Genomic DNA, 104311 nt, shown 5'->3' with positions numbered 1-104311 from the left:
TCTGCTGCAGGCCTTCTTGTACACAGTCTGCTGTCGATGGTCACTCCCAGGTGCTTGTACTCCTCCACCCTCTCCACATCCTTACCCAGGATGCAAAGGGGCTGCAATGTTGCTCCCTTCTTCCTGAAGTCAATCACCATCTCTCTGGTCTTGTCTACATTAAGCAGCAGGTGATTCCCTCCAGCCCACTCCACAAATCTGTCCACCAGCCCCCTGTACTCTTCCTCCCGTCCACCACTTATACACCCCACAACTGCAGAGTCATCAGAAAACTTCTGTAAGTGACATGACTGAGTTGTACTGAAAGTCTGAGGTGTATAAGGTGAACAGGAATGGAGAAAGCACAGTGCCCTGTGGGGCAGGATCTTGAACTGGGAGCTGATGGAGCTGCTGCAGGACTGGACTGATGTGGGTGATGGAGGGTGTTCTGGTTATGATCCAGGCTGAAGAGTTTTGGAGAAGCTGTGGGTTGAGGAGAGTTTTGTTGGGGAGGTCACCAAAGATGGCCGCTGTGTGAGGGGTGAGGGAGGAACGAAGATGGTTGATGTTTCTGAGGTGAAAACAGGCAGAGCAGGTGATGTTGTTGATGTGTGAATATAATGACAGGGTGCTGTCCAGTGGTGATGGAGAGGAGGAGAACCAACATGTAGTTTCTTTACAGGTGATAAGGGAGGATGGAGGAAGGACACTGGCTGGTCTGGAGGAGATGTAGAGCTGGGTGTCATCAGCATAACAATGAAAATGTGACCAAGGGGAAGGAGGGAAATAATGAATAAAACAGTGCCCAGGCCGGAGCCTTGGGGGACACCTGAGGAGACAGAGGAATGCTGGGATGAAGTTGGACCAAGCTGAATATACTGAGAGTGGTCAGATATGAAGTGAACCAGTGGAGGGTTGTGTGTGAGAGGCCAGCTGAGATCAATCTGTCAGTGAGGGGGGAGTGAGAAGTTCTAGTGAAAGCTGCATATCAGTCCAATACAATGAGAACAGTGAGGAGTCCATCTCTGCAAGATCATTAGTGATTTTAATGAAAGCTGTCTCAGTGCTGTGAAGGGGTCTGAAGACAGATTGGAATTATTCCTGAAGTTTAGTTTCAGTGAGGTGAGCATGAAGTTCAGAAGCAACAATGTTTTCAGGAAGAAATGGAAGATTGATATGAGACGTGGGTTATTAAAATCAGCAAGTTTTAAATGAGTTTTAATGAGTGTGTGTGTGTGTGTTCACTGAAGTGTGTCACTATGTGCAGAAGCTGCAGCAGTCAGTTCCTCTTTAGCTGTGGGAGGTTTTTGTATGACTCTTTTTCACTGTGTGAACACATGCTGACTGTTGATTACATGATAACTCATACAGTAATAAACTGCTGCATCTTCAGCCTGAACTCCTCTGATGGTCAGAGTGAAGTCAGTCTTTGATCCACTGCCTGAAAAACGATCTGGAATCCCTGATGCTCTGCGAGTTGCCCAATAAATGAGCAGTTTAGGGGCTGCTGGTTCTTTCTGTTGGTACCAGGATAAGGCAGCATAAACATCCTGACTGGTGGAACATGTGATGGTGACGGTGCCTCCTGGAGCAGAGCTCTGTGCTGCAGGCTGAGTCACTGTGACCTGTCCTCTGGACTCTGAGGACACAGAGACAGAGACATAAAGCAGCGTCTTCACGTCAGAGGGACGGATGTTGACAGAGGACTTTGATTCTCTGGACTTTACCTGTGAAGCAGCAGCAGAGGAGAGTCCAGACCAGGACGCAGGTCAGAGTCATGTTTCTGATGAGGAGGGTTTGTGCTGTGATGAAGGACAGCTGTCAGTCATCCAGTGTTCAGCTGTCAGGACTATAAAGTCTGTCAGAGCACTGGAGCATGCTGCTGCTGATGCAAAGTGGCTCTCTATGGAAATGAACAGACTGACTGATGATCTAAAAAAGTCTCAGTGTTGATCTTTACTCTTTAAAATATTGATTTTAAATGTGTTCTAAAAACATACAAAGTGTTGTGTTATGCAGACTATACAACTTTCTATCATGAAGCTCATTTTGACAGGAACTCTGTTCTGCTCAGCTGTTTTATTTTCTCCTTTAAACTTCATGTAGATGTGGACTGCTTCAGCACTGCTGTCAGTGTCAGACATCATTCATCTTTTTCAGGCCTTAATGATCTGTTTTTGTGTTGTCTCTTTTATTTATATACCACATTTAATGTCACAAACACTGACTCAGTACAGTGCTCAGCATAAATGGGTACACCCCCTTTAAAAATTACAGCACCAAGTCTTCTAGGCATGGAATGAACAAGTTGGTGACATATTGCAACACCTATCTTTTTCCATTCTTCAAGAATAACCTCTTTTAGAGCCTGGATGCTGGATGGAGATTGATGCTCAGTTTGTGGCTTCAGAATTCCCCACAGGTGTTGGATTGGTTCAGATCAGGAGACATACTTGGCCGTTCAATCACCTTCAGCCTGTTCTTCTTCAGAAATGCAACAGTAGCTTTTGGCAAGGCAAGCTTTATTTATATAGCACAATTCATACACAAGGCAATTCAGAGTGCTTTACATAGGATGAAATCACAGAATAAAAACATTTTAAAACATTAAATTAAGAAGCAAATTCAATCGTAAAAAGAACTAAATCATAAAAACTTCAAATAAAATCAGGATGATTAAATGAGCAGAGTTAGAGAATTTAAGAGAACGCTGCAGTAAACAGTGTTTTCAGGCCTGACTTAAATAAAGTGACAGAACAACTGAATCCTGCTTCACTCTGTTTGGTCCTGACCCTGGGTACACACAGTAGGCCTGTGCCTGATGATCTCAGGGGTCTGGATGGTTCATTAGGAACCAATAAGTCCAGGATGTGTTTTGGTCCAAGACCATTCAGTGCTTTGTAGACCAGGAGTAAAGTTTTGAAATGTATCCTTTGACTCACAGGAAGCCAGTGCAGTGATTTGAGGACCGGTGTGATGTGGTCCAGTTTCCTGGTGTTACTCAGAACTCTAGCAGCAGCATTTTGGACCAGTTGCAGCTGCCTGACTGATTTTATTCTAATACCTGTGAGGACATCGTTACAGTAATCTAGCCTACTGAAAATGAATGCATGAAGTTTTTCTGTGTCTTGTTTGGACAGAAAGCCCTTGATCCTAGCAATGTTTTTCAGGTGGCAATAGGCAGACTTAGTAATGGCTTTTACATTGGTGTTAAAATTCAGGTAAAATTCATCCTGCTTGGTTTGTGACCTTCACTGACATGGAGTCAAGGTAAGCACTGATCTTAGCTCTTTCATTTTTGGGGCCAATATGAAGTTGTGTGTCGCTGCATATGTGTGATAAGAGATGTTGTGCTGTTCTATGATCTGAGCTAGGGGCAGCATGTAGATGTTGAACAGAAGTGGTCTAAATATGGACCCTTGAGGAACCCCGCATGTGACATAGTTACCAACTGACACAAAGTAGTCCCTATCATGTAAGTAGGGGTGGCCGATATGGCAAAAGTTTTATATCACGATTCTTTAATGATAAAATCACGATCACGATTTTATCACGATTTGTTTTTACATTGACACTACTTTGCATGTTTCTGTGTAAATGACTTAAGGTATCCTACTCTGTCAAATTATCAGTAGATTTTAAAGGCAAACAACAACTCTGATAACGTGCATTCAGTATTAGTTTCCAATAAACATGAAAATTTAATATAGAACAAAATAAAGTTTTATTTCAAATAGGTTAAAAAGAAGACTAATGTAGTTCTGTAAAGTATTATTCAACAGTCATTTAAACAGACTGAAGTGTGCCTCCTAAGGTTAAACAGTAAATACAGTATTGAGGTGGGCGCGTACGTGCTCGTAGCATTATAATAGGGTTAATAGTTAATAGGTATAACAGGGTTAGAAGACGCGCTGCTGCTGCCGGCAGAAACAGTACCGAACATAAAGGTGGAGTTCGTTTTAGGGACCAGTTCCTCCGTTCTCTTTTCGTTTTCAGCCGTAGCTTCCTAACAGGGAGGCTGTCATTGGTTGGTCAGGTTCACATTAAGCACACTGAGAGTTGGCCGAGTGAAAAAACTCATGCGTCTGCGCGAACATAGAACTGCAATTAATAGAAGGTGCTCTATGGACGATAAAACGATCTGTCTGTTCTGGTAGATCGCCAACACGTTCAAATCCTTCACGATCATTTATCGTCAAATCGCACAGCCCTACATGTAAGTAAGATTGGAACCTGTTTAACACACGACCAGTGAATCCGCGGTTGAGTGCAGCGCATCTGTCTTCGCTTGTAATTTACTGGACCCTGTTGATGATAGATAATAGAAAGTTTGAAAAGCCGCTGGCTTCTGGCTCTGATGCCACAAAACTGAACCAAGTCCAAACTACCTTTCTTAGGGGCGAGCTCTTCTCTGCTGGCTACGGGAGCACAGCGGGGTGTGTCTGCGGTGGAAGTTCAAATTTTCAATTTTCATTGAAAACACGTCGTCCTAAATAGCAAATTGAAATGAATCCATAAAATCAATTTATCACCCAGCCCTAGTTAAAAACCAGCATATATTAATGCAGTATGAACAATATTGTTTTAATGTAGAATGTTCTGCTCTGTTGGATCCTGTAACAAAGCTCTTGTGGATTTTCCTTTTATTTGGTGCTCAGGATGTCTGAAGGCTTTATGAGCAGGTCTTTGTTAAGGTGGCTCTCTTTGAGCTGCTGCTGGTGTGACCTGGTGCTGCTCTGACCTGGAGGGCTGCTACCTTTCAGTCCCTCTGTGGGTTTTGGTTGGTGTCTTAGTTGTGTGTTTGTGCGATCTTAGTTTTCATTCATTGTTGTTTTTATTGACCTCATGTTGCTGTTCTTTCTACAAATTTCTCAACCCTGTGAAGTTTGTGTGTGATTCTCCTGGTGTTATCTCCTGACAGGTGTAACAGGTGCAGGTTGCAGGTGTAACAACTGTTTTCATTCATCTATGTGAAATGTTCATTTGTTGATGTTTTTTACATAATCAAAAAAATAGGATTTGTACTCAAACCATAAACCTCGGGTTAAATTAAAGAGTAAATTCCTGCAGGTTTTATTCAAACCTTTGTTAGAGTGCAGCTGCTGATCAGTTCCTCTTTAGCTGTGGGAGGTTTTTGTACGACTCTTTTTCACTGTGTGAACACATCTTGACTGTTGATGTAATGTTCACTCTGACAGTAATAAACTGCTGCATCTTCAGCCTTAACTCCTCTGATGGTCAGAGTGAAGTCAGATTCTGATCCACTGCCTGAAAAACGATCTGAAATCCCTGATTCTCTGTGTTTTGCCCTATAAATGAGCAGTTTAGGAGCTCCTGGTTCTTTCTGTTGGTACCAGGATAAGAGGTAAGTACCACCAGCATAGCGAACATCCGGTCTGACTGAACATGTGATGGTTAAGGTGTTCCCAGAACCAGATCTCTGTGCTGCAGGCTGAGTCACTGTGACCTGTCCTCTGGACTCTGAGGACACAGAGACAGAGACATAAAGCAGCGTCTTCACGTCAGAGGGACGGATGTTGACAGAGGACTTTGATTCTCTGGACTTTACCTGTGAAGCAGCAGCAGAGGAGAGTCCAGACCAGGACGCAGGTCAGAGTCATGTTTCTGATGAGGAGGGTTTGTGCTGTGATGAAGGACAGCTGTCAGTCATCCAGTGTTCAGCTGTCAGGACTATAAAGTCTGTCAGAGCACTGGAGCATGCTGCTGCTGATGCAAAGTGGCTCTCTATGGAAATGATGGAAAGCTGGTTCGCCTCTCTCTCAGGCTGGCTGCAGTATTTTCTCCTGTGTGGTCGTCTGGGAAGTCTGCAGTTTGAAGGCAGCGAGCTTTGATCTCCAGGTCTTCAGTAATGAAATGCACTGTAAGACTCTGACAGGACTCTGCTTTACGGCTTGACCACATGTCTGTTGTAGCAGAGAGAAACTGTTTTCAGCTCCGCAGTGACTCTGTATTTTTTGCTTAGCTCCCGTGTGGCGACCTGTCTGAAATACAGACCCTTTCCAAAAAATTTGAATATCAAGGAAAAGTTCATTAATTTCCATAATTCCATTCAAAAAGTTAAACTTTCATATATTATAGATTCGGGGCCCACATCTTAAACAATTTCACGTATTTATTTGTTTATTTTTACATAATAAAATAATAATTACATAATAATAATAATAATAATACATAATTTGGGATCCCAGCTCATAAAACCCACGAAAACAAGAATTCAGAAAATTAGAATACTGTGAAGAAATCAGCCCAAATTGTGCAGGCCATGGATGTTTTAAACTGAGTGTCACCCACTAATCATCTACTGAACTTAAAGCACCTCCACAGGTTTCCCCATGTGTCATTTATTTGCTTTAGTTCAGTTTAATATGGGGAAGACTGCAGACTTGACAACTGGCCAAAAGACCATCATTGATACCCATTGAGATCCAGCAGAGATCCAGAAAGAGTAGAATGAGGCAGGAGTCACCACAGTCAAACACCACCACATTCAGATGCATCCAGGAGATGGATTTGTAGTATTCAAATTTTTTGAATTCCTGTTTTCGCGGGTTTATGAGCTGGGAGCCAAAACTATGTAAAAATAAACAAGTCAAAGTCAAAGTCAAAGTCAGCTTTATTGTCAAATCTGCTATATGTCCTGGACATACAGAGAATCGAAATTGCGTTACTCTTCACTCCGCAACATATAACATGTAACTAAAAACTAAAGATAAATATAAAGTGTAAAAAAATGTACCTACAATGAGGCACACACAAAATACAAGGCACAAAATGAAGGCACAATGCAGTAAGAATGCAAAAGATGTATAGTGCAAGACAGTGCAGTTGGCATAATGTAAACAGGAATGGTTTAACTTATAACAGCTTATTGAGACTGGTATGACATGACTAGGGTGCAAGAGAATGCACAGGATAAAGTGGCTGGTGCACAGAGTTCCTTTTTTTTTGGGGGGGGGGGGGGGGGGGGGGGGGGGGGTCAGGGAAGGGGGAGAAAGTGGGGCACAGCAGGGAGAGAGTTCAGCTTCCTGACAGCCTGGTGGATGAAGCTGTCCCTCAGTCTGCTGGTCCTGGCCCGGAGGCTTCAGTCTCTTTCCTGATGGCAACAGACTAAAGAAGCGGTGTGAAGGGTGGGTGGGGTCTCCTGTGATGCGGAGGGCCTTTCGGGTGAGACGGCTGTCGTAGAGGTCTTGGAGGGAGGGGAGAGGGACGCCGGTGATCCTCTCAGCTGCTCTCACTATGCGATGAAGTGTCTTCCTGCAGGTGGCGGTGCAGGCTCCGTACCACACAGTGATGCAGCTGGACAGGATGCTCTCAACAGCCCCTCTGTAGAAGGTGCACAGGATGGAGGGAGGGGCTCTGGCTCTTTTGAGCTTGCGGAGGAAGTAGAGGCGCTGCTGTGCCTTCTTGGTCAGGGATGCAGTGTTGTTAGTCCAGGAGAGGTCCTCAGTGATGTGCACACCCAGGAACTTGGTGCTGCTCACCTGCTCCACAGCAGCACCGTCGATGGTCAGAGGGGTGTGCTGACTGTGTGCTCTCCTGTAGTCCACAACCATCTCCTTTGTCTTCTCCACATTCAGGGAGAGGTTGTGGTCTCTGCACCACTCGGCCAGAAGGTGCACCTCATTCCTGTAGTTTGATTCATCTCCACCGGAGATGAGACCCACCACAGTTGTGTCGTCCGCAAACTTCACAAAGATGTTGGTGTTGTGTGTCGGCGTGCAGTCATGGGTCAGCAGAGTGAAGAGGAGGGGGCTCAGCACACAGGTGGGTGAGAGCTGTGTGGAGTGCTGTGTAAACAGCATCACTGGTTGACCGGTTGGGCCGATATGCAAACTGGAATGGGTCCAGGGAGGGAGGGAGAGCCGTCTGGATGTGTTTCATGACTAACCGTTCAAAGCACTTCATGATGATGGGTGTAAGTGCTACTGGACGGTAGTCATTGAAGCAGGCGGGGGTGGACTTCTTTGGCACAGGTGGTGGCTTTGAAGCAGGTGGGGACAACAGCCTGGCTCAGTGAGATGTTGAAGATGTCTGTAAACACCTCAGCGAGCTCCTCAGCACAGTCTCTGAGCACACGGCCCGGTATGTTGTCAGGAGCTTTGCGTGCATTGATCTGGCTGAGAGATGTCTTCACGCTGGCTCGGGACAGGGAGAATACCTGGTCAGTGGGAGAGGATGTGATGTTTTGTGCAGGAGTGCTGTTGAGTGCTTCAAAGCGTCCAAAGAAGTCATTGTCATGGTCAGAAGTCAGTGATTCGCCCACCTCTAATTTTCAGTGAGCATGAAGTTCAGAAGCAACAATGTTTTTAAGAAGAAATGGAAGATTGATATGAGACGTGGGTTATTAAAATCAGCAAGTTTTAAATGAGTTTTAATGTGTGTGTGTGTGTGTGTGTGTGTTCACTGAAGTGTGTCACTATGTGCAGAAGCTGCAGCAGTCAGTTCCTCTTTAGCTGTGGGAGGTTTTTGTACGACTCTTTTTCACTGTGTGAACACATCTTGACTGTTGATCACATTAACACTCATACAGTAATAAACTGCTGCATCTTCAGCCTGAACTCCTCTGATGGTCAGAGTGAAGTCGGTCTTTGATCCACTGCCTGAAAAACGATCTGGAATCCCTGATGCTCTTTCATCAACTCTGTAAATGAGAAGCTTTGGAGCTGCTGGTTCTTTCTGTTGGTACCAGTGTAACAGATCTTTACGACTACTGGGTCCAATAGCAACTTGTGGTCTGACTCTACATGTGATGGTGCATGCAGATCTCTGTGCTGCAGACTGAGTCACTGTGACCTGTCCTCTGGACTCTGAGGACACAGAGACAGAGACATAAAGCAGATAAATGATCAAGCCATATTGCTCACACCTACTGAGTGTTGGTTTTTACTCTTTAAAATGTTGATTTTAAATGTGTTCTAAAAACATACAAAGTGTTGTGTTATGCAGACGATACAACTTTCTATCATGAAGCTCATTTTGAGATTTTCTGAACCCCCTTTGATCTGTCTTGAACTTGTCAATAGGTAAGAGGTAGATAGATAACTTTATTGATCCCCATTGGGAAATTCAGGTATCCAGAAGCAGCAGACGACAACACATCACGTATAAAAAAGACAAACATCTAAATAAAAATAATCAAATGTACTAAATAAGCACACAGCTGTTTTCAACTGGGTGACAGCATCAAATGTGCAAATATATATTAAAACATAGATTTTATGAGTGCAGTGACATCACATCTATTTATTGTGCAAAAATCTATCAGTAATGTGCAATAGTTACAACGTCAGTGTGAGTGCAGAGAGGTCTGATGGTGTTACATGTCCTTTATGTGCAGGAGAAGATGGACAGTACTGTCCAATGGAGTGTCCATCAGCCTAGAAGGTTCTGCTCACAGGGAGGAGTTGAAGAGCTGTGTTGTCATAGTGACGCTGGTTCTATGGTGTTTGTTTTTTTTTCTTTCACTGAGTGAAGCAACTCTTCATAGTTTACTGGTAAAAAAGTAAATATATGGACACAGGGCTTCTCCCAGGACTGTTACTGAATCTTCCAAAACCTTTGGCTTGGGGTCCTTCACATCAGCTCGTTCTACCACACCAATAACACAGGGCTGCCCGCAGATGTGCCTGATTTTAAATCAGTGCAGATTTTGGTCGATGCCGCTATGTTTAAAAAAATAGCAAATATCGGCCCGATGTATCGGCTGACCGATGAATCAGTTGACCTCTAGTCAGAAGTACTGACATCTCCCAGTAAGGTAATCTGTGAGCCCCCTCACTCAGAGTGAGTCCACACTAAACACTGTCAGCTTGTCACTCACTAGGTATGAGGATGACTGGTGGAGCAGGTACAGGATGGTGTCATCCACACCCACATTTTCTTGGGAGGCAAACTGCAGTGGATCAAGTACATGTTGGACTTGGTCTGTGCTTTCCTGCAGCTGTGACAGGTGTGTGTCAGGAGTCTCACACCTGAGCTGACATTCCTAAAAGCTTTAAGTTCCATCTGTGTTGTCTGTTTGTCCAGAGGACCTTTGTTGGTTTGTTTACTTTTGGCTTTTAGGATTTCTCTGTTTTATTGTCAGGATTTTATTGTGCAAACATGGACCCACTCACCACTTCCTGTATTTGATTCACAGCACTTTCATTGAACACATGCTGAGGAACATGCAGTCTTCTAGTGTAGACTCTTCTTGCTGAACTTTGACATTTTTAGTGTGTGTGAAATGAACTGATCAGCCGACAGAGGTTCACTCTGATGTTTGAAAATGATTTTCATTCAGAGTAAATATGAGTTGTTGTATTTTCAGAGTAAATTGCTGCAGTTTTTATTCAAACCTTTGTTAGAGTGCAGCTGCTGATCAGTTCCTCTTTAGCTGTGGGAGGTTTTTGTACGACTCTTGTTCACTGTGTCAACACTTCTTGACTGTTGATTTCATGTCCACTCATACAGTAATAAACTGCTGCATCTTCAGCCTGAACTCCTCTGATGGTCAGAGTGAAGTCAGAGTCTGATCCACTGCCTGAAAAACGATCTGGAATCCCTGATGCTCTCTGATCTGCCAAATAAATTAGCTGTTTAGGAGCTGCTTGTTCTTTCTGTTGGTACCAGGATAAGTAGTGGTTAACAACACCAGAGTTAAAACTATAGCGAACATTCTGACTGGTGGAACATGTGATGGTGACGGTTTCTCCTGGAGCAGATCTCTGTGCTGCAGGCTGAGTCACTGTGACCTGTCCTCTGGACTCTGAGGACACAGAGACAGAGACATAAAGCAGCGTCTTCACGTCAGAGGGACGGATATTGACAGAGGACTTTGATTCTCTGGACTTTACCTGTGAAGCAGCAGCAGAGGAGAGTCCAGACCAGGACGCAGGTCAGAGTCATGTTTCTGATGAGGAGGATTTGTGCTGTGATGAAGGACAGCTGTCAGTCATCCAGTGTTCAGCTGTCAGGACAATAAAGTCTGTCAGAGCACTGGAGCATGCTGCTGCTGATGCAAAGTGGCTCTCTATGGAAATGAACAGACTGATGATCTAAAAAAGTCTCAGTGTTGATTTTTACTCTTTAAAATGTTGATTTTAAATATGTTCTAAAATATATGAAGTGTTGTGTTTTGCAACTTTGTACTGTGTGTTGGGCTTTTTTAAACCCTTCATTTTCTGTATTATTCAACAAGTAATAACAAGTAAAACTAATTTTTGGCTTTAACTTACTCAGACTTTAGGTGATTTAAAGTCACTGTAATAAACATGAAAACAGGTGGACTGCACTTTTTAAAGATAGATAAATCAATAAAAATATATATTATCTTACTGATGTAACAACACTAAAAGTGCAGAAAAACAAATGTCTGCACATCTTTGAAAATTTTTTGTAAAATCGGTTTATTGCTATAGTTGTAGAGGCAAAAATCATCAGTGATGGCTCTCTGATGATTTTTGCTGCCAAGTTGTTGGTCTGTTGGTCATGAGTATGAGCAAGAGTTCTTACAGGCAGGCTGATGATCTCAAAGCTGACTGAAACAGTGCTCTGCAGTCGGTTCCTGTTGTGGAGGCTGATGGAGTGGAACCAGCAGGTTATTGAGAAAGTGATGATGCTCTCAATAAAGCTGAAGTAGAAAGTCTATAGAATGTCTTTACTGACTGTAAAGGAGATGTTGGCACCTTCTGAGAGTGTCCTCGGTGTTGGAGGAGAATTTCAGGAGGTTGTCAAAGACGGTGCCCAGATATTTGACCTCCTCGACCAGCTCCACTGGCTCTCCATGGATGATGGTGGTGGCTGCTGAAGTCAAGTCCCTCAGTTTTTTGGAGTAAGTCACGACTAGCTCCTTGGTCTTGCTGACGTTCAGTTCCAGGTGTGAGCTGTCGCAACATTCAATTGATTCCTGAAGAGCTGGACCATGTTGATGTGAGGGTCCTGACAGCAGGGACAGGAGAATGGTGTCATCAGCGAACTTAACCAGATGACAGTTGGGCTTTGTGGATCTACAGTCATCAGTTTAAAGGATGAAGAGTAGGGGTGAAAGCACACAACCTAGCTGGAGCCGGTCGAGGTAGAACAGAGGTCTGAGAAGGTGTTGTTGACCAGTACTCTCTGGGACCTGTTAGTGGGAAAGTCCAGTATCCACAGAATTAACTGGTCTTCTAGGTGGAAGCAGGAGGAGAGTTTAGTGGCCAGGATATATGGGCCAGGTGAGCTACTCTCCCTAAAGGCTCTCACCACGTCCTGTGTGTTGAAGGTGAGCGCAGAGCCTTCAGGGTTGAGTGAGGATGTTATAATCTCAAGCTGGGTGGTGTTGTCTGTTTCACACCTGGTGTAGAAGGAGTTGAGGTCATCAGGGAGGGATGTGGTGTTGTGTCCCTCCACCTGGATGGAGATGGGAGTGGTAGCACTGTTAGCGGAGGCCATGGTTTTGAGGCCCTGCCAAGCTGCGCATAGGTTCCCACTGGTGATACTAAAGCTTGGCATCCTTAGTGGCCCGCTTCACCTCCTTGTTGACCTCCTTCTTTTCCAGTTCAGATCCTGTGAAGAAGACCCTCTTCTTTTTGTTCAGCATCTGCTTGAGATCTTTGGTGATCCAGGGTTTGTTATTGCGTTTTATAGCTTCCACAGATGATTCATATTCTTCGTTTTAAAGCGAAACTGCCAAACTAATTGGTTGCTATTGGATTGTAAAGAGAAGTTACACTAATTTAACAAAAAGTGCATCAGAATGAACTCTCCTACACTACCTTTAAGACATGCTAGGTTCATTGGTGACTCTTAAATTGCCCGTAGGTGTGAGTGTGATGGTGGTTTGTGTGTGTTGCCCTGCAGTTTGTATTTGTGTGATCGCAGTGTGATGGTTTCAGAGATGGTCAGTAACCATGTGGCGTCTGTCCTGGAAGATCATGATCTGCCCCCACCCTGCAAGGCGAGGGGAGAGTCTGGGAAGAAGCAGAAGCTGGGACAGGTCTATGATCCCAGAGTGGGCCTCCTCCAGCAGCAACTTTATGACATGCGTAAGACCATGGATGTCATGGCAGCAGCCCAGCAGATGCTACTGCAGAGACAGGCACCCCTGCCTGCACATTCTCATCATGATGTTGTCTCTTTGGCAGCATCAGGTAATCTGGATAAGACCAACAGTTCTGGCTCCTCCTCTGTCCTGCTGGATGGCTGTGGAGAAGACCACGCTGTATCTCTGGGTGGCTTCGCTGAAGTTGCTGGTCCATCTGAGTCCTGTGGTGTTTCCCTGGACACTCTACTGCACAAGGCGGCTGCGGCTGGGACCCTGCTCTGCATTGGATCATGGTTCTGGCCGTCAGGGGCGGATGTTGTTGCCCGTGTATACTGATCTTGTTTGCTGCCTCCAAGATTCCTGGGCGCAACCATGGGAAGCCTCGGCCCCCCGCTCAGCACTTGGTGCCTTGCATGGAGCGGCAGAGCATGGGTTGGATGGGACCTCAGAGATTGGTTCCACATTTGCACTCCTGGCCGGGGCATCCCCCTCAGGCAGGGTGGCTCGTCACCCAAATGAGAAGTGTAGGGCCACAGATGGTTTGGTGATCGCTACGGCCTCTAGGTGGGCAAACACCCTTCTGCAGGGGCCCAGTCATGTGCAGGGGCAGTCACAGGCACGCCCCTGTGAATGTGGTGGCAGGGGGTTAAACCCCATCAGCATTCATGGCAATCCTTGTCCCCTGGTGCCTGCCTTTCCATCACCCATCTCAGGACTTGGTGCCAGTGCACCTCATGTCCTCGAGTGCTGACAACTGGCGGCTTCTCACCAGGCCAGACTTGTTGTTGCAAGCACAAGGCAGAGTGTGGCACCCTCAGCCAGAGTCCCTGAGCCTTCATGTGTGGCCCTTGGACTGCGCCGCTAGCGTGATCTTGGGCTGGGTAATGATGTGGTGGACACCTTACAGGCTTAACAGGCTCACTCCACTCAGTGCTTGTATGCCTAGGTGGAGGGTGTTTGGTGAGTGGTGTTCTGAGAGGATGGTAGAAACAGTGAAAACCTTCACTGTGTGTTGTGTCCCGTGAGGGCTCTTAGGTCATATGTAGACTGCATTCAGACCCATTGTTCCACCAACAATCTGTGTCTTATGGTGAGGCCACAGTGGGCAGGCCTGTAATAAAACCTAGTCTTGCCCATTGGATGATGGTTGATCTCTTTGCACTGGCCTATATGCACAGGTGAGGCAACCTCCCCCTCAGGAGTGATCCCCCACTCTACACGGGGGATGGCTGCATCATGGGCACTGTTTTGAGGTGCGTCACTGGAAGAGGTGTGTGACACTGCTGGTTGGGCATCCTCCTCAAACTTTATTTGTTTTATTATGGTGCTTGTTATGTTCTGGGTAGTATTGCTTGGCCATTACTTCAATGGTTGTCCCGGAATCACTTTCTGTTCAACAACCTTGTAATGGATTATTTTGCATTTGCCTGCAATTGTTGCTGTGCTCTGTTCTGTTATTGACAGCTGCCTTTCTGTTGGGTGGCACTCACCTTGTTCGTGACTGATTTGGCAATGTTGATTTTATTTGGCCTTTATTTAACCAGGTTTGTCCCATTGAGATCAACAATCTCTTTTACAAGGGAGTCCTGGCCAAGAGGGCAGTCTTAGTTACATTAAAACAAACAATTGTCACAGGGTTACAGGTTCACTGATATGAAATAGAACGGTTCTATGAATGAAGTGAACCTATATAAGTTATAAGTTTACAATCAGCTGAATGAGTGTTTTCACTATAAACCAGTACAGCTGCTGATCAGTTCCTCTTTAGCTGTGGGAGGTTTTTCTACAACTCTTTTTCACTGTGTGAACACTCGCTGACTGTTGATGTTGTTATAACTCATACAGTAATAAACTGCTGCATCTTCAGCCTGAACTCCTCTGATGGTCAGAGTGAATTTAGAGTTTGATCCACTGCCTGAAAAATGATCTGGAATCCCTGATGCTCTGAGAGTTGCATAATAAATGAGCAGTTTAGCAGCTGCTGGTTCTTTCTGTTGGTACCAAGATAAGTAGTGGTAAGTACCACCAAAGTAAACATCCTGACTGGTGGAACATGTGATGGTGACGGTGTCTCCTGGAGCAGATCTCTGTGCTGCAGACTGAGTCACTGTGACCTGTCCTCTGGACTCTGAGGACACAGACACAGAGACAGAGACATAAAGCAGCGTCTTCACGTCAGAGGGACGGATGTTGACAGAGGACTTTGATTCTCTGGACTTTACCTGTGAAGCAGCAGCAGAGGAGAGTCCAGACCAGGACGCAGGTCAGAGTCATGTTTCTGATGAGGAGGATTTGTGCTGTGATGAAGGACAGCTGTCAGTCATCCAGTGTTCAGCTGTCAGGACTATAAAGTCTGTCAGAGCACTGGAGCATGCTGCTGCTGATGCAAAGTGGCTCTCTATGGAAATGATGGAAAGCTGGTTTGCCTCTCTCTCAGGCTGGCTGCAGTATTTTCTTCTGTGTGGTCATCCAAGGGTTTGGAGGAAGGCGGGCGAGGAACAGAACCCAAGCTGCTTGAGGTCAAGTGTGAAATATCCACAGTCAGTGATTATTTGGGGTGCAATGCCCGGTGCAGGTGTTGGTAAACTCTGCTTTCTCAAATCCAGGGTCACCGCAAAAGTGTACCAGAATCTTTTGGAGGACTTCATGATTCCTTCTGCTGAGGATCTGTATGGAGATGCAGATTTCATCTTCCAGCAGGACCTGGCCCCCTCCCATACTGCCAGGAGCACCAAAACCTGGTTTAATGCCCATGCCATCACAGTGCTTGACTGGCCAGCCAACTATATCAGCCCGCTGACCTGGCTTTTACTGACGGTGGCCTGATCCTCAGTGTTCAGTCCAAGAGAAGCTCACAGATAAACACTGCTGCTGAGCACAGGCCATTTCCATGAACGGAACACTGTGCTGTTCTGTCTGAACTGAATCACTGTGACGAAGTAATAATGACTGATTCATTCACCTGATGAACATGTTAGAGAGAAACGTTTGATAGACCTACACTCATGTCCCTGTGTGTGTGTGAGCGCACAATGTGCACCTTTAGGTGAGGGCAGGGTTCTAGTCATTGAGATTCTGCCTGCATTATTTTACAGTAAGTTGGATTCTAGTGTTGGGTTTATCACATGTCTGTTGGTATTGAATGGTCAGTCTATGCTGTTGCATGATTGCACTCTTTGCTTGTTTGTGTTACTTTCTTTAGTTATTTAGTGCTGCAGCAAAGTTACGTGTGCTTATGACGTGTTTTTCTTGCATGTGGCAGTCTGAACGTTAAGATTCTAGGGAGGTTGTGATTTGGGCTGTTGTTTTTCGCATTGGGCGGGTTTTACGTTCAGTTTGGGCTGGAAACTGTCACTCAGATCTGGCAACCCTGACCCCAACACCAGCAGCACTCATGCAGCCCCACATGAGGACACTGCCACCACCATGGTTCATTGTAGGCACCATGCATTCTTCTTTGAAATCCTCACCTTTATGAAGCCATGCAGGTTTAAAACCATTAGTTCCAAAAACAGTGATCTTTGTCTCATCCCTCCAGAGTATAGAGTCCCAGTAGTCTTCATCTTTTTCAGCAAACGGTCACTCCAGTTTGGCTTTCTACTGCTTTAGCTAACTGCAGTGAACTTGCTGGTGATTTTCTTCAACCCCTCTCATCAGAAGACGCTCCTGTCGAGACGTTAACTTCCGTGGACGTCCTGGACGTCTCTGTAAGATGGTTGCACTTCCATCTTTCTTAAATGTTTGGATCACTTTTGCTGCAGTATTTTGACAGATATGTGAAGCATTGCTGATCTTCTTGTAGCCCTCACCTTTTTTGGTAAAGAAACATTTTCATATCTTCCATAGGGAGCCATTGCTGACAGCCTTTTATAGTCACCTGTCTGCTGGACACCTCTTAAATGAATCATTAGACTCACCTGTGGTTGAATGCCTGTTCATTAGAATTTTGTAGTTTTAAATGTGGCTTTTTCCCTAAGGCTATAATTGGGGTGTACTCATTTTTGCAACATGGACTTGAATGAATTTGTTAGGAAAATCACTTTTTGTGTGCAAATTAACCAATCTTGTTTCAATCAATGAGCCACATTTGTGGGAGTATTTTGTAGTACGGTATGTAGTGTGGTGTATTCATTTATGCTGACCACTGTACTGAGACTGGTCAGAGATGAAGTGAACCAGTGGAGGGTTGTGTGTGAGAGGCCAGCTGAGATCAATCTGTCAGTGAGGGGGGAGTGAGAAGTTCTACTGAAAGCTGCATATCAGTCCAATACAATGAGAACAGTGAGGAGTCCATCTCTGCAAGATCATTAGTGATTTTAATGAAAGCTGTCTCAGTGCTGTGAAGGGGTCTGAAGACAGATTGGAATTATTCCTGAAGTTTATTTCAGTGAGGTGAGCATGAAGTTCAGAAGCAACAATGTTTTCAAGAAGAAATGGAAGATTGATATGAGACGTGGGTTATTAAAATCAGCAAGTTTTAAATGAGTTTTAATGAGTGTGTGTGTGTGTTCACTGAAGTGTGTCACTGTGTGCAGAAGCTGCAGCAGTCAGTTCCTCTTTAGCTGTGGGAGGTTTTTGTACGACTCTTTTTCACTGTGTGAACACAGCTCGACTGTTGATTTCATGATAACTCTGACAGTAATAAACTGCTGCATCTTCAGCCTGAACTCCTCTGATGGTCAGAGTGAAGTCAGTCTTTGATCCACTGCCTGAAAAACGATCTGGAATCCCTGATGCTCTGCGAGTTGCCCAATAAATGAGCCATTTAGGAGCTGCTGGTTCTTTCTGTTGGTACCAGGATAAGAGATCTTTACCACTGCTGCGTCCAACAGCAACCTTTGGTCTGACTGTACATGTGATGGTGACGGTGCCTCCTGGAGCAGATCTCTGTGCTGCAGACTGAGTCACTGTGACCTGTCCTCTGGACTCTGAGGACACAGAGACAGAGACATAAAGCAGCGTCTTCACGTCAGAGGGACGGATGTTGACAGAGGACTTTGATTCTCTGGACTTTACCTGTGAAGCAGCAGCAGAGGAGAGTCCAGACCAGGACGCAGGTCAGAGTCATGTTTCTGATGAGGAGGGTTTGTGCTGTGATGAAGGACAGCTGTCAGTCATCCAGTGTTCAGCTGTCAGGACTATAAAGTCTGTCAGAGCACTGGAGCATGCTGCTGCTGATGCAAAGTGGCTCTCTATGGAAATGAACAGACAGTTTCAGGAGCATCAGCTCCATCTAGTGGACGGGAGTGTGTTACTACACCCTATAATGTTTAATGTCTCCAGTGCAGATGATGGAAGTGATGAAGATGAGGATGAGGAGTCTGTGCTGATATAACCTTCATGTAAAATCCACCTTTGTGGTTCAGCTGCAGTGGTTTCCTCTCAGACAGACTCTCTTTATTATTCTCCTCCTTTGACTTTCACTTCAGCTCAAACAACATTTATTGATTCAAACACAAAAACAGCTGAGTGGATGAAAAAGTCTTTATTGTGATGAAAGAATAGAAAATGTGACAGAAGCATGAGAGTGAAGAAAGAGTAAGTCACTGATGATTCTAATCAGGAACTCTTCCACATGTTGGATGTTCAGTCATCAGTCAGTGTTCTTTTGTTCTTGTTGTTTACAGTCATCATGGTTCTTCTCTAAAGTTAACACGACAAACACATGAAGTCCAAACTTTGTTCACTTGTTTCTAAATGTTGAAGCGACAGGGATGCAGACAGAGAGTCACAGAGAGCAGAGAGAGACTCAGGACTGGGAGCACTGGTTTGTACTCAGTGTGTGTATCACTGGATTCTGGGAGCCCTGCCTGGCCTCACAGGTCACAGAGCCCGCCGTCCTCCACTGGTCCACAGAGAGCCTCAGGGTGCTGCTCCAGCTGTAGCGCCCGTCGTCCTGCAGCAGCGCGGTGCTCCGGCTCTGCTGCGAGCCGTCCCCGTTCTGTCCGCCCACCTTCCAGGACAGGGTCCAGTCAGAGGGGAAGCCTCTGTCAGCCAGGCACAGCAGCGTGGCCTGGCCCTTCTGCAGCTCCTCTTTGGAGGGGGGCAGCACCGTCAGGGAGGGGGGGACTGGACCCACTGGAGGAGGAGGAGGAGGAGGAGACAGAGAGAGGACATGAAGACAGAGAACAGAAAGTCCAGCTGCTGGTCCTCAGAGGGGAGGAAACTGCTCCTCACTGTTTCACTTCCCTCTCTGAGCTCGGTAACCACGGCAACAGACAGGCATCACTGCTGAACCGTGGCAACAGACAGGTTTCAGTACTGAAGGTAAAAAGCTCCTGAGGGACATGATGATGGTTCTAATGAGGATTTGAAATGTTTCCAATGTTTAAAAACACATTTTACACAAATGATTCCAACAACATTCAACAATGACTACATTTAAAATACTGACATGTGTTTTCTTTCAGGTTTAAACTTTCTCTGTGTATCAGTCATGAGCTAAACAGCCTCCAACAACAAGAACAGATCGGAGTCATCCAGTAAAGACTCAGTTCATCCACTGTGAGCTGAACACATGTTGTTTCTGTGGGTTTGAGCAGCAGTCAGAGGTTCTTACAGTCGACCTCCAGTCTGGTTCCTCCACCCAACGTCCACCACAGAGACACAGACTGATGGAGGCGTCCTACAAAAACCTCTGACTGCACACAGACGGGCGCTGCGACTGTCTGACCGAGCTACACTCCTCAAAATCCAGCCGTTAGAAGCAGAAGCAGTCAGCCCCCTCTGAACCATCCTCATGGGTTCAATTCAGCACAGTCACTTTTTACAGTCACTGTGTGTTTGAGCACCAAGAAAATTCAACATAAAGACTGAAAGATGGTTTTTATTTGTTCTGTCTGATCAGAAACGGACACAACAAATAAGAACTAGTCTGAAATGAAAAGTTTCAACTTACCTCCAACATCCAGTCTGGTTCCTCCACCGAACGTGTACCACAGTGATTCAGACTGATGGAGGCGTCGTACAAAAACCTCTGACTGCACACAGACACACACTCTGACTCTGAAACACTGTGTCTGTCACACTCAGCTGATCAATGTGCAAATCAATGAAACACACCGACTGAAGATTCTGACATCCATCACTTTGTTCTGATTGAAAAACATATTGATTCCTGATCAATGATCCGATACAGTGATTGATCCATTGATCAGCAGCTGATCAGACCGATCCCTGTTCATTTCCATAGAGAGCCACTTTGCATCAGCAGCAGCATGCTCCAGTGCTCTGACAGACTTTATAGTCCTGACAGCTGAACACTGGATGACTGACAGCTGTCCCTCATCACAGCACAAACCCTCCTCATCAGAAACATGACTCTGACCTGCGTCCTGGTCTGGACTCTCCTCTGCTGCTGCTTCACAGGTAAAGTCCAAAGAATCAAAGTCCTCTGTCAACATCCGTCCCTCTGACGTGAAGACGCTGCTTTATGTCTCTGTCTCTGTGTCCTCAGAGTCCAGAGGACAGGTCACAGTGACTCAGTCTGCAGCACAGAGATATGCTCCAGGAGGCACCGTCACCATCACATGTTCCACCAGTGAGGATGTTCACTATGTTGGTGTTTACCTCTTATCCTGGTACCAACAGAAAGAACCAGAAGCTCCTAAACTGCTCATTTATGCAGCAGATGAAAGAGAATCAGGGATTCCAGATCGTTTTTCAGGCAGTGGATCAGACTCTGACTTCACTCTGACCATCAGAGGAGTTCAGGCTGAAGATGCAGCAGTTTATTACTGTCAGAGTTTTCATGACATCAACAGTCAAGAAGTGTTCACACAGTGAAAAAGAGTCGTACAAAAACCTCCCACAGCTAAAGAGGAACTGATCAGCAGCTGCACTCTAACAAAGGTTTGAATAAAAACTGCAGCAATTTACTCTGAAAATACAACAATTCATATTTATACTGAATGAAAATCATTTTCAAACATCAGAGTGAACCTCTGTCGGCTGATCAGTTCATTTCACACGCACTGAAACTAGCGATCATTTGAAGCTCTGTTAGCTCATGTTGTGTCTCTGAGTTGCGTCAGATTGTTGTGTTCTGCTGGTTTTGTGTATTTATGTTTTAATGACTTCAACTTAATGATCCCAGTTGTTTGTTTAAAGGCTGCAGCAGAGGAAAGTATTGATGAACTACAGCCTCTGATCTATGTGAATGTAGCCCAGTGTAAAAATGAAAGGGAGTTAAATAAGGTGAACCCGCACTGTTCAATGAAAGCATGATGTGGTGGATGAAAACCAGCTGAAAGTAGCTTCATGAATCCAGTCATAAATATATATCAATAATATCAGTAAATGGGCAGGAAATGGTTAACTTATTGATGAAGATAATTTAGGATTAAAAGGTTGATCAATGTAGAAATAAAGCTGCAAGAACAAGCTGTGAAAACTGAAGTGATCTGAATAAGAGGTCATTACAGACTGAGCCTTTATTCTCAGCTGCTCTGTCTGATTGGTTACTGCAGCTGTCAATCAGTGTCACCTGCAGTAATTGGTCAAGCTCCGTCTTGAAGCGGGCTGGGTGTATTTCCTGGAGAGGAGGCCATGGCCGCTGTCATCTCATTTCTTCTCCACAGACCGAGGACTGGTTCTTCAGGCTCCACGCTGAACTGTGAGTTAAACCAGTTGAGTGTTACTTTGCTGAGGAAAGAGACTTTATCCACAGGTCGAGTGTTTTTCAGAGATCTGGGAGAAATGTAAATGAATGAGTTGATGTTTTGGGGAGAAGGCCAGTTAGAAGTGCCGAGTAAGGTTGTAAGGTCAAAGTAATGTTGTTCACAGTATTTACAGAGGGAGCAGTTTATTTCAAAGGGCTGTAATTTATCATGTGTTTACTGGCTCTGTGTTTACCAAAGGTAAAGTATTGTTCTGTACACGGGGTCAAAAGTTCAGTCAACATGTGTGAGTGTTTTACAAAGAGTTGTCTGGGATCAGTGATTTAAAGTGTGTCTAAGGAGAAAACATCTACTGTTAAATTGGATAGAGTAATCTGATTACCAGCAGAGTATCATGAGTTCACTTCAATAGGTAAACCTTGGTGGCAGCTAGCTTACACACTGAACCCTAACACCCCATCATTCCAGCTGAGGGTGAGGTGACTGAGTCTGAGGTCACAGAGAGCGGTGGGTGCTACATGAAGAGCAGCTGGTAACCCTTTGTTGTCCGAATCAGCATGAAAGTTATCATCATGAAACACAAACACTCATCATGACGACACTGAGTGACGGCCCTGGGCCTGCTGGATGATTTGCCTCCAGGTTGGCTCCTCCTACCTGGTTGAGGGATTGATCTCTCCTGTCTGAGTCTGTGTGAGCAGGTCTTTGTAGAGATGGCTCTCTGGCCTGCTGCTGGTTCCTTGCAGTTCCTCTGCTGGGCTTTGTGTGTGTTTGGTTTCAGCAGTTTGTTGTGTGGCTCTCTGTGTTGTGACTAAGACCTAAGACTAAGAACTCTGCCAGGTTTGTGCTTTTCAGAGCTGTTTGTTGGTTTTTGTGTTGTCTGTGCAGATGAAGTGCAGGCCATAAATATACAGGGCCGTTTGATTTGAATCGCGGAATTGGCAGATTTTACATTTTAACATGGAATATGTGTAAGAGGAGCGCATGTCTGGGGAAAACTGCACGGAGGGAAGCTAATCCGGGTGGCGCGAGAACCAAAACACTGTAACCATGGCGAAGCGGCAAATACCTTTGTGCGCCATGCACCAGCATGGAGAGTGAGCGGTTATTCAGCTCTGTGTCTCATGTCTTGGATGAAAAGAGAAATAGACTTTGCTGCGACGACGCAGAGGTGCTTATCTGTGTAAATAAAAACATGCATCTTACTAAAAAATAGGCGAGAGATACAGCAGGTGACTTCATCGTATCATTAATGTTCAAAAAAGGAAGTCCGCTGTATGGGACTGTTCTTCCTGAGAGTCTAACTAAAAAGTAAACTAAATGTCAACTAAAAAGTGACATTAAAGGTAGTTTCATAAATTTGTCTGATTGAATTTGTGCTCATTCAAGGATAGTATGATGAAGAGCTGAAAGACTTGTTGTATGTTTCTGTGCACAATAAATAAAAATAAAAAACATCGGCATCGGCCAAGTTGTTATGTTAAACATCAGTATCGGCCCAGACATCGGACAAGAAGGAAATAATATACAGTATGAAGTAAAACTACCACTAAAGATACAAGAGAATTAAAATAAGAACATATGACATATCAACAGTTGCACAGATGAGGTGGGAAACTTGTAGAGAGGGGAGCTCACAGACTAACTACAGCTGGAACAACTTGTTCCCCTTGAAGAAGTTTAAATGTTTGGTTGTTTTATAATAAGTCGACTAAAGTTTCATCACTTGCTGCTTGTTGTTGATACTGTATGTTACCATGTTGAGGAAGCGTGTTGTCGCCTCAATAACTTTAAGTTGCTGTAAATTTCAGTAACTGTGCGATACTCTTACGAGGGAAAAAAAAATTCAACCGATCATCCGATCGATGTTCGTGCGACGGTAATCGCCTCTCGTGAGCCCCAGTACACTGCGCGTTTAAAAACGCACGACAAAGCTGAAATTCAGCTCGACCCAAAAAAAACATACGTCTCATATTTCAGGTCAAAGTTGGACCAAATAACGCACAATGTATGCCTGGCTTTAAGTGATGAGAAATTCAAGAGGCAACGTAACGCTTTCCTGCAGCTGTGACAGGTGTGTGTCAGGAGTCTCACACCTGAGCTGACGTTCCTAAAACCTTTAAGTTCCAGCTGTGTCGTCTGTGTTTGTCCAGAGGACCTTTGTTAACTTTTGTCTTTTAGGATTTCTTTGTTCTATTTTCTGCATTTTATTGTGCAAACATGGACCCACTCACCACTTCCTTAGAGCACTTTAATTCAACACATGCTGAGGAACATGCAGTCTTCTTGTGTGGACTCTTCTTGCTGAACTTTGAGCTTTTCAGTGTGTGTGAAATGAACTGATCAGCCGACAGAGGTTCACTCTGATGTTTGAAAATGATTTTCATTCAGTGTAAATATGAATTGTTGTATTTTCAGAGTAAATTGCTGCAGTTTTTATTCAAACCTTTGTTAGAGTGCAGCTGCTGACCAGTTCCTCTTTAGCTGTGGGAGGTTTTTGTACGACTCTTTTTCACTGTGTGAACACATGCTGACTGTTGATGTAATGATAACTCTGACAGTAATAAACTGCTGCATCTTCAGCCTGAACTCCTCTGATGGTCAGAGTGAAGTCAGTCTTTGATCCACTGCCTGAAAAACGATCTGAAATCCCTGATGCTCTGCGAGTTGCCCAATAAATGAGCAGTTTAGGAGCTCCAGGTTCTTTCTGTTGGTACCAGGATAAGGCAAAAACACCATAAACATAGTGACTGGTGGAACATGTGATGGTGACGGTGCCTCCTAGAGCAGATCTCTGTGCTGCAGGCTGAGTCACTGTGACCTGTCCTCTGGACTCTGAGGACACAGAGACAGAGACATAAAGCAGCGTCTTCACGTCAGAGGGACGGATGTTGACAGAGGACTTTGATTCTCTGGACTTTACCTGTGAAGCAGCAGCAGAGGAGAGTCCAGACCAGGACGCAGGTCAGAGTCATGTTTCTGATGAGGAGGGTTTGTGCTGTGATGAAGGACAGCTGTCAGTCATCCAGTGTTCATCTGTCAGGACTATAAAGTCTGTCAGAGCACTGGAGCATGCTGCTGCTGATGCAAAGTGGCTCTCTATGGAAATGAACAGACTGATGATCTAAAAAAGTCTCAGTGTTGACTTTTACTCTTTAAAATGTTGATTTTAAATGAGTTCTAAAAACATACAAAGTGTTGTGTTATGCAGATGATACAACTTTCTATCATGAAGCTCATTTTGACAGGAACTCTGTTCTGCTCAGCTGTTTTATTTTCTCCTTTAAACTTCATTTAGATGTGGACTGCTTCAGCACTGCTGTCAGTGTCAGACATCATTCATCTTTTTCAGACATTCATGATCTGTTTTTGTGTTGTCTCTTTTATTTATATACCACATTTAATGTCACAAACACAGACTCAGTGTGTCTGTCAGTTACACTCTGAATCTGAATATAATTATATTTATTATAAACATAAACCTCAGATTAATAATAATTGTAGTTTTATTTTAAATATGAATTGTTGTATTTTCAGAGTAAATTGCTGCAGTTTTTATTCAGACCTTTGTTAGAGTGCAGCTGTTGATTAGTTCCTCTTTAGCTGTGGGAGGTTTTTGTACGACTCTTTTTCACTGTGTGAGTGGGAAGCTGTTGTGCTGCTGACAGTAATAAACTCCTGAATCTTCAGCCTGAACATCTCTGATGTTCAGAGTGAAGTCAGTGTTACTGTATGTCGCACTGAAACGATCAGAAACTCCAGACTGACGTGCTGTTGTGTCAACAATGAGGAGTTTAGGAGCCTCTCCAGGTTTCTGCTGGTACCAGTTCATGTCGTCGCCTATGAGTGTGGAGGACTGACATCTGATGTTGATGGTCTGACCTGGAGCAGCAGACTGAGGTCCAGCAGACTGAGTCAGGGTGATTTCTCCTGATGAACCTGGAAGACATGAGGAAGAGGAGAAGATCAACATCCAGATAGAAGAGGATTCTGTGACATGGAGAAGAGATGGAAGAAGGTCAGTGCTGCTCCTTCCAGTCTTCCTCCATCACCACAGCATCATGCTGCCCCCTGAAGCAAAGCTCTCAGCACAGAGTCTCACCCTGAACCAGGAGCCACAGAGCGGCCAGCCGCAGAGTCTCTGACATCATCATGGTTTCCTGGACAGTCGCTGATGGATGCTGGACTCTTTAAGGGCTGGGAGCAGAGAGGCAGGACACTCATATGCAAAGACTCAGAGTCAGTCAGCTGGAGCTGTTTCCTCCTCACTGATCACAGCACACACTTTAAAACAGAGGTGTTAATCTGCTGGTCCAAGGACCACTTCTCGTCCACTACTTGGTTCCCTGGCTGTTGTTGGTGAACAGAGAGCAGATTCTCTGAGCTTCATTTGTTCTCAGTAAATAGAATAGAATAGAAATACTTTATTCATCCCAAGCTGTGAAATTTCACTGTTGCAGCAGCAAAGTACAGTCACTCAAGCATACCAAAGAATAAAAATATACCTCTAACGGAAAAAATTAAACATTATATACATTATTTACAGCAAGATAAAAAAAATAAACACAGGTGCAGAAGCAAAAAATGTTCAGTTTGTGATGCAGGTATGCATATAAGTCTAAATCGCATTGTGCAATTTGGCATGAAGATATGAAAAGATATGATATACAAGAACAACAGTGTACAATTTGAAAGTAAAAAAACCTTGTGCAGAACGTGTCCCTTACAGCAGTGAGTCTGTGTTATCTCTGGCACAGAGATGAGGTGTTGTACAGTCTTGCAGCATGAGGCAGGAAAGACTTCCTGTAGTGTTCTGTGTGACAGTGAAGCTGTCTGAGCCTTTTGGAAAAGGTGCTCCGTTGTCTGTCCAGTACAGGGAGGAGAGGGTGGTCGGGGTGATCCATGATGGATAACGGTTTGTTCAGTGTCCTCCTCTCCACCACTGCTACAAATGTCTCTCGTCTGCAGCCAATGACAGAGCCAGCTTTTCTGATCAGTTTGTTCAGTCTGTTGGTGTCACTGGCTGCAATGCTGCCCCCCAGCAGACCACAGAGGAGAACAGAGTGCTGCAACAACAGACTGGTAAAACATCTCCAGCATGTTGCTGCACAGTTGAAGGACCTCAGCTTCCTCAGGAAGTAGAGTCTGCTGCAGGCCTTCTTGTACACAGTCTGCTGTCGATGGTCACTCCCAGGTGTTTGTACTCCTCCACCCTCTCCACATCCTTACCCAGGATGCAAAGGGGCTGCAATGTTGCTCCCTTCTTCCTGAAGTCAATCACCATCTCTCTGGTCTTGTCTACATTAAGCAGCAGGTGATTCCCTCCAGCCCACTCCACAAATCTGTCCACCAGCCCCCTGTACTCTTCCTCCCATCCACCACGTATACACCCCACAAATGCAGAGTCATCAGAAAACTTCTGTAAGTGACATGACTGAGTTGTACTGAAAGTCTGAGGTTTATAAGGTGAACAGGAATGGAGAAAGCACAGTGCCCTGTGGGGCAGGATCTTGAACTGGGAGCTGCTGCAGGACTGGACTGATGTGGGTGATGGAGGGTGTTCTGGTTATGATCCAGTTGAAGAGTTTTGGAGAAGCTGTGGTTTGAGGAGAGTTTTGTTGGGGAGGTAACCAAAGATGGCCGCTGTGTGAGGGGTGAGGGAGGAACGAAGATGATTGATGTTTCTGAGGTGAAAACAGGCAGAACAGGTGATGTTGTTGATGTGTGAATATAATGACAGGGTGCTGTCCAGTGGTGATGGAGAGACTGTCAGCTTTGTTCAGTGTGGATTTGGTGCCAGTTAGTGAGACTTGAGCTTTATTGCTGTTTAATTTGAAGAAGTTGGAGGAGAACCAACATGTAGTTTCTTTACAGGTGATAAGGGAGGATGGAGGAAGGACACTGGCTGGTCTGGAGGAGATGTAGAGCTGGGTGTCATCAGCATAACAATGACAATGTGACCAAGGGGAAGGAGGGGAAATAATGAATAAAACAGTTCCCAGGACGGAGCCTTGGGGGACACCTGAGGAGACAGAGGAATGCTGGGATGAAGTTGGACCAAGCTGAACATACTGAGAGTGGTCAGATATGAAGTGAACCAGTGGAGGGTTGTGTGTGAGAGGCCAGCTGAGATCAATCTGTCAGTGAGGGGGGAGTGAGAAGTTCTACTGAAAGCTGCATATCAGTCCAATACAATGAGAACAGTGAGGAGTCCATCTCTGCAAGATCATTAGTGATTTTAATGAAAGCTGTCTCAATGCTGTGAAGGGGTCTGAAGACAGATTGGAATTATTCATGAAGTTTAGTTTCAGTGAGGTGAGCATGAAGTTCAGAAGCAACAATGTTTTCAAGAAGAAATGGAAGATTGATATGAGACGTGGGTTATTAAAATCAGCAAGTTTTAAATGAGTTTTAATGTGTGTGTGTGTTAGTTCACTGAAGTGTGTCACTATGTGCAGAAGCTGCAGCAGTCAGTTCCTCTTTAGCTGTGGGAGGTTTTTGTACGACTCTTTTTCACTGTGTGAACACATGCTGACTGTTGATGTAATGAAAGCTCATACAGTAATAAACTGCTGCATCTTCAGCCTGAACTCCTCTGATGGTCAGAGTGAAGTCAGACTTTGATCCACTGCCTGAAAAACGATCTGGAATCCCTGATGCTCTCTGATCTGCTTCATAAATGAGCAGCTTAGGAGCTGCTGGTTCTTTCTGTTGGTACCAGGATAGTATGTAGTCAGAACCATCATAGAAAACATCCTGACTGGTGGAACATGTGATGGTGACGGTGCCTCCTGGAGCAGATCTCTGTGCTGCAGGCTGAGTCACGGTGACCTGTCCTCTGGACTCTGAGGACACAGAGACAGAGACATAAAGCAGCGTCTTCACGTCAGAGGGACTGATGTTGACAGAGGACTTTGATTCTCTGGACTTTACCTGTGAAGCAGCAGCAGAGGAGAGTCCAGACCAGGACGCAGGTCAGAGTCATGTTTCTGATGAGGAGGATTTGTGCTGTGATGAAGGACAGCTGTCAGTCATCCAGTGTTCAGCTGTCAGGACTATAAAGTCTGTCAGAGCACTGGAGCATGCTGCTGCTGATGCAAAGTGGCTCTCTATGGAAATGAACTGACCGATGATCTAAAAAAGTCTCAGTGTTGATTTCTACTCTTTAAAATGTTGATTTTAAATGTGTTCTAAAAACATACAAAGTGTTGTGTTATGCAGACGATACAACTTTCTATCATGAAGCTCATTTTGACAGGAACTCTGTTCTGCTCAGCTGTTTTATTTTCTCCTTTAAACTTCATGTAGATGTGGACTGCTTCAGCACTGCTGTCAGTGTCAGACATCATTCATCTTTTTCAGACTTTTTTGTGTTGTCTTTTATTTATATACCACATTTAATGTCACTAACACAGACTCACAGTGCTCGGCATAAATGAGTACACCCCCTTTGAAAAGTAAAAATTTATTCAGTAGCTCAATGAACAAAAGAACAATTTCCAAACTTTTCACAAGGCTGAGTTTTATTAAACACTTATTTAACTCCATAACATGAAGTTAAGGTTAATAATCTAACTTAGATCACAAAATCTTGAAGCAAAAATGAGTACACCCCACAACAAAACCTGTTACATCAAGTGTTTTGTATGAGCACTGTGATTTTTAAGGACAGCACCAAGTCTTCTAGGCATGGAATGAACAAGTTGGTGACATATTGCAACATCTATCTTTTTCCATTCCATGTGTGTTTTGGATCATTGTCGTGTTGTCGTGTGATGGCAGCATCTTTGATATGAGACGTGGGTTATTAAAATCAGCAAGTTTTAAATGAGTTTTAATGTGTGTGTGTGTGTTAGTTCACTGAAGTGTGTCACTATGTGCAGAAGCTGCAGCAGTCAGTTCCTCTTTAGCTGTGGGAGGTTTTTGTACGACTCTTTTTCACTGTGTGAACACTCGCTGACTGTTGATTTCATGATAACTCTGACAGTAATAAACTGCTGCATCTTCAGCCTGAACTCCTCTGATGGTCAGAGTGAATTTAGACTTTGATCCACTGCCTGAAAAACGATCTGGAATCCCTGATGCTCTGTGAGTTGCCCAATAAATGAGCCATTTAGGAGCTGCTGGTTCTTTCTGTTGGTACCAGGATAGTATGTAGTCAGAACCATCATAATAAACATCCTGGCTGGTGGAACATGTGATGGTGATGGTGCCTCCTGGAGCAGATCTCTGTGCTGCAGACTGAGTCACTGTGACCTGTCCTCTGGACTCTGAGGACACAGAGACAGAGACATAAAGCAGCGTCTTCACGTCAGAGGGACGGATGTTGACAGAGGACTTTGATTCTCTGGACTTTACCTGTGAAGCAGCAGCAGAGGAGAGTCCAGACCAGGACGCAGGTCAGAGTCATGTTTCTGATGAGGAGGATTTGTGCTGTGATGAAGGACAGCTGTCAGTCATCCAGTGTTCAGCTGTCAGGACTATAAAGTCTGTCAGAGCACTGGAGCATGCTGCTGCTGATGCAAAGTGGCTCTCTATGGAAATGAACAGACTGACTGATGATCTAAAAAAGTCTCAGTGTTGACTTTTACTCTTTAAAGTGTTGTGTTATGCAGACGATACAACTTTCTATCATCAAGCTCATTTTGACAGGAACTCTGTTCTGCTCAGCTGTTTTATTTTCTGCTGTCAGTGTCAGACATCATTCATCTTTTTCAGGCATTAATGGTCTGTTTTTGTGTTGTCTCTTTTATTTATATACCACATTTAATGTCACAAACACAGACTCAGTACAGTGCTCAGCACAAATGAGTACACCCCCTTTAAAAATTAAGAATTTAATCAGTAGCTCAATGAACAAAAGAAGAATTTCCAAATGTTTTATTGAACACTTATTTAACTCCATAACATGAAGTTAAGGTTAATAATCTAACTTAGATCACTGAATCTTCAGTTTTATTCAAATTGGCTGAAGCAAAAATGAGTACACCCCACAACAAAACCTGCTACATCAAGTGTTTTGTATGGGCACTGTGATTTTTAAGGACAGCACCAAGTCTTCTAGGCATGGAATGAACAAGTTGGTGACATATTGCAACATCTGTCTTTTTCCATTCTTCAAGAATAACCTCTTTTAGAGCCTGGATGCTGGATGGAGAGTGATGCTCAACTTGTGCTTCCGCTTCTTTTAAACACGTTTTGCTAAAAAAAAATAGCATTTTTTTTAGAAAATATCCGAGTTGTCATTTTATGCAAAAAGTAAATGTCATTTGATTAATTGAAATAAAAACGGCGGTGCCCTCCCCCTCATATTATCAGTCTGTTGTAAATTGATCGAGTGGCATCAAGCATGACGGCCATTGGTCCAATGACAACATGAAATCCTACTGGTCAGCGGAGTGAAGAGGTCAACCAATCTACATGAACATAAACATCAGCCACATTCAGACCGGCAGTTGTTGGAGGTTTTCTAGTGTTGGGTTAATCACATGTCTGTTGGTATTGAATGGTCAGTGTATGCTGTTGCTTGATTGCACTCTTTGCTTGTTTGTGTTACTTTGTTTAGTTATTTAGTGCTGCAGCAAAGTTACGTGTGCTTATGACATGTTTTTCTTGCATATGGCACATATGGTCTGAACGTTAAGATTCTAGGGAGGTTGTGATTTGGGCTGTTGTTTTTCGCATTGGGCGGGTTTTACGTTCAGTTTGGGCTGGAAACTGTCACTCAGATCTGGCAACCCTGACCCCAACACCAGCAGCACTCATGCAGCCCCACATGAGGACACTGCCACCACCATGGTTCATTGTAGGCACCATGCATTCTTCTTTGAAATCCTCACCTTTATGAAGCCATGCAGGTTTAAAACCATTAGTTCCAAAAACAGTGATCTTTGTCTCATCCCTCCAGAGTATAGAGTCCCAGTAGTCTTCATCTTTTTCAGCAAACGGTCACTCCAGTTGCTTTCTACTGCTTTAGCTAACTGCAGTGAACTTGCTGGTGATTTTCTTCAACCCCTCTCATCAGAAGATGCTCCTGTCGAGATGTTAACCTCCGTGGACGTCCTGGACGTCTCTGTAAGATGGTTGCACTTCCATCTTTCTTAAATGTTTGGATCACTTTTGCTGCAGTATTTTGACAGATATGTGAAGCTTTGCTGATCTTCTTGTAGCCCTCACCTTTTTTGGTAAAGAAATATTTTCATATCTTCCATAGGGAGCCATTGCTGACAGCCTTTTATAGTCACCTGTCTGCTGGACACCTCACAAATAAATCATTAGACTCACCTGTGGTTGAATGCCTGTTCATTAGAATTTTGTAGTTTTAAATGTGGCTTTTTCCCTAAGACTATAATTGGGGTGTACTCATTTTTGCAACATGGACTTGAATGAATTTTTTAGGAAAATCACTTTTTGTGTGCAAATGAACAAATCTTGTTTCAATCAATGAGCCACATTTGTGTTTATTTTCAGTGTGGTGAGCATGAAGTTCAGAAGCACCAATGTTTTCAAGAAGAAATGTAAGATCGGATATGAGACATGGGTTATTAAAATCAGCAAGTTTTAAATGAATTGTAGTATGTGTGTGTGTGTGTTCACTGTGTCACTATGTGCAGAAGCTGCAGCAGTCAATTCCTCTTTAGCTGTGGGAGGTTTTTGTACGACTCTTTTTCACTGTGTGAACACTCGCTGACTGTTGATGTCATGATAACTCTGACAGTAATAAACTGCTGCATCTTCAGCCTGAACTCCTCTGATGGTTAGAGTGAAGTCGGTCTTTGATCCACTGCCTGAAAAACGATCTGGAATCCCTGATGCTCTGTCATCAACTCTGTAAATGAGAAGCTTTGGAGCTGCTGGTTCTTTCTGTTGGTACCAGTGTAACAGATCTTTACGAGTTCTGGTTCCAATAGCAACCTGTGGTCTGACTGTACATGTGATGGTGACGGTGTCTCCTGGAGCAGATCTCTGTGCTGCAGGCTGAGTCACTGTGACCTGTCCTCTGGACTCTGAGGACACAGAGACAGAGACATAAAGCAGCGTCTTCACGTCAGAGGGACGGATGTTGACAGAGGACTTTGATTCTCTGGACTTTACCTGTGAAGCAGCAGCAGAGGAGAGTCCAGACCAGGACGCAGGTCAGAGTCATGTTTCTGATGAGGAGGATTTGTGCTGTGATGAAGGACAGCTGTCAGTCATCCAGTGTTCAGCTGTCAGGACTATAAAGTCTGTCAGAGCACTGGAGCATGCTGCTGCTGATGCAAAGTGGCTCTATGGAAATGATGGAAAGCTGGTTTGCCTCTCTCTCAGGCTGGCTGCAGTATTTTCTCCTGTGTGGTTGTCTGGGAAGTCTGCAGTTTGAAGGCAGCGAGCTTTGAGCTCCAGGTCTTCAGTAATGAAATGCACTGTAAGACTCTGACAGGACTCTGCTTTACAGCTTGACCCTACATGTCTGTTGTAGCAGAGAGAAACTGTTTTCAGCTCCGATGTGACTCTGTCTGTATTTTTTGCGTAGCTCCCGTGTGGCGACCTGTCTGAAATACAGACCCTTTCCAAAAAATTTGAATATCAAGGAAAAGTTCATTAATTTCCATAATTTCATTCAAAAAGTTAAACTTTCATAGATTATAGATTCAGGGTCCACATCTTAAACAATTTCACGTATTTATTTGTTTATTTTTACATAATTTGGGATCCCAGCTCATAAAACCCACGAAAACAAGAATTCAGAAAATTAGAATACTGTGAAGAAATCAGCCCAAATTGTGCAGGCCATGGATGTTTTAAACTGAGTGTCACCCACTAATCATCTACTGAACTTAAAGCACCTCCACAGGTTTCCCCATGTGTCATTTATTTGCTTTAGTTCAGTTTAATATGGGGAAGACTGCAGACTTGACAACTGGCCAAAAGACCATCATTGATACCCTCCATATGGGTAAGCCACAAAAGTTCATAGCTAAGGAGGCTGGCTGTTCACAAAGTGCCGTGTCCAAGCACATCAATGGAAAGTCTAGTAGAAGGGCAAAATGTGGCAGGAGAAAATGCACCAGCACAAGAGATGACCGTGGGTTCAGCGGATTATCAAACAGGATTCTGTCAGAGATCCGGCAGAGATCCAGAAAGAGTAGAATGAGGCAGGAGTCACCACAGTCAAATACCACCACATTCAGAGGCATCCAGGAGATGGGCCACAACTGTCGGGTTCGTAGGAAGCATCTCAACTGGGATAAGGAGAAGAAGGACTGGACTGTTGGCCAGTGGTCCAAGTTCCTCTTTTCCAATGAAAGTAAAGTGTGCCTTTAAATTCGGGAAATAAGGTCCAAGGGTTTGGAGGAAGCCGGGCGAGGAACAGAACCCAAGCTGCTTGAGGTCAAGTGTGAAATATCCACAGTCAGTGATGATTTGGGGTGCGATGTCCGTGCGGGTGTTGGTAAACTCTGCTTTCTCAAATCCAGGGTCAACGCAAAAGTCTACCAGAATGTTTTGGAGGACTTCATAATTCCTTCTGCTGAGGATCTGTATGGAGATGCAGATTGCATCTTCCAGCAGGACCCGGCCCCCTTCCCATACTGCCAGGAGCACCAAAACCTGGTTTAATGCCCATGCCATCACAGTGCTTGACTGGCCAGCCAACTCACCAGACATAAACCCCATTGAGAATCTCTGAGGTATTCTTAAGAGGAAAATGAGAGACACCAGACACAAAAACAAAGAAGTATCAAGGACATGTGGGCTTCCATAACGCCCATGCAATGCCATGGCACACCAAGGCAGTGATTAAGGCAAAGGGATTCCCAACCAAGTATTCACATATCGCTTAGACAGTACCATATTTTGATTGATTTGATCCTAATTTCTTTCTTTTCTCTGCTAAAACTGAGAAGTAAATGGTGATTTCTTTGTAGTATTCTAATTTTTTGAAATCCTGTTTTCGCGGGTTTATGAGCTGGGAGCCCAAATTATGTAAAAATAAACAAATAAATACTTGAAATCATTTAAAATGTGGGCCCTGAATCTATAATCTATGAAAGGTTAACTTTTTGCATGAAATTATTGAAATTAATGAACTTTTCCTTGATATTCAAATTTTTTGGAAAGGGTCTGTATGTACGGGACGGCATGCTGTACCACTTATCCAGTGTATTATTAAAGCAGTGAGGCCAGACTTGGTCGCCGTACTGAGGGACATCATGTCTTTCACAGTGACCTCCGTTACCACAACTTACATTCATTTTTAAATATGCATTTATATTCCTTCAAGTAGAGACCTGGACCTGGATGCTGTTGTGGTTTGGACTTTGTGTTTTTGAACTGAGGAAGACACTCAAGTCCAGTTACCTGGATTTAACCTCTTGGACACAACATGAAGGTTATCATCATAGAATACAACACAAACACACAACATGAACACAATGTGTTTTCATGACATTGTTCATCTTTCTTTAAACATTAATGTTCAGTTTTATTTGTTGACTTAAGTTCACAATCAGCTGTGTCTCTGAGTGTTTTCACCATGAACCAGAAATGCTCGCTAGTTTCAGTGCGTGTGAAATGAACTGATCAGCCGACAGAGGTTCACTCTGATGTTTGAAAATGATTTTCATTCAGTGTAAATATGAATTGTTGTATTTTCAGAATAAATTGATGCAGTTTTTATTCAAACCTTTGTTAGAGTGCAGCTGCTGATCAGTTCCTCTTTAGCTGTGGGAGGTTTTTGTACGACTCTTTTTCACTGTGTGAGTGGGAAGCTGTTGTGCTGCTGACAGTAATAAACTCCTGAATCTTCAGCCTGAACGTCTCTGATGTTCAGAGTGAAGTCAGTGTTACTGTATGTCGCACTGAATCGATCAGAAACTCCAGACTGACGCTCTGTTGTGTCCCAGATCAGGAGTTTAGGAGCCTCTCCAGGTTTCTGCTGGTACCAGTTCATGTCGTCATTTATGAGTGTGGAGGACTGACATCTGATGTTGACGGTCTGACCTGGAGCAGCAGACTGAGGTCCAGCAGACTGAGTCAGGGTGATTTCTCCTGATGAACCTGGAAGACATGAGGGAGAGGAGAAGATCAACATCCAGACAGAAGAGGATTCTGTGACATGGAGAAGAGATGGAAGAAGGTCAGTGCTGCTCCTTCCAGTCTTCCTCCATCACCACAGCATCATGCTGCCCCCTGAAGCAAAGCTCTCAGCACAGAGTCTCACCCTGAACCAGGAGCCACAGAGCGGCCAGCAGCAGAGTCTCTGACATCATCATGGTTTCCTGGACAGCCGCTGATGGATGCTGGACTCTTTAAGGGCTGGGAGCAGAGAGGCAGGACACTCATATGCAAAGACTCAGAGTCAGTCAGCTGGAGCTGTTTCCTCCTCACTGATCACAGCACACACACTTTAAACAGAGGTGTTAATCTGCTGGTCCAAGGACCACTTCTGGTCCACTGCTGTCCTTCATCTGGTCTCCACCTGATGTCCAAAACACAGGGGACAGTAAGGTCAAAGGACAAAGGTTGGTTCCCTGGCTGTTGTTGGTGAGCAGAGAGCAGATTCTCTGAGCTTCATTTGTTTTGGATGCTGCAGTATTTTCATGTGCAGTGTTGTTTAGTGGAAACGCTGCCGGTCTGATATACGAAGAAAAGGTCTCCGTCCTAAAGGAGTAAAAATCAAGCGCCATCACTCGACTAAACACAGAGAACAGTATGAAAGTAGCAGAGAGGACAAAACCAGCCGCACAGCTACAGAGAGGACCAACATCTCAGTAAAGTCTTTCACATAAAACAGACACCTGCACTTTCCTGTAGTGTGTAAACACTGAAGGGGCCCTCATATGGGAGGACAACAGCAGCAGAGGCTCCCAGAAGTCAGTCTGAGTCTGACACTCCTGATTTAAACCATCTCTGTGTGAACACTGTGAGAATCTGGAGCAGAAGACGAGACAGAAGAAAGAAGAGGAAGATGGTTGATGTTTCTGAGGTGAAAACTGGCAGAGCAGGTGATGTTGTTGATGTGTGAATATAATGACAGGGTGCTGTCCAGTGGTGATGGAGAGACTGTCAGCTTTGTTCAGTGTGGATTTGGTGCTTGAGTGACTTGAGTTTTATTGCTGTTTAATTTCAAGAAGTTGGAGGAGAACCAACATGTAGTTTCTTTACAGGTGATAAGGGAGGATGGAGGAAGGACACTGGCTGGTCTGGAGGACATGTAGAGCTGGGTGTCATCAGCATAACAATGAAAATGTGACCAAGGGGAAGGAGGGAAATAATAAATAAAACGGGGCCCATGACGGAGCTTTGGGGGACACCTGAGGAGACAGAGGAATGCTGGGATGAAGTTGGACCAAGCTGAACATACTGAGAGTGGTCAGATATGAAGTGAACCAGTGGAGGGTTGTGTGTGAGAGGCCAGCTGAGATCAATCTGTCAGTGAGGGGGGAGTGAGAGGTTCTACTGAAAGCTGCATATCAGTCCAATACAATGAGAACAGTGAGGAGTCCATCTCTGCAAGATCATTAGTGATTTTAATGAAAGCTGTCTCAGTGCTGTGAAGGGGTCTGAAGACAGATTGGAATTATTCCTGAAGTTTAGTTTCAGTGAGGTGAGCATGAAGTTCAGAAGCAACAATGTTTTCAAGAAGAAAAGGAAGATTGATATGAGACGTGGGTTATTAAAATCAGCAAGTTTTAAATGAGTTTTAATGAGTGTGTGTGTGTGTGTGTGTGTGTGTGTGTGTGTGTGTCACTATGTGCAGAAGCTGCAGCAGTCAGTTCCTCTTTAGCTGTGGGAGGTTCTTGTACGACTCTTTTTCACTGTGTGAACACAGCTTGACTGTTGATTTCATGATAACTCATACAGTAATAAACTGCTGCATCTTCAGCCTGAACTCCTCTGATGGTCAGAGTGAAGTCAGTCTTTGATCCACTGCCTGAAAAACGATCTGGAATCCCTGATGCTCTCTGATCTGCTTTATAAATGAGAAGCTTTGGAGCTGCTGGTTCTTTCTGTTGGTACCAGTATAAAATATCTTTACCACTGCTGCGTCCAACATGAACCTGTGGTTTGACTCTACATGTGATGGTGACGGTGCCTCCTGGAGCAGATCTCTGTGCTGCAGACTGATTCACTGTGACCTGTCCTCTAGACTCTGAGGACACAGAGACAGAGACATAAAGCAGCGTCTTCACGTCAGAGGGACGGATGTTGACAGAGGACTTTGATTCTCTGGACTTTACCTGTGAAGCAGCAGCAGAGGAGAGTCCAGACCAGGACGCAGGTCAGAGTCATGTTTCTGATGAGGAGGATTTGTGCTGTGATGAAGGACAGCTGTCAGTCATCCAGTGTTCAGCTGTCAGGACTATAAAGTCTGTCAGAGCACTGGAGCATGCTGCTGCTGATGCAAAGTGGCTCTCTATGGAAATGAACAGACTAATGATCTAAAAAAGTCTCAGTGTTGACTTTTACTCTTTAAAATGTTGATTTTAAATGTGTTCTAAAAACATACAAAGTGTTGTGTTATGCAGATGATGCAACTTTCTATCATGAAGCTCATTTTGACAGGAACTCTGTTCTGCTCAGCTGTTTTATTTTCTCCTTTAAACTTCATGTAGATGTGGACTGCTTCAGCACTGCTGTCAGTGTCAGACATCATTCATCTTTTTCAGACATTAATGATCTGGTTTTGTGTTGTCTCTTTTATTCATATACCACATTTAATGTCACAAACACAGACTCAGTCTGTCTGTCAGTTACACTCAGAATCTGAATATAATTCACATTTATTATAAACATAAACTTCAGAGTAATAATATTTTTTATTGTAAATATGAATTGTTGTATTTTCAGGGTAAATTGCTGCAGTTTTTATTCAGACCTTTGTTAGAGTGCAGCTGCTGATCAGTTCCTCTTTAGCTGTGGGAGGTTTTTGTACGACTCTTTTTCACTGTGTGAGTGGGAAGCTGTTGCGCTGCTGACAGTAATAAACTCCTGAATCTTCAGCCTGAACGTCTCTGATGTTCAGAGTGAAGTCAGTGTTACTGTATGTCGCACTGAAACGATCAGAAACTCCAGACTGACGATATGTTGTGTCAGCAATGAGGAGTTTAGGAGCCTCTCCAGGTTTCTGCTGGTACCAGTTCATGTCGTCGCCTATGAGTGTGGAGGACTGACATCTGATGTTGACGGTCTGACCTGGAGCAGCAGACTGAGGTCCAGCAGACTGAGTCAGGGTGATTTCTCCTGATGAACCTGGAAGACATGAGGAAGAGGAGAAGATCAACATCCAGACAGAAGAGGATTCTGTGACATGGAGAAGAGATGGAAGAAGGTCAGTGCTGCTCCTTCCAGTCTTCCTCCATCACCACAGCATCATGCTGCCCCCTGAAGCAAAGCTCTCAGCACAGAGTCTCACCCTGAACCAGGAGCCACAGAGCGGCCAGCAGCAGAGTCTCTGACATCATCATGGTTTCCTGGACAGTCGCTGATGGACGCTGGACTCTTTAAGGGCTGGGAGCAGAGAGGCAGGACACTCATATGCAAAGACTCAGAGTCAGTCAGCTGGAGCTGTTTCCTCCTCACTGATCACAGCACACACACTTTAAACAGAGGTGTTAATCTGCTGGTCCAAGGACCACATCTGGTCCACTGTTTGGTTCCCTGACTGTTGTTGGTGAGCAGAGAGCAGATTCTCTGAGCTTCATTTGTTCTCAGTAAATAGAATAGAATAGAAATACTTTATTCATCCCAAGCTGGAAAATTTCACTGTTGCAGCAGCAAAGTACAGTCACTCAAGCATACCAAAGAATAAAAATATACCTCTAACGGAAAAAATTAAACATTATATACATTATTTACAGCAAGATAAAAAAAATAAACACAGGTGCAGAAGCAAAAAATGTGCAGTTTGTGATGCAGGTATGCATATAAGTCTAAATCGGATTGTGCAATTTGGCATGAAGATATGAAAAGATATGATATACAAGAACAAAAGTGTACAATTTGAAAGTAAAAAAACCTAAACCTTGTGCAGAACGTGTCCCTTACAGCAGTGAGTCTGTGTTATCTCTGGCACAGAGATGAGGTGTTGTACAGTCTTGCAGCATGAGGCGGGAAAGATTTCCTGTAGCGTTCTGTGTGACAGTGAAGCTGTCTGAGCCTTTTGGAAAAGGTGCTCCGTTGTCTGTCCAGCACAGGGAGGAGAGGGTGGTCGGGGTGATCCATGATGGATAACGGTTTGTTCAGTGTCCTCCTCTCCACCACTGCTTCAAATGTCTCTTGTCTGCAGCCAATGACAGAGCCAGCCTTCCTGATCAGTTTGTTCAGTCTGTTGGTGTCACTGGCTGCAATGCTGCCCCCCAGCAGACCACAGAGGAGAACAGAGTGCTGCAACAACAGACTGGTAAAACATCTCCAGCATGTTGCTGCACAGTTGAAGGACCTCAGCTTCCTCAGGAAGAAGAGTCTGCTGCAGGCCTTCTTGTACACAGTCTGCTGTCGATGGTCACTCCCAGGTGTTTGTACTCCTCCACCCTCTCCACATCCTTACCCAGGATGCAAAGGGGCTGCAATGTTGCTCCCTTCTTCCTGAAGTCAATCACCATCTCTCTGGTCTTGTCTACATTAAGCAGCAGGTGATTCCCACCAGCCCACTCCACAAATCTGTCCACCAGCCCCCTGTACTCTTCCTCCTGTCCACCACGTATACACCCCACAAATGCAGAGTCATCAGAAAACTTCTGTAAGTGACATGACTAAGTTGTACTGAAAGTCTGAGGTTTATAAGGTGAACAGGAATGGAGAAAGCACAGTGCCCTGTGGGGCAGGATCTTGAACTGCGAGCTGCTGCAGGACTGGACTGATGTGGGTGATGGAGGGTGTTCTGGTTATGATCCAGGCTGAAGAGTTTTGGAGAAGCTGTGGGTTGAGGAGAGTTTTGTTGGGGAGGTAACCAAAGATGGCCGCTGTGTGAGGGGTGAGGGAGGGACGAAGATGATTGATGTTTCTGAGGTGAAAACAGGCAGAACAGGTGATGCTGTTGATGTGTGAATATAATGACAGGGTGCTGTCCAATGGTGATGGAGAGACTGTCAGCTTTGCTCAGTGTGGATTTGGTGCCAGTTAGTGAGACTTGAGTTTTATTGCTGTTTAATTTGAAGAAGTTGGAGGAGAACCAACATGTTTCTTTACAGGTGATAAGGGAGGATGGAGGAAGGACACTGGCTGGTCTGGAGGAGATGTAGAGCTAGGTGTCATCAGCATAACAATGAGATTGGATATGAGATGTGGGTAATTAAAATCAGCAAGTTTTAAATTAGTTTTAAAGAGTGTGTGTTCACTGAAGTGTGTCACTATGTGCAAAAGCTTCCCACTGGTGCCGTTCCTCTTTGGCTGTGGGAGCTTTTTGTATGACTCTTTTTCACTGTGTGAACACATCTTGACTGTTGATTTTATTATAACTCATACAGTAATAAACTGCTGCATCTTCAGCCTGAACTCCTCTGATGGTCAGAGTGAAGTCAGAGTTTGATCCACTGCCTGAAAAACGATCTGGAATCCCTGATTGTCTCTGACTAACCAAATAAATGAGCAGTTTAGGAACTGCTGGTTCTTTCTGTTGGTACCAGGATAAGAGGATAATACCATCACTACCATAGAAAACATCCTGACTGGTGGAACATGTGATGGTGACAGTGTCTCCTGGCGTCTTCAGCAGCGTCTTCACGTCAGAGGGACGGATGTTGACAGAGGACTTTGATTCTCTGGACTTTACCTGTGAAGCAGCAGCAGAGGAGAGTCCAGACCAGGATGCAGGTCAGAGTCATGTTTCTGATGAGGAGGATTTGTGCTGTGATGAAGGACAGCTGTCAGTCATCCAGTGTTCAGCTGTCAGGACTATAAAGTCTGTCAGAGCACTGGAGCATGCTGCTGCTGATGCAAAGTGGCTCTCTATGGAAATGAACAGACTGATGATCTAAAAAAGTCTCAGTGTTGATTTTTACTCTTTTAAATGTTGATTTTAAATGTGTTCTAAAAACATACAAAGTGTTGTGTTATGCAGACGATACAACTTTCTATCATGAAGCTCATTTTGACAGGAACTCTGTTCTGCTCAGCTGTTTTATTTTCTCCTTTAAACCTCATGTAGATGTGGACTGCTTCAGCACTGCTGTCAGTGTCAGACATCATCTTTTTCAGAATTTAATGATCTGTTTTTGTTGTCTCTTTTATTTATATACCACATTTAATGTCACTAACAGACTCACAGTGCTCGGCATAAATGAGTACACCCCCTTTAAAAAGTGAAAATTTATCCAGTAGCTCAATGAACAAAAGAACAATTTCCAAACTTTTCACAAGGCTGAGTTTTATTAAACACTTATTTAACTCCATAACATGAAGTTAAGGTTAATAATCTAACTTAGATCACAAAATCTTGAAGCAAAAATGAGTACACCCCACAACAAAACCATCTAGTGTTTTGTATGTGCACCGTGATTTTTAAGGACACCACCAAGTCTTCTAGGCATGGAATGAACAAGTTGGTGACATATTGCAACATCTATCTTTTTCCATTCTTCAAGAATACCCTCTTTTAGAACCTGGATGCTGGATGGAGAGTGATGCTCAACTTATGGCTTCAGAATTCCCCACAGGTGTTGGATTGGGTTCAGATCAGGAGAAATACTCAGCAGTTCAATCACATTCAGCCTGTTCTTCAGAAATGCAACAGTAGCTCTACATGTGTGTTTTGGATCATTGTCATGTTGTCGTGTGATGGCAGCTTCTCCTTCAGTACAGACCAGCACAGTGTTGAGTTCATGATACCATCAATGAAATGCAGCTCCCCAACCCCAGCAGCACTCATGCAGCCCCACATGAGGACACTGCCACCACCATGGTTCACTGTAGGCACCATGCATTCTTCTTTGAAATCCTCACCTTGACGACACCATACAGGTTTAAAACCATTAGTTCCAAAAACAGTGATCTTTGTCTCATCCCTCCAGAGTATATAGATCCAGTAGTCTTCATCTTTTTCAGCGTGGGCCCTAGCAAATTCTAGGCCTGCTTTTTTGTTCATGGGCTTTAGGAGAGGCTTTGTTCATGGACGATACCCGTGCATGCCATTCCTCTGCAGTGTGGCCGTACGGTGTCACAGGAAACGGTCACTCCAGTTTGGCTTTCTACTGCTTTAGCTAACTGCAGTGAACTTGCTGGCGATTTTCTTCAACCCCTCTCATCAGAAGACGCTCCTGTCGAGACGTTAACTTCCGTGGACGTCCTGGACGTCTCTGTAAGATGGTTGCACTTCCATCTTTCTTAAATGTTTGGATCACTTTTGCTGCAGTATTTTGACAGATATGTGAAGCTTTGCTGATCTTCTTGTAGCCCTCACCTTTTTTTGTAAAGAAATATTTTCATATCTTCCATAGGGAGCCATTGCTGACAGCCTTTTATAGTCACCTGTCTGCTGGACACCTCTTAAATGAATCATTAGACTCACCTGTGGTTGAATGCCTGTTCATTAGAATTTTGTAGTTTTAAATGTGGCTTTTTCCCTAAGACTATAATTGGGGTGTACTCATTTTTGCAACATGGACTTGAATGAATTTGTTAGGAAAATCACTTTTTGTGTGCAAATTAACCAATCTTGTTTGCAATCCATGGGCCACATTTGTGGGAGTATTTTGTAGTACGGTATGTAGTGTGGTGTATTCATTTATGCTGACCACTGTACTGAGAGTGGTCAGATATGAAGTGAACCAGTGGAGGGTTGTGTGTGAGAGGCCAGCTGAGATCAATCTGTCAGTGAGGGGGGAGTGAGAAGTTCTACTGAAAGCTGCATATCAGTCCAATACAATGAGAACAGTGAGGAGTCCATCTCTGCAAGATCATTAGTGATTTTAATGAAGGCTGTCTCGGTGCTGTGAAGGGGTCTGAAGACAGATTGGAATTATTCCTGAAGTTTATTTCAGTGAGGTGAACATGAAGTTCAGAAGCAACAATGTTTTCAAGAAGAAATGGAAGATTGATATGAGACGTGGGTTATTAAAATCAGCAAGTTTTAAATGAGTTTTAATGAGTGTGTGTGTGTGTGTGTGTGTGTTCACTGAAGTGTGTCACTATGTGCAGAAGCTGCAGCAGTCAGTTCCTCTTTAGCTGTGGGAGGTTTTTGTACGACTCTTTTTCACTGTGTGAACACATCTTGACTGTTGATTTCATGAAAACTCATACAGTGATAAACTGCTGCATCTTCAGCTTGAACTCCTCTGATTGTCAGAGTGAATTTAGACTTTGATCCACTGCCTGAAAAACGATCTGGAATCCCTGATTCTCTGTCATCTGCCCAATAAATGAGCAGTTTAGGAGCTTCTGGTTCTTTCTGTTGGTACCAGGATAAGAGGTAACCATCATCATAGTAAACATCCTGACTGGTGGAACATGTGATGGTGACGGTGTCTCCTGGAGCAGATCTCTGTGCTGCAGGCTGAGTCACTGTGACCTGTCCTCTGGACTCTGAGGACACAGAGACAGAGACATAAAGCAGCGTCTTCACGTCAGAGGGACGGATGTTGACAGAGGACTTTGATTCTCTGGACTTTACCTGTGAAGCAGCAGCAGAGGAGAGTCCAGACCAGGACACAGGTCAGAGTCATGTTTCTGATGAGGAGGGTTTGTGCTGTGATGAAGGACAGCTGTCAGTCATCCAGTGTTCAGCTGTCAGGACTATAAAATCTGTCAGAGCACTGGAGCATGCTGCTGCTGATGCAAAGTGGCTCTCTATGGAAATGAACAGACTGATGATCTGAAAAAGTCTTAGTGTTGATTTTTACTCTTTAAAATGTTGATTTTTAAATGAGTTCTAAAAACATACAAAGTGTTGTGTTATGCAGACGATACAACTTTCTATCATGAAGCTCATTTTGACAGGAACTCTGTTCTGCTCAGCTGTTTTATTTTCTCCTTTAAACTTCATGTAGATGTGGACTGCTTCAGCACTGCTGTCAGTGTCAGACATCATTCATCTTTTTCAGACATTAATGATCTGTTTTTGTCTTGTCTCTTTTATTTATATACCACATTTAATGTCACAAACACAGACCCAGTGTGTCTGTCAGTTACACTCAGAAACTGAATATAATTCACATTTATTATAAATATAAACCTCAGAGTAATAATATTTTTTATTTTAAATATGAATTGTTGTATTTTCAGAGTAAATTGCTGCAGTTTTTATTCAAACCTTTGTTAGAGTGCAGCTGCTGATCAGTTCCTCTTTAGCTGTGGGAGGTTTTTGTACGACTCTTTTTCACTGTGTGAACACATCTTGACTGTTGATTTCATGAAAACTCATACAGTGATAAACTGCTGCATCTTCAGCTTGAACTCCTCTGATTGTCAGAGTGAATTTAGACTTTGATCCACTGCCTGAAAAACGATCTGGAATCCCTGATTCTCTGTCATCTGCCCAATAAATGAGCAGTTTAGGAGCTTCTGGTTCTTTCTGTTGGTACCAGGATAAGTAGTAACCTGGCTGTACACTACCACCTAAAGCAACAAAATCATAGTGAACATCCTGACTGGTGGAACATGTGATGGTGACGGTGTCTCCTGGAGCAGATCTCTGTGCTGCAGGCTGAGTCACTGTGACCTGTCCTCTGGACTCTGAGGACACAGAGACAGAGACATAAAGCAGCGTCTTCACGTCAGAGGGACGGATGTTGACAGAGGACTTTGATTCTCTGGACTTTACCTGTGAAGCAGCAGCAGAGGAGAGTCCAGACCAGGACGCAGGTCAGAGTCATGTTTCTGATGAGGAGGGTTTGTGCTGTGATGAAGGACAGCTGTCAGTCATCCAGTGTTCAGCTGTCAGGACTATAAAGTCTGTCAGAGCACTGGAGCATGCTGCTGCTGATGCAAAGTGGCTCTCTATGGAAATGAACAGACTGATGATCTAAAAAAGTCTCAGTGTTGATTTTTACTCTTTAAAATGTTGATTTTAAATGAGTTCTAAAAACATACAAAGTGTTGTGTTATGCAGACGATACAACTTTCTATCATGAAGCTCATTTTGACAGGAACTCTGTTCTGCTCAGCTGTTTTATTTTCTCCTTTAAACTTCTTATAAACCTTCTTATAAACCACAAGAATCTGGCTTTTAACATGTCAGAGGTGCTGCTATCCTTTGTCTGAATTTATGACCATCACGTACCATCCGGAGCTCCACAGAGCAGAAAAACAACTGATCTCATCTGCCACAGCCTGAACTGCAGAAAACAAAGTTATATGACACACTATGAAATTACTTCTTAATACATTTAGTATCCTCGAATTACTTTGATTTTCTATAAAACTTCCTAACACATAAACACTTATGAAAATCACATTATTGAGTGATAAACACATAAACATGAATACTTCATGTTAGTTGCACACTTCTATATATGTGAACACACACTGCATGGTAACAGTGCAGAAGTACTTCCACCCTTCAGTAAATATGAGTAATGTTGCTAAAGGTATTAAGAGAAACTTCCACAGAAATGTCGATCTCATCACGCTAGTATCAAGTAAATACTGATCCTAACCTTGGTAACGATACTATCGATATTTAGAATTTAGATTGATTCGCCCACCTCTAATTTTCAGTGAACATGAAGTTCAGAAGCAACGTTTTCAAGAAGAAATGGAAGATTGATATGAGATGAGGGTAATTAAAATCAGCAAGTTTTAAATGAGTTTTAATGTGTGTGTGTGTGTGTGTGTGTGTTCACTGAAGTGTGTCACTATGTGCATTAGCTGCAGCAGTCAGTTCCTCTTTAGCTGTGGGAGGTTTTTGTACGACTCTTTTTCACTGTGTGAACACAACTTGACTGTTGATGTTATGTTCACTCATACAGTAATAAACTGCTGCATCTTCAGCCTGAACTCTTCTGATGGTCAGAGTGAAGTCAGTCTTTGATCCACTGCCTGAAAAACGAGCTGGAATCCCTGATGCTCTTTCATCAACTCTGTAAATGAGAAGCTTTGGAGCTGCTGGTTCTTTCTGTTGGTACCAGTGTAACAGATCTTTACCACTGCTGCGTCCAACAGCAACCTGTGGTCTGACTCTACATGTGATGGTGATGGTGCCTCCTGGAGCAGATCTCTGTGCTGCAGACTGAGTCACTGTGACCTGTCCTCTGGACTCTGAGGACACAGAGACAGAGACATAAAGCAGCGTCTTCACGTCAGAGGGACGGATGTTGACAGAGGACTTTGATTCTCTGGACTTTACCTGTGAAGCAGCAGCAGAGGAGAGTCCAGACCAGGACGCAGGTCAGAGTCATGTTTCTGATGAGGAGGGTTTGTGCTGTGATGAAGGACAGCTGTCAGTCATCCAGTGTTCAGCTGTCAGGACTATAAAGTCTGTCAGAGCACTGGAGCATGCTGCTGCTGATGCAAAGTGGCTCTCTATGGAAATGATGGAAAGCTGGTTTGCCTCTCTCTCAGGCTGGCTGCAGTATTTTCTCCTCTGTGGTCTTCTGGGAAGTCTGCAGTTTGAAGGCAGCGAGCTTTGAGCTCCAGGTCTTCTAGGCATGGAATGAACAAGTTGGTGACATATTGCAACATCTGTCTTTTTCCATTCTTCAAGAATAACCTCTTTCAGAGCCTGGATGCTGGATGGAGAGTGATGCTCAACTTGTGCTTCCGCTTCTTTTAAACACGTTTTGCTAAAAAAAAAATGGCATTTTTTTTAGAAAATATCCGAGTTGTCATTTTATGCAAAAAGTAAATATCATTTGATTAATTGAAATAAAAACGGTGGTGCCCTCCCCCTCATATTGTCAGTCTGTTTTAAATTGATCGAGTGGCATCAAGCATGACGGTCATTGGTCCAATGGCAACATGAAATCCTACTGGTCAGTGGAGTGAAGAGGTCAACCAATCTACATGAACATAAACATCAGCCACACTCAGACCGGCAGTTGTTGGAGGTTTTGACGTATCAGCCCGCTGACCTGGCTTTTACTGACGGTGGCCTGATCCTCAGTGTTCAGTCCAAGAGAAGCTCACAGATAAACACTGCTGCTGAGCACAGGTCATTCCATGAACGGAACACTGTGCTGTTCTGTTTGAACTGAATCACTGTGACGAAGTAATAATGACTGATTCATTCACCTGATGAACATGTTAGAGAGAAACGTTTGATAGACCTACACTCATGTCCCTGTGTGTGTGCGACCGCACAATGTGCACCTTTAGGTGAGGGCAGGGTTCTAGTCATTGAGATTCTGCCTGCATTATTTTACAGTAAGTTGGATTCTAGTGTTGGGTTAATCACATGTCTGTTGGTATTGAATGGTCAGTCTATGCTGTTGCCTGATTGCACTCTTTGCTTGTTTGTGTTACTTTGTTTAGTTATTTAGTGCTGCAGCAAAGTTACGTGTGCTTATGACGTGTTTTTCTTGCATATGGCAGTCTGAACGTTAAGATTCTAGGGAGGTTGTGATTTGGGCTGTTGTTTTTCGCATTGGGCGGGTTTTACGTTCAGTTTGGGCTGGAAACTGTCACTCAGATCTGGAAACCCTGACCCCAACACCAGCAGCACTCATGCAGCCCCACATGAGGACACTGCCACCACCATGGTTCACTGTAGGCACCATGCATTCTTCTTTGAAATCCTCATTTTTATGAAGCCATGCAGGTTTAAAACCATTAGTTCCAAAAACAGTGATCTTTGTCTCATCCCTCCAGAGTATAGAGTCCCAGTAGTCTTCATCTTTTTCAGCAAACGGTCACTGCAGTTTGCCTTTCTACTGCTTTAGCTAACTGCAGTGAACTTGCTGGTGATTTTCTTCAACCCCTCTCATCAGAAGACGCTCCTGTCGAGATGTTAACTTCTGTGGACGGCCTGGACGTCTCTGTAAGATGGTTGCACTTCCATCTTTCTTAAATGTTTGGATCACTTTTGCTGCAGTATTTTGACTGATATGTGAAGCATTGCTGATCTTCTTGTAGCCCTCACCTTTTTTGGTAAAGAAACATTTTCATATCTTCCATAGGGAGCCATTGCTGACAGCCTTTTATAGTCACCTGTCTGCTGGACACCTCTTAAATGAATCATTAGACTCACCTGTGGTTGAATGCCTGTTCATTAGAAATTTGTAGTTTTAAATGTGGCTTTCTCCCTAAGACTTTAATTGGGATGTACTCATTTTTGCAACATGGACTTGAATGAATTTGTTAGGAAAATCACTTTTTGTGTGCAAATGAACAAATCTTGTTTCAATCAATGGGCCACATTTGTGTTTATTTTCAGTGAGGTGAGCATGAAGTTCAGAAGCACCAATGTTTTCAAGAAGAAATGTAAGATCGGATATTAGGCGTGGGTTATTAAAATCAGCAAGTTTTAAATTAATTGTAGTGTGTGTGTGTGTGTGTGTGTGTGTTCACTGTGTCACTATGTGCAGAAGCTGAAGCAGTCAGTTCCTCTTTAGCTGTGGGAGGTTTTTGTACGACTCTTTTTCACTGTGTGAACACAGCTTGACTGTTGATGTAATGATAACTCTGACAGTAATAAACTGCTGCATCTTCAGCCTGAACTCCTCTGATGGTCAGAGTGAAGTCGGTCTTTGATCCACTTCCTGAAAAACGATCTGAAATCCCTGATTCTCTCTGATCTGCCCCATAAATGAGCAGTTTAGGAGCTGCTGGTTCTTTCTGTTGGTACCAGTGTAACAGATCTTTACCACTGCTGCGTCCAACATAAACCTGTGGTCTGACTGTACATGTGATGGTGACGGTGCCTCCTGGAGCAGATCTCTGTGCTGCAGACTGAGTCACTGTGACCTGTCCTCTGGACTCTGAGGACACAGAGACAGAGACATAAAGCAGCGTCTTCACGTCAGAGGGACGGATGTTGACAGAGGACTTTGATTCTCTGGACTTTACCTGTGAAGCAGCAGCAGAGGACAGTCCAGACCAGGACGCAGGTCAGAGTCATGTTTCTGATGAGGAGGGTTTGTGCTGTGATGAAGGACAGCTGTCAGTCATCCAGTGTTCAGCTGTCAGGACTATAAAGTCTGTCAGAGCACTGGAGCATGCTGCTGCTGATGCAAAGTGGCTCTCTATGGAAATGAACAGACAGTTTCAGGAGCATCAGCTCCATCTAGTGGGCGGGAGTGTGTTACTACACCCTATAATGTTTAATGTCTCCAGTGCAGATGATGGAAGTGATGAAGATGAGGAGTCTGTGCTGATATAACCTTCATGTAAAATCCACCTTTGTGGTTCAGCTGCAGTGGTTTCCTCTCAGACAGACTCTCTTTATTATTCTCCTCCTTTGACTTTCACTTCAGCTCAAACAACATTTATTGATTCAAACACAAAAACAGCTGAGTGGATGAAAAAGTCTTTATTGTGATGAAAGAATAGAAAATGTGACAGAAGCATGAGAGTGAAGAAAGAGTAAGTCACTGATGATTCTAATCAGGAACTCGTCCACATGTTGGATGTTCAGTCATCAGTCAGTGTTCTTTTGTTCTTGTTGTTTACAGTCATCATGGTTCTTCTCTAAAGTTAACACGACAAACACATGAAGTCCAAACTTTGTTCACTTGTTTCTAAATGTTGAAGCGACAGGGATGCAGACAGAGAGTCACAGAGAGCAGAGAGAGACTCAGGACTGGGAGCACTGGTTTGTGCTCAGTGTGTGTATCACTGGACTCTGGGAGCCCTGCCTGGCCTCACAGGTCACAGAGCCCGCCGTCCTCCACTGGTCCACAGAGAGCCTCAGGGTGCTGCTCCAGCTGTAGCGCCCGTCGTCCTGCAGCAGCGCGGTGCTCCGGCTCTGCTCCGAGCTGTCCCTGTTCTGTTGGTCCACCTTCCAGGACAGGGTCCAGTCAGAGGGGAAGCCTCTGTCAGCCAGGCACAGCAGCGTGGCCTGGCCCTTCTGCAGCTCCTCTTTGGAGGGGGGCAGCACCGTCAGGGAGGGGGGGACTGGACCCACTGGAGGAGGAGGAGGAGGAGGAGACAGAGAGAGGACATGAAGACAGAGAACAGAAAGTCCAGCTGCTGGTCCTCAGAGGGGAGGAAACTGCTCCTCACTGTTTCACTTCCCTCTCTGAGCTCGGTAACCACGGCAACAGACAGGCATCACTGCTGAACCGTGGCAACAGACAGGTTTCAGTACTGAAGGTAAAAAGCTCCTGAGGGACGTGATGATGGTTCTAATGAGGATTTGAAATGTTTCCAATGTTTAAAAACACATTTTACACAAATGATTCCAACAACATTCAACAATGACTACATTTAAAATACTGACATGTGTTTTCTTTCAGGTTTAAACTTTCTCTGTGTATCAGTCATGAGCTAAACAGCCTCCAACAACAAGAACAGATCGGAGTCATCCAGTAAAGACTCAGTTCATCCACTGTGAGCTGAACACATGTTGTTTCTGTGGGTTTGAGCAGCAGTCAGAGGTTCTTACAGTCGACCTCCAGTCTGGTTCCTCCACCCAACGTCCACCACAGAGACACAGACTGATGGAGGCGTCCTACAAAAACCTCTGACTGCACACAGACGGGCGCTCCGACTGTCTGACCGAGCTACACTCCTCAAAATCCAGCCGTTAGAAGCAGAAGCAGTCAGCCCCCTCTGAACCATCCTCATGGGTTCAATTCAGCACAGTCACTTTTTACAGTCACTGTGTGTTTGAGCACCAAGAAAATTCAACATAAAGACTGAAAGATGGTTTTTATTTGTTCTGTCTGATCAGAAACGGACACAACAAATAAGAATTAGTCTGAAATGAAAAGTTTCAACTTACCTCCAACATCCAGTCTGGTTCCTCCACCGAACGTGTACCACAGTGATTCAGACTGATGGAGGCGTCGTACAAAAACCTCTGACTGCACACAGACACACACTCTGACTCTGAAACACTGTGTCTGTCACACTCAGCTGATCAATGTGCAAATCAATGAAACGACTGAAGATTCTGACATCCATCACTTTGTTCTGATTGAAAAACATATTGATTCCTGATCAATGATCCAATACAGTGATTGATCCATTGATCAGCAGCTGATCAGACCGATCCCTGTTCATTTCCATAGAGAGCCACTTTGCATCAGCAGCAGCATGCTCCAGTGCTCTGACAGACTTTATAGTCCTGACAGCTGAACACTGGATGACTGACAGCTGTCCTTCATCACAGCACAAACCCTCCTCATCAGAAACATTACTCTGACCTGCGTCCTGGTCTGGACTCTCCTCTGCTGCTGCTTCACAGGTAAAGTCCAGAGAATCAAAGTCCTCTGTCAACATCCGTCCCTCTGACGTGAAGACGCTGCTTTATGTCTCTGTCTCTGTGTCCTCAGAGTCCAGAGGACAGGTCACAGTGACTCAGTCTGCAGCACAGAGATCTGCTCCAGGAGACACCGTCACCATCACATGTTCCACCAGTGAGGATTTTGACTCCTTATCCTGGTACCAACAGAAAGAACCAGCAGCTCCTAAACTGCTCATTTATGAAGCAACTCTCAGAGAATCAGGGATTCCAGATCGTTTTTCATGCAGTGGATCAGACTCTGACTTCACTCTGACCATCAGAGGAGTTCAGGCTGAAGATGCAGCAGTTTATTACTGTATGAGTGTTCATGACATCAACAGTCAAGATGTGTTCACACAGTGAAAAAGAGTCGTACAAAAACCTCCCACAGCTAAAGAGGAACTGATCAGCAGCTGCACTCTAACAAAGGTTTGAATAAAAACTGCAGCAATTTACTCTGAAAATACAACAATTCATATTTACACTGAATGAAAATCATTTTCAAACATCAGAGTGAACCTCTGTCGGCTGATCAGTTCATTTCACACACACTGAAACTAGCAATCATTTGAAGCTCTGTTAGCTCATGTTGTGTGTCTGAGTTGTGTCAGATTGTTGTGTTCTGGTTGTTTTGTGTATTTTTGTTTTAATGACTTCAACTTAATGATCCCAGTTGTTTGTTTAAAGGCTGCAGCAGAGGAAAGTATTGATGAACTACAGCCTCTGATCTATGTGAATGTAGCCCAGTGTAAAAATGAAAGGGAGTTAAATAAGGTGAACCCGCACTGTTCAATGAAAGCATGATGTGGTGGATGAAAACCAGCTGAAAGTAGCTTCATGAATCCAATCATAAATATATATCAATAATATCAGTAAATGGGCAGGAAATGGTTAACTTATTGATGAAGATAATTTAGGATTAAAAGGTTGATCAATGTAGAAATAAAGCTGCAAGAATAAGCTGTGAAAACTGAAGTGATCTGAATAAGAGGTCATTACAGACTGAGCCTTTAGTCTCAGCTGCTCTGTCTGATTGGTTACTGCAGCTGTCAATCAGTGTCACCTGCAGTAATTGGTCAAGCTCCGCCTTGAAGCGGGCTCGGTGTATTTCCTGGAGAGGAGGCCATGGCCGCTGTCATCTCATTTCTTCTCCACAGACCGAGGACTGGTTCTTCAGGCTCCACGCTGAACTGTGAGTTAAACCAGTTGAGTGTTACTTTGCTGAGGAAAGAGACTTTATCCACAGGTCGAGTGTTTTTCAGAGATCTGGGAGAAATGTAAATGAATGAGTTGATGTTTTGGGGAGAAGGCCAGTTAGAAGTGCCGAGTAAGGTTGTAAGGTCAAAGTAATGTTGTTCACAGTATTTACAGAGGGAGCAGTTTATTTCAAAGGGCTGTAATTTATCATGTGTTTACTGGCTCTGTGTTTACCAAAGGTAAAGTATTGTTCTGTACACGGGGTCAAAAGTTCAGTCAACATGTGTTGAGTGTTTTACAAAGAGTTGTCTGGGATCAGTGATTTAAAGTGTGTCTAAGGAGAAAACATCTACTGTTAAATTGGATAGAGTAATCTGATTACCAGCAGAGTATCATGAGGTCACTTCAATAGGTAAACCTTGGTGGCAGCTAGCGTACATGCTGAACTCCACATTGTGGAGCTGGTTCAGCTCAGTAATGTCATGTTTTTAAAGGAGAATTTTAACATCTCTGCTACGTCCTGTTGTGACAATGTATCAGAAGCACTAACCCCGGATAACAAGTCCTGCAGTACCTCATATAAGCAGAGATGGCTAATTGTCATGTTGCTTCTGATCTCTGGGAATGTGCAGCCAAATCCTGGTCCAGATTCTGTCTTAACTTTTAATACTCCTGCTGATTTTAAAGCAAGGTCTGGTCTAGGCTTTTTCCATTTGAATGTCCGCAGCTTGGTTCCCAAAATGGACACGATCCGCATCTGGGCTCAGTCGATGGATGCAGATGTAATTGTTGTATCTGAAACTTGGCTCAGGAAAACTTACAAATCTGGATATTCATATTGATGGTTATAATGTTTTTAGGACTGACCCTCCCAATAAAGGAGAAGGTGTAGCAAATTTTATAAAACACAAATTCCATGTAAATGTTTTAATCTAAAAATCAGTGGTTAAGCAGTTTGAATTTTAAGTATTTAAAGATCTGCACCTAACTGTTGTTGGGTGCTATCGGACACCCTCAGCTGATCATGTTGCCTTAACTTAGTTAACACAGCTCCTGTCAGAGCTGAAATATAGTGAAATAATAGCTTTTGGTGATTTTAATTTTAACTGGTTGCAACCAGTGTCTGATGATTTTAAAGCCCAATGTGACTTACTGAATCTCAATCAAATAGTTGACAGCCCTACTAGACCAAACCCAAAAAATGAAGACAAGTCTACCTTGATTGACTTAATTCTGACTAATGTCCCTCACAAATACTCAACTGCTTCCATATTTGCGAATGACATCAGTGATGTTGATGAAGATTCTCAGTCATCCAGGTCATCATACCTAGAGAAGATTGAAGCAAGGCGTCTGGACTTGGTTGCAGACCCCACCAAACAGTTAGAGCTGATGAAGCTGCTTGGATGAGCAGCGAAACGTGTTTAAGAAAACTCTACAAGTCCATACACCTTGCTTCAATCCTCTATGACATCAGTGATCACTGTGTTGTTGCAACAATTCAGAATACTAAACTACCTAAATCAAAACCTTGTATCATTTTTAAGCGGGACATGAAACATTTCTCTGAGCAAAGAATTTTTGATGATCTACACAACTTTAACTGGGATAATATGGAGACCACTGCAGATGTAGAAAATGCATGGAAGTTCTTTTATGATGGTTTTAGCAGCATTGTCGATAAGCATGCCCGTTTCAAAAAACACAGAGTAAAGGGACGGAACAATGCTTGGTTTACTCCTGAACTGTCAAATTTGTGACATGAGCGTAATCTGGCTTGGGCAAAAGCCAGAAAAACTCATTTACATCCTGATTGGTCTGCGACCGAAGCCATAACTGGTGTGTGTGTGTGTGTGCACTCGCCCGCGTTTTGAACCCAGGGCCTCTTGTACCCAAAACTGTACGACAAAGCGGGTTAATAGATAGAATCCTCTTGCAGGAAGGAAAAGGGGGAGTCCAACATCCTGTCTGCTTCTTCGTCTTCAGATCTCACCTGACTGAGTCTTTATGAGCAGGTCTTTGTAAAGATGGCTCTCTGTGACCTGCTGCTGCTCTGACCTGGAGGACTGCTGCCTTTCAGTCCCTCTGCTGGGTTTTTGTTTCAGCCTGTCAGAGGAGAGATGGTGGTTATATTGGTGGATGGATGTTGGAAATGTAGGTGACAGGCAAGTGTGTGTGTGTTCAGTGAAGTGTGTCACTATGTGCAGAAGATTCTAGCTGGTGATGAACAGTTCCTCTTTAGCTGTGGGAGGTTTTTGTACGACTCTTTTTCACTGTGTGAACACAGCTTGACTGTTGATGCTATTATAACTCATACAGTAATAAACTGCTGCATCTTCAGCTTGAACTCCTCTGATGGTCAGAGTGAAGTCAGAGTCTGATCCACTGCCTGAAAAACGATCTGGAATCCCTGATTCTCTGAGAGTTGATGAATGAATGATCAGTTTAGGAGCTCCTAGTTCTTTCTGTTGGTACCAGGATAAGGAGTCTCGCCTGGTGGAACATGTGATGGTGACGGTGCCTCCTGGAGCAGATCTCTGTGCTGCAGACTGAGTCACTGTGACCTGTCCTCTGGACTCTGAGGACACAGAGACAGAGACATAAAGCAGCGTCTTCACGTCAGAGGGACGGATGTTGACAGAGGACTTTGATTCTCTGGACTTTACCTGTGAAGCAGCAGCAGAGGAGAGTCCAGACCAGGACGCAGGTCAGAGTCATGTTTCTGATGAGGAGGGTTTGTGCTGTGATGAAGGACAGCTGTCAGTCATCCAGTGTTCAGCTGTCAGGACTATAAAGTCTGTCAGAGCACTGGAGCATGCTGCTGCTGATGCAAAGTGGCTCTCTATGGAAATGATGGAAAGCTGGTTTGCCTCTCTCTCAGGCTGGCTGCAGTATTTTCTCCTGTGTGGTCGTCTGGGAAGTCTGCAGTTTGAAGGCAGCGAGCTTTGAGCTCCAGGTCTTCTAGGCATGGAATGAACAAGTTGGTGACATATTACAACATCTGTCTTTTTCCATTCTTCAAGAATAACCTCTTTCAGAGCCTGGATGCTGGATGGAGAGTGATGCTCAATTTGTGCTTCCGCTTCTTTTAAACACGTTTTGCTAAAAAAAATGGCATTTTTTTTAGAAAATATCCGAGTTGTCATTTTATGCAAAAAGTAAATATCATTTGATTAATTTAAATAAAAACGGTGGTGCCCTCCCCCTCATATTATCAGTCTGTTTTAAATTGATCGAGTGGCATCAAGCATGACGGTCATTGGTCCAATGGCAACATGAAATCTTACTGGTCAGTGGAGTGAAGAGGTCAACCAATCTACATGAACATAAACATCAGCCACACTCAGACCGGCAGTTGTTGGAGGTTTTGACGTATCAGCCCGCTGACCTGGCTTTTACTGACGGTGGCCTGATCCTCAGTGTTCAGTCCAAGAGAAGCTCACAGATAAACACTGCTGCTGAGCACAGGTCATTTCCATGAACGGAACACTGTGCTGTTCTGTCTGAACTGAATCACTGTGACGAAGTAATAATGACTGATTCATTCACCTGATGAACATGTTAGAGAGAAACGTTTGATAGACCTACACTCATGTCCCTGTGTGTGTGTGAGCGCACAATGTGCACCTTTAGGTGAGGGCAGGGTTCTAGTCATTGAGATTCTGCCTGCATTATTTTACAGTAAGTTGGATTCTAGTGTTGGGTTAATCACATGTCTGTTGGTATTGAATGGTCAGTCTATGCTGTTGCCTGATTGCACTCTTTGCTTGTTTGTGTTACTTTGTTTAGTTATTTAGAGCTACAGCAAAGTTACGTGTGCTTATGACGTGTTTTTCTTGCATATGGCAGTCTGAACGTTAAGATTCTAGGGAGGTTGTGATTTGGGCTGTTGTTTTTCGCATTGGGCGGGTTTTACGTTCAGTTTGGGCTGGAAACTGTCACTCAGATCTGGCAACCCTGACCCCAACACCAGCAGCACTCATGCAGCCCCACATGAGGACACTGCCACCACCATGGTTCACTGTAGGCACCATGCATTCTTCTTTGAAATCCTCACCTTTATGAAGCCATGCAGGTTTAAAACCATTCGTTCCAAAAACAGTGATCTTTGTCTCATCCCTCCAGAGTATAGAGTCCCAGTAGTCTTCATCTTTTTCAGCAAACAGTCACTCCAGTTGCTTTCTACTGCTTTAGCTAACTGCAGTGAACTTGCTGGCGATTTTCTTCAACCCCTCTCATTTCTTAAATGTTTGGATCACTTTTGCTGCAGTATTTTGACAGATATGTGAAGCTTTGCTGATCTTCTTGTAGCCCTCACCTTTTTTTGTAAAGAAACATTTTCATATCTTCCATAGGGAGCCATTGCTGACAGCCTTTTATAGTCACCTGTCTGCTGGACACCTCTCAAATAAATCATTAGACTCACCTGTGGTTGAATGCCTGTTCATTAGAATTTTGTAGTTTTAAATGTGGCTTTTTCCCTAAGACTATAATTGGGGTGTACTCATTTTTGCAACATGGACTTGAATGAATTTGTTAGGAAAATCACTTTTTGTGTGCAAATGAACAAATCTTATTTCAATCAATGGGCCACATTTGTGTTTATTTTCAGTGAGGTGAGCATGAAGTTCAGAAGCACCAATGTTTTCAAGAAGAAATGGAAGATTGGATATGAGACGTGGGTTATTAAAATCAGCAAGTTTTAAATTAGTTTTAGTGAGTGTGTGTGTGTGTGTGTGTGTGTTCACTGAAGTGTGTCACTATGTGCAGAAGCTGCAGCAGTCAGTTCCTCTTTAGCTGTGGGAGGTTTTTGTACGACTCTTTTTCACTGTGTGAACACTCGCTGACTGTTGATTACATGATAACTCTGACAGTAATAAACTGCTGCATCTTCAGCCTGAACTCCTCTGATGGTCAGAGTGAATTTAGACTTTGATCCACTGCCTGAAAAACTATCTGGAATCTCTGATGCTCTGTGATCTGTTCGATAAATGAGCAGTTTATGAGCTGCTGGTTCTTTCTGTTGGTACCAGGATAAGGCATAACCATAATAAACATCCTGACTGGTGGAACATTTGATGGTGACGGTTTCTCCTGGAGCAGATGTCTGTGCTGCAGACTGAGTCACTGTGACCTGTCCTCTGGACTCTGAGGACACAGAGACAGAGACATAAAGCAGTGTCTTCACGTCAGAGGGACGGATGTTGACAGAGGACTTTGATTCTCTGGACTTTACCTGTGAAGCAGCAGCAGAGGAGAGTCCAGACCAGGATGCAGGTCAGAGTCATGTTTCTGATGAGGAGGATTTGTGCTGTGATGAAGGACAGCTGTCAGTCTTCCAGTGTTCAGCTGTCAGGACTATAAAGTCTGTCAGAGCACTGGAGCATGCTGCTGCTGATGCAAAGTGGCTCTCTATGGAAATGAACTGACTGATGATCTAAAAAAGTCTCAGTGTTGATTTCTACTCTTTAAAATGTTGATTTTAAATGTGTTCTAAAAACATACAAAGTGTTGTGTTATGCAGACGATACAACTTTCTATCATGAAGCTCATTTTGACAGGAACTCTGTTCTGCTCAGCTGTTTTATTTTCTCCTTTAAACTTCATGTAGATGTGGACTGCTTCAGCACTGCTGTCAGTGTCAGACATCATTCATCTTTTTCAGACATTCATGATCTGTTTTTGTGTTGTCTCTTTTATTTATATACCACATTTAATGTCACTAACAGACTCACAGTGCTCGGCATAAATGAGTACACCCCCTTTAAAAAGTACAAATTTAATCAGTAGCTGGAGTTAAATAAGTGTTCAGTTTTATTGAACACTTATTTAACTCCATAACATGAAGTTAAGGTTAATAATCTAACTTACATCACAAAATGTTCAGCTTTATTCAAATTGGTTGAAGCAAAAATGAGTACACCACACAACAAAACCTGCTACATCTAGTGTTTTGTATGAGCACCGTGATTTTTAAGGACAGCACCAAGTTTTCTAGGCATGGAATGAACAAGTTGGTGACATATTGCAACATCTGTCTTTTTCCATTCTTCAAGAATAACCTCTTTTAGAGCCTGGATGCTGGATGGAGAGCGATGCTCAACTTGTGGCTTCAGAATTCCCCACAGGTGTTGACTGGGTTCAGATCAGGAGACATACTCGGCCGTTTAATCACCTTCAACCTGTTCTTCTTTAGAAATGCAACAGCAGCTTTTGGCAAGGCAAGCTTTATTTATATAGCACAATTCATACACAAGGCAATTCAGAGTGCTTTACATAGGATGAAATCACAGAATAAAAACATTTTAAAACATTAAATTAAGAAGGAAATTCAATCATAAAAAGAATAAAATCATCAAATAAAATCAGGATGATTACATGAGCAGAGTTAGAGAATTTTTAGAGAACTGCAGTAAACAGTGTTTTCAGGCCTGACTTAAAGTGACAGAACAACTGAATCCTTCTTCACTCTGTTTGGTCCTGACCCTGGGTACACGCAGTAGGCCTGTGCCTGATGATCTCAGGGGTCTGGATGGTTCATAGGGAACCAATAAGTCCAGGATGTGTTTTGGTCCAAGACCATTCAGTGCTTTGTAAACCAGGAGGAAAGTTTTGAAATGGATCCTTTGAACCACAGGAAGCCAGTGCAGTGATTTGAGGACCGGTGTGATGTGGTCCAGTTTCCTGGTGTTACTCAGAACTCTAGCAGCAGTATTTTGGACCAGCTGCAGCTGCCTGACTGATTTTTTGCTAATACCTGTGAGGACGCCGTTACAGTAATCTAGCCTACTGAAAATGAATGCATGAAGTTTTTCTCTGTCTTGTTGGGACAGAAAGCCCTTGATCCTAGCAATGTTTTTTAGGTGGTGTTGTGACCTAATCTGGTCAACCCGGATTCCCAGACTCCGTCCCCGAAGCACAGAACATTGAATGAAAACCAGTACTGATCAGTTTCAGTTTCGCCTTTATAAAGGGAGAATGCACAGCTCAATACAGACCCCTCGATCTGCTCCTGCAGCTGACCATTTGCATTCTGTCTGTCCCATGCATTAGGCTCGTTTTATTAATCTCACAACAAGGTGTGGTTACATTTACATAGAAAGGCATAAAAGGTAATGTTTTTCAGTGAAACATGCATATTCAATAATCACAAGGTGGAGGGCGTATACGAAACTAAAAGACATTGAAGTTCTCCCACTCACATCTTTGATGTGAGGGTGTGTGTGTGTTCTCACAGATCCTCCTGTTACGGCCTTGAGTACATCTTATCTCTTTGGCAAGCTTGTGTTTTCATCTTTGGGTCCACTAAGGGGTTTGCAGTTCGAATTTCTAAACTAACCATTAAACATCAGAATGCTTTATGACCTCAGTCAGAGGTCTCGATCTATGAGCAACCATACACTTTTACCATATGTGCAAACAAACATATATTTTGACCAAGTTTGACCATATATTCCCACAATTCCCCCTTTTGGACTCTACTAAGAGTCCAACACAAAATAAGCAAAAGAAACAACAAACGGTCACATCAGCAGATAGAAAACACTGTGTGTAATCAAACAAAACTATGGGTAAAAGTGACATCTATATATAACAACACTGTGAGTAAATGTCCAAACACCCGGCGTGTGCGTATGTGTGTCAAAACCATAAATGAAGGTGCAAAAAAGAAAAACTCTGTGAGAATGTAGTGTATTAAAAACATATCATGTGTGTGCATAAAACGAAACGTGATGGCAACGTTTAAATCCCTGCATTGAAAATCAGATCGTCCTCCAAGTCTTCTGCCAACAATGGGATAATATAAGAATAATATAAGTAACAAGTAGAACAGTATAAAGATTAATATAAAAATGAATATGTAGTATTACACCTCTGTCCAGGGAACTCGCAGTGTAACCAATAGATCAAAAAAATTATGAACAACCCTAATATGGTTATCCTAACAAGAAAACAAATACATGTTATACATCATAGTATGTGGGGGTATTTTAATCGGTCGGTCTTTCACCGTTCCCGCCCCCAGATACTCCTAACAACTCAAATATAATGAAAATTATCCTACAGTAAGAATGTTCAAAAGTGTGTCATTCAGCCGTCCACGGGTGGGTCTCGGTCCGTCTGCCTCGTCCATCCAGCCCCCGTCAGGTCCTCTGGTCCTCTCGTCCTCAGGATGTGTCTTCTTTCTTCGGATCCCTGGGGTTAGACTACCCGGGACCCTTGATCTCTGTCAGGGGATTATTCTGCCCCTTTTGTGACAGGATCTGTGTCTGAATCAGCCGATTCAGACTTCTGTGCCCTCAGATCAGTTTGGACGTCCTGTAGAGAGCGTTGAGGCTCCTCTGCGCCTGCGCACTGGCTCCAGTGATACCAGGTGTCCCCCTTTCCTCTCAGCCGAACCGCGTGAGAGGTGCGTTCCGTCACCTGATAGGGACCTGTCCACCTCGTTCTCCGACCACTTCCTTTTATCACCTTCAGGAGGACCCACTCGGCTGTGTGTGGCTCCTTCTGGACTCACCATCTCTCCTTTCTCCTGTAATACAAATTCTAACACCAAAGCTTCAAATTCATTATATTATGGTTTATATTAATACCATACTGCATGCTTCTTCAGTCTCAGCCGGCCAGCTGGTCCAGGAAACTGTCGACCTGTAAGAAGCTCATAGGGTGTAGATTATATGGCGTTATTACCAGAACATCAATACAATAGATAATACTTGAACCCATATAAATTTGGTCTGTGCACAGATTTTAGCCAATTTTTGTTTTAGGTTTGATTCATCCTTTCCACCTTTCCTTGAGATTGTGGATGATAAACAGTACCAAAAGCATGCTTCTTTTTTTTTTTTTTTCGGTTAACCATGTCTAGGAATGTAAGTGTTAATCAGAAATTTAATGACAGTTTGTCACGACACCCCACATGGCCTACCCCATGCGCTTCCTCCATGGCAGTCTGTCTCAGTCCAGGTGGCAGTATGGGGCGTCCGTCAGGCCCTCTCCATACTCCTCCTGTGTCAGTCGCCCCTCTAGCTTTCCACAGTGTTTTTTTCCTGTGGAGAGGCTTTGTTTTGCAATTGCATCAAATCAGTCCAATCAACAGGGGGAGGCAAGTCTGTTTCTGAACACATAAAAATCATTCGCTCAACATAGCCTGCTGCCTGTTTTGCTGCCTGATCTGCTGCATTGTTTCCTCTTGTGACCCTGTCAGTTCCTGCTCCATGACCTTTGCACTTAATCACAGCCACTTTGCTAGGCAACAACAGAGCTTCAGCAAGCTCTCTCATTTCAGCCTCATGCCGTATAGGTTTGTTAGTTGCAGTGAGAAAACCTGCTCTCAGCCATTGCCCTAATTCCACATGCACTGCTCCTGCCGCATATGCTGAGTCAGTAAAAACATTGATGTCCTGTCCTCGACCTATCTTTAGTGCCTCAATCACTGCCCTCACCTCGGCTCTCTGCGCTGACTGCTGTCCCTCTAATCTTTCTGCTTTCAGTGTTCTCATTTCTTCCCCTGTGTCTTCAACAACTGCGTATGCTGCTCTGAGTCCTTCTGTGTCATGTCTAAGACAGCACCCATCTGTGAACAGATTTCTGGCCTGTGAAAGAGGTGTGGCTTGTAAATCGACTCTGACCTTTTCTTCTCTGGTTACCCTCTCTACACATGTGTGTGGCTCTCCAGCTCCTATCTGGTCTGCCATGTTGATGCCCTCATGTGTGAAGGTGATGTTTGGTGCTTCTAAAATCTTGCTCAACCTCCTCTGTCTCAATGAGGTGAGTGTGAATGTCTCTGAGTTTACATATGCCACTACACTATGTGTTGTCAGTACATACAGCTGGTGTCCCATGACCATGTGTGCGGTTTTTTGAATTAGCTTAGCTATTCCTGCTGCGTGTTGTGTGCACTGAGGGTGTCTTTTCTCCATGTTGTCCAGGGGGGCACCGATGTACATCAGTATTACTCTCTCTCCCCCTTTTCTCTGGAACAGGATGCCATTGATGCAGGCATCCGTTCCAGAGACATCCAAATAGAAAGGTAAAGTGTAATCAGGTGAGGCTAGTTCTGCTGCAGTGGCCAAAGATTGTTTAAGAGCAATGAATGCTTGTTCCGCGGCCTGCGTCCAATTTAGGCGAGCTGACACATTACGCATGCCATGTTCTTTGACAAGGTCTCTGAGAGGTTGTGTGAGGCCAGTGTAGTTAGCAACAAAGTTTCTACTGTAGCCAGTCAGACCGAGAAATGAGAGCATGTCCTTCACTTTGTCAGGACGCGGATGATGCAAAATGGTAGATTTGTGCGAAGGCGATATGCTGACTCCCTTTTGTGAAACAATGCGTCCTAAGAAAGCAACTTGTTTCCTGACTAATTGGAGTTTAGATTTGCTGACCTTAAAACCAGCTTTGGCCAGATGTTGCAAAACAGCCTGCGTGGCATCCAGGCAGATTGCTGCCGTTGGAGCTGCGATAAGAAGGTCATCAACGTACTGAATGAGTGTAGTGTTTTCTGGGAGGGTGCAGTGACTGAGTATCTGTTTCAAAACCTGATTAAAAATACCGGGGGAGAGCGCAAACCCTTGAGGTAGCCTGGTGTAGCGATACTGTGTTCCCTGATATGTGAATGAGAAAATGTCTCTGCATTCAGGTGCCAGAGGGAGACAAAAGAAAGCATTAGCTAAATCTATGCAGGTGAACCAGCTCTGTGAAGGATCCAGTTGGGCCAATGCCACGTATGGATTCGGAACTGGTACCGTGGGGGTTGACAGTACAGCGTTAATGTCCCTCAGATCATGTGCCATGCGATATTTACCTGTCCCTTTCTTTTCTACAGGTAGGATGGGAGTATTCCAGTCTGAGTGAGAGAGTTCCAGCACGCCATTTTCAAAAAGTCCATGAATAGTATCTGCAATGCCAGCTCCGGCTGCTGGCTTGTGTGGATACTGTGGTATCCATAAAGGGCCTGGTGTGTTAATCTGAAACGTCACAGGTTCACAGTCCACCAGACCCACGTCAGTGGGGCCGTCTGCCCATAAATGTGGTGGCAAGCTGTCAATCACAGCCTGTGCCAGAGGATGATCAGTTTTCTCTCTACCATGATGTCTAGCAAGCAGTTCATGTGCCAGAGTGACAGTGTTCATAGTTGAAACAGTTATTTTGTATGCTTTAGCAGATGGAGAATACATGATTTGAGGTAAAGGTGTGGGTTGCCAGTCTGATTGCCCCATGGCACGTTTAACCATGCCACCTAGTTCTTTGGCCTGGTGGTTTGGATGTACGGCTAATGAGACGTGGGGATGCCCTTCGTCACTCATCATGTACCAAGACATTTGTTCTGGAGTGAGGTCCACACCGGCTGCCACGCCCTCAGGTGCCACAAAAATGTCTCGGACTGTAATAGACCAGTCCTGTCCCTCTAGGGAGTGCGCAAACTTCTCATGGTACCAATCAGTTTGCTGCCTGTCATAAAATAGAGTCACATGAGGGGGTCAGGGGGAGAAACATATGGTTCGACCTGCGCTATCCAGGGCTTCCACCGCAGGTAGGCAGAAAGGATTCCTGGGTTCTGGGGAGTTTCAGGATGTCTCTCCCCAGTATTCTGCCGTGCCGATGTAATCTGAGCTGCTCTGTGGGGTGTGTCATTGTTGTGAGAAGTCACAATCCCACTGTTCCCAGCCGGAAACAGGAAACTGTCCAGTGAATGGAGGTCCTGGGGGGCGGGAGGAAGCCCTCCGTGGACCAGACGCTGCACGTCCTCGGGCATACTGTCCCTGTCTGTGTGGACAGTCTTTGGCCCAGTGTCCCAACTCCTCACAGTAATAGCAGCGGTCACGACTTGGGTCTCCCCTCGGCTGTCCCCTAAGTGTTCCACCCCTTCCGCGCCTGTCTCTCCATCTGCCCCTCCCTGATCCGTACCCCCTGTAGGACCCCGTAGGCTGCTGATAATCAGGAGAATAAGGTGATGGAGGCACCCAAGGTGTGCCAGGAGGTGCGTCAGAGCTTTCAGTGACAACCATGACTTTATTATTTTTATCTTTCTTTTTGTCATTGGCCTTCTGTCTGGCCTCAGTCAATTGCAGTTTCAATAATTGTGCTTGCAAATCCTGGACATCTTTACTGTCAGCTTGTGCTGCGTCTTGGGCACGTGCCAAGTGATGTACTAGATGTCTCTCCCACACACTGGAATCACACCCTGCCATGTCTGGGTTATTATCCATGGCAGTTTTTACAGTCTCAGGAACCCCGTTTAGGACGGCGGTCCTGTACCACACCCTCTGAATGCCTGGGTTACCAGGGTGGCACCCGGTGTGTTTGATCCATGTGTCTTTGCTTTGATTAAGATATTCTCTTGGACTCTGTTTGGGGTCCCATCTCAAAGTGGGAACGGCGGCTCCAGCAGGCAGAGGATATTTATGTCTTAGTGCTCTGCCTATTTCAGTGCTGACCTGAGTGAAAGGTGTGTCATCTCTCTGTCTAGTAGTGGCGGCGTCCTCCTCTATGTCCCTCACTTCTGAAGCTGTAAGACACCTAGAAATAACGGCCCGAAAATCACCTAGAGCGAGTCTGTGGCCTGCTGTCAGACTGTCAAGTTGACTCAGCCACATTGCTCCACCTTCGGCCACTGGAGGTAATTTATCCACTAGTGCCTGTACATCACCTAGTGGGAATGGACGATATTTGATCTGGTGTTCAGTTTGAATCAGTGGTAACTGATAGTTGAGTGTCTGTGTGTTATCATGTCCTTGAGATCTAGTTGTCATGTGGTGTGTTCTGCTTCTGTGTGCTGTGTTCAGCTTCATGTGTTTTCAACCACTCCTCAGTAGCCTTGGCATGTCTCTGTAATAGATCAAACATGTCTCCCTGCTCCGCGGACCAAACACCCTCGACCTGCATCTGAATTCCAGCTGTCCTCCCTTCCTGTGATCCATCTTTCCACACGCCTCCCACGTGAAGTGTAGCGTCTCCAAATTGGGGGTTAGCGTGTGCATATGTGTGTGGTGTTAAGTCCTGAGCCATAGCAGCCCGCAACTCCTTTAATTCTTCCTGCAACTGTTGCACCTTGTCTATTTCTCCCTGCTTTGTGTTCACAATGTCTGGTGTCTGTGTTCTGTGTGACAGCGGGGCTTCAGCTGCAACACATAGTGCTCCGTCGCAGCTCAGTTCTCTGTCCTTTCGCAGCTGGAAAGGTGAGAGGTCAGGGGCCTCTGGAGGCCCTTCACGGGTGCTAACTCCCGAGGGTAAAGCAGACACACTACTCACTTGGGACGTGTGAGAGCTGTCATCAGACCACGCCTCAGGGGAATCAGGCATGTCTGTTATGGCCAGTGTGCCTTGAGTTATTTGTAAAACTGGATATAATCCAGCAGATGAATGAGAGGATGGTGGTGCAGTAGGAGGGGGTGGTGTATACGGTGGGGGATCTTTATGTTTTTCTGCTTTGGCATCCTGTGTTTTGGGCTTCTCAGTCATGAGGTGAGTTACACCCTGACCTATCAAAGCCCATCGCGCCCACTGAGCTCTCTTCTCCTCTGCTTTTTCCTGCTCCCTCTTAAATCTCCCTTTCTTAGACCAGCCACACTGCTCTGCACTCTTCCTGGCCTTCTCCCTCTCTGCCTTCGCTTCACCCTCCTTTCTCCAAAACTCCTTCTGTAAACAACCTCTATCTTTCATGCCACGGCCTATTTCTCCCAGCAAATTAATGACTGCCTCCCTCATCTGAGTCATCTCTTCAGATGCGGTTTTAGAGTCAAAAGCCTGATGCAGCGCTTTCTCTAAAATAATCAGTTGAGCTTCTACTGTTTTTAGTGGGCTGTTCGGACCCCACCCATCATCAACAGTGTCTCTGTTAAAATCTCCGTCCATGTCGTCAGTCATCAAAGTCTCAGTCAAGTGATTACGCGAAAATTAAAACTAAAGCTTAATAATAATGTGTTATTTGCAAAACTGTGCTCAGAAGAGTTAACAAAACTATGATGTTAGAAAAGTTCAGAAACTATGTTCACATCAGAAATATATACAAAAGTATGTGCACAACAAAACACTAATCCAGTTCGTGAGTGAACCTACTTCAACAGGCCACTGCTTTACGTTTACACCGATTAAGGTTTCCAGCAGTGCTGCTGCTTCAGTTCACCTCGTCTCTGGCATTCATACACATTCCACACTCATGCTTTACCCATTTATACTGCGAGCTCGGTGTGTGTGTGTCAGTACTGTATCTTCACTTCTCTTTGTTTCTCTTTAGGGGTGCTTCATGAACTCACAGGACTTATTCTCTGGTCTTGCCGTCCAGTGTAAGAACGGCTCACAGTTATTTCATTATTTATTCTCTACTCTCTGGTCTTGTCGTCTTTATCTCAGACGACTCACAGTTATGAGTCTCAGAGTTCCTTTCTTTTCTAGATTCTGGCCGACTGAGAAATATGGCACGCTGTGTCCCTGGTACTCAGTCCAATGGATTCGAGACTAGCCTCTGTCCGTGACACCAGAATCTTATATATCTGTAATTTGGAAGCCTGTTGACTTACTACAACTCCCGCCTAACTAGTGCGGTCATTGTTTCAGTTTCCAGTCAGTCCAACATTCATACCATGTGTTTTCTGCCTGGTCTTGTTCCTTTTTCTCTCTTTTTTGTAGTGATTTAGGGTTCCTCAAGCCCCGGGCCTCAAACCCAGCTTTTCCGGCCCCTCGTCAGAGCACCGGTGGAGTCGCCACACTCAGGATTTTCTGCTACCCCTTTTTCTCTTATTCCTCTGCAGGCATCATTTACTTATCTCTTAAACAGCTGTAGTCATTACTCATTTACCGTAGTCATATTCATTCACATACGGTTATTTCACTGTAGTCATATTCATTCACATACAGTTAAATTCATTCAGTCAATGTTCTTTTTGCTTTTACAGACAGATTACTACTAAGACTCGGGACACGTTACATTTTAGAGTAGTCAATGCAGATATAAAAGGTCTGCTTACCTTATTGTTGGCGCCACGTGTCCTCTGTCTGTTCGTAATCGGCCCTTGTGTTCAATTGACGGATCTGAGGATGATTTTTTGCCCTTTGATCCCCTGGACGAGCCCCCAAATTGTTGTGACCTGATCTGGTCACCCCGGATTCCCAGACTCCGTCCCCGAAGCACAGAACATTGAATGAAAACCAGTACTGATCAGTTTCAGTTTCGCCTTTATAAAGGGAGAATGCACAGCTCAATACAGACCCCTCGATCTGCTCCTGCAGCTGACCATTTGCATTCTGTCTGTCCCATGCATTAGGCTCGTTTTATTAATCTCACAACAAGGTGTGGTTACATTTACATAGAAAGGCATAAAAGGTAATGTTTTTCAGTGAAACATGCATATTCAATAATCACAAGGTGGAGGGCGTATACGAAACTAAAAGACATTGAAGTTCTCCCACTCACATCTTTGATGTGAGGGTGTGTGTGTGTTCTCACAGATCCTCCTGTTACGGCCTTGAGTACATCTTATCTCTTTGGCAAGCTTGTGTTTTCATCTTTGGGTCCACTAAGGGGTTTGCAGTTCGAATTTCTAAACTAACCATTAAACATCAGAATGCTTTATGACCTCGGTCAGAGGTCTCGATCTATGAGCAACCATACACTTTTACCATATGTGCAAACAAACATATATTTTGACCAAGTTTGACCATATATTCCCACAGTGGCAATAGGCAGACTTACAGTAGTAATGGCTTTTACATGGGTGTTAATATTCAGGTAAAATTCATCCTGCTTGGTTTGTGACCTTCAGTGACATGGAGTCAAGGTAAGCACTGATCTTAGCTCTTTCATTTTTGGGGCCAAAAACAATCATCTCTGTTTTGTCAGCATTGAGCTGGAGAAAGTTCTGGCTCATCCACTCATTGATTTGTTGAGTACACTTACTTAGTGAGTGTAGGGGACTGTAGTCATGTGATGTCACTGATATATAAAGCTGTGTGTCGTCTGCATAGGTGTGATAAGAGATGTGATGTTCTATGATCTGAGCTAGGGGCAGCATGTAGATGTTGAACAGAAGTGGTCTAAGAATGGACCCTTGAGGAACCCCGCATGTGACATAGTTACCAACTGACACAAATTAGTCCCTATCATGTAAGTAGGGGTGGCCGATATGGCAAAAATTTTATATCACGATTCTTTAATGATAAAATCACGATCACGATTTTATCACGATTTGTTTTTACATTGACACTAATTTGCATGTTTCTGTGTAAATGACTTAAGGTATCCTACTCTGTCAAACTATCAGTAGATTTTAAAGGCAAACGACAGCTCTGAACGTGCACTCAGTATTAGTTTTCAATAAACATGAAAATTTAAATAACAATTACAAAACAAAATAAAGTTTTATTTCAAATAGGTTAAAAGAAGACTAATGTAGTTCTGTAAAGTATTATTCAACATTTAAACAGACTGAAGTGTGCCTCCTAAGGTTAAACAATAAATACAGTATTGAGGTGGGCGTGTACGTAGCATTATAATACATTCGTATACACGCGGCCCTTCCACTGCGACACACGTCGCGCGCACCCACACAGGCTTAGAAGATGCGCTGCTGCTGCCGGCAGAAACAGTACCGAACATAAAGGTGGAGTTCGTTTTTAGGGACCAGTTGCTCCGTTCTCTTTTCATTTTCAGCTGTACCCTGGTTATTGGCGACTCTGTTCTGCGGCATGTAAAGCCGACACCAGCGGCTATAGTTAAATGCATCCCGGGGGCCAGAGCGGGCGACATAGAGGGTAGCCTGAAGCTGCTGGCGAGAGATAAGCATAAATACAGTAGGATTATAATTCACGTCGGTGTTAATGACACCCGGCTTCGCCAGTCAGAGGTCACTAAAGTTAATATTGAGTCGGTGTGTAATTTAGCTAAAACCATGTCGGACTCCGTAGCGTTCTCTGGTCCCCTCCCAAATATGACCAGTGATGACATGTTTAGCCGCATGTCCTCGCTCCGTCGCTGGCTGTCATGGTGGTGTCCAGAAAATAACGTGGCCTTTATAGATAACTAGGAAACTTTCTGGGGGAAACCTGGCCTTATTAGGAGAGACGGCATCCATCCAGGGTGGTGTAGCTCTGATTTCTAGCAACATAGCCAAGTTTATTAGACCAACCTGACAACCCAGGGTCGAGGCTAGGAGGCAGAGTCGCTGTCCTACACACCTCTCTGCTGCTTCTGGAGGACTGCCGCCCTCAGTTAGAAACACATTAAACACAAATACACATAGAAACACTAAGCTTAATAATGTTATTGAAGTGGTGACGGTCACACGTCCCCCCACAGTTCATCAAGCACACAAGTTAAGATATATTAATCATAATAACCTCATAAAAATACACACTAACACACACAAACACATAGAACAAGGTAACAGAACACTCAGGTGTGGATTGTTTAACATACGATCCCTACACTCTAAGTCGCTCTTAGTTAATGATCTAATTATTGATCATCACACTGATATACTTTGTCTCACTGAGACTTGGTTACAGGGTGAAGAATATGTTGCTTTAAATGAATCAACTCCGTCCTGTTATATTAACTGTCATGTTCCTAGAGTTACAGGCCGCGGAGGAGGAGTGGCAGCAATCTACCGCTCCAGTCTTCAGATGAATCCTAAACCTAAGTCTACTCATACTTCTTTTGAGAGTCTCACTCTCAGCCTGTCTCACGGAAGCTGGAAGAAGTCAGAATTTGTTTTACTCGTCGTAGTGTATCGTCCACCTGCTGCTGCTTATTCAGAGTTCCTGCTGGAGTTTTCAGACTTCTTATCAAGTTTAGTGCTTAGCACAGATAAAGTCATTATAGTGGGTGACTTTAACATTCATATGGACGTCGACTCCGACAGTCTGAAGATTGCCTTCAACTCACTCTTGGATTCAGTTGGGTTCTCTCAGTTAGTAAATGAACCCACACACTGTCACAGTCACACCCTCGACCTGGTTCTCACCTACGGCCTGGAAGCTGAGAACCTGCTAGTGTGGTCTCAAAATCCTGTTCTTTCAGATCACTCATTAATAACTTTTGACTTCTCTCTTTCAGACCTACCAGCACCTAAGGAAAAGGTCTACTACAGCAGGTGTCTGTCTGAAGACGCCGTAAAGCAGTTTAGGACAGCAATCCTACCAGTACTCCCCACAGTCCCAAGTACTGATGGGGGTACCAACTTAAATGTTACTTCTGCAGAGCTGGACCGCTTTGTCAACAACACTGCAGACACACTACACTCAGTCTTAAACAGGATTGCTCCACTGAAGAAGAAGAAAACTACAAACCAGAAGAGGCTAGCTCCGTGGTACAACTCAAACATCCGATCACTGAAACGGATTACACGTAGGATGGAGAGGATGTGGCAGTCCTCTAAATCAGATGACTCCCGGAGGGCCTGGAGAGACAGTCTGCTGACGTATAAGAAGGCCCTTCGTAAAGCCAGGACAGCCTACTATTCATCACTAATAGAAGAAAACAAGAACAACCCGCGCTTTCTCTTTAATGCCGTGGCCAGGCTGACAAAGAGCCACAGCTCTGTGGAGCCTCGCATTCCTGCAGCTCTTAGTAGTGAAGACTTCATGAGCTTCTTCACTGATAAAATCACCACTATTAGAGGACAAATCAACCACAATCTCTCTGTGACCGCTGAGGATACACCGCCACATCTGGAAACGGATCCTGATCTAACTCTGGACTGCTTCGCGCCCATCGGCCTCCCTGAGCTGACCACCAGCATCAGCAAGTCTAAACCTACTACCTGTCTTCTGGATCCGATCCCTTCACAGCTCCTCAAGGATGCTATTCCTCTGATCGGAGACTCTATATTAGGACAGATCAACTTGTCTCTGGGAACAGGATATGTACCACAGGCTTTTAAAACTGCTGTGATCATTCCGATACTTAAAAAACCTTCACTGGACCCGGACGTCCTAGGAAACTACAGACCGATCTCCAACCTCACCTTTATCTCCAAACTACTCGAAAGAGCTGTTGTAAGTCAGCTAAACGACCACCTGTGTAGTAACAGTCTGCTCGATGCTTTCCAGTCTGGTTTCAGAGCCCATCACAGCACAGAAACAGCACTGCTTAAAGTCACCAATGACCTCCTCATGGCATCGGACCGGGGTCTCGTCTCTGTACTCGTTCTACTGGATCTCAGTGCTGCCTTCGACACCGTAGACCATCGCATCCTGCTACACAGATTGGAACACGAGATCAGGATTACAGGAACAGCACTGCGCTGGTTTAAATCATATTTATCTGACAGATTTCATTTTGTTCACACTAACGATGTGTCTTCCACAGGTACAAGGGTTAACCACGGTGTTCCACAGGGTTCTGTGCTCGGACCGATCCTGTTCACCCTCTACATGCTCCCTCTAGGAAACATCATCCAGAAGCACGGCATAAACTTTCATTGTTATGCTGATGATACCCAGCTGTATTTATCCATGAAGCCTGAAGAAACGGAGCCGCTAGTCAGACTACAGGCGTGTCTAAAGGACATAAAGGACTGGATGTCCTCCAACATTTTACTATTAAACTCGGACAAGACTGAGGTCATTGTTTTTGGACCGAAACATCTCAGAACTAGTTTATCAGATAATACTTTCTCCCTGGATGGAATTACTCTGGCCTCCAGTACGACTGTGAGGAACCTTGGAGTTATCTTTGATCAAGACATGTCGTTTGTCTCTCATATTAAGCAGGTCTCCAGGACCGCTTTCTTTCACCTGCGTAATATTACTAAGATCAGGAGCATCCTCTCTCAGAGTGATGCTGAAAAGCTCATCCATGCTTTTGTCACTTCAAGACTGGACTACTGCAACTCTTTATTGTCAGGATGTCCACATTACTCCATCAACAGTCTGCAGCTGATCCAGAACGCAGCAGCTAGAGTTCTGACAGGAAGCAGCCAAAGGGATCATATCTCTCCTGTCCTAGCGTCTCTTCACTGGCTCCCAGTGGACTCAAGAATACACTTCAAGATCCTTCTTCTAACCTACAAGGCTCTTCATGGACTTGCTCCATTGTATCTGCAGGACCTGATTGTACCATATGTTCCTAATAGGACACTCAGATCTCTGAGTGCAGGTTTACTAGTAGTTCCTAGGATTCATAGAAGTAGAATGGGAGGACGAGCTTTCAGCTATCAGGCACCGCTATTATGGAACCAGTTACCAATCTGGGTCCGAGAGGCAGACACTGCCTCCACCTTTAAGACTAGACTTAAAACTTTTCTGTTTAGTAAGGCGTACAGTTAGCCTTAGACCTAGTGTGTAGCACAGCTATGCTGCTCTAGGCCTACGTTGTCGGGGGGCACAAACATGATCCACTGAGCAGTTTCCCTCTCACCCTCTAACCTCTCCTTTTCTCTCCTTAGTCTGGCTCACACTGGTCTCAAGACCTGGATGATGACCTGCAGTCCGGCCCGTGAAGTCTCTCTTGCTCTACGTTGTCGGGGGGCACAAACACGATCCTCTGAACACCCTCTGACCTCTCCTCCACTCTCCTTAGTCTGGATCATACTGGGTAATATCGTCTCATAATCTGTGTTTACTGTCTTCCTTGTAGTTCTGTGCCTCGCTCTCGCTCTCTCTCTTTGCAGGTCTCAAGACCTGCATACTGACCTGCAGTCTCTCCTGTGCTCATCGACTTCACTAGCCCCTGCTGCTCATCTTTACTATCAAATTACTATTCCTACTTATGGACCGACGATATATATAGATATCTATTGCAATATAATCACTGTATCATGTTTGTATCATGTTTGCTCCTCTCTCTCTCTCTCTCTTTCTCCTTCATCCTCTCTCTCCCTCTCTCTCTCTCTCTCTCTCCCTCATCCTCTCTGACTAGCAGCAGGACTGGTTCCCCCTTAAGTTGACGGGTCCTGCTCAAGGTTTCTTCCTCTTAAAGGGAGTTTTTCCTTGCCACAGTGCTCTTAGGGGGGTTCCTGTGAAGCGCTTTGAGACAATGTCTGATTGTAATATGGCCTCGGTGGGTATGTCTACTGTGTTGGTGGTTTTGCCCGGGTGTTGATGGCCACCAGTGGTGTGTGCAGGTTTGACCTGAGCACACGGACATGGCGAGAGGTGGCACCGATGCACTATCGCCGCAGGTTTGTGAGCGTGACTGTGCTGAACGGGTGCATCTACGCCATGGGAGGCTCTGATGGGCACACACCTCTCAGCAGTGCTGAGTTCTACCAGCCAGAAACCAACCAGTGGCTTCAAATTGCATCCATGCATGAGCGGAGGAGCCGCACCAGCTGCACAGCACTCAACGGCAAGGTGGGTTGAACACAATGGAACATACCAGAGAACAGAAAGATCTGTTAACAAAACCCTGCTGCCAGTTTGAGCCAACAAAGATGAGCATTTCTTATTGTCCCCCCCACCCCCCGTTTTTGTATTCAGATCTACATATGTGGTGGATCTGACGGGAATGGGGGTGCTACAACCCAGAGACCAACCAGTGGACCCTGATCTCTCCCATGAGCAGCCGGCGCAGTGATGCAGGAGTCATTGCATATGACAACCATGTTTATGCAGTAAGTGCATGAAAGAAATGTGTGACCAGTTTCATCAGCGGTTTAAAGCGGCTAGTTTTTATGTGACAATTTGACTCCAAAGGTTGGTGGCTCTGATGGAACAGCCTGTCTGCAGACCGCTGAGGTCTACAACCCTCACACCAACACCTGGCGCAACGTGTCCTCCATGATGACCCCCCGCCGCAACTTTGGCATCGAAGTAGTTGAGGACCGGCTCTTTGTTGTCGGGGGCAACAATGGCTTCACCACCACCACCTCTACTGTTGAGTACTATGACAGTGAGACGAATGAGTGGTCTCAGGCCTGCGACATGGACGTCAGCCGCAGCGCTCTGAGCTGCTGTGTGCTTTCTGGTCATCCCAACATGGCCGACTACACCATCCCTTGTGATTCGTGATTTCTGTAAATCTAGTGGTAGTCAGGAGGTTATATATGAATGAATGAATGAATAAATGTATAAAGTGATGTAACAATACTGTCACAGTACCCAGTTGTGGTAGGCCTTTTTATGTGTACGACTTTACAGTTTTGATTTACTCTTGCTGATTTCACCGTGTTATGTTGAAGCACAGGAGGCGGCTACTTTCAGAGACTTGGCTCTAAACTCCCCCCCTTTACCTACTCAGCACCAAACAGCAGGAGCTGACAGACAGCATTGGCATCTGCCTGGTGAACATATGGAACATTTGGCAGCTAGAGAGGCAGATGTAGAAACCCGAGACACAGCTCCAAATGAATGCTGTTCCAAAACAGCTGGCTGTGTAAATAAACAACTGTTTGCTATCTGTACCAACATTTAAAAAGCAGCTGATGAGGTTTCTGGGGTTGGAGGGCTTTTACTGTGACTTCTGTTGAACTCTTTCTGCTCTGTTGGCTCCTGTAACAAACCTCGTGAGAAAAAATATTCCCTTTATTTGGTGCTCAGGATATCAGAGCAAGAAGGTTCCTGGTTCGATTCTGAGTGGGGGGGATTGGCTGATGTTTTTATCATTTTATAGCTTCCACAGATTATTCATATTCTTCGTTTTAATGCGAAACTGTCAAACTAATTGGTTGCTATTGGATTGTAAAGAGAAGTTACACTAATTTAACAAAAAGTGCATCAGAATGAAATCTCCTACACTACCTTTAAGACATGCTAGGTTCATTGGTGACTCTTAAATTGCCCGTAGGTGTGAGTGTGAATGGTTGTTTGTCTGTGTGTTGCCTGTGATGGACTGGTGACCTTCTTACTTTGCTCTGCTGCTTCATGGTAGGTGCTTCCCTCTGTTGACAATGGCGCGCTTCGCTGCCTCTGGCCTGGAGGGGCATACAACACTAAGGTTTGCTTTTTTATGTGTTTGATGACATTTTACCTGCCTGTCCTGACTGTTGATTCACTCAGTGATGCATATTTTGTTCTGTTGGCTACTGCAGGAAGTTTTTATTTGTGTGATCGCAGTGTGATGGCTTCAGAGATGGACAGTGACCATGTGGCGTCTGTCCTGGAAGATCGTGATCTGCCCCCACCCTGCAAGGTGAGGGGGAGAGTCTGGGAAGAAGCAGAAGCTGGGACAGGTCTATGATCCCAGAGTGGGCCTCCTCCAGTAGCAACTTCATGACATGCGTAAGACCATGGATGTCATGGCAGCAGCCCAGCATGTTGATGAAGATTCTCAGTCATCCAGGTCATCATACGTAGAGAATATTGAAGCAAGGCGTCTGGACTTGTAGAGTTTTCTAGAAGACGTTTCGCTGCTCATCCAAGCAGCTTCATCAGTTCTAACTGTTGGTGGGGAAACATGGTTTATATGTGGTTACAGACCTCAGTGGGTGGGTCTGGGTAAAAACTTAAAAACTGAAAAAACAATAGCATTCCTCACTGCACTGGACTGCATATATCACATTGCTGTGTTTCTCCCTGGGAATCTTGTCCTTCGGGTGAACCAGTCTCTGTCTCAGTGTTGTCATAGGTTTGAAATGGACCAGGATGTCATGGTTGTTGAAGATCCTGCGGAGTTTCTCTGATACTCCTGACACATATGGAATGGAGATGTTCTTTCTCCACCGAGCCCAGCAGATGCTACTGCAGAGACAGGCACCCCTGCCTGTACATTCTCATCCTGATGTTGCCTCTTTGGCAAGGCTGAGGCTGCTGGTCCATCTGAGTCCTGTGGTGTTTCCCTGGACACTCTACTGCCCAAGGCGGTCGCGGCTGGGACCCTGCTCTGCATTGGATCATGGTTCTGGCCGTCAGGGGCGGATGTTGTTGCCCATGTATACTGACCTTGTTTGCTGCCTCCAAGATTCATGGGCACAACCACGGGAGGCCTCGGCCCCCCGCTCAGCACTTGGTGCCTTGCAGGGAGCGGCAGAGCATGGGTTGGATGGGACCTCAGAGATTGGTCCCACATTTGCACTCCTGGCTGGGGCATCCCCCTCAGGCAGGGTGGCTTGTCACCCAAATGAGAAGTGTAGGGTGACAGATGGTTTTGTGGTGATGGCCTGTCAGCCTGTCGCTATGGCCTCTAGGCGGGCAAACACAATTCTGCAGGGGCCCAGTCATGTGCAGGGGCGGCCACAGGCACGCCCCCGTGAGTGTGGTGGCAGAGGGTTAAATCCCATCAGTGTTCCTGGCAATCCTTGTCCTGGCCAAGAGGGCAGCCTTAGTTACATTAAAACAAACAATTGTTGTCACAGGGTTACAGGTTCACTGATATGAAATAGAATGATTGTTTATGGATGTAAACACGGTTCTATGAATGAAGTGAACCTATATAAGTTATAAGTTTACAATCAGCTGAGTGAGTGTTTTCACCATAAACCAGAAATTATTGCTAGTTTCAGTGTGTGTGAAATGAACTGATCAGCCGACAGAGGTTCACTCTGATGTTTGAAAATGATTTTCATTCAGTGTAAATATGAATTGTTGTATTTTCAGAGTAAATTGCTGCAGGTTTTATTCAAACCTTTGTTAGAGTGCAGCTGCTGATCAGTTCCTCTTTAGCTGTGGGAGGTTTTTGTACGACTCTTTTTCACTGTGTGAACACATGCTGACTGTTGATGTTGTTATAACTCATACAGTAATAAACTGCTGCATCTTCAGCCTGAACTCCTCTGATGGTCAGAGTGAATTTAGACTTTGATCCACTGCCTGAAAAACGATCTGGAATCCCTGATGGTCTCTGACTGACCCAATAAAGGAGCAGTTTAGGAGCTGCTGGTTCTTTCTGTTGGTACCAGGATAAGGAGCCAGAATCCTGACTGGTGGAACATGTGATGGTGACGGTGCCTCCTGGAGCAGATCTCTGTGCTGCAGACTGAGTCACTGTGACCTGTCCTCTGGACTCTGAGGACACAGAGACAGAGACATAAAGCAGCGTCTTCACGTCAGAGGGACGGATGTTGACAGAGGACTTTGATTCTCTGGACTTTACCTGTGAAGCAGCAGCAGAGGAGAGTCCAGACCAGGACGCAGGTCAGAGTCATGTTTCTGATGAGGAGGGTTTGTGCTGTGATGAAGGACAGCTGTCAGTCATCCAGTGTTCAGCTGTCAGGACTATAAAGTCTGTCGGAGCACTGGAGCATGCTGCTGCTGATGCAAAGTGGCTCTCTATGGAAATGAACAGGGATCGGTCTGATCAGCTGCTGATAAATGGATCAATCACTGTATTGGATCATTGATCAGGAGTCAGGAAGTTTTTGTAGATTCATTGACATTTAGTTTTTCTCACATTTTGATCCAATTTTATTAAAATAATTTTGTATTAAAACACACGTCAGTATTTTAAATGTAGTCATTGTTGAATGTTGTTGGAATCATTTGTGTAAAATGTGTTTTTAAACATTGGAAACATTTCAAATCCTCATTAGAACCATCGTCATGTCCCTCAGGAGCTTTTTACCTTCAGTACTGAAACCTGTCTGTTGCCACGGTTCAGCAGTGATGCCTGTCTGTTGCCGTGGTTACCGAGCTCAGAGAGGGAAGTGAAACAGTGAGGAGCAGTTTCCTCCCCTCTGAGGACCAGCAGCTGGACTTTCTGTTCTCTGTCTTCATGTCCTCTCTCTGTCTCCTCCTCCTCCTCCTCCTCCAGTGGGTCCAGTCCCCCCCTCCCTGACGGTGCTGCCCCCCTCCAAAGAGGAGCTGCAGAAGGGCCAGGCCACGCTGCTGTGCCTGGCTGACAGAGGCTTCCCCTCTGACTGGACCCTGTCCTGGAAGGTGGACGGACAGAACGGGGACGGCTCGCAGCAGAGCCGGAGCACCGCGCTGCTGCAGGACGACGGGCGCTACAGCTGGAGCAGCACCCTGAGGCTCTCTGTGGACCAGTGGAGGACGGTATAATACACTGATCCCATCCTATCACCACGTGTTTCCTAATGTGCCCCCACCCTCTGTGAAAAACTGCTTAATAAACAATAAAGTCCTTAGAAACACATCTGAGGTGCTGACTAGGACTAAGGCTAACATCTTCATGGTCTGACTGTGTGGGATGGAGCTGCTGGTTTGACGATCATGTGCTGCCACCTTCTGGTGAAGAGCAGGAACTTCATCCTGCATCCAGCTGAACTGTGAGCAGCACACATCTGTTCAGAGGAGGCGGATCAACATGAACCAGAACTGGCCTGAACTTTGTTCTTATTGACGTCCGTGTGACCTCACTCCAGACCACCAGGTGGTGCCATGCCACTTTTCTAAGGTAAATATGCATTTGAGAAAGTTATCAAAGATTTCTACAAAAGACAGTATACAGTTAACTTAATACTTGACTCATCTAACTCCCAGATAATCCAAATATAATCCCAAATACAATGCTGCATAATAATTTAGTTTTAATAAACAGTTAAGTTGTTTGAGTCTGATGATGTTGCTGTGACCTCTGTGAGTGCTGAGCTGAATGTTTTTAGGATTCCACAGTGGAAATGTCTGCATGTATGCCACTAATCTACATCACTGCTCGGAAAATAAAGTGAAAACACGTTTACTCAGAAGGAGCTGAGAAGGTCCATCAGGTCCGGACATGTCCAGCAGAGGATGAGGGGGCCATGTTCCCGTGAATCTCCGGGAGAAGTCCGGGGTGAAGTTTACCGTAAATTCTTAGGCTGCAAAAAAAAAATGTAAAAGAAGCGGTAACAAAACCGGAACACACCTTTCAAAATAAAGGTTTACATGGCTCAGAACTACTGGAATGAGTTAAAAACGTTTCTGAAACATTTTGTTTATCGTTCATCTTCTTTCTTTTGGTCGTTTTTTGGGGGGTTTGAGCCTCTTTGATTGTTTGTGGTCAGTGTTTAAAATGCGCCCTGTCGATGGCTTTTATTTTGAAGGCAGTGACCGGAAGTCCCGGGTCTTTTTCTGGCCGGGTTGACGGGCCGAGTTTGTTTAAATTCAGAGTCGGAGCGGAGCCGCGCCTGGAGGTCGTGAGTCTGTCTGCGGGATGTCGGCCGCCGGGAGCTCCCCGGCCTCTGAGCGCATGTACTCCAAGCTGATCGATGACGAGGCGGCCGGCCGCGAGGAGCGGAGCCGCCGGCCAGATGTGGGACACAGCGGTGAGAGCGTGCTTCACCTGGCTGTGTGTGTGTGTGTGTGATTGTTGTGTCTTGTCACTTTTTGCAGCTTTGTTGTTGTGTTCTTGTCCAGGCTTTGTGTGTGTTCCGTGCACAGTGAGTGTGTGGTTGTAGCTTTGTGTGCTTTCTTGTCGTTGTTGTGTTGTTTCAGTGACAGTTTGGTCTCTTCTTGTTAGTTCAGTGTGTGTCTGTGCTCATGCTGTGTGTACTTGTTTTGCCATCATCGCTCTGCCAGCTCTTTGTGGTCATGTTCTGAGATGGTTCGAGTTTTTGTGTTTCTGTGGTGCTTTTGTGCACTTTAAGGGTCATTTCCAGCCTCCATGGCGGCAGCTGTTTGTTTGTTTATTCATTTATTTACTGTGTCTGTTTATTTAGGGACAGAACATACTCGCTGAGTCCAGGTATTGACCCGACTTTGTGGACTCTGAGCAAACATGCATCAGACCCACAAACACACAGCAGCGCTCAGCTTTTTGTCAGCTTGTCGTGGAGTGTTTCAGATTTCCCACGGCCCTCGAACGACTCACGTGTTTTACAAGTCAGAACAGATCAGAGCGCTTTCGGTCTGTGGACACATCAGGAACATTTTGATAGAATTTCTTCAGAATTGGTCCGACCACTGGAACGGACTCGACCATGAACTGATGTGGTGGTCAAAGGTCAAAGGTCACTGTGACCCCAGATGTATTAATTTATCCACTGATTATCACAAAAGACATTTGACACCTTAAAGCGCATGATGTGGCTTGATCCTTGTTTTAACGGCAGCTCTTTCCTCTTTGCAGTGTTCCCCATCACAGCGGCCCCCAGGCTGAGCGGGCCGGGCCCTTACCGCCTCGCCACCATCTGCCTGGCAACGCTTTGCGGCGTCCTGCTGATCTCCATCATAGCGGTCACTGCTCACTGTGAGTGGCGGCGCTCAGATGTTAGCGGACCGTCCGCCTCTGTGCTCGCTGACTTTTATATCCCGATGTCCCGCAGACAAGAACAAACCCGAAGGGGCCGGCGAGGCGACGGCGGAGGTCCAGAAGCAGACGCAGGACGCGTCAGTTCTGATGGCGGATATTGAAAAGCTGCGGCGGGAGAAGGCAGAGCTGCAGAAAGAGCGGGACGAGCTGCAGCTCAGTCTGCACGCCGCGGGCAGCGGTAAAGGTGGACCAGCTGCAGGTCTGAAGGTCCGGTCCTGATGTTTGTGCTTTATGTTTTAAAGCTTCCTTCCTTCTTCACCATCAGCTACTGATGTCATCAAACCCACGTCGAAGGCGACAGCGGCGCCCGTCGTCTGCCCCGTGGACTGGCACCTCTACAACAACAGCTGCTACTACATCTCCAGGATCACGCGGGACTGGCCCGAGAGCAAGTCGTACTGCGAGAGTAAAGGAGCTCACCTGGCCATCATTCACACGGCCGAGGAGCAGGTACCGTGTGATGCACCGCCACCGCCGCCGCCACGGCCCGCCGGAGCCTTTATACAGGAGCTCTCACTGTCTCTGCTCTGTGTGTGTGTTTTCTGTCAGACGTTCATCTGGAACCTTCTTCCCAGGGGACACTGGAACGCCTTCTGGTTCGGCATCACTGACGGCGACACAGAGGATCAGTGGAGATGGGTCGACGGCACTCCGCTGGGCACGCCGTGAGTTCACCGCTTCGTTTTTATAGCAGCTTTCAAATGAGACCAAAACAGAACATCAGTCAAATCATAAAGCCGGATCCGAAACAGTAATATACCAAAACAGCAGATAAAAGATCAAATCATATCTGAGTCAGAGGCACACGAGGAGGCCTCAGCAGGAAAAGAGGAAGAGAAGGAACGTGGCGGAAAAAAAAAGGGGAATCGCTCGGCTTTAGTCATCATCATCATATTTTATAAAACAAGGAAGAGAAATCAGATGTTTGATGAAATGTGCTGAGCTGGTGGAGGATGGAGAAAGAGCTGGAGCAGAGGAAGGCTGCACTTCCCCTCCTCAGGGGTCGGGGTGAGAGTCGCTCAGGGCCGGCCCAAGCCTTTACGGGGCCCTAAGCAGAATTTCATACCACCACCTCAGCATCAGATGCTTCATCGTCCTATAGGCTGCGCTGTGTGTGTAACATACCTACTATCATACGTGCGTCATGTGTGTGCTACAGAGGGTGTCCAAGTTTGGCAACTAATTCTGGCATTGTGTTCATTTCCACATCTGCTTCATATCATCCTGACTTGTTTTTGCGCACGTAGCCAGTTTAACTGAGGACAAACCAGGTCATTCTGATCTAGCTCTTCAACTCTTCAACTCTCGAACTAAACACTTCCTTAGTTCTGGGAAGTACCAAGGAAAAACATTCTGGGAACCTAACCTATCAGTACATGAACATTTGTCTTCCACAGACTTCACTTCCTGCTTGTACTCACGGTCTCGTGCTCTCGATCGCTGCCCACAGCTCGAGGGCGCTGGTGAGCGTAGGAAGTAGATCGACTGAGAAGAGCCTCGGGTCTTTGACACCGCCCTCATCCGCCTGTCGATCTCCCACTCCTTTTTTCACCTCTTGTGAATATGAACCCCAAAACCTCCTCCACTTTGATCCTGATCCTGATCCTGATGCCGATCCCGATCCCGATCCTGATCCCGATCCCGATCCCGATCCCCATCCTGAGGGGGCAGTGTCCTTCTCCTCCTTAACTCCATACACAGCCTTAATTAGGCCAGAGTTTAAAGCGATCATAAAAAGGGACCCTCGCAGTTTGTAAACATCTTTACTTCTCCTGTGTTTTTTTTAAACATGGAGGTCTGTGAGGAGTGGCCTCTGGTGGCCGTTAGAGGAACTGCAGTTTCACAGTCATCTGGTTCTCCGTCTGTAGTTTCTGGGAAGCTGGCGAGCCCAACAACCACATCAACGAGGACTGCGGCTACATCGTGAAGACGCGCGTGCTGGAGCGAGTGGCGACGCGCAGCTGGTACGACGCCCCCTGCAGCATGTACTGGCCCTTCATCTGCGAGAAAGAGATGGCGGCCGGCGCCAGCGCCGCCATGCCGCACTGAGGCGCCGGCGAGGACAGGAAGCTGGGAGGTGGCGTCACTAAGGCCAAATATGATTTTATGACTAAATTTAAATGGTCACATGATCAGCTTTGATACTTTCAGCAAACATATTGAACAGATGTGATTTTTATTTTCAGCTCTATAGATCAGGGATTGAACACAGATATGTGACTGACTTTACGTCCAACAACATTTTCTTTTTTATGGTTTTTAAATGCAACAAAAATCAAATTGTGGATCTTGTAAATAAATAAATACAATTATTTTTATTTTATTTATTGTCTGATTCCTGTTGTTTGACCAGTTTATGTGCACGGCCACTAGAGGGAGCACAGCTGCCTCAACACAGGTCAAATGTATCTGTCACTGACTTTATCAGCTGTCACTTCATAAATGTTGTGATGCCCCCATGTGGCCGAAATGACCCCACAAATATATTTGTGTAGTCCAAAAACAACTTTTTTTGTTTGAAAAAGAAAACAATCAACGATAAACTTTGATTTGTCAAAAATAAATCAGTAAAAATAAAAGCAGCTGCATTGTTCTGAGAACAGTTTAGACCCGTGTGACAGACCTACATTCAGTCCAGTCCTCCATGTCATCGGGTCCACTTCCTGTGGGCTCGGAGGCCTGAGGAAGGTGCAGAGGGTTTGTCTGCAGCGAGCTGCGTTACTCGCCGCCCTCTGAGCTCGTTACCAGGAAGTCAGCGAGTCCTTCTCTGTCACACTTCATTAGCTTGGATTACACACCAGGACTTACAGAGACGGGGGGGGGGGGGGGGGGGGGGGGGGCCGTCTCCTCAGCTCACTGTGCAGTGATGTCCCCTCAGTAAATCAACCTGTGGACCAATGAGGGGGGAGGACCGGCTCATGCAGAAACTGTTCTGTGATAGGTGGAAAAAAACAGGAATCTGTCCAGAATGACACGTAAAAACGTTTCAAAATTCAAACTTTGAACCTCGTAGGAATAAAATGTGGAGCGTTACACAATACATAACAACTTATTGTTAGACATACATCCTGATCTGACACATCAGAAATGAGAGTTTCAGCTGCAGACAGGCTGTACTGGAAGCAGACGTGATGATGCAGAGCCTCACGGTGTGTCTGTGTGTGTCTGTGTGTGTGTCTGTGTGTCTGTCTGTGTGTCTGTGTGTGTGTGTGTGTGTCTGTCTGTGATGCTGCAGCATGATGTCATCAAACTGGAGCCAAAAACCTGTTGCATCAATGACTAATCCAACAGGAGTAAACGCAGCATTACCTGAACTCACCACGTTAACCAACCTGAGGCTGGCTGACCCGGTGGAGGTCGGTGGAGGACCGTTCGGGTCTGCTGGAGCAACCAAAAAAGTTTCTGCTTTGTTTTTTTCTGAGCCTCCTAACATGACATTAGCTTGTGTTGAGGGCCAGCCTCTAGTGGCTATAAGAGGAACTGCACTGCCTAACATTTACCTGAAGCCCAACACGAACCTCACTGAGGACCGTGGCCTGTTCAGCCTGTGACCCCCTTTCCCAGAGGTTTCAAGCCAAAAGAACCTAATGACGTGTTTGATACGAATCTTTTTCAGGATGTTTGTGTAAAGATCTCTTTAAAAGTGAGCGAGTCACGGCTCCTGTGTGCTCACCCACAAAACATGGAGACCTCCGCACAAATCAGGCTGCAGGTGTCGAAGGGGGCAAACAAAGGTTTCATTAATACACTGACAACACGTTGTGTCCTGTTCTCATCGTCGTGTCTCAGCAAAAACGTCTCGTCTCACTGTGAGTCACAAACTTTGACTCTTGATCAGGTCCCTCCTCCTCTTCCTCCTCTTCCTCCTCTTCCTCCGGTGTGTGTCAGGTGTGACGCACGTTCAGCCTGACCTGCTCTAATTCCCTAACGAGATTGGCCATCCCCGGATATCCCATTAGACCCTGATTAACCGGGCTCAGCTCATTAGCTCTGACAAACCAATTCTCCCCGTCAGCCTCCCAGACCATCCATCCATCCATCCATCCATCCATCTTTTCTCCAGTGTCTGCATGCTGACAAATCAACATCTAAAACTTTTCTCTTCTGTTCCTGATTGTCTCTCCTCCTCCTCCTCCTCCTCCTCCTCCTCCTCCTCCTCCTCTTCCTCCTCTTCCTCCTCCTCTCCCGCCCCTCACCTTCCATTTCTTCACCTGCTCGTGTCTTTTGACCTCATAACCTGATTTTCTCCTTCCAATCGGTTTACCTTCCTGCTCTCACCGTGCTCTCTCTCTCTCTCTCCTTCCCTCTCTATTTCCATCTTTGAGCTTTATCCCTTCATCCCTTATCTCCTTCATCCCCTCCAATCCTCAGCTGTTCTTCACTGTGAGAGAGAGAGGGAAAGAGAGAGTTTTCAACCAGCAAAGCTGCTAGCAGTGTGCCGGGGCAGAGCGTCAGAGGAGCCAGCCAGCAGCTTTGTGCATCCTGGGAGCGTAAACCAGCTGCACAGGTGCAGAGGACCAGACGGTGAGTCCCTTCTTCTTCTTCTTTTGATGCTTTATGTGTAGTTCTGCATGCTTCTTCTTCTTCCTCTGCTGCTGCTGCTGGAGGAGCTGCTGTGAAGATGCAACTTTGACAGAAGACAGTCTGTGCTCCTTAAATCTGGACTTCCTTCATTTTGTTGGAACTGTTCTGATGCTTCCTGCAAAACCACAGAAAGCAGCTGCAGCTTGTGCTTTTTCTAAAACTCTTCCATCAAACCAGTCATTGATCAGCCTGACAGAGAACGGCTGATGGCTTAAACCCTCTGAAGGTGATCTGTGGATTGTAGGGAAAGAGGATTGGTGCTTCAGGTGTGGCCTGACCTGCCGCAGCAGGCTGAACCTCAGCCGGAGGCTGCAGGAGCTTCTCTGCAGACGTCTCTCTCTGCTGTTTGAAGCTCTGATCAGACAGCAGGCCGATCAGAGAGCAGGCCGATCAGAGAGCAGGCCGATCAGAGGCCGGTCAGAGGCCGATCAGAGAGCAGGCCGATCAGAGGCCGATCAGAGGCCGATCAGACAGCAGGCCGATCAGAGGCCGATCAGAGAGCAGGCCGATCAGAGAGCAGGCCGATCAGAGGCCGATCAGAGGCCGATCAGAGAGCAGGCCGATCAGAGGCCGATCAGAGAGCAGGCCGATCAGAGGCCGATCAGAGAGCAGGCCGATCAGAGGCCGGTCAGAGAGCAGGCCGATCAGAGAGCAGGCCAAGGAGGAGCTGTGTGTTTGACTTTAGCAGAGCCTCCGCTTCCCTCCTTCTCTCACTGATCCTCGAGGTAAAGAGCAGTCAGTAATCGGATGACAGGAGATTTGACCGGTAAAGCTTCCCTTAAGATCTCCTGCCGGGGTTTTTAAGCCCCCGCAACAACCCACCCCGAGTGAGGCATGTAGGCCTGGAAGCTGTCAAATATTCCCAAGTAAACATAAAATCAGCTGAAGTGAAGGGTTAAAGCTGCTGCTGCATGGCTGCAGGTATGAGTTCAGTTTAAGAGTCCGCCTCCGTCTGTCTGCTGAGATATTGATCCTTCAGAGCAACAGATGTGATTTAAATGTTCAAATCGATCAACTCTTCAAACAAAACATGGTGAAGTAAACCTGAAATGACATTCGAGTCACTTTGGGCCTTTACATGTATCAGATTTTTGAAAATAAAAGCCTGTGGCTTCCTGTATGTGCTGCTGAAGATCCCCTGCTGGACTTTAGCACAAAGATCTCAGCCGGTTTCGATCGTCTTGGAGCATGGAAGGTGATTTGTGTCAAATCAGCCAGACGTCAGTATCCTATTAAAGAGCATTAAGCAAATTCATTACACTTGTACACGCAGGGATTTCTGGGAAAGATGATGATGTCAGGGTCAGAGAGGACCCACAAGGACGCTGCACATGAGGGAAGTCATGTTCAGCCGAGGCGTGGTGCTTCCCCCTGAGGGAAGGGAAGGGGTCAAAATGGCTGACCCCCCTCACCGTCCTACACCCACTGGGTCAGGGAGGTGGAGGCATTCCACGACACATACCATCCCCCTCCTGCAGCTCATGAACTCAGCGGACCCATCCGCACCAATGTGAAGAGGACTAGAGGAGGAGGACTTAGATAAAAACATAAAAAGAAAGCTGGGAGAAAATGGCTGACAGGACGGAGAAGTGAGAGAAGCGTCTTTACGCCTCCTTCATTTCTGACCTCTGTGCAGCGCTAACAGTATTACACCTTTGTTTGACTAAGGGATTACACCTGTGTCTAATCTTCTGGCTTAGACCTGCTCCACTTCCTGGTATCAAGGTCAGGCAGTAAACTTCCTGTGCTGTAACGTCCTGTGCGGTCCAACATGGCCGCCTCCGTCAGCTCTGTTCATACTTACAAATTTAAAACGTTATTTGTTTCTCTCTTGTTTCTCGTTACAGTGACATTTGTCCCCACCATCAATAACATCCCCTAGCAACCGTTGCCATGGCATCTGAGAAGGCTGAAATCGATGCATTGAAAAAGGAGTGCGACGGCCTCCGTACACAGATCGAGGTGAGACTCCTGCTCATATTTCGTCTTTCTATCACCTTTTGTGTTTGTATTGACTGCAACCTGTCGCTCTTCCCTTTGCGGCCACCAGGCGGCCCGTAAGGCTGTGAATGATGGCAGCATGACAGGGGCGAGTGGAGGCGTGGCCTCGGTGGGCCGGGTCCAGCTGAAGCTCAGGAAAACACTGAAGGGTCACCTGGCTAAAATCTATGCCATGCACTGGGCAACTGACTCCAAGTAAAGAGGGGGGCGGAGCTTGTTTTTTAAGTGATGTTATGATAAGGGGCGCTGATTTATGACGTGCTGTGTTTCACAGGCAAATGGTCAGCGCATCACAGGATGGAAAGCTGCTCGTCTGGGACACCCACACAGGAAACAAGGTCTGAAGTGGTTTACGTCACCTGACGTGTCGCAGACACAAAAACCCGCTCATTAACCTGAACCTCCTTCTCCCCCCCTCCAGCTGGTCGCCGTCCCTCTGAAGTCCGCCTGGGTGATGAGCGTGGCCTTCGCCCCCTCTGGAAACCTGGTGGCCAGCGGTGGTCTGGATAACATCTGCACAGTCTACAACATCAAGGCTGCCAGCCCCAAGACCCTCAGGGAGCTGGACGCACACACAGGTACGAGCGCGGCGGCCATGTTGGTTTCTTTTTGTTTTTCCTATAAAATGAGCAGTCAGGCGATAAACCCTCTTCTCTCTCTCTCCCTCTCTCCTGGTCAGGTTACCTGTCTTGCTGCCGCTTCCTTAGTGATTCCGAGATCCTGACGGCCTCCGGCGACACCACCTGGTGGGTTTGATGTTTGTTAGCATTTAGCTGCAATACAGACGCACACCTGTCAAAACAACCGAAGAGGAAACCAGCCATGTTTATAGATTTACAGCCAGAGTCCATTAGCTTTAGCCTAGCTTCATGTGCTGGAGAGTTTTTGTAGCATCTCCAAAAAAAAGACCCAGGTGGAATCTGGGAGCCATCTGAGCACTAGCTTGCTACGCTAACATGTCCTGCCGCCATCTTTGTTCTCTGCAGCTGCCTGTGGGATCTGGAAACCGGAAAGCAGAAGGTGGTCTTCACCAACCACATTGGAGACTGCATGTCCCTGGCTCTGTCCCCCGACATGAACACCTTCATCTCCGGAGCCTGCGACTCTCTGGCCAAGCTGTGGGACGTGAGGGACGGGACCTGCAAGCAGACCTTCAGCGGGCACACCAGCGACATCAACGCCATCGCTGTGAGGATCGCCCAGCCGCTCACACACACACACACACAGACACACACTCACACTTTGACCTCTCTCTCCAGTTCTTCCACAGTGGGAACGCCATCATCACAGGCTCTGACGACTGCGCCTGCAAGATGTACGACCTGCGCTCCGACCAGGAGGTGATCAACTACCAGGACACCAGCCTGAACGCCGGCGTCACGTCTCTGGCTCTCTCCAGCTCTGGCCGCCTTATCTTCGCCGGCTATGACGACTTTAACTGCCACATCTGGGACTCCCTGAAGGGAGAGAAAGTCGGTGAGTGATCAGACGATGTCCATCGACTCGTTTCTGTTCCGTGAAGTGAATTTGTCACGTTTGTGACGATTTCTTTGTCTTCTTCTTTCCTTTCCTCCATCCTATTTCTTTTCCTCACCTCTTTTCCTGCTTCCTTTTACCACCTCTCCTCTTCCTCTTTCTCTTCTCTTCCTCTCCTCTTCTTCTCCTTTTCTCTTGCTCTTCTCTCCTCTTCCTCATCTCTTCCTCTCCCTCTCCCTCTCCCTCTTCCTCTTCTCTTCCTCTTCCTCTCCCTTTCCTCTTCCTTTCCTCCTCCTCTTCCTCTCCATCTCCCTCTCCTCTTCCTCTTCTCTTCCTCTCCCTCTCCCTCTCCCTCTTCCTCTTCTCTTCATCTCCCTTTCCTCCTCCTCTTCCTCTCCATCTCCCTCTCCTCTTCCTCTCCTCTCCTCTCCTCTCCTCTCCTCTCCTCTCCTCTCCTCTTCCTCTTCTTCTTCGTCTCCTCTTCCTCTCCTCTCCTCTCCTCTTCCTCTTCCTCCTCCAGGCGTGCTGTCCGGCCACGATAACAGGGTGAGCTGCACCGGCGTCCCTGAAGACGGTTTGGGCGTCTGCACAGGATCCTGGGACAGCTTCCTCAAATTGTGGAACTGAGGCGTCCCGGAAGGAGGAAAAACAGAACACTAGGAGAGGAAGAGGAGGAGGAGGAGGAGGAAGAGGAGGGGGAGGAGGGTGGGGAAGAGGAGGAAAGGCTGTTAGTGAGGAGGTGTAGTTTGCAGTAGATGTTTGCAGACTTTCCCGTCTTGCTGTCCTCCTTCTCGTTTGTTGATGTGTGCACACGGTGAGCGGCTGTGAGTGAGTCAGGGTGTGTAAGTGGCAGCAGGCGAGGCGTCTTCCACGCGTCGCGCTGCAGAAGAGCTAAGAATAAAAACAATAATAGGACAGGGAGCAGAAAGTAAGCTCCTTAAACACGCATAGGACCATAACAGAGGTGAATGTTGAACATATAGAGTTTATTTTTATTGTCTGTAAACTGCACCTAGGTGAGGATTGTACATTTGTTTGTATGTAGTCGCTGTAGCGGGGACAGTCCATGTACAGTGTCATTTTCCAGCTTTGATTTTTGTTGTTTTGTTTTTTCGGGCTGCACATATCCAGAGTGTGTATGTGTGTGTGTTAGCTGAGCAGCCATCTTGGCTCCCCTGCTAACAAACAACCCACAGCAGACTTTTGATCCAAGATGGCTGCCGTTGTGTCCCCCCCCCACTCCCCCTCCCATCTGAAGGCGGAGCCAGACCCTCACTGTAAAGACCTGTACTCTGTGTTTGACTCCCTCCAGGTTAACGCTGCATGTTGTGGTTCTTTTACACTCGTGCAGTCCCTCTGTAAAAAGACCACATCTTTGTTGAAAATCTTTCTAATAAACATAGAATTCTGCATTGACACCGTGTGTGTGTGAGTCTGTGTGTGTCAAACCATCCATTCATAAAAAATACAGGAAAATATCAAGAGGACAAAAGAAAGCTATGAAACGAAAAACATAAAAAAACAGGTGTTTTCTGACTCATCATTGTGCGTTTACAAGGTTAAAAACTCACAACTTCACTACAAAAAACTATGAGTTTGTGAGTTTTTTCTTGTAAAATGTCACAAACTTAGCTGCAGAGTCTGATTTAAATGAAACACAAAATACCAACACACACCTAAAGGTTAGAGTTTGCTGCTTTTGTTATGTGTGTTTGGCCATTTTATATCCAAAGGTCAAAGGTCACCCTGGATATCTTACCGAAAACTAATAATAAAGACGTCTATGGAAGAATAAAGTTTACAGTGAATGGAATAAATGAACTGTGATGTAACTCATGATGATCTTTGTGTCTTATTATAAAAAATTATAAAATTATCAAAACATTATTTGTTTATTTCTATAGTTCAAACTGCTTCTGTGCATATTATAATAAACTAAATTATTCTTTAGCAGCAGATGACAAACTTTCTGAAACAGGGTTTGATGTAAAATAAAACTTTATGTATCATTTATTTAATGAATGATGTGTTTAAATCATTTTAAAACAGGACATTCTGCAGTTTGCTGCTGCAGTGCACAGAATGTAGGTACAACATGTGTCCAGCAGGGGGCGCTGGCTCCCCGCTCAGCAGTCTGACTCTCTCCATAAAGCCGAAGAAGAAGAAGAAGCAGAGGAGCAGAGGAGGAGCGCCGTTTACCGGTGTTTACCGCCGACACACGCAGAGCAGCCGGACTCCTCCTGATCCTCCACCTGCTCCTCCACCTGCTCCTCCACCTCCACCGCTCCTTCCTCCGTCATGGCGCTCCGCAGGTTCTTCGTGGGAGGAAACTGGAAGATGAACGGGGACAAGGAGAGCCTGGGAGAGCTGATCAGCACTCTGAACACCGCCAGCCTGCACGACGAGACCGGTAACAGGGAGGGTGGAGGTGGAGGGTGGAGGGGGATGCTGCAGCAGCGCAGATGACGCAGTGACATTGAGGGTCATGTGATCAGGGTGGTTTCATAACAAGTCCTGCAGCTTCCAGCTTTACAACACAAACAAACAAACAAACATGTGTCCTTAACTCTTTCATTGTTTTTGTTGTTGACCCGCAGACGTGGTGTGCGCGGCCCCCTCCATCTACCTGGACTGGGCCCGGTCCAGCCTGGACCCCCGGATCGGTGTGGCGGCCCAGAACTGCTACAAGGTGGCAAAGGGAGCGTTCACCGGGGAGATCAGGTACAAACCTCATACCTGACAGCTCATGGTCAAACATGATTGAAACCAGGTTTAAAGGTTTGTACTGGATGTTTTAGAACCTGCTTGTGTTGTGGACTGAGTCCTTGGTGCTCTGCCCCCTTTCAGTCCCGCCATGATAAAGGACTGTGGAGCAGACTGGGTGGTTCTGGGACACTCGGAGCGCCGCCACGTGTTCGGGGAGAGCGACGAGCTGATCGGTCAGAAGGTGAGAGGCTCTGTTTGAAGGTGTTGTATGTGGTGTAGGTCTGTTGTGTTGCATGCGCGCACACACTCATCATGTGACTGTTGATTGACAGGTGGCTCACGCTCTGGAGAGCGACCTCGGTGTGATCGCCTGCATCGGGGAGAAGCTGGAGGAGCGGGAGGCGGGCACCACAGAAGAAGTGGTCTACGCTCAGACGCAGGTCATTGCAGGTAAATCAGGGGAGAGAAGAAGAAGACGTTAGCATGAGAAGCAACGTTTAGTCTGAAAGAGAACCAGACTGTCAGAGACACAAGTGAAGGACTGAACCAGGGAAGACCGTCACTAGAGTCCTGACCACCTGGAGACGGGACACACAGACTGGAAGTCCTTTGGTCAGATGAAGCTGAACTAGAGCTCTGTGCTCACAGAGATGTTGTCTTCATGTGGAGACAGACCATGAAACAAGAAGAGTGTGAACATCTGAAAGAACCCTGAAGCAGTCTGCAGTCAGGTCAGGGTCTGGGTCCTGGTTTCCTCTCCAACATGACAGCAGATGAAGCAAACGTCTCTTCTAGTGAAGAACTACCTCCAGGAGAGCAAAGGGTTACTGACTGACCTGCACACAGACCTGACTGAACTCTGACTAAAGACCAGGGTTCATGCAGGAGACCATCAGATCTGGAGGAGTGGACTAAAGACCAGGGTTCATGCAGGAGACCATCAGGTCTGGAGGAGCCTGAGAGATTTACCACGGATGAAGCTTCAGTCTGTGTTTTTTTTGTGGACTATAAATGTTTATGGGGGGGGTCCCCTCTGTTCTCATTGATGTGTTGCCATGGATACACCATCCTGGTGATGGTGGGGTTAAATCGCCGCTTGTTGTGTTGCAGAGAACGTGACGGACTGGGGGAAGGTGGTGCTAGCTTATGAACCTGTGTGGGCCATCGGCACCGGAAAGACCGCCACACCTGAGCAGGTAACAGACCGCTGTGTGTCATGTGACTCAGATGTTTGTGTTTGAATGGACGCTGAGAGGTTTCGTGTGTGTGTGTGTCCAGGCTCAGGAGGTCCACGAGCAGCTGAGGGCGTGGCTCCGTGCAAACGTCTCGGACGATGTGGCCGACTCTCTGCGCATCATCTACGGAGGTCAGTGATGACGTTAAGGCGGTGGTGGTGGTGGTGGTGGTGGGGCAGCGTTTGACTCCATCAAGTTTTCTATTTAACAAAAAAAACAAAAAAAAAGGCGGAGCCTGAGTGGAACCTCCGTCACTCAAAGCTGCCATAAACATGCAGGACCTGTCCTTCTTCTCCGTCTGTCCTCCAGGTTCGGTCACAGGAGGGAACTGCAGGGAGCTGGCCTCTCAGGCCGACGTGGACGGCTTCCTGGTGGGCGGAGCCTCTCTGAAGCCAGAGTTTGTCGACATCATAAACGCACGCATGTAACCACGCACCTCACCACGCCCCATCCACCAGGGCCGCTGGAGGACCCTCAGCGCTTTAGACGGGCGTGTGTGCAGAGCGGCCATGAAACCTCATGTTCGTGTAGTCACTAATGTTTTTAGCCACTCTTATTTTGAAGTGTGTCCGTCTTTCGTGTAGCGGTAGAAAGCAGCAGAGGGCCGGTCGGCCCGATCGTGCCGTGTGTCTGCTAACAGGCTGCTAACGCTGCTGAGGACGCCGCTGACTGTGACCTGAAGCTCGGCCGGTGTGTTTGGGCTCTGATGAGTCGGGGGCTTTTATTTTGAAGGCGTCACTGCTAAAGGCACTAAAGATGTTTGTAGCTGACCACTGGTTAAAACCTGCACATCGGATCAATGTAAGGAGCTAAGAGAGAAATAAAACATCAAATCAAACGTCTCTCTGGCTGGTCATTCCTGTCTGTAGGTAGGGGGCGCTGTTGTCTCTGTGAAAATAGATCCTGAAGCTCCGCCCATCGCAGCGTGCTGGGCACGTGTCTGTGTTCGCCGATCTCTGAGACCCAGGAAGTAGCCGAGCGGAGTCCCGATAGGAACCCTCCTCTTCCTCCTCCTCCTCTTCCTCACTCAGCCTGCAGGCCTGGACTCTGCCGCTCTTCGTCGTCACACAGGTTGGTTGTTGACTCACTGCGCCATCTAGTGGCTTTAAAGTGCCATAGCTAGCACGTTAGCATGCTAGCTTTAGATTTTCTTATTTTATGTGTTTGGACTTGTTTAAATGATAGTTTCAGTTTCAGTTTGTACACGATGACACAACAACGCACAAACAGACCAGACTCTTCAATCTGTGACTCAAACTGTAAATCGTCTTTTTAATTCACATATTTTCACATTGTTTTCGATGACAAGCGTTCTGTTAGTATGGAATCATTTAAATTCTCTTCTTCTTTTTCGACACAGCTACTCTATGGACATTCAGGAGGAACCGAAGGAACTTCAAGCATGGAGGACAAATCATCACATCGTGAAGAGAAGAAGAAACCGAGACACGACGAGAAGAGAAAGGAGACCAAAGGAGGAAGGAAGGGGGAGTGCAGGTGTGTGACACAGCCGAGTGTGTGAGTGTTCAGGTGTGACGGTGTGTGTGGTTTTTTTTTCCGCTCAGTCCCTGAACCGGTTGATGCTCTGTCTGTTTGCAGGTCGGGCTGAACGTCAACGCTTCCTTTAAGACTACAGTAACAGTGCATGTCTGGCTTATAAATATTACTTTTTATGGTGTTTCCCCTGCACGTGCATCACGTTGTGTTGCATCTCTGTGTGTGTGTCTGTGTGTGTGTGTGCGCCCATCCCTAAAAGTCCAGTGCATTGTTTATTCATATTTTTATTTTTGCTTGGCTCTTGTGTGTGTTTTCATGAGTGTGTGACTCTTTCTTTTGTACATGGCTCGTTCCTTGTTGGTCACTTTGTGTGACTTTGCGTGCAGCTGTGTGTGTGTGTGTCCATGTGTGTGGTGTGTGTGTGTGAGTCATTCGTCTGTCAGCTTCACAGGGCGCTGGGGTTCCTGAAGTTGTGGCCGGCAAAGCGAGCCTGGTCGCCCAACTCCTCCTCGATCCTACAGACACACAAAGAGAGATGAGACAAAAACAAATACACAAATATGTGCGTCTGTAAGGAGGAAGGTCTGATCTGCTGCAACTTTGCTGTGTGAGGCCACAAAAATCTGGCTTTCAGTCTCTGAAAGGACCATTCAGCACAAAACAGCTAATGGCTAATGCTACACGTTAGCTGTGCTATTGCTAAAAAGCAACAGAAAGTTAAAGTTCTACTTTAGCATGTTAGCCGATGCTACACATTAGCCACCGTGCTATTGTTCACTTCTGTGCTAGCATTATGCCAGTAGATCCACTCAGTAGTGTTGTAATGCAAAGCACTACATATCCCAGCATGCAGCATTTTGACTGCACGATTTCAACCTGTACACATTCAGAGGAGGTTTCTGTGACTCAGAAAAAGCAGCAATGCATGTTGGGTAGGATTTAAAGCTCTGTGTAATTGGTTTAGGTCAGGACAGGTGACAGGTGAGCGCCGTCAAGGAGCCTTCTGGGTAATGTAGTTCAGGATGAATCACCCAGACAGAGCAGCAGCCTGCAGTGTGTTCATCCTGGTGTGTGTGTGTCTGTGTGTGTGTGTGTGCGTCGCTGCACTGATTAGCATTTATCGCTGGTTAATGCCTCTGTAAGTCTCTCCCCCCTCCACCTCTGCTACGCCTCCTCAGCGGTCCGATGGGATTACACTGCTGAGCCGATCCCTCCCCTCCCTTCCTCCACCCTCTTCCTCCACCCTCTGCTGCTGACTGGCTCGGACACATGGGGTGACACCGGTCGCCTGTCTCGTCAATTAGCGCAGGGACTGAGCAGACGATGACGACGTGTCCGGAGCGAGACTTCAGAGCCTTTTTACAGAGAACTGCAGATTCATTTCATCCAGATTATCCTCGGACCTCTCAGCAGGCCCCGAGCGCCTCCATGTGTCCACTGTTTACCAGGCTATTTATAACACCCCACCTATGCTAACATGCTGCAGCTCACAGATGGGACTGCCGTGGATACAAGCGGCCTTCTGCTGCAGGTTTACACCACAAACACTGGAAGCAAACAAACCTATGGGATTATATGACCTGTTATCTAACCTCCTTTAACCCTAATCCCACCTGGAAGGACTGATGCAGCTTTTCCTGAAGACAAACTGTATTTACAAAATGACAAACATTCAGGGAGCATCTCATGACTGCAGCTCTCTGACCTCATGAGCTGGTTGTACTTGGCCAGCCGCTCAGATCTGCAGGGGGCGCCGGTCTTAATCTGCGGGGACACAGAGAAGGGAATGTTGTTCTAATGTTTGGCTTTGTGTTAATGCTGTCCTCTGTGTGTGTGTGTGTACCTGTCCAGTGCAGAGTCCCACCACCAGGTCGGCGATGAAGGTGTCCTCTGTCTCTCCTGAGCGATGGCTGACCATCACGCCCCAGCCATTAGCCTGAGCCAGCTTACACCTGACGGACGGACAGACAAAGCGTCACAGACCTGTGTGTGTGTGTGTGTGTAGGCAGCAAGATGGCTGCACGCCACGCATGTGCCTGGTCGTGATTTATTTGTTATGCATCAACGTGAAAACAAAGATCTTGTGAGCGATGCAGGAAGCTGTCTGAGTGACAGCTGCTGACACATCAGCAGCTGTCAGCTCGTCTTCCTCCCGCTAACATCCCGCTCTGCCGCCATGACTGATGGCTTCATCGCCCCTCCAGACGTTTAATTAGGGCTGAGATTGATGATAGCTGAGGACACACTCTGCACACAGGTGCTGACAAAAATAAGACTCATGTACAGTCAGCTGTGAGTGACAGCTGAGCTTCATACTGAAACCTTCCTGCCACTTCCTGTCCGCCATTTATCTTCTGTCGACGCCACACAAGGTCAACATGGCTGACAGGTGATGGGGACTGAAGACATGGTGACTGCCTCTCTGTGTGTGTGTCCTCAGCCAAGATGGCTGACCGCACAAGCTGACCAAAGGTCTCAAGGTCACCCCAACGCCTGCCAGAGGCGGCCATATTGGACTGTGGCAGTGCCAGGGCCCCCCCTAGCTCCTGGTTAATCCATAGACCTGGGGCAGCGCGGTGGAGTGTGGTGCTGTGTACACGTACGCCTGAATGGCCTCGGTGACGGTGCCGATCTGGTTGACTTTGAGCAGCAGGCAGTTGCAGGCTCGTTCCTCGGCAGCTTTCTCTATTCTCTTGGGGTTGGTCACGGTCAGGTCGTCCCCCACCACCTGGATCCCGACCTGGGCCGTCAGGCAGGACCAGGCCTCCCAGTCGTCCTGCTCGAACGGGTCCTCGATGGACACCACTGGAACACAGAGTGTGTATGTTAGGAGAGTTTGTTGTTTTCTTTTCTATCAGCAGGTCGGCGCCGCCGCTCTGCACCAGCTGGAGGCTCCACCTGGGTAGTTGTTGACGAAGCCCTGATAGATGTCGGCCAGCTCCTCTGCAGTGATGTGTCTCTCTGCGTCCGGCGGCGATTTGAAGTCCAGGTCGTACTTCCCCTCGCGGTAGAACTCGGAGGCGGCCACGTCCATCCCCACCACCACCTTGTCCGTGAAGCCGGCCTTCTCTATGGCGGTCTGCAGCAGATCCAGAGCTGAGGAGGCAGAGCACACACATGAGGTGAGCCCACCGACCTCTCAGGTGTGTTGGACTCATGGCGCCTGTCCTCCTCACCCTCGCTGTTCTCCAGGATGTTGGGAGCGAATCCTCCCTCGTCTCCCACGTTGGTGGCGTCCTGGCCGTATTTCTCCTGAATCACCCCCTTCAGCGTGTGGTACAGCTCGGATCCTATCCTCAGAGCCTCCCTGAGAGACAGGCGGGCAGAGAGGACAGACGAACAGAGAGACAGACAGGCAGGCAGGCAGACAGAGAGGCAGGCAGAGAGGACAGACAGGCAGGTAGAGCGGACAGACGGACAGAGAGACAGGCAGGCAGAGAGGGCAGGCAGAGAGGACAGACAGGCAGGTAGAGAGGACAGACGGACAGAGAGACAGACAGGCAGAGAGGCAGGCAGACAGAGAGGACAGACAGACAGGCAGAGCGGACAGACGGACAGAGAGACAGGCAGGCAGAGAGGGCAGGCAGAGAGGACAGACAGGCAGGTAGAGAGGACAGACGGACAGAGAGACAGGCAGGCAGAGAGGACAGACAGGCAGGTAGAGAGGACAGACGGACAGAGAGACAGGCAGGCAGAGAGGACAGACGGACAGAGAGACAGACAGGCAGAGAGGACAGACACACAGGCAGGCAGAGAGGACAGACGGACAGAGAGACAGACAGACAGGCAGAGAGGACAGACACACAGGCAGGCAGAGAGGACAGACGGACAGAGAGACAGACAGGCAGAGAGGACAGACACACAGGCAGGCAGAGAGGACAGATGGACAGAGAGACAGACAGACAGGCAGAGAGGACAGACAGACAGGCAGAGAGACAGACAGACAGACAGACAGACAGGCAGGCAGAGAGGACAGACAGACAGGCAGGCAGAGAGGACAGACGGACAGAGAGACAGGCAGGCAGATAGGACAGACAGACAGGCAGAGAGGACAGACAGACAGGCAGAGACAGACAGACAGGCAGAGAGACAGGCAGAGAGGACAGACAGACAGGCAGGCAGAGAGGACAGACGGACAGAGAGACAGGCAGGCAGAGAGGACAGACAGACAGACAGGAGACAGACAGACAGGCAGAGAGACAGACATTATTAATAGAATTCAAACAGAGGAACATGTTCAGATCTGGGTTCCTTCTTACTTGAAGGACTCGGCTCCCACAGGCAGCACCATGAACTCCTGCATAGCCAGCTTGTTTCCTGCATGAGATCCTCCGTTGATCACATTGAAGGCCTGAAGGACACACACCAGTCAGACGCAGCTCCTAACACTGCTGGTAGGTGTGTGTGTGTGTCTCTGTGGTGCGTTTGAGTCTTACGGGAACCGGCAGCACCAGCTCTGTGTTTCCAGCCAGGTCGGCTATGTGGCGGTACAGGGGGATCCCTTTCTCTGCTGCTCCGGCCTTGCAGATGGCGAGAGACACCCCGAGGATGGCGTTAGCCCCGAACTGAGCTGCAGGGCAGGAACAGAAAGAAACACAAGCTCAGGCACAATATGGCCGCCATTCCTGCGGCTACACATGTAGAACAGAGGCGACTCAGACACGCCTAGCTGCAGGTCGGACAGACGATCTCTGAATGTTGGTCATGTGACTGCTGCTCACATGTGACTCCATCATGGCGTCCGCATTTTGTGTGTGTCCAGCTGCCTGGAAGGATCTGACGATGCCGTTTTAGTCATCACGTGTGTGTGTGTGTGTGTTTGTTTGTGTGTTTGTGTGTTTTTTGGACTCACATTTGTTTTCTGTGCCGTCCATCTCGATCATCAGGTTGTCCAGCTGCTCCTGCTCCACCACACTGATGCCCTGCAGACACACACAGGAACACACCGGTGGCGGTCAAAGGTAGATTCACATCTCTCTCACACACACACACAGACACACACACACACCTCAAACTATCTGTTCTTACCCATCTTACACTGCTGTAAAAATCAGCATCATCTCTGCTGTGACTGCTGAGCAGACTGCATCATGTCCTACCTCTGCATCATGTTGACCCTCACTACCTGGCTTCGATCTGACCTCAGTCACATGAACAAACCTCCATCTTACAGAAAAGTAACGTTCAGCAGACTTACAGAGGCTATCAGAGCTGGACCCAGAGTGTCATTGATGTGCCCGACAGCCTTCAAAACACCTGAAGAAGACACAGGAGGAAGAAACATGGACAGTCAGAACAGAGAAGCATTCACGTTAAAGAAGAGTCCACACAGCTGTCTGCACATGTTAGTGCTTTGTTTTGGACCATGGTGAATGAAGCCACATTCAGAACCAAACTGCAGAGTGGGATTGAATCCAGATTAAGCCTTTAAGCTGGATACGTTCAGACCTATGTTCAAATCTGGCTATTACACACACGTGTCCGCGCTCAATCCAGCTTAACCCGGCTTGTTTGTTGTCCTCCAAACCACTAGGTGGCGCCTCGTAATATACAGTGTCCGTTCAGGCCGCGGTAGGACCGCGTGCGCATTTGTCATGCGTTTTTTTAACTAAACTCGGGGCAAAGCTATCATAGTTCGGCGGTTGTTTACATACGGCTATTGTACACGACCCGGACACTGTCCCCGTGAACAGGATCCGTATCACGTCTCTAGCAGGATTCGCTAGCTGCATTTGCGTTCAGACCTGAGCCAGATGTAAGCCGATCCAGCTAGACGCACCTCCGAGAGGTGGACTGAAATCAATCCAGATATATCCAGATACGGCCCGAATCCTGCTCTAGCCGGACTTATTCACAGTGTGAACGGGGTCTTATTACTGACTCCTTTTTTTGGTAGAAACCAACCAGATAAAGCCCTTTTGTTGAAACTGCATTAGCTTGTGGTCCATTAGCAGTTACCAGTCCAGTCGTGCGTCACTAGCTGCACTCAGCCTGGGAGGGGTTTGTTTGTTTCACTAAGGGAACTTCGTCTGAAAAATTCTATGTCGGCGTCAGAAGGTTTGAAATGAATCGGGCACTACGTCATCAGTAATCAGAGTGGGTTTCGTGTGTGTGTGTGGATTCTCTCGCCCCCTCTGGTCATGGTCAGTCGGTGCAGTCTGAGTCTGTGCGGCCTGCGGTCTCACCTTTGCCCTTGTAGCGGCTCTTGTCTCCGTCTCGTAGCTCCAGTGCCTCGTAGATCCCCGTGGAGGCTCCGCTTGGCACCGCAGCCCTGAACAGACCTGGAAGACACAAGTCAGGGCTGATCAACAAATACTGACATCACTCCATCAGTTCTGAGACTCCACAGTCTACAGGGGCGCTGAGCCTCCTGCGGCTGAGGAATGATGGATCTGGACAGAGGTCAGCTGAAGGTCGCTGCGTGTCAGAAACTATCTGAAGTCGCCGCACACGTTCTGCTGCTCTGCCCAGCCGACTGTCGCTTTCTGGCAAATTTCAGACGTGACGAGTGTGAGCGGACGTCCTGCTGCTTCCAGGCGCCACCGCCGTCATCACCTTTCTCTGTGCGGAGGTCCGCTTCCACAGTGGGGTTTCCCCGGGAGTCCAAGATCTCCCTGGCAACGATGCTGATGATGGACATCCTGAGAGACAGACAGACGGCGCCACCTTGTTATCGTGCTTTACATTTTACATCTTCAGCAGAGAAAATCTATTTACACACACACACACACACACACGCTGCAGCTACTGACAGGAAGCAGCAGAAAAACTTCAGCAGAAAGAGAGAGATGTAAATTATGCATCAGTTCCTCGCTGCTTCCATACGGGCTGTAACCTCCATCATCCACGTGAGGCTGAACACTGTGTGTCAGATTATATTCCAGATTATATTCCTATAATCTGAACTATCCTTAAACAATTATGAGCCAATAAACTGGAGCACCAACCCTAAATTCACCTGCCACTGAAAGGATCGATGCGCTAAAAGATAACAGTGGAGCGTCAGCCTGCTCGGGCTCGGCTTGCTGCTGTTTACTGCTGCTGCTGCTTTGTGTGTCTCTGGAGAGCGGTGCTGGAAAATCTTGCAGCACTGATTGCAGGAACGATGGAAAGATCGACACCTTTTACCACAGGAGCTTTCACCTAAATAGACCTGAGCACATGTGAACCCCGTCAAGAGTCTGCACCACTCTCACGCAGAATCACACAGCACAACAGGCTCCTGGAGGCTAAGCTACCTTCTGTTAGCAGGTCAAACTCTTCATATTTAGATCTTTTCCATGCTGCTGCTGCTGTCATCGATCCATCAATCAGGCAGAAACTAATCATTAGAGATGTAACAACAAGGCTCAGGTGTACCAGCATTAGCATTAGCATGAACAGTAACTGCCAACAAAACGTTTACATTAGCTCGCTAATGTAGCCCCCAATAACTGAGCTAATATTTCTGAGCTAACGCAGGCTGGAAATGATGTTTTATTGACAGTGTAAACAAAACGTTACCACAAAGTATCGTGCTAACAACGTCCGAGGACGTGCACACGTCACCGATCAACCACCGAGTCTCAGCCAGCGGGCTACAAAAGCCAATGTTTACATTAGCCTGCTAATGTAGCCCTGCTAACGGAGCTAGCACGGATTATAAATAAGTAAACAAAGAGTTAATATGACTCCAAATCATCATATACTGCTCACATTTGACATTTTATTTAGAATTGTGAGCTTTGTGCAACAATATCTATATTTATAGTGTTTACATTTGTGATGTCAGAGACCGTGACATCATAAACCTGCACGAACGCCATCAGCCCGGTGTGATTCTGCTCTGTGGGTGTTTCCCCTCCGTCTCCTCGTTCGTATTCCAGGCACGCAGCGCTGTGACTGCAACCGTACCCAAAAAGCTTTTAAGTCTCTCTCTGTACTGTATGAATACTTTATTGATCTGGGAGCTAAATCTGGCGGTGAGGCTCTGACAGAAAGATGGAGGTTTGCTCCGTCCGCACCGCCTTTGCTCTTATCTCTGCACATTTGTCAAAGCGGTGCTATCTTGCGTTCTCACAGGACCGTGCAGCCTGTGTGGTTCCACATAACGTGCTGAAAAGAACTCCCACAGTAACCTGCACCTCCTCCTCCACCTTAGCTACAATGCTAATGCTACAAGAGGCCAACTGTAAGGACTTGCTGAATTATTCAGACAGGAGTCCATTAAAAGGGGACGCAGGATTCTAAGCCACGAGTGCTGGATTATTTACAGTATTTGTGAGATTATATCTGTCCCTGACACCTCCGTCGCACGGTAGCTAGCCAGCATACATATTAAGATGGCAGCTATATCAGGTTCATTTTTTTACCTGCTTAAACATGTTAGCATGTTAGCATGTTAGCACTTCCTGTCCCCACTGATGATTAACTGAACAAAGGCTGCATGCTAAGTGGCTACATGGGACAGACGATGTCATTAAAGGTCATCCAGGTGTTTGTGCCATAGAAGAGGTCAGAGCGGTGAACCTGGTGGAGCTGACGGTGTAGTCATGTGACCGTGCTGTAGCTGGTTGATAGCTTAGCATTAGCTTTTAGCTTCAGTTGATCATATTCAGGCTTCAAATCATTAGTGAAGATGATCCTGCTGAACTACAGCTGAGAGGATCAATAACTTTATTTATTTACTGCAATAATCTAAAAGACAATAGAGGAATCTGATTGGCTGCTGGAGACGCTAACTTCCTTCCTTTGCTGCTATGGCAACACCTGTAATCTGATGTAACAGAGGTTTTAAATGATTGCACCAAAGATAAAATCCAGTTTAAATCAGCCTCCTGTGCATCTCTCTCTCTCTCTCTCTCTCTCTCTCTCTCTGCCCTCACCTCTCTCTCTCTCTCTCTCTCTCTCTCTCTCTCTCTGCCCTCACCCCCCCCTCTCTCTCTCTGCCCTCACCCCCCCCCCTCTCTCTCTGCCCTCACCCCCCTCTCTCACCCCCCCTCTCTCTCTCTCTGCCCTCTGCCCTCACCCCCCTCTCTCTCTCTCTCTCTCTCTCTCTCTCTCTCTCTCTGCCCTCACCCCCCCCTCTCTCTCTCTCTGCCCTCACCCCCCTCTCTCTCTCTCTCTCTCTCTCTCTCTCTCTCTCTCTGCCCTCACCCCCTCTCTCTCTCTCACCCTCTCTCTCTCTCTCTCTCTCTCTCCCCCCCCCCTCTCTCTCTCTGCCCTCACCCCCCCCTCTCTCTCCCCCCCTCTCTCTCTCTCTGCCCTCACCCCCCCCCCCTCTCTCTCTCTCTCTCTCTGCCCTCACCCCCCCCCTCTCTCTCTCTCTCTCTGCCCTCACCCCTCTCTCTCTCCCCCCCCCCTCTCTCTCTCTGCCCTCACCCCCCTTTCTCTCTCTCTCTCTCTCTCTCTCTCTCTCTCTCTCTCTGCCCTCACCCCCTCTCTCTCTCTCACCCTCTCTCTCTCTCTCTCTCTCTCTCCCCCCCTCTCTCTCTCTGCCCTCACCCCCCCTCTCTCTCCCCCCCTCTCTCTCTCTCTGCCCTCACCCCCCCCCCCTCTCTCTCTCTCTCTCTCTGCCCTCACCCCCCCCCTCTCTCTCTCTCTCTCTGCCCCCTCCTCTCTCCCCCTCTCTCTCTCCCCCCCCCCCCTCTCTCT

At 46.1% G+C, this 104311-nt stretch overlaps 5 protein-coding genes and 8 gene segments (V, D, J or C); 4 read left to right on the top strand and 9 right to left on the bottom strand.

The window, feature by feature from the left end:
• Positions 1-17593: 17593 nt before the first annotated feature.
• LOC114445118 (immunoglobulin kappa variable 3D-20-like) lies at positions 17594-41426 on the bottom strand. The segment is given in 2 exon segments: positions 17594-17931; positions 41375-41426. Coding segments are annotated over 2 exon segments (390 nt in total).
• On the bottom strand, positions 18474-39068 carry LOC114449932 (Ig kappa chain V region Mem5-like). The segment is given in 4 exon segments: positions 18474-19081; positions 19902-19936; positions 38556-38853; positions 39017-39068. Coding segments are annotated over 4 exon segments (714 nt in total).
• Positions 20320-20802, top strand: LOC114450145 (Ig kappa chain V region 3547-like). The segment is given in 2 exon segments: positions 20320-20371; positions 20460-20802. Coding segments are annotated over 2 exon segments (381 nt in total).
• Positions 25253-25775, bottom strand: LOC114450178 (immunoglobulin kappa variable 3-15-like). The segment is given in 2 exon segments: positions 25253-25560; positions 25724-25775. Coding segments are annotated over 2 exon segments (360 nt in total).
• On the bottom strand, positions 28004-28606 carry LOC114450138 (Ig kappa chain V region 3381-like). The segment is given in 2 exon segments: positions 28004-28466; positions 28555-28606. Coding segments are annotated over 2 exon segments (384 nt in total).
• LOC114450132 (immunoglobulin kappa variable 3D-20-like) lies at positions 32290-32767 on the bottom strand. The segment is given in 2 exon segments: positions 32290-32627; positions 32716-32767. Coding segments are annotated over 2 exon segments (390 nt in total).
• LOC114450158 (immunoglobulin kappa variable 3-15-like) lies at positions 35351-35873 on the bottom strand. The segment is given in 2 exon segments: positions 35351-35658; positions 35822-35873. Coding segments are annotated over 2 exon segments (360 nt in total).
• A 2348-nt stretch (positions 41427-43774) lies between the features above and the next one.
• LOC114450152 (immunoglobulin kappa variable 4-1-like) lies at positions 43775-44261 on the bottom strand. The segment is given in 2 exon segments: positions 43775-44121; positions 44210-44261. Coding segments are annotated over 2 exon segments (381 nt in total).
• Positions 44262-49983: 5722 nt separating this feature from the next.
• On the bottom strand, positions 49984-58404 carry LOC114445108 (immunoglobulin kappa light chain-like). The gene is made up of 6 exons (XM_028420072.1): positions 58353-58404; positions 57975-58264; positions 55783-55834; positions 55397-55694; positions 51416-51450; positions 49984-50595 (listed from the first exon to the last, which is right to left on the bottom strand). The coding sequence occupies exons 1-6, from the start codon at positions 58402-58404 to the stop codon at positions 50267-50269; spliced, it is 1056 nt and encodes a 351-aa protein (XP_028275873.1). The 3' UTR covers positions 49984-50266.
• A 21610-nt stretch (positions 58405-80014) lies between these two features.
• LOC114449760 (C-type lectin domain family 4 member E-like) lies at positions 80015-83502 on the top strand. 2 transcript variants are annotated; one of them, XM_028427592.1, is made up of 6 exons: positions 80015-80193; positions 80997-81116; positions 81193-81363; positions 81445-81629; positions 81729-81844; positions 83048-83502. In XM_028427592.1, the coding sequence occupies exons 1-6, from the start codon at positions 80082-80084 to the stop codon at positions 83226-83228; spliced, it is 885 nt and encodes a 294-aa protein (XP_028283393.1). In that variant the 5' UTR covers positions 80015-80081; the 3' UTR covers positions 83229-83502. The 2 variants fall into 2 exon arrangements, with proteins under 2 accessions (XP_028283393.1, XP_028283402.1); XM_028427601.1 differs by having other exon boundaries at positions 80017-80193; positions 81193-81357.
• A 1879-nt stretch (positions 83503-85381) lies between these two features.
• Positions 85382-90541, top strand: gnb3b (guanine nucleotide binding protein (G protein), beta polypeptide 3b). The gene is made up of 9 exons (XM_028427465.1): positions 85382-85703; positions 87611-87725; positions 87814-87959; positions 88039-88102; positions 88186-88342; positions 88444-88510; positions 88751-88952; positions 89024-89240; positions 89761-90541. The coding sequence occupies exons 2-9, from the start codon at positions 87657-87659 to the stop codon at positions 89865-89867; spliced, it is 1029 nt and encodes a 342-aa protein (XP_028283266.1). The 5' UTR covers positions 85382-85703; positions 87611-87656; the 3' UTR covers positions 89868-90541.
• An 859-nt stretch (positions 90542-91400) lies between these two features.
• Positions 91401-93734, top strand: tpi1a (triosephosphate isomerase 1a). Its single transcript, XM_028427665.1, has 7 exons — positions 91401-91650; positions 91838-91961; positions 92088-92187; positions 92279-92396; positions 93057-93142; positions 93225-93312; positions 93491-93734. The coding sequence occupies exons 1-7, from the start codon at positions 91539-91541 to the stop codon at positions 93607-93609; spliced, it is 747 nt and encodes a 248-aa protein (XP_028283466.1). The 5' UTR covers positions 91401-91538; the 3' UTR covers positions 93610-93734.
• Positions 93735-94723: 989 nt separating this feature from the next.
• On the bottom strand, positions 94724-101319 carry LOC114449083 (gamma-enolase). Its single transcript, XM_028426442.1, has 12 exons — positions 101234-101319; positions 100864-100959; positions 99876-99934; positions 99531-99600; positions 99115-99248; positions 98938-99029; positions 97855-97985; positions 97577-97774; positions 97282-97483; positions 96522-96630; positions 96384-96442; positions 94724-95193 (listed from the first exon to the last, which is right to left on the bottom strand). The coding sequence occupies exons 1-12, from the start codon at positions 101316-101318 to the stop codon at positions 95124-95126; spliced, it is 1305 nt and encodes a 434-aa protein (XP_028282243.1). The 5' UTR covers position 101319; the 3' UTR covers positions 94724-95123.
• Positions 101320-104311: the final 2992 nt, after the last annotated feature.

This window comes from Parambassis ranga, chromosome 2, assembly GCF_900634625.1.
Source record: "Parambassis ranga chromosome 2, fParRan2.1, whole genome shotgun sequence".
Lineage (NCBI taxonomy): Eukaryota > Metazoa > Chordata > Actinopteri > Ambassidae > Parambassis > Parambassis ranga.
This window is presented reverse-complemented; position numbering and strand designations above follow the sequence as displayed.

Bases quoted from the DNA above. Each gene is read 5' to 3' on its own strand.
- LOC114445108 (XM_028420072.1), bottom strand. From the start codon at position 58,404: ATGACTCTGACCTGCATCCTGGTCTGGACTCTCCTCTGCTGCTGCTTC. The intron at 58,265-58,352 runs GTAAAGTCCAGA...CTGTGTCCTCAG, and splicing joins CCTCTGCTGCTGCTTCACAG to AGTCCAGAGGACAGGTCACA. The intron at 55,695-55,782 runs GTAAAGTCCAGA...CTGTGTCCTCAG, and splicing joins CCTCTGCTGCTGCTTCACAG to AGTCCAGAGGACAGGTCACA.
- LOC114449760 (XM_028427592.1), top strand. From the start codon at position 80,082: ATGTCGGCCGCCGGGAGCTCCCCGGCCTCTGAGCGCATGTACTCCAAG. The intron at 81,117-81,192 runs GTGAGTGGCGGC...GATGTCCCGCAG, and splicing joins CATAGCGGTCACTGCTCACT to ACAAGAACAAACCCGAAGGG. The intron at 81,364-81,444 runs GTGGACCAGCTG...CTTCACCATCAG, and splicing joins CGCCGCGGGCAGCGGTAAAG to CTACTGATGTCATCAAACCC.
- gnb3b (XM_028427465.1), top strand. From the start codon at position 87,657: ATGGCATCTGAGAAGGCTGAAATCGATGCATTGAAAAAGGAGTGCGAC. The intron at 87,726-87,813 runs GTGAGACTCCTG...TGCGGCCACCAG, and splicing joins GCCTCCGTACACAGATCGAG to GCGGCCCGTAAGGCTGTGAA. The intron at 88,953-89,023 runs GTGAGGATCGCC...CTCTCTCTCCAG, and splicing joins GCGACATCAACGCCATCGCT to TTCTTCCACAGTGGGAACGC.
- tpi1a (XM_028427665.1), top strand. From the start codon at position 91,539: ATGGCGCTCCGCAGGTTCTTCGTGGGAGGAAACTGGAAGATGAACGGG. The intron at 92,188-92,278 runs GTGAGAGGCTCT...GTTGATTGACAG, and splicing joins ACGAGCTGATCGGTCAGAAG to GTGGCTCACGCTCTGGAGAG. The intron at 93,143-93,224 runs GTAACAGACCGC...GTGTGTGTCCAG, and splicing joins AGACCGCCACACCTGAGCAG to GCTCAGGAGGTCCACGAGCA.
- LOC114449083 (XM_028426442.1), bottom strand. From the start codon at position 101,318: ATGTCCATCATCAGCATCGTTGCCAGGGAGATCTTGGACTCCCGGGGA. The intron at 100,960-101,233 runs GTGATGACGGCG...TGTGTCTTCCAG, and splicing joins GGACCTCCGCACAGAGAAAG to GTCTGTTCAGGGCTGCGGTG. The intron at 96,631-97,281 runs GTACGTGTACAC...TCCGTCCGTCAG, and splicing joins GTCACCGAGGCCATTCAGGC to GTGTAAGCTGGCTCAGGCTA.